At 43.4% G+C, this 144,179-nt stretch overlaps 4 protein-coding genes and 2 pseudogenes across 8 annotated transcripts; 5 read left to right on the top strand and 1 right to left on the bottom strand.

Moving 5' to 3' along the window:
* Positions 1–109: 109 nt before the first annotated feature.
* On the bottom strand, positions 110–13,918 carry TXNL4A (thioredoxin like 4A). 2 transcript variants are annotated; one of them, XM_050941881.1, is made up of 4 exons: positions 13,686–13,918; positions 12,359–12,532; positions 2,484–2,587; positions 110–700 (listed from the first exon to the last, which is right to left on the bottom strand). In XM_050941881.1, the coding sequence occupies exons 2-4, from the start codon at positions 12,509–12,511 to the stop codon at positions 529–531; spliced, it is 429 nt and encodes a 142-aa protein (XP_050797838.1). In that variant the 5' UTR covers positions 12,512–12,532; positions 13,686–13,918; the 3' UTR covers positions 110–528. The 2 variants fall into 2 exon arrangements, with proteins under 2 accessions (XP_050797838.1, XP_050797839.1); XM_050941882.1 differs by lacking the exon at positions 13,686–13,918 and adding an exon at positions 10,942–11,021 and having other exon boundaries at positions 12,359–12,457.
* Positions 13,919–16,545: 2,627 nt separating this feature from the next.
* On the top strand, positions 16,546–29,279 carry LOC127045600 (probable 2-ketogluconate reductase). 4 transcript variants are annotated; one of them, XM_050941845.1, is made up of 6 exons: positions 16,546–17,328; positions 19,377–19,761; positions 20,865–21,036; positions 24,308–24,486; positions 27,220–27,316; positions 27,984–29,279. In XM_050941845.1, the coding sequence occupies exons 1-6, from the start codon at positions 17,131–17,133 to the stop codon at positions 28,138–28,140; spliced, it is 1,188 nt and encodes a 395-aa protein (XP_050797802.1). In that variant the 5' UTR covers positions 16,546–17,130; the 3' UTR covers positions 28,141–29,279. The 4 variants fall into 4 exon arrangements, with proteins under 4 accessions (XP_050797802.1, XP_050797805.1, XP_050797804.1 ...); XM_050941848.1 differs by having other exon boundaries at positions 16,548–16,692; XM_050941847.1 differs by having other exon boundaries at positions 16,548–16,692; positions 19,349–19,761.
* A 20,740-nt stretch (positions 29,280–50,019) lies between these two features.
* LOC127045608 (glyoxylate/hydroxypyruvate reductase B-like) lies at positions 50,020–67,128 on the top strand (annotated as a pseudogene).
* A 17,141-nt stretch (positions 67,129–84,269) lies between these two features.
* Positions 84,270–90,520, top strand: LOC127044694 (probable 2-ketogluconate reductase; annotated as a pseudogene).
* Positions 90,521–92,086: 1,566 nt separating this feature from the next.
* Positions 92,087–112,939, top strand: RBFA (ribosome binding factor A). Its single transcript, XM_050941892.1, has 7 exons — positions 92,087–92,316; positions 97,366–97,408; positions 103,503–103,679; positions 104,884–104,996; positions 105,984–106,068; positions 108,639–108,712; positions 112,142–112,939. Exons 1-7 carry the CDS (start codon positions 92,102–92,104, stop codon positions 112,521–112,523), a joined length of 1,089 nt encoding a protein of 362 aa, XP_050797849.1. The 5' UTR covers positions 92,087–92,101; the 3' UTR covers positions 112,524–112,939.
* Positions 112,940–130,517: 17,578 nt separating this feature from the next.
* LOC127045626 (nuclear transport factor 2-like) lies at positions 130,518–135,893 on the top strand. The gene is made up of 5 exons (XM_050941889.1): positions 130,518–130,607; positions 133,058–133,175; positions 134,139–134,210; positions 135,303–135,401; positions 135,703–135,893. Exons 2-5 carry the CDS (start codon positions 133,077–133,079, stop codon positions 135,814–135,816), a joined length of 384 nt encoding a protein of 127 aa, XP_050797846.1. The 5' UTR covers positions 130,518–130,607; positions 133,058–133,076; the 3' UTR covers positions 135,817–135,893.
* The last annotated feature ends 8,286 nt before the right edge of the window (positions 135,894–144,179 follow it).

Below are 144,179 nucleotides of genomic sequence, written 5' to 3'. Positions count from 1 at the left end.
CCTCTCTTTTTAGTGCTAATGGTTTGTGGTATCCATTACCAGACATGAATAAAATACCATGAATATGAGGACTCTGACAAAAGTGACAAGCCATTAACTTAAAGAGGTGTATCTTAAAAGGCAAATACTTTTATTATTTCTGATAATAAACTAAAGGCAAGAACAATATAGTACTACTTTTTATCCATTAAAAGGCTACACTAAAGGTTTCTCATGTACATTTGTTCAACTTGTCATATTTTACATATTTTTCGAATAGAATTGTGTTAAAAAAATATATTATACCGAGAGGTTGACATTTGCAGAGTTAAAGTCCTTTAATTCAAAAGGAATGATCCAGCTATTGTATTTCTGAAATGAAATGGTTCCAGAATTCACATCTTTTATTTTTTCAAATGAAATTTTACAAAGTTTTTAAATAAGAGTTCAAAATACATTCAAAATAAAAAAAATGTAAATCAACTTTTATATACAAAGGATAATTATGTGTATGTGGAGGTGGACTAAGAGGGTAAGTGTCACAGAATGTCAATATCTGTATTTGGTAGAATAGTCTTTTGGCGACACCACGAGACCTCTACCTTTACGAGCGCCTCTATAAACTGTTTCTATAATGTCGATCATCTCTTGCTTGTCTTCCATCGCCCAGTTAATCTTGTTGTTGTTACCTGTACCTAAATCAATCATGATGTGTTTATTCCTTTAAGAGGAAAGAAAAAAAAACAAATCAATATGCTAAACTACTCTCTCTCGTAATATTTCACAGGACTCAGGCGCCCTGCAATATGTAGCTCTTCTATCGTATCCTTGTAGGTCAGCAAATAAGTATTACACTAAATGGCAAAATACAACATTTGTTATGGTCATACTCAGATTGAAAGTTGATAGCCTACCTGTTTTAAAATAGTATTTTTCTGTTCCTAAAGTTACAATAAAGACACAAAGATGACCTGCACCAAGACTGTAACATTCAGAGATGTATGTTTATCCCTAGGAATAGCAGTCTTCATGTTTTCCTCCCACTGCCTCCCCCTCACAAAAAAATAACATTTCTGAACAAAGTCCCTTGCTAAATAGCTCTAGACGTATTTGTCCTTTAACATATTTTATCAATTAGAAGTAGATCTAGTGGTTCAAGAACTGAACAACATGGATAGTTATCTATTACGAATATTTTCTCTGTGTTTATTTAATTGGCATGTGAACGAGATGTAATTTTTATTACTTAGAAATTCAAATTTGAAATTCCCTAGGGTGCCAAGAATCAAATATTGTGCTAGTATATGAGAACAACAAAGTGAAGTGGATCAGTTTACTTTTATTTCCCCAAGAAACCAAAAAGTACAAGCACAAGTAATTTGAGGTGTTATTAGTTTACAGTAAAGATTACATTTTATGTGGCAGTCTCTTTAAATGTTGCCATACTTCAAAATGTGAAGCAAATACAGAGGAGTGAATGCAAAAAGTTTAGCAATTCTACCACTCTAGGAAATGTAAGACATTTCAACTATGAGATAAGGATATTGTTATAAACTTACACATTTGATATTTAAATGTAAATATTTTAATTACACTTAGGGCTTGCTTCTGTAAATCTAACTTCTAAAATCAGCTGCTGTGCATATTCAAACATGCAAAATTGCTGATTTCATAGGTACACTGTTGTGTGCAGCTGGGTAGCAGGAAGGAAAAAAAAGCTCAGAATGCTTTTTCAAAAAAAACTCTGCTTGAGAGGTGAGTGCAATAATGCTTCCTGTGTGCAATGGGCCTCCTCCAAGTCAACGGAAATACTGTACTCCATTGACTTCAATGAGTCTAATGTGAGGAAAATTATCCAGACTGATTAAGCCAGATGGCATACATTAATACACAATAAGATATAAAACAATGCCATTTAACTTCCCACTGTACTTTGAGATGAAGATGGCACTAGAGTGAAAATTCAGCCCACAGTCAGGATCTTAGGGTTCATCTACATTTAAAATGCTGCAGCTGCCGCACTTCAGTGAAGACCTATGATGATGGGAGGGGTTCTTCTGTCAGGGTAGGTAATCCATCTCCCCGATGGGTGATAGCTAAGACAACAGGATTTAACTGCGTTGTTTAGGGGTGCAGATTTTTCACACCCCTGAGCGATGTAGTATTATTGACCTAACTCCCTAGTGTAGACCAGGCTTTATTTGCAGTATCATCTTGATTCATAACGGGCTGTTTTTAATTCTTAGGCCTGGAAGTGCTAAGTGGCAACGGGTCAGGGCATTAATATTACTGAAGAATTGTTACAAGGTGTTAAGACGTATTAGATTATTAAGGGAAGAGCCACAATAAACTTGACTGCAATTACTTGTACATAAGCACAATACCCTCAAATATTTTTTTAAAAATACATGAGCATATATAAAATGCATACAATATATTGCCCATAATTATAGCATGTAATCCCAATACACCAAATTAAATTATATAGTAGAAATAAGGCATACCTGAAGAAAAACATGACTGTACAGGGATCATACAACTCATACATCTTGTTGAAGTCTGGTACTTCTGTGATATCCACAAGATAAATAACAGCAAAATTTTTTACCTGGACGGGAGAACAAAATTAAAATGACTGTAAACAGAGCAAAATACACTAGCAAGCCTTTAATAACTACATAAGACGACTGATCTTTTTATAGAATGTTCATGGATTTTAGAAAAATAATATGCTTACGTTATTGCAATAATGCTGCTGCAAGATGTTCATTACTAAGTTAAAGTCAAGCAAATATTTATTCCCTTTTGCCATTTCTAACTGGCTCTTAAAAATTTGGAAAAATAAATATATTTTAAAATACAGACAAGACATTAATTTTATAGAGAAAGGGAATTCACATCCAGTAACAGAAAAATGGTATGTATTAAAATAGTGGCCAAGTTACACTCTGTTGTGCCTTCCTCTCAATTATATGTCCGACCCTAAAAATATTCAAGGTGAGAGTGCTAGCAAATGCTGTCATTAAGGTTGTTGAAGGGTTAGAATTTAAACGCTTAATTTTCAGTTGCTTACGACTTCCAGAAGCTTTCACCCAAAAAGCTGAAATTTTCCATAAATTTGTCTGTGTCCAAAGCAGAAAGGTTTTTTTTTTTTGTGTTGTTTTTTTTTTTTTAAAGTAGGGGAAACAACACTAACCTCATAATTAAAAAACCTTCAGGCTTTCTGGACAGCTATCAAGTCCAAATGGCAGGGGTAGAAAGTTTAAATTTGGCATGTAAATATTCCTCATTGAGAAATGCTTTTGAGAGCGCTGACAAAAGTAGGATTTGATTTTGCAGTTATTATGCACTGAAGATTGCACTTTGTGCATGCACAGTACATTTTGAAAGGGGTTTTCTTACTAAATTCATGGTTAATTTCTTAAATTGCTGAGGAAAGCTATGCTGCCAATTGAAACGAAAATGTGCAGTCCACAGGCTGAGTGAATTAATAAAATAATTTTAAAAAGAAGAGAACTGATATGAACATTTAAGTCACTAAACATACTGGACAGTGATGATGAAAATATCCATTTACACAAAGACAGATACACATGTAGCATCTATAATATTTTTAAGTTGCAGCAACACAGTTTTGAGAAATGTTTATAAGATTATACTTGCTCACTTTTGTAACACACACGTATAACAGGGAAGAGTTAATATAGTGCAAACGCCCCTACATTTTTGTTTTCTGACTTTTCAATGCATAACTAGGCAAACTTAGCATTCTCTAAAAGGTAATACCTGTAAAATTTTAGATTGTAACAAGCTTAATATTTTTAAAGTACTTTTAACTATTTAATTTTCTGTCAAGTATAACTGAAAACAAAATATTATTAAACAGAAATTATATAACATGTTAACAAATGAATCAACAGAATTATGCTGCATCACGCAAGCACTTTTTGTCTAGTGTAAACAGCAGCTGATCATTTTAAAAGTCTGCAAATGCATACACAACAGTAGGTACTTTAAGAAAGTATCTTGATTTTTTCATGCATTTACAAAGTGACAAAACTATTTGGTATACATGATAATCCATATGTCTGTCAAAAACGTAAATTTATATTTAGACACACAGTATCAAACCTCAAAGTTTGTGTACATATAGTCAATCCCAAGAACTCAGTTCACATTACCTATGAAGTTACCTGTATTATAGGATCAAATTAGATAAACTTCTGAAGTAACTGACTGCTTCCATGGTTGATTTTGCAGGAAAAGACTTCTCCAGCACAGCGAATCTAAGACAACATTATTTTCACTCTATTGGGGCTTCTATAAGAACTACCAGGTGACTGACATGTACAATACCAACAGCTCGGGTGCAATTCTCCTGCTGGGAAATTTCTATGATGCACATTTGTGAGGAAAAAAACCTTAAACTCTTATGACACACTAAATTTAGTCCTTGAATAAAATATCAGCGTCTGGCTACCCTGAGATCACATTGTCCACAATTTTTAAAATATACTTTGTTTCATGAAAGATCATTACTGCAAAAGGAAGAATTTATTATGAATCAAAGCACAAGCACAAACATTTCTATTTTTGAAGTACAAAAGAATACCGTTAAAATATTGAGAAATACAAGTAAAATATTTTTACATACAAAAATAGTATTTCTTGCATTGAATAAAAACAAACGTAGCACTTAAGTGACTTAAACTTCAGTTATTTTGACATTTTGTCTATTTAAATGAACTAAGCAATTACAGCTCCTATTGAATAACACTACAGAATTTTATATGTCATTGACAAGGGACCAAATGGCCTCACACTTAAGAAGAATCCACAGTGAGCATACAAATATTAACTTTTCTTTGTTTTACAAAACAGAGAAATTTTACATAGGTAATATTCAATAGATAACAACATTAGCTGAATCTCACTTTGAAAATGAGATTGTACTAGTCATTACACATATTTTGGTAGAGATCTTATCACCATAATCTAAGCACCTCCCAAACATTAATGAATTTATCTTCCCAACATTAGATTATAAAATTAGTGTAACAATTTATTTCCAAATGGCAGATTGAGACATATGCATTTAGCAACTTGTCCAAAAAATCACACATGAAATCTGAGGAGTCAGGAGATCCAGAATTCCTTCCTTTCCTTTGCTTTCTCCATGCCCTTTGTTTCAATTCTGAAGAGATTTTTAATGAGAATTCAAAGCTTTACAGCATTTGAACACTGGAATCACTAGCCATATTACTTAGATTGAAGGCTCCTTGGGACATCTTTTTGTTCCGTGTTTCTACAGCACCCAGAAGAATTGGACACGGTCAACAATTGGGGCTCTCAGGCACTAATACAATACAAACAACAGATGTTCCTATATAGAGAAATGGTGCCCAACTTTTCCTGTCATGCCCTCTTTCCAGGAACGGAATCTGTCTGCATCCCTACTCCATTACTGGCTCAGCAGAGGCGTTTCAGCTGAAGGTGGAACTGGGGGCACAACTGGAGATGGAGGAGGAGCTGGGGCTACAGGAGAGTTAGCCTGGGGGGGTGGGGGGAGACGGGGGAGAGGGAATGAAGGCAGAGCTGGCCTGGGGGCAGAGCAGAGGGTGAAGCAGAATGGAGCTGCAGCTGGGGCTAAGGGCAGAGCAGGGAGCAGAGTGGAGCTGTGGCTGGGGTCACAGCTGGGGGTAGTGGAGCTGTGGCTGGCGTCACAGCTGATCTGAGGGCAAAGTGAGGTTGGGTGCCACTCCCTCCCCTCCCCTCATGGGGGTTGGCCCAGACCTGCCGCAACCCCGCCTACAAACACATTCCTCCACGCCCCCCAAGGGGAGTTTGGGGACCACTATTTAGGGTATAAAACTTGTTCCCTAACATTTCAGGATAGTGGCGCCTATTTAGAAGTCAGATGTGAGAGCAAGACACTAAACACTAAATTTCACAAACCAGAGAAGAAAATAAATTCAAAATCAGAAAAGCAAATCCTGATAGTACCCGTCAGCTACAAATATACTTAAATACAATTGCAGCAGGCACAATTCTAATTCTGGTGAAAGATACTTGAGTTTATAATCAGACACAGGTACTTACTCCTGGGGAAATTCTGCACTATCTCCCAAGTTCTTTGCTTCCCCGCAGAAAATGACTTTCTGATGGGGAAGCAAAGGAAAGCCACAGAAGCGGTCATGTGACCCTCCCCAGCAGTATGTTTCAGGTACCCGGGGCAGCCAGTAGAGAGGTAAATCACTGTGGGGCAGGACTGAGGAAGACCCAGCTGGTGGCTCCTATACCCTGCGCTGGACTCAGCTGCTAGTCCCAGCTGGCCTCGGGAGGAGGGGGACCTTCTCTTCCCCTGTGTGGCATCCAGGGCCATGTCAGACCCACTCCCAGATTTCTCCCCCAGCTGTAGTAAGCTCTGCAACCTTCCCCTTCCTCACACTTCTTTCACACTTCTCAGCTGCAGGGGGAGGGATCACTGTACAGGGAGCTGCTCCCCCATCCACCTAACCCCCATGCATCCAGACCCCCTCAAACCCAGACCTTGACACCAACCCTCACCTCTCCCCACACCCAGAACTCCCACTGCAGCTGGACCACCGTGACAAGCCACCCACACCCAGATCCCCACCCTACCGAGACCCAACCAGCTGCACCTGGATCCCCACTCTACTACGCCCCACTCCCCTAGCAACTGGACACCCCACTCCGCCAAGCCCCAACCATCTTCACTTGGACTCTCCTGCAGAGTCTCATTACTGTTGCACCCAGAATCCCTCAACAAGCCCCTGTGCATCCAGACCCCGCCCCCTCCACATGGATCCCACCCCGAGCAACCTAAACCCAGATTGCCCCATACAGAACTCTGTTTCAATCCACACCTGGATCCCCCCCATGCTGAGCATGCCTGCTGACACCTGGTGCACTTGGCACAGAGGGGCAGGGCCCTAGGGTGTTTCTGAGGGAGGCTGAGCCCTTGCACTGTGTAAGGCTTGGCTGCAGCCTCACTGCTGAATTTGTGTCCTGGGAGGGGAGCTGCACAGTGATCTCCACCTCTGTGCAGCCAGTGCTCTGTGCTCCCCAATGCAATGCTGAAGCCTCCACATTTATTTGACAAATAACATTTGCAGAATTTTTTAAACATTTACTTTTTCAAGGAAAGTAAAAAGGGTAAATGAGACTCTTTACAGTTTAAAAGTGTTCAGTGAAGACATCTATAAAAATGTGAATGGAAATCTTTGTACACACATTCAAGTGTAGTAAGAAAAGTTTGAATAAGTAAAAATCTTTGCAGCAAATGAGTTATATTAACGGAACTTTTCAAAAAATATTTCCTTTTAGCGCTTGGGGATTAAGTATTGCACAACTCCAAAGTTTGGAAAAAAAGACTACTACTGGCCAGATTATTTGCAAGGTGTCAGACCTCAAGTGCCACTTTTTGCTGCCAATTTGTCTTCCTCCACTCACCTTTTAATTTCAGTGGCTCCTTATTAGAACTGTTAACACTAGAACCAATACTGTATACCATCTGAATACTGATTTCAAAAAGCATAAGCATTCATTCTAAGCTTTAAGAGTGAAGAGTATTGTGCACTAACATCATACTGAAATGGAAGAAGTGGTGAATATGCAGGGAAACACTACCATTATCTTGGTGTTTTTCAGATCAATGTTTCTGATATTTTTGTTCTTCAATAACTATACAGAACTTCAATAATCCCAGTAAGAGAGAACATCTACACATCTGCTATGTTTCCCTCTTCAAGCAAAGTCTGAGAGGCCATCCACGTCCAACACTGCTAATGTAATAGTATCTTCTTCCATATTCAAGAAAAGCTCTGACACCCAATGAAGTTGAGTGGAGCATATGAGGACTGAGGGGAAAAAAACTGGATATTTTCTCCACTTAACTACAATGGCTCATTGAAGTTCCTGTTGAACACAGCAGCAGTGTAGATTCTAAAAGCCTATCGCACCTATTGTGAGGGAACCCAGGCAGAAATACATATAACACATACATATACAGAAGCTCCCTGAGTTACATAAACCCGACGTACGCAAATCCGAGCTTACAGAAAAAGTTCCATAAGCTAGAAATAAGAGGCAGTGTGGTTTGGTTTGGGGTTTTTTTTTTTGCATAATGGTCAGAGATACGTTTCCGACTTGTGCAAAATTCGAGTTACGCAAGGCATTCCGGAGCGGAATGCTTGCTAAGTTGGGGAGCATCTGTAACAACTTTTATTTTGTGAAGCTAATCTAGTTTTACACTATTCAATAAACATAATCCAAAAAAGTTTATGGTTAGATGATGAACCTTAAATATGTCTAACATTTTAATACTTCTCAGGGCTAGAAATATCTGATGGACCAGTATTGAGCCATTTCTTAGAACTGGTCCATGACCAGAGATAAGAAAAGTTGTAGGTCCCTTACATTCTACAACAGTGATCAGCAACCTTTGGCATACGGCCCGTCAGGGTAAGCCCCTGGTGGGTCGGGACAATTTGTTTACATGCAGCGTCCGCAGGTTCGGCCGATCGTAGCTCCCACTGGCCGCGGTTTGCTGTTCCAGGCCAATGGGAGCTGCTGGAAGCAGCACAGGCCACCTCTAGAATAGGGGTCCCCAATGCGGTGCCCCCGGGTGCCATGGTGCCCACTGGGGCATCTAAATGCGCCCGCGTACTGGCTGGAGGACAAGCAACAACCGAAATGTCATAAAAAAGCAGCTTCATCAAGAGGCATCGCCGCTGATTTTCGGCGGCTTTTCAGCGGCGACGCCTCTTGATGTTGCCGCTTCTTGGTGGATGCTTGCCTGCCGGCCACAGTCCTCAGTGGCTTGTCGTCCGGCACCCGCCACAGGTTGGGGACCATTGCTCTAGAGCCTACAAGTCCACTCAGTCCTACTTCTTATTCAGCCAATCACTCAAACAAATTTGTTTACATTTATGGGAGATAATGCAGCTCGCTTCTTGTTTACAGTATAACATGAAAGTAAGAAGAGGCATTGCCATGGCACCGTTGTAGCCAGCATTGCAAGATATTTAAGTGCCAGCTGCATTAAAGATTCATATGTCCCTTCATGCTTCTGCCTATGAATGTTTAGCATATCTGGTATTTAAATACCTTGAAATGCCAACTACAAAAGTGCCATGCGAACACCTGTTCTCACTTTCAGATGACGTTATAAATAAGTGGGCAGCATTATCTCCCGTAAATGTAAACAAACTTGTTTGACTGATTGGCTGAACAAGAAGAAAGACTGAGTGGACCTGCAGGCTCTAAAGCTTTACATTGTTTTGTTTATGAGCGCAGCTATGTAACAAAAATAATCTACATCTGTAAATTGCACTTTCATGATAAAGTGATTGCACTACAGTACTTGTATGAAGTGAACTGAAAAATACTAATACTTTAATCATTTTTACAGTGCAAATATTTGTAATAAAAATTATATAAAGTGAGAAACTGTACACTTTGTGTTCTGTGTTCTCACTGAAATCAATATATTTGAAAAATGTTGGAAAACATCAAAAATATTTAATGAATTTCAATAAGTATTCTAATGTTTAACAGTGCGATTAAAAGTGTGACTAATCGCGATATTTTTAATCGTGATTAATTTTTAGTTAAGCACGTGAATTAATTGCGATTACTTGACAGCTCTAGTTAATAGACATACAAGCTTTAAAATGTATCGATATTTTCCTGGCTTTAAAATTACGAAGTGATTTTAAAAGAGTATGCTTATCATAATGATTTGCAAATACCACCAGCTTTAATAGCAGCTACACTTTTCTAACCTCCCTACTCTGCACATTAACTCTTTCTGTAGCTTTTCCCTCCGAGTAGAAACGTAGGGACAAGTGGGCACTTCTTGAGAAGACGCCATTGCTAGTGTGCCTTTCAACCATGGCTGGGTAGATGCAAAGCAACAGACCCAGTCATCTTAAGTCATTACTTGCCAGACAGCAAGTGATTATCTATCAAATGTCATGCATACAATAAAGGTTTCTGATTTGAGGTTTGTCTGATTTTTATATTTACTTTTAGACAAGTTTTAGCTTTTTACTGTAAATATTGTTAAAATATTTGTATTTAATTATATAAAAATTTAGCACCCAAAGCTCTGTATCCCTGGGGATGAGCTTCCAGGAATCACAGGCCCCCTCTGAAACAGTTCTGTATGGCAAAAAATAATTTGAGGTATTTCCAAGGTACTTTATAAGTACAGTATTCTTAAATTTTCACTCTGGAAAAACTGGAAATCATTCATACAACTTGTTTCCTGTTAAACTTTCTAAAGTATGCAAGTTTTCGGAATGTATTGCACTGAAACAAATGCTTATTACAATTGTAAACAAGGATGCATTTTAGTGGGAACAATCTACTTTATATTTTGGTGGTTTGCTCTAGTTTTCTTTTGCCAAAATACAAGTGAGGTCATTAAAGTTCAACTCCACACTGATTATAAAGTACAGATACATTACTAGTTCCTAAAATCATGCTGCAAATTTAAAAAAAAAAGTTTCAGCTCAGTATTAAGTGTGAAATACAGCTACATTTTCTTCAAATGTAGCATGCAGCTAAGGCATGGCAACATTTTGTACTATGGTTTAGATCAGTGGTTCTCAAACTGTGGGTCAGGACCCTAAAGTGGGTCAGGATCCCATTTTAATAGGGTCACCAGGGCTGGCTTAGTCTTGCTGTGGCCCAGGGCCAAGCCCAGGCGCTTCAGCCCTGGCTGGTGGGGCTAAGATTACAGGCCCCCTAGGCAATGGGGCTTTGGCTTTGCACATACACCCCTGGGGTGGCCGGGCTTGGGTGGGCTCAGGCTTCGGTCCCCCCTCCTGGGGTCCTGTAGTAATTTTTGTTGTCACAAGGGGGTTGCGATGCAATGAAGTTTGAGAACCCCTGCTTTAGATTATAAACACCTGTACAATTGGAACTTTTACTCACTCTTTAAAACAGCTGCGAGATCCAAACATGGCTCGTAAGCAAGAGGATGAGGAAGGATCTCCCCCTTTAACCTGCCATTTCTGCAGAGGGAGATTTTTAAATAAAGAGTTACATTGTTCTTTTTCCCCTCACAAAAACTTAAATGCCAATATGTCTGCCAAATTGCCAAGAGTCCTGCCAAAGATAAATACTAATAGTATTCCCATGTATAATCCATCAATTCCCACAACATAAAAGTAAACATAAGACAAACAAATGCAAAGAAGCTGTCTTGAAGAAATGTCAAAGCATCCTCCTAGCTTAGATCCTGTTATGGCTCAATATTTGATATGTACACAGTAGCCTTATCAGATGACTTCAACAACACTGAGATGAACAAGAGAAGTGCAATTTCTTAAGAATGCCATGGAGAAGAAATGACTGCCACAGAAACAGCTTCACATCAGGTTAAGAGCATATAGAGAAATGTACAAATGATTATGGAAACAATTGTCGTATGCCATTTAAACATTAATTCACAGTAGTCTTTCTGACTAGGTTCTTGTTTTATTTGAGTTTCCTATTTTTTCTTATGAGGTTTAACCAACCAATAATTTGCTAAATCTCTGTCTAGTTATACTACTATGCAATAACGTTATCTGAGAGGACATGAAAGGATAAGATATATCCAATCATACATTTATGTAAACAATTCTTAAATTTTCCCTCATTATCTAAGATGCTTAAGTGGGTGATGTGTTTGTCACAGGGTATCATTGCTATCTGAGAAAGCTTCAAGAGATTGGCTCAGTATGTACAGATTAAAATTCATTTCACCCTGGTATAACCAAGTGCAAACTCTAAGTCAATGGAGTGGCACCCGTTTCAACAGAGGCTGAGTATGGTCTATAAGTGCATTTCTTCCCATGCATTTTAAGAGTTTACATTTTTTAAATAAAAACATATGCCAAACTAAAAACACTTAAACTTTTAAAGCTATTCCAATTAATTTTCTAGTTGCTAGTGTATTAATATTACACATTCTGAGTATCAAGTGACAATGCTGGCTCGATCTTATCTGCAGTGCTCATACCGATGCTATTAATGAAACTTGTTTCCCTCTGAATTGCCTAGATTATCAGATGTTAAACGATCAGCAGTCAGAAAAGAAAAATATTCTCCAGGACAGATGCTCAGTTTTAGAATGTAGTAGTACTGTTTCCATTCAATTAAGCACTAAACAACATGGTGGGTAATTATTTCAGATGGCCATGAAAGCAGATGGCTGTTTCACATTCATTCAATGTAGGCATAGCTTGTTACGGAAACTGAACAAGTTGGATTTATTGCCTAGAAACTACCTTAGACTAAAAGGAACAAGCAATTTCAGATGCTGAACAGAAACATACAATTATCTCAAATGACAATCCAAATTTACCTTCTCAGCAATACTATATAACACTTCATCCATTTTCATACAAGTTGGATCCCAGTCATGTCCAAACCGGATGACCACCACACGGTCTTCTTCTGAAAGGATGGCCTGGTCTACTTGCCAGCCATTGTGTAAGTGAGGAAGCATATACGACATTTTAAAAACTTTATGTAAAACCTGCAAAAGGACAGAAACCATCTAAGAATTAACAATTCTTGAAATCAACTTAACATTAATCATGAAAGCCAATCCAATAAAGCTAAACTAACACCCATCTGTCAACTTTTATTTAAGATGATGCACGTGCCCAGACCTAACTGGTTTCCTTTAAATAAAAACAAAACACGCGCACACACACCTCAAAAGTATTGTAAGTAGTGAAATAATTCTGATAAAGACTATTTTTCCTAATGCTGTGTTTATACACTGTGCTTTTTCTTAGTATTTCCCACTGTTGCAGCTTCACCAACAGTAGTTCTAGCATAGAGCGACAGTGAACATTTTGACTACTGTGTCACCTAGTCTTAGTCCGTATCAGAACAGCCCTAAATGAGACGGTGGTTACACTGTGACCTCTCTACAACTGTGTTCTCACTGCCACTAAAGTACTGGTGGGAAATTCTAAGGAAATGCTCAGTATGGAGTAGGGCCAGGCTTCACATGGCAACCATCATCCAGTTAAGCAAGATGGGTCCCCTGAAAGATTCCCATCCAGGAATGGGAAGAATGGAGAGAAACCCCATCAGCCCTCATGATCTCCCTTCCTTTGTTTCACTCTTTCACTAACAGGCCCAGCAATATCACAGCAGTCAGGTCAGATGTGCCATGTTCAGAGGCTTGACAGATTTGCTCCCAAACTTACCATTTTTAAATGAGTTATTACTACCAGGGTGCTGGAACAATTACTGTAGCAAGGGTGCTGAGAGTCATCAAATCCAGCTGTAAACCCTGCATATAATGGCAACCACTGCAAGGCAGGGGGTGCAGTAGCACACTAGCTCCAGCAGCTTTGAATACTACAAACCCCTCTGTGGCGGGGGTGGCACAATGTGGGGGTTGCCCTCACTGAGGGCAAACCAGGTGTGCAAACGGGGGCAATAACATGGGGCCACTGAAATCCAAACACAGCTTTGACACCCCGTCCCACAGAGCCCTCAGCCCCTCCTCTGCTGCCTCTCGCATCACCTCCATGGCCCTCCCCCACCGCCTCCCCTTCCCCAATGCCCCTCCCGCCACCCCATTCAAGCTGCCCTTGGGATCGCTCCCGCTCTGAGGCTCCTTCCAGAACATTCCACGTGGAGCCCGCCCAGCAGCCCCGCGAGACACCAACCTCCCACGAGCGCGCGCACAGAGAAACGGCTGCCGCTGCAGCTGCGGACACCACGCTCCACAACGGCCCCCGACGGCGCCGCTAGCCCTGAGCGGACCAGAATGAGGCGCGCTTCCACGCGCAACACTCTAAGGACTCGAGGAGAGGTGGCCGGAAGTGACGCAGTGCATAGTCCGGGCAGAACACCGCCACGACAGGAAGCAGCAGTCTCGCCATCTTGCTTGTGGGCTTCCCTTCAATAGGTGCATTGTTAGCATGTGACCCCTGGAAGGGGCAAAGGAGAGCTGGAGCATACCAACTCCCTAAAACGGCAGGGGGTAATAGGCTGTACCAATTCACCCTCAAAAGGGCGTGGGAAACATTGATATATAACCTGCCCCGACAAAGAGGAGGCAAGGAGGTGTCAAAAGCCCCGCTGTTTGCCCTGGGGCTGGAGATTGCTGTGCCAGGCAGGGAAGGGCCCAGTCCTGGGGAGCAGAGCCAGGGTGATGCATGCTAGGGACATCGAGCCTCACACTTCAGGGCAGGAGCCAGTGCTGGCTGCCACCAGTTTCCAGACAAGGTGTCTCCAGGGCCAGGCGATGCCATTAGTGTCACGCCCACTTCGGGGTGCCCTGCACCTTTCTCTGAAGCAGCTGGTGCTGGCCACAGCTAGAGACGGGCTCCTGGTTGAGCTGGGCCCCGGGCTTGAGAGTATGGCACCATGCACGTCCTCACTTTCTGCGAGGCTGGCTCCCGCTTCAATATGGCAGTCAACTGGTCCTGCTGCGGTCAAGCCTTGATGGGTAGAAAATTCACAGCAACCAGGGATGATTGCCAAGTGGGGTCCATCTGGATGTGCCGAGCTCACCTGCCCACAGAACAGTTCTGCTGAGCCAGACGTTTGCAGATGTGGTGATGTACTAGAAAAATCACTCACCAAGTCCCTGCCACAGCCAAGTTTAGAGACATGGAAAACTCTCTGTGCTCTTAGCAGGCAGTTTTGGTCATGGACAAGACATGAGTCACTGGTCGAGGAAACTAGTTTGAGGGTATTCTAACCATGACAAGAATGTAATTACCACACTTCCTATGTTGATTCTCAAATTATGTGCTTTCACATAACTCAGACTAGAAGCCATACGAGATACTATCATAGTTGGTGTAAGATCCAAAAATAACAAAATAGACATCATCATCATGGTGCAATAAACAGAAAACTAACTGGTGAATCCAAAACCAGTACAGGCATTATATCGACAAGTATGGTTAGGAATCCTGTGGAATTCCCAAATTAATGAAGGCTGAACACAATCAGTCAAATACAGCCTTAAAATTGGACACAGTAGGGTGCAAAGAGCACACCCACTCTCCTTTTCCTCCCATTCTAGTCTCATATTGAACCAAGTACTGAACCAGAGAAAGCTGCACCAGTAGGGAACAATCTGAATTATCTTGTTGGGTTTTTTTAATAACAAGCAAAAAAAGAGGGCCTTATCCATAATTAAATCATTGGTCATAGACCTTGCATTGAAAACCACGAACCCCAGGATAAGCTTATTATTAGTAGCTGATGCCCTAGTCTACAAAAAGTTATAAATCCCTATGTGAAAATCATGGGGCATGTACAGATTTCAACCAGCTGGATTGCAGATGAGTATAAGTCTCCTCCCTTGTCCCCCCGTGCTCATCACAACAACAATCAAGAAGCCCACATACTCAGAACAAATCCTTCCACAGAACTCCCTCATGCCAAGATCCTGACAGAGTTGCTCCACTTTCTTGGATATCATCAAGACTTAGTGTACTTGTCAGCAAACAACATAAATTCTGCTGCAAAACTCACTGGTTTCTGCTTCATTCTAGTCCTAAATTCTGCATGAGCACTAAGTTAATTTATAACAGTGAGGATTTTACTGAATGGAATGTAAAAATGTTAATGAATGGCAATAAATAATATAACCAGTCTACTATTGTGTGTATTATATATTTTAATAGTAAATTCAATTTATTTTATGCTACTCCAAAATATTCAGTTTCAGCAGCAGATATTAAGGTGATTCAAACTTCAGTAGTGGAGGGGGTTTAAACTCCTAGGTTCTCATGTTAGCTGTAACAAGCTACCTCGCTGTCTGATGCCCCAATATCTGTGATTGCACAAAGGATAGATAAAGATCCTGGGTAGATATTTTTATTAAAATAATCAGCAATTAAATTATTAGCAATGTTGACACATAAATTGACATCATTAGGTTTCAGAGTTAACACAATCATTGCTATACCTAGGACCGTCCACATCTGACTTAGAGCTATTATTTCATTTTGTCTTTGCACATTCGCACAGATATCACTGCATTAGTTTACATTAGGTTCATAGAATGTTATCTTTACAACCATTAGGGCTAGAAGCATATTTAAAAAAAAACTTAGATTTTGGAGCACAGATCTACAATAGCGGATGGATTCTGAATCAGATTCCACTGCCACAAGAATGTGTGCAGCCACTCACTGAGAACTAAAAACATTCCAACAGCATCCTCTGCTATTCCCCTTCCCATACAATTCAGTTTCAGAAGCAGGGAGGAGGAAGATGACATTGTTTAGGAAGGGTGCACAGAAAGCCAAAAACGATGAGATAAAGACTGGAAGATACTGTCACTCTATGTGGCAGTTCCTGCTGAAGTGTCCAAAGACCCTCTGATAGAGGATGGACCTTGCAGAGACGGCTGGCAGAGCTCACAGTTATGTGAGTGTACTCAGCTGCTGCCAACTGAAATTTACACAGAAAGAATATATACTATAATGCATTAGCTATGTGGGGTTGGATTCAGGCAGAGTATGGACAGCTATGGGACCTTGTATGAAGGACTACATCATATGAGTGCAAGTCCGAGTGTGTGCAGCATAACTGGATCCGGATCTGGAGATCTGGAAGTAGCTGCGTAACGAGATTTTGTGTTTAAGCTATTGCCGCTGCCAGAAGTTACACCAGGGTCAGCGTCAGGAAGAAAACAATAGAAACTACCAGGTTATTTATCATTACTATAATCAGTTTTCATTTAAATAATGTCAGTGAAAGAGATTTGTTCTGGATAACTTTACTTACTTCAGCAGAAAGCAGAGCCTGTAGAAATTCTGTAGGCTTCAATGAATACAAAAGATTATTTTAAAAACAATTAAATTTTAAAAAATAAGTTTTTGATTATTTTGATTTGTATTGTGGTGCTTCAGCTTTTAGGTTTAAAAGTTTTTCTCTGTAGCTGTGAGGATTAGAATCTTACTTTCATTTTTCACATAATCAAGTGATTTGAGGAGCTGGGGCTTTAAGAAAAATACCAAATATTGCAAGTCTCGTGATAAAATCATGAGGGTTGGCGACGCAGCAGATGATACTAGTCCAAAATTAAAATAGCCCTGTTCTTGACAAGTTTACCTTTAAAACACTGGAGTGGACATCTGAAAGATTATGTTTAGCGTTAAAGCATTCTGTTTGGTAGAAGCAATTCACTTGGCCACTGGCTGCCCGAGGTTGGCTGGTAGACTTATTCATCCAGCTGTTTGTCACGTGCATCACTGGACAAAGAGGGATATAGATCCCAGGTGGAGCTCCTGGACTGGTCCAAATAGCACTGGTGAAGCAGGAGTAAGTGCTCACCAAACCAAGGTTAGTATCAGGGGGAGCCTTCTACCCTGCATAAACGACCCCTAAATATTTTTAATTTACTGACATTAATATTATTTAAGTGCTCAATATGAGACAGTCCTTGCTCTAGGGTTGTACTCAGGCAACAGTTTAGATGTATAATAACTCACATGATGGCTGATATTGTGTACTATTGCTCATAGTATTTATTTGATGTTTTAAAAACTTTTCCTTTAATAGTATTTAGCATATATCTCAGGGTGTCATCCATCTGTCTATCACAAACAGCAAGCAAAGAAGTTGTTCACTATCTCAGTAAATCTCTCTCCATTCTGCCACTAGTTTACCTCAAAATATTCTCAAGTAGCTCCACAATAAGTGACTTTAGCAAATAATGTATGCACAAGCTTAACTTTATGTACTTTGAGTTGCCCCATTCAGTATTTTTTCAGTTCTTGTATAGCTCTTTATACATCAGTATGAAGCAGGTGTAAAGCACTGCCAACTCAGAAAGGGGGAGCATTTTGCACTCACTTTGCTCTTGTGTAAATGACTCCCCAAAGTGCAGGGTAACAGTGTGGGTATATGTCTACTCTGCAACCAGGAGGTGCAATTGCAGCACCAGTAGGCATACTGGAGCTAGCTTTGATCAAGCTAGCTTGCTAAAAATAGTGTAGCTGCAGCAGCACAGGCATCAGAATGGGAACATAAGTACGTACTCCTGAGACCGTAAGTATGTACTTGAGCAGCTAGCTTGTTACATGCCTAGATTCTGGATAATCCCTGCATGGATGTGCAAGAGGGGAAATGTTACTTTACCCCTTATGCTTCTGGCATGGACTGGTCAGAATCCTGTTGAGGATTACAGGCTCTTGATTCTTTTTAGCATACTTCTCAATCTGCTAGGATCCAAATTTAGATGTAGTGTGTGATAGAAACCTGAAATGGGAGACAGACAACAGATAGTCACACAGACAGTTGAAAATGACTTTGTAAAGTAATCTCTCTGTCCTGATCCTTTATTACTGAGATAAATAATTTTCAAGAATAAAAGTGAGGGGCTGCCAGATTGTGTGGAATAGAAGTAACTTTGGGACTAAAATGGGTGATGTCTCTGGAAATGAGGAACAATTCAGAGTTAAATCTCTTAGCATCCCTACAGACACTAATCCTGATGGGGTTTGCTCTGTCATGGCCTAATCCTGTACTCACTGAAGTCACTGGAATGATTCCAATTGACTTCACTGATGGCTGGATCAGGCCCTCATGCCAGGGTAAACCCAGAGTAACTCCGCTGACTTCAAGTTAGTAACTCTGGATTTACACTGTGTAATCAAGGGAAGTATGTAGCTACACGAAGTACAGATTTACAAATGTGGGTTTAAATTATCCCTATCATCGCATGGTAGGTACACCTCATCACAGGATTGCGGGGAGTTATTCAAGCGGATATTTGACGGCTCAAGTGGCCTGGGTCTATGTTGCGGCCCTGAAGCTCAGGGCAGTATTGCCCAATGGCCAGAATTAGTAAGGCTGTCTTTCTGTGGCAAAGTTCACCCCTCTGGGCATCAGCTGCCCCTGATGGCAGGACACCCAGGGTAGGGAGACCCGGGCCCACCCTTCTCCACTGGGTCCTAACCCACAGTCCTAGGGAACCGGCACTTCTATAATCAGTCTTGATCATCCATTAATACAGTTCTGTTCCGTGGGCCTCCTGGCTTCTGCTGTCTCTCCGCCACTTTGGCAGGGGAGTCTGTTGGAGTCTCAACCCAACTGGCTTCTGTGTCCTAGAGCTCTGGCAGCCTCCTAGCTGGAGCCTGCAACACACATCTGCTCTCGTCAGTGGTCAGACGAGACTCAGCTGAACTACTCCCTTTTATACTCTGGTTCTAGTTAGAGCATGCCCAGCAGAGGTGAGGGAGTGTGGTTGCCTTAGCCCACAGCTTGTGGGTAAGTCCTACTGGACCAGTGTGGGATAGGTACACCCCGTCATACCTACTGAATGGTATTTTTACAAAAATGTTCTTTTCTCATATTCCAGGGTATATTTCCCTTAATCCTTTTCACAGGTCATGGCAAAGCAAGAGCAGCCTGGTCTTTTGATCGTTGAAATAGGAGGTGTATGTGGTGTGCTGGAAGGGCATGTGGAGCTCTTGAAGAAACACTTTCACCTTATCACCATGAAGGAATTTCTTAAAAAGAAAGAAAGATTGAGTGAAAAAATCAGATCTGTTCTCATATATGAGTGCAGACCAGTCATTGACCGGGAGCTCCTCCAGAGCCTACCTCACTTAAAGGTGATCGCAAACTCGGGGGTAGGAGTGGATCACCTGGACTTAAAATTGATTTCGAGCTTTGGAGTTAAAGTGACCAATACTCCACATGCTGTTTCTGACTCCACAGCAGACATTGGGATGGCCTTGATGCTGGCATCTGCCAGAAGGCTAGTGGAAGGTAACTTTTTAAATTCCTTTGCTGATATTTCTGTAAGTCATGTCAGCTACATTTCTGGCATATTTTATTTTTATTCTGTCACAGATTATCTAGTTGAAATAATGTTTAAGAATCTTTACAGGAGGAAAAGCTGCAAAGATTCAGTTTTTCAAGTGGTCCTGCTTTTTTCTACATTGTTTCTAATATGCTGAGCCCAATCCAGCTTCCACCGAAGGCAATGGCAACAGAATTAAGGCTTCTGTCTAAATTAGGTGCTTAAAACTGCCTATGATTTGATTTATGTACAGTACAAGGGTTACTGTTTGGACTAGAATTTGCACTCTAATTCTCCACTGCCTGCCCCTTATGTAATTATTTACAACTATTCAAAGTGCAAGCAAATTAAAATTCTTCTCTCATTAATACCCTCTTTGCATCAATGTAGAAGACTACACAAGGGTGCAAGGCCATGGACATCAGGCCTTGGGTCTCCATCACCAGAGAAGATGATTTGCTATGAAATCCACTGAATAACTTTGCTTTGCTACAGCAAAGAACTCAAATTAATAAACCCTGTTCCCAGAATAATGTTAGAATTGCTGATGATGCTAACTGTGTTGCCTTCGTTAGCTTGTGCTCTAAAGAGGCAACTTCTTTTGGCACAGTGCATAGCTGAAGCAGCAAGCTGTGCCCTACTGGAGGGGAGAGTGCCTGTGGAGGCTGAAAGGAAGGAATCCCACAGAAACACAGCAGTTCTCCCATACCCTGGGCACTGTCCCACTCTTCCCTCATCCCACCTTGTCCCAAGTCCCCATCACAACAGTTTGCAGAGAGTCCCTGTTGAGCTGGCCTCTGCAATGCATGAAATTCTGTCCTGTTACCTAATCTCCTAATCTGTATCAAAATCGCACATCACCCGTCCTGTAAAAGAACTACATTACTTCAGCTCTGTCTTGGTACCTCCGTGAGGAGAATAGTGATAGAAAATCAAGGTTTGTCTAATGGAAAATGTCTGAACTGGCAGGGAAAGAGAAGTTATTTTCAAGCTTCAAAGAGGATATTACAAACAGGGAAGAATTCATCCACCAAGAATCCATTTCTCACTCAGCATTTTTTATTCTTAGGTTGTCAGATTGCAGTTTCTCCACAGACTGAGCATTTTGCTGCTGACTGGCTTGGAGATGAAGTCACTGGGGCTACTCTCGGTATCATCGGCATGGGCAGCATTGGGTATAAGGTGGCCAAGAGGGCCAAAGCTTTTGAAATGAAAATTCTGTACCACAACAGGAACCAGAGGTGAAAGTGCATCTGATGCTAACTTGAGCAGATTATATCTTTGATAGTTTTAAAAGTTATACGTAGATCTCTTTGTTACAAAATCTGCCCAAAGAACCTCTTTCCCAGTTTATGCCAAACCCTCCTTGCTTCATTCCACTGAGAATTCCCTTCATTCTCAGGGGTCAGAATTTTCAAATTTGGCTGCCACAAGTTAGGTGCCTAAATCCATATTTCGATACTTAGACTCATAGACTCATAGGTCAGAAGGGACCAATATGATCATCTAGTCTGACCTCCTGCACAAGGCAGGCCACAGAACCCCACCCATCCAATTTTATAACAACCCCTAACCCAGGACTGAGTTATTGAAATCCTCAAAATTGGTTTGAAGACTTCAAGCTGCAGAGAATCCACCAGCAAGCGACCCGTGCCCCACGCTACAGGGGAAGGCGAAAAACCTCCAGGGCCCCTGCCAATCCGCCCTGGAGGAAAATTCCTTCCCGACCCCAAATATGGCGATCAGCTAAACCCTGAGCATGTGGGCAAGACTCACCAGCCAGCACCCAAGAAGGAATTCTCTGCAGTAACTCAGTTCCCATCCCATCCAACATCTCCCCGCAGACCATAGAGCAGACCTATCTGGTGGTAATCCAAGATCAATTACCCAAATTAACGATCCTATCATAACATCCCCTCCATATACTTATCAAGCTTTGTCTTAAAGCCAGAAAAGTCTTTTGCCCCTACTACTTCCCTCGGAAGGCTGTTCCAGAACTTCACTCCCCTAATGGTTAGAAACCTTCGTCTAATTTCAAGTCTAAACTTCCTAATATCCAGTTTATACCCATTCGTCCTCGTGCCTACATTAGTACTAAACTTAAATAATTCCTCTCCCTCCCTAACGTTAACCCCCCTGATATATTTATATAGAGCAAGCATATCCCCCCGCAGCCTTCTTTTGGCCAGGCTAAACAAGCCAAGCTCTTTGAGTCTCCTTTCATAAGGCAGTTTTTTCCATTCCTCGGATCATCCTAGTAGCCCGTCTCTGAACCTGTTCCAGTTTGAATTCATCCTTCCTGAACATGGGACACCAGAACTGCACACAGTATTCCAGATGGGGTCTCACCAATGCCTTATATAACGGTACTAACACCTCCTTATCCTTGCTGGAAATACTCCGCCTGATGCATCCCAAAATCGCATTTGCTTTTTTAACAACCGTATCACATTGGCGACTCATAGTCATCCTGCTATCAACCAATACCCCAAGGTCCTTCTCCTCCTCTGTCGCTTCCAACTGATGAGCCCCCAACGTATACCTAAAATTCTTATTATTAATTCCTAAGTGCAGACCTTGCACTTTTCACTATTGTATTTCATCCTATTTCTATTACTCCAGTTTACAAGGTGGTTCAGATCTTCCTGAATAGTATCCCTGTCCTTCTCCGTGTTAGCAATACCCCCCAGCTTTGTGTCATCCGCAAACTTTATTAGCACATTCCTGCTCTTTGTGCCAAGGTCAGTAATAAAAAGGTTAAATAAGATCGGTACTTAAATGAGCACTCTGATTTTCAAACATCCTAAGCAACCACAGTTCCCATTGATTTCAGAGGGAGCTGTGAGTAGTCAGCACTTTTGAAAATCAGGTCACTTATTTATTTACATGCTTAAATATGAATTTAAGTGCCTAACTTTTGGCAGCCAAGTTTGAAAATTTTGGCCAAGAACAATGGAACAGGTTAGTATCATATATTCAGCATGATTTTTAAGCACTATTTAAATATATGTAGCAGGAGAAAAAGGGTCAGCAATACATAGCTCCTTTACAAAGTGGGTTCCCTTCACCTCCACCCCCACCCATTCTGGTGGGGGTTGCCCCAATTTTGTTAAAAGAAATGCAAACTTCCTTCCTGTTTTTTATGGATAAATAAACTTCCATTGTTACTCCCATGTTGCAGCAGCAGAAAGTGGATTTAATAAGCAAAATGCATGTTAAAACCAGGAAATGTGATATAAAAGGTGACATTGAAATTCTTTGAGGTACAGCAGTCTTCAGCTCCAAAGGCTAATGTTCTTGTCTGCAGTGACCTCTCAAATTGTCTCCGTTCAGTGTCTGTTTTACCACCTGTAATGAATCCTAGACCATAAAAAGACCTCGCGGTTGAACTGCACACAGGCAGCATCAGAAAGAACTGAAGAGTTTCAGCTCCATGAACACAGCACTCCCTTTTCAGCTAAAGGAGAATCTTCTCTAGCAGCTGTAGAGTTTAAATTTTCTAACCAGCCACTAGAATCATAGAAACGTAGGTCTTGAAGGGACCTCAAGGGATCATCCAGTATTCTAGTCCAGCCTCCTGCACTAAAGCAGGATCAAGTATACGTAGAGAGTGATAATCCTGTCTATTTGTAAACTTCTGACTTTCCATTCAGAGAAGGCAGTGGCAATACACATGATAGCCAGTATATATTGCATATCACTTTTATACCCTGCAGCTATTTCCAATCTGTGCGCCAAATCCTGAACTCCTTACTCAGCGTGTACTTACACAGGCAAAATTCCCATTAACATGGATCACATAGAAAATGAGTAAGGAGCTCATTTTTTTTGCCTTATGGCTGGGTAACAAGAAAGAAAACGATTGATGGTCATAGCATAGTTCAAATAATTCTTGATGTTAAAATATAGAAATTAAAAGCATGTTTATTTGTATGTCACTTAATTGAGTTTTGAGCACACTTTAACATGGTAAGTTCTTATAGCACCACTGAACAATTCTAAGAAATGGCTCATCTGCTATCCTCTCACATGGCATTATACACTCTCCCTCAAGAGGCCACGTAAGTACCCATGAGAACATGTTCATGAACTATGCATATTTTCCACTAACAAACACAGAAGAGGTCACTGAGATGCTTCTATTCCTGTTTTTTCACTGAAATTCTATTAGGAAATAAGTATATTCAATAAAGTAACATGCTTAGTATTGCTCTCAATGAAATGTCATTGGTTTTTGTTCCTCCCTCAACACCCTTAGGATTAACGTATTCACCTCTCTCACTCCCCCTCCCTACCGGAGTCCTCACTGAAGGCCAATCCAAATAGGATTGTAGGAGTCACCCAGTTCTTTCTATGCCACTGTCCCTATGTTATATTTCTGTAACAGCAGAGACATTGGTTCATAGAAACTATGCACTCTTTCCATCCTCCATGGGGGTGGAGTAGTAGCAGCAGCAACAAGTGGTTTTCTTTTTTACCAATAAAAGATAATACTGGTTCTTTTTGCCTCAGAAAAGAAGAGGAGGAACAGGCTGTTGGTGCCCGCTACTGTGAAAAGATGGAAGATTTGCTCCAGCAATCTGACTTTGTGATACTGGTCGTGAACCTGACACCTCAGACACACAAATTGATTGGGAAAAGGGAGTTAGAGCTGATGAAACCCACTGCTACTCTCATTAACATCAGCAGAGGTAGGGTGTTATGGAAGCACTGGTTGCAGTTTTATAGTAAAGGTGGAGTTGAATGTTGTCTGTTTGCATCAAGAAGCACTCTCAGCCAAGGTCTGTGACTCCTCCATGTTTTGTTCAGTATACAGGATAGCTGGTACTTAACTAATAATGAATAATGAATTATAGACCAATTTCTGATTAGTGCTGAACATCCACAGCTCCCCTTGACCTCTTATCACAAGGTTGGCTGTCTCCTGAGCACTCCTTCATGGCGAGAGGCCACCCGCAATATCCTGCTTCTGTCTCCTGCCCTTCAGGTTCCCTGAAGGACTCCACACAGGCTTCTCTCTGAGTTACCATCACCCCTGCCTGGCGTCAGTTTAATCATACAAATAGTGTGTATGGAACCTTAGGGTCCCATATACAGTCCATCACCATACAAGAGTCCATACTTAGCTTTGGTGTCTTTTCTAACAGCCAGAGCTCTCTTCTGTCCCAGTATGCTCTCACAACCCATCCTCCACCTCTTCCTAGCTAGAGCTCAGCCTTCTGTCACTGGCCTTTAGGCCAAAACCCCATCCTGGTTTCCTCACAAGAGCTTCCAGCTCCCTGGCTTCTAGCTCCCAAACTTCCATAGTGTTAGAGTTTTTTCTCCTGCTGCAACCTTTCTCACTCTCTCCACTTTCCTGAACTTTCCCCCTTTGCAGCTTCCTTCTGCCCTTTATAAAAGACTGAGCTCAAGGGCACCGGAACCTTTGTAAAGTGCTCCCTGTCTCTCCATGGCTGGCTGCTACAGGGATAAGCCAGGAGCCCTTTCTTGTGGCTGAGCCTCTGGTGGGCAAACAGTGTAATTGCAGCATCTCACCAGCAGAATCTATTATTTTGAGGAGGGAAAAATCTGTGGGGGACATAAATTCTGTGCTTATGTTTCTTTTGTCAAAAAGTGGGGGTCCTGGCCCTCCAGGTTAAAAGTGGAGGGCCATGGTCTCTTCACTCCCCCAGTTCCAGTGACTCAGCTGTCCGCCATCAGGCCCCATCAAGGCTGTCAATGTGGCAGAGATGGGCTACAGCATTTTTTTTTAGTAATCAGGATTAGCTAGCCTCAGGCCTCCAGGGGCAACCCATGCTGTTGTGCCTCTCAACTAGAGTTGCCAATTTTGGTTGGACGTATTCCTGGAGGTTTCAGCACAGGACATAATCTTTTATTAAAGATTAATTTTTAATTCCTGGAGACTCCAGGACAATCCTGGAAGATTGGCAACCCTACTCTCAACAGGAGTTGTCAGGGGCTCAGTGAGCATCCAGCACCTCTGATTTTAACTCAGGGTTATTTCATCTAAGGAAAAATGTACAAATATCTTTAGGATGAACTGAATGCCAGGGCAGCTCACTGCCCACTGAGAATGTTATCTAGTACAGTTAAATTTCTGTACTAAATTGTGTCATTATAATTTGTATTACAGTAACATGTAGCACCCTAACTGAGGCTGGAGCCCCTTTGGCATCACACAAATTCATAAGACAGTGACCCCTTCGCTGTCGTGGCTTCTGTGCAAGAGCCACAGGGAAAGGGGACTGTGGGATGCAGAGAAGAAAACCCAGAGAGTTTAGACTGGGTCAGGGAAAGGTGCCTTCAGCACCTTTGGTTGGGGCAATTGGGGAGATGCAAAGTGTGGAAGATGCCATGTGTGGAGAACTCTGATTCTCTTACAGAGGCTTAGCCCCATGCACATGAGCTCCCTGTGCCACTCCGTGGCAAAAGGGCTAATGTGATCCTAGAGAGAGAAACAGGGGAAGCTCCAGGAGGAGTAGAGAGGTTACTTTATCTCTGTATTGACACAACCACTGCTGGAATACTGTGTCCAGTTCTAGTATCAACAATTCAAGAAGGAAGTTGATAAATTGGAGAGGTTTCAGAGAAGAGCCACGAAAATGATTAAAGGATTAGAAAACGTGCCTTATAGTGATAGACTCAAGTAGCTCAAACTGTTTACCTTAACAAAGAGAAGGTTCAGGGGTGGCTTGATTACGTCTATAAATACCTACATGGGGAAAAATATTTAATAATGGGCTCTTTAACCTAGCAGAGAAAGGAATGGCTGGAAGTGAAACTAGACAAATTCATACTTGGAAATAAGGTGAACAATTTTATTGATGAGGGTAATTAACCAATGAAACAACTTACCAAGGGTTGTGGTGGCAATTCTTAAATCACGATTGGATGTTTTTCTAAAAGATCCACTCTATTTCAAACAGGAATTAATTCAGGGAAGTGCTACCGCCTGTGTTATGTGGGAGGTCAGACCAGATGATCCCAGTGGTCCCTTCTGGTCTTCAAAGCTATATAAATCTATAAGAGACAGTTCCTGTGCCAAAGAGATTTCAGTCTCAATAGACAACTAGGTAAAGGAGTGAAGAAGATATAGAGGCACAGAGAGGTAAAGTGACTCACCTAAGATCACAGAGCAGGTCAATGGCATAACCAGGAATAGAACCAAGTCTCCCGAATCCCAATCCAGTGCTCTGTCCCCTGGACCATGCTGTCTTGCTAATAAAAAAAATTCATTCTTTGCTTTCTTTGATTAGCCATTACAAGAAGGCAGTCTTGTTTTTATAATGAGATATAAGTCCATAGTATTTTAAATTAATTATGAGACCTTTCCTCTCAGTAAAAGATATTGAATTTACCTGGAGATTAGTTTTCTTCTGTACCTTATCTGGATATGCCAATAAGATACTATCATTTTAATGCAGGTGCCGTAGTTGATCATGATGCATTGGTGGAAGCTCTCCAAAATGGGATTATTAAGGCTGCAGCTTTGGATGTGACATACCCTGAACCTCTGCCAAGGTAGAAAACTGTTTTCTATTTATCAGAAATTGTTTGCATTACAAATTAATACTGGAAAGCATTCTTAAATACTTCAGCATTCCTTCAGAATTCTGGGAATATGTTAGACACAATCTTCAAATCCAAATCACATTTTACATAGGTGTTTGCATATTTTTGTGAGAGAGATGTGTTCTGGTTTACTGGGTACAAGACTAGGTGCCAGGAACTCCTGAGTTCTAATCCTGGTTCTTTTCCTGATTCTCTCAGGGGCCATGGGCCAGTTGCTTATGTCCAAATTTTTAAAGTCTGTGTGCATGTGCATTAGAAAGAGCAAAAATACGCTTACAATGGCAATATCTGTCATCTACAAATTCCTGTAAGTGGCTTGAGGTCAAATCTTCAGGCTGTTATGCGCAAGCAACTGACAAACTAGCCCCTTATTCTCATGTATTGCAGCTCTGTAGCAGGCTGACTGACATGAAGACCCATGCAGGAGAAGTGGTGGGCAAATTTGCTCCCCACTGCTCTGTGCAACCCTCTGTGCATCATGGTACCCCTTCCTCACTTGCAAGACTTTGCCAGAGTTACTGCTGCCCTAGGACTTGACCCTTTTATGTTAGAGTGAACATGGCGGTAGCAATGTAAAATTCACCTCTAATTATTCTATCCTTTCTTTTTCTTGCAGAGATCATCCATTATTAAAATTAAAGAACATTATCATAACTCCACACATTGGAACTGCTACAGTCCAAGCCACCCGTATGATGACAGAAGAAGCAGTAGCAAATATACAGGCTGTTCTCAATGGTCTCCCCATTCCCAGTGAAGTGATCCCTCAGTGACATGTCAGAGAACATAAATACACAGTGGCATGTCTGTGAAAGGACTTTATTCTACTGAATCATACAGTAATTTTGCAGTGCAATGGTTAATAATGACAAGTGAACATGTTCCTACACCGCTGTCACATTTATGCTGCCACATAGTGGCTATATTGTATAATTGCACTCCAATCATGTGATCATTTGACTAATAAAGTCAGTTGTTCAAAGGCTCTTAGCTGAGCAGTTACAGATAACTCTCTGCTTTCAATCTACTCTTTCACCAAATACACACTACATACTTATCCTAACACTTACTACATCCTGATGCAGGGGAGGCGGGCACACTAGCTGCTCCTTATGATCTTCAGAACAACATAAGAAAATCAGAAGTAATATTGACCAAAGGAGGATTTTTATATTTTTAATTATATCAATGTAAAATTCAACACTAGGTATGATCATTAAAAGGAAATATAGTTATTGAGGATTTAATGAGATGCTCTTGGGCATTGTGATGGGTTGGACCCCACCCCCTCCGGGATGCCACCTGATATACTAGGATTTCACTAGCTCCACTAGCCTGTTTTGCTGAATAGGCTCTCTGGTCTATGGCAGCGCACGCGTGCACACACACACTAAACTGCAGACACAGACTGAAGTCAGCTCTATGTGAAAGTGTCATAAACAGATAGTTAAGGGTTAATGTCTCTTTTACCTGTAAAAGGTTAAGAAGCTCAGTAAACCTGGCTGACACCTGACCAGAGGACCAATAGGAGGACAAGATACTTTCAAATCTTAGTGGAGGGAAGTCTTTTGTTTGTGCTCTTTGTTTTTGGGTGTTGTTCGCTCTTGGGACTAAGAGGGACCAGACATCAGTCCAGGCTCTCCAAATCTTTCTGAATCAGTCTCTCATGTTTCAAAATTGTAAGTAATAGCCAGGCAAGGCGGGTTAGTCTTATTTTTGTTTTCTCAACTTGTAAATGTTCCTTTTTCACTGAGAGGATTTTACCTCTGCTTGCTGTAACTTTGAACCTAAGGCTAGAGGGGGTTCCTCTGGGCTATATGAATCTGATTTCCCTGTAAAGTATTTTCCATCTTGATTTTACAGAGATGATTTTTTACTTTTCTTTCTTTAATTAAAAGCTTTCTTTTTAAGAGCCTGATTGATTTTTCCTTGTTTTAAGATCCAAGGGGATGGGATCTGGACTCACCAGGGATTGGTGGAGGGGAAAGGAGTGGGGGATGGTTAATTTCTCCGTGTTTTAAGATCCAAGGGGTTTGGATCTGTGTTCACCAGGGAATTGGTGAAGCCTCTCAAGGCTGCCCAGGTAGGGGAAGGTTTTGGGGGAGGACAAAAAGTGATCCAGACACTGAAATTTCTGGATGGTGGCAGAGTTACCAGATCTAAGCTAGTAATTAAGCTTAGAAGTGTCCATGCAGGTCCCCACATTTGTACCCTAAAGTTCAGAGTGGGGAAGGAACTTTGACAGAGAGGATTCACCCAGCACTCACGTGCACACTCCCTTTGGAGAATAAACCCAAAATAATATAATCTTGTGCTGAATAGAAAGATCTGCACAGCGCAAGCTCATAAAAATTTGCCCTCTTCCTCAATGTGAAGCGAGATATACATAGCTTCTTGCCCTCCGCCCCAGATATGAATTGCACAAACTGGGTTAGGTTATAAACAATAAATAAGTTTATTAACTACAAAAGGTAAATTTTAAGTTATAGCAAACAGAACAAAGCAGATTACTGAACAAATAAAACAAAACACGCAAGCTAGGCTTAATTCACTAAAGAAACAGGTTACAAAAGGTAATCTCTCACCCTAAATGTTATTTTAGGAAGAAAGCAGAGTTTCTGTAGCTTAAAGTTCCAGCTATTTCTCTTTACAGACTAGACTCTGTCTCAGCCTGGACTCAGACCTTGCCTTCTCCTCAGCTTAGTTCCTTTGTCCCTTCAAGTATTTTCAGCAGTCTTTCTTCTTGGGTGGGAAGGGAAACTTCTGTTTGCCTTACTCCTCAGCCTTAAATAAGCTTTACATAAGGCAGGAATCTTGTTTCTCAGTCTTGACCTCCCCCTCCTTTTAGTGGAAAATGACTACAAGTCCAAGATGGTGTTTAGTACCAGGTGTCAGGACCACCTGATCTAGTAGCGTCACAGCTACGTCCCAGGATGCCTCTCAGGAAGGAGAGAGATAAATATTTTTTAAGTCTTATTGTTTCTTCCTAATGGCCCATCAGAGCTGATGGCCTGTTGTCTGGTATGCGTCTCCCAAATACACACACAGTTGTAATTGTTGCATAGTCAATATTCTTAACCTTAGATACAGAACTTATACATACATACAAATTGGAAAATCACATTCAGTAAATTATAACCTTTCCAATGATACCATACAAGACCCATCTTGCATAAAATATATCTGTTATGCAATATCCATATCATAAGCATATTTCCATAGACATCACAGGCATGTCAAGGATGGATTGAGCATGAATTCTCTACAGAAATTTGACTTCAGTCCAAAATACTTTTGAGCCAGCACAGCAGCATTGCATCTTGATATCAAGACACCAACAAGGCTGACTCCTTCATGTTGATTCTTGATCTGAAATTTCACACCATATTTTATTTCATCCTGAGAACTTTGCATTCTCAACATTGGTAAACCAAAGCAGATCCAATAATTCAAATATTATGTTCTATTTTTCTAAGGGGTCTCAAATGTGAGAGTGTTCTCACAGCAGCTTGTACACAAAAAAGGGTCCTTTTATCTTGAAAGAGCCAAGAAACAAAACTATATCTACCACTGAAATCACATGGGTGCAGCCACAGCGTGAAGTAAAAATCTACTTGAGCACTGAGTCCAGCCCAAAGTCCAACTCCTTCTTAGAATCCATTTCCTGAGTAGGAACAAAGAACACGTGCAGAGAAGGCAAGAAATGTCTTATTGCCTCCGTGTGCTTAGTAAAGCCAGGAGTCCTTCCCATTACTGAGCAATGTGAGCAGGGTAGGAGGACTAAGGTTTTCCAAGGCTTCTTGGAAGGATTGTAAAATAAAGATTTAGCATAGTACACACATAGACTATCTTGTAGCTGATGAATTAATGTTTGTATGACTCACTGAAGATCCAAATGTTAAAGGCTTACTAATAATGTTGAAGGATTACAAATAACAATAGCTGGTGACAATGGGGTTTCTCCCCTTACAGAAATCCAGTGAAAAGTCTAATCTATTACTAATGTAAATCTCATTTTTTCCAGAAGTGCTGCAAACACACTGCTGTCACAGAGCTGCAGAAGCTCAGCACCTCTTAAAATCAGCCCACTTTTATTTAGGCGCCTAACTTTAGATACCCAACATTTGAAAATGTTTACCGAGGCACCTAGTTATACAGATTGCTTTGGGTATGCACATGTGCATTCCATTCTTGGGTGCGTGCATGTCCTGTGCACAATCACAAGAAATTTTTATCTCAGTGGTACCCGTTGGGGCAGCTGGAGCACCCTCTTCTGCTGCACACTAGTGGCGCCAGTATAAAGGGCTCAGCCTGAGCCCCTCAGTTCTTTCTTACTGCCCGTGATGGTTGCTGGAACTGCTCATCTTGCTTTTGCCAGTGCTCTTTAGTGGACTCTGTACTCTTGTATTTTATTTAGAGTTGTCAATTAATCACAAATTAACTGGATTAAAAAATAGTTGTGCAATTTCATCGCACTAACAAAAAATAATAGAAAACCAATTTACATTTATAAATATTTTGGGGTGTTTTTCTACATTTTCAAATATATTGATTTCAGTTACAATACAGAATACAAGATGTACAGTACTCACTTTATATTATTTTTGTTACAAACATTTGCACTGTAAAACCAGTTTGTTTACATTTGTGGGAGACAATGCTGCCCGCTTCTTATTTACAATGTCACCTGATAGTGAGAACAGGTGTTTGCATGACACTGTTGTAGCTGATGTTGAAAGGTATTTACAAGCCAGATATGCTAAACATTCTTATGCCCCCTCATGCTTTGACTTGTAGACTCTAAAGTTTTACATTGTTTTGTTTTTGAGTGCAGTCATGTAAAAAAAAAGCTACATTTGTAAGTTGCACTTTTACAATAAAGAGATTGCACTACAGTACTTGTATGAGGTAAATTGAAAAATATCCTACCTCTTCTGTCCTTGAAGCCACTCTCACTACACTGCCTCAAGACACCACCACCTTACCATGGACCCCCCCACAGGAGTATCATCTAGTGATTAGCCAGGAGGTCAGGGGCCTATGCCTGTCCACTGGTGTTTTTGGAATCCATGGGGTTTTACCCCAGTTACCAGATCGTATACTGAACACTTCTATCCGGTGGCCTCAGAGAGACGTACTCGCTGGGCAGCACCCATTCATGACTCCAGTACCAACATCAAGAGCTCGTTCAGCAGAACCCTGTGGGTCAAGAAAGAGAGAAGGAGCAACTCTAGCCAGTGCTGGCCTTCTCTTCCTCTCTCCATGATGAGGCAGTCTCAGCAGGGGGCAATTTGCCTTCCCCAGATGACAATAAGGCCCATCAAGAATTGTTGAAGAGAGTTGCATTTGGCTTGAGCGTAACAGATGGAGGAAGCAAAAGAATCTGCATACTGCCTGGTTGATATTTTCCTCACAGTAGGTCTTTCCAGAGTGACCCTATGTCTTAATGAGGCCATTAGGGATCCCATTAAAACATCGTAGAAGACTCCTGCACCCCACTTTTTAAAGGGCCAAGTGCAAATATTATGTGCCCTCCCAAGGTTTTGAGTTCCTTTTCTCCCATTCCCCCTCCCAGGAGTATGAGGGCACAACCCCCAAATCAAAAGATTCAAAAAAGTTGGACCTGTTTGGTAGGAAAGTTTATTTTACTGAGGGGTTGCAACTCAGGATTGCAAACCAGAATGCACTTTTGGGCAGATATAACATTAATGTATGGGATTGAATGCAAAAATTTAAAGACATGGTGCTGGAAGATGCGAAGCAAGAGTTCTCCTTGCTAGTGGATGAGGGGAAAAAATCAGTGGTGAGAGCCTTGCTGTAAGCTGTTCTAGATGCAGCTGTCTCAGTGGCCAGATCCATGGCTTTGGCAGTGGCCATGCACAGGAGCTCCTGGTTGCAGCCTTAGGGGCTCCCACAGGAGATCCAACAAATTTTGCAGGACCTGCCATTTGAGGGATCCTCTCTCTTTTCAGAGCAGACTGACACTAATCTGCATGGGTTCCAGGACCGGGGTCCTAAAGGCACTTGGGTTGTGCACCCTAGCCCCATCCAGGAATCGCTTCAAACCACAGAAGCCCATAGGGATTCTGGCCCACCTCCTTGAAGGACCTGCAGAGAAAGAATAGTAGAGGGGTTAGGCGTAGGCCATCTCCTCATCAATGCCTGCTAAACCTAGACACACAGGGGGTGCTCAGCAGGCATTTTGATGGGACACTCAAGGAAGCCACCTTCCTGGATGCCAGATCCCATTTTTCCCTCTGTTTGCAAACTGTCTTTCCCATTTCCTCTGTGCTTGGTTCCATATCACCATGGTCTGTTGGACTGTGGAAGTGGGATACACCCTCAGTTTATTCCTCCTACTCCTTTCCTCTCTCTCTCTCCTCCTTCAGAGACCTCTCTCACAAAGAGATTCTGGTCCAGGATGTTCAATCTCTCCTTCACGAGGGAGCCATAAAGAAGTTTCCACAAAAAAAGGACAAGACATGAGTCATTGGTCAAGGACACAAGTCTGAGGGTACTCTTACCATGGCAAGAATGTAATTACCACACTTCCTGTGTCGATTCTCAAATTATGTGCCTTCACATAAGTCAAGCTAGAAGCCATATGAGATAGTATCATGGTTAGCGCAAGTGCCAAAAATAATGAAACAGGCATCATCAGCATGGTGCAATAAGCGGAAGAAAACTGGGTGAATCCAAAACCAGTACGGGCATGATCTCACTACATTAATTTACATTATGTTCATACTCAGAAGGTTCTTTGCAATTGTTAGGGCTACAAGCATATTTAAAAAAGAAAAAGTAAGAAAACTTAGATTTTGGAGCACGGTTCTACAACAGCAGATAGATTCTGAATCAGATTCTGAATCAGACTCCATTGCCACAAGAATGTGTGTAGCCACTCACAGAGAAATAAAAACATTCTAACAACATCCTGTGCTATTCCCCTCCCCATACAATTCAGTTTCAGAAGCAGGGAGGAGGAAGATGACATCATTTAGGAAGGGTGCACAGAAAGCCAAAGATGTTGAGATAGAGACTGGAAGATAGTGTCACTCTATGTGGCAATTCCTGCTGAAGTGTCCAAAGACTCTCTGATAGAGGGTGGACCTGGCAGAGATGGCTGGCAGTGCTCAGTCATGTGAGTGTACTCAGCTGCTGCCAACTGAAATTTACACAGGAAGAATATATACTATAATGCATTAGCTATGTGGGGTTGGATTCAGGCAGAGTATGGACAGCTATGGGACCTTGTATGAAGGATTACATCATATGATTGTGTGTCTGTGTGTGTGCTGCAGAGATCTGGAAGTAGCTGTATAATGAGATTTTGTGTTTAAGCTATTGCCGCTGACAGAAGTGGTAAAACACAGTTACAGCAGGATCAGTGTCACAAAGAAAGCAATACAAACTACCAGGTTATTTATTACTGCTATTATCAGTTTTCATTTAAAGAATGTCAGTGAAAGAGATTTGTTCTGGATAACTTTACTTACTTCAGCAGAAAGCAGGGCCTTTAGGAATTCTGCAGGTTTACTTCACTGAATACAAAAACTTATCTTATTCTGTGAGCCTGTTAAAACTCTAGATGTAGTATTGTTAACCCTATTCATTCAAAAATTGAGAGTCAGGCCCTCACACAAAAAAATCGTAAGATGATCTTAAAAACAATGAAATTTAAAAAAATAGCATTTGGATTATTTTGATTTGCATTGTAGTGCTTCAGCTTTTAGAGGTCACATTTTCAAGCTTTTTTCTGTAGCTGCAAGGGCTAGAAATGTACTTGACAAGTTTACCTTTATCACACTGGAGCGGACATCTGAAAGATTATGTTTAGCGTTAAAGCAGTCTGTTTGGTAGAAGCTGTTCACTTGGCCACTGGCTGCCCAAGGTTGGCTGGTAGACTTATTCATCCAGCTGTTTGTCACGTGCATCACCGGACAAAGAGGAATATGGATCCCAAGTGGAGCTACTGGACTGGTCCAAATAGCACTGGCGAAGCAGGAGTAAATGCGCCCCAAACCAAGGTTAGTATCAGGGGTAGCCATCTACCCTGCACAAACTGCCCCTGAATATTTTTAATTTACTGACATTAATATTATTTAAGTGCTCAATGTACTTGGTGCTAACAAAAGACAGTCCTTACTCCAAAACTGTAGTTGATCAACAGTTCAGACATATAATACCGCTGATATTGTATACTATTTCTCATTGTATTTATTTGGTGTTTTTAAAACCTTTTTTAAATTGGTATTTGGCAAATATTTGTCATATATGTCAGTGTCTCATCCAGCTGTCTATCACAAACAGAAAGCAAATAATTTGTTCACTATCTTAGTAAATCTCTCTCCATTCTGCCACTAGTTTACCTCAAAATATTCTCAAGTAGCCCCACAATAAGTGACTTTGATCTGGCAAATAATTTATGCACAACTTAACTTTATGTATTTTGAGTTGCCCTGTTCAGTATTTCTCCAATTCTTGTGGAGCTCTTTATACACCAGTACAGTAAAGCACTGTCAGATCAGAAAGGGGAAGCATTTTGCACTCACTTTGCTCTTGCCCCAAAGTGCAGGGGAACAGTGAACTGGACCACTGTGGGTATGTGTCTACACTGCAATCAGGAAGTGCAATTGCAGCACTTGTAGGCATACTGGAGCTAGCTTTGATCAAGCTAGCTTGCTAAAAATAGTAGTGTAGCTGCAGCAGCACAGGCATTAGAATGGGAACAGTGGTCAGGGCTGCCCAGAGGGGGAGGCAAGTGGGGCAATTTGCCCCAGGCCCCGCAGGGGCCCCCATGAGAGTTTTTTGGGGACCCTGGAATGGGGTCCTTCACTTGCTCCAGGGGCCCTGGAAAACTCTCGCAGGGTCCGGGTCCCCAGAGCTTCTTCCACTCCGGGTCTTCGGTGGCGGGGACCCCCTGCCACAGAAGACCCCAGGCCCCCTGAATCCTCTGGGCAGCCCTGACAGAGGTACGTACTCCCAAGACAATAGGTACATACTTGAGCAGCTAGCTTGTGCTGCTGCCTGTGCTGCTGTGGGTACTCTGCTATTTTTAGCGAGCTAGCTCAATTAGCGCTAGCTCAGATATGCTCGCTTACACATGCTGTCCCAGCTGCAGTGTAGACATATCCAGCGTTTGTGCACTTTGTTAAGAGTCAGCCTCTACACAAATTGCTTTTCTTACTTCTGCTTATGAACATAGTGAAAGTACTCAGGGCTGGCCCATAACATTTTGGCACTTGAGGCGAGGAGCTCAAATGATGCCTCCATGCTCCCTCGCTTAGGCCAAAACTTTGAAAGGTCTTAATTCTGCCTTCTTCCTGTTCTACTCCTCTCATGATACTGCTCTGCTACCTACCCCAGTAAAGGAAAACTAAACTTAAAATGCCTTGTTCAAAAATTAAATAACACAATTTTCAAACTCCTGAACAGCAAATGTAAAATTTCTAGTTTGCCTAGTAAACACTGGCATTTTTATCTATTTGAATAATCAAAGTGGTGCTTTCCATGCCTTCTTGGTTGCAAAGATTTGAACTGCTTCCTGAAGGTCCACAGTTGGGCCAGGCCAGCTCATGCTCCATTGAGATGGTTGCAAGGCTGACCAGCCTCTCCTGTGTTTTTATTAACTTTACCTTGGAGAAGCTGCGTTCTCCACTGGCAACTGTTACAGGAAATGTTAGAAGTATGTGCAGAGGAACAAAAGCATTTGGAAAAGGTTGGTCATCTTATTTGTGCATATATATTCCAGAACAGCCTTTGGAGTTGATCCTGCTGAAATGTATCTTGAAAGGGCTTTCAGTTCATCACCTAAATCACTTGCATCAATATTGCACATGTCATCATGTGTCACTGTCTCTAGTGCCTTGCATTGCTGGTGTAGGTCTTCTTCAGGGATAGTGAGGAGTTGTGAAATATCACACAACATCCCAAATATACAGCTGTGTTCCTTGAGCTGCATGAAATGTTCAACTGACTGTATTGCACAATCTAGCACCGTTAAAGAATTCAACTTTGAATTGTTGTTTGGGGTCTCTTAGGGGATTATCCCATGCCTCGTAATCAAAACATCGTCTTCTTCACTGACTCTTGTATTCTTGAATGGGTAGGAAAATAGCTTTGGTGGGAGGGATAGCTCAGTGGTTTGCACATTGACCTGCTAAACCCAGCATTGTGAGCTCACTCCCAGAGGGGGCCATTTAGGGATCTACGGCAAAAATTTTTCAGGGACAGTACTTGGTCCTCCTGTAAAGGCAGAGAACTGCATTCAATGACCATTCAAGGTCCCTTCCAGTTCTATGAGATAGGTATACCTCCATATAACAAGTTCCTCTGCCAACTTGTGTGCACTCTTCAGAACATTTTGAAATCCCTCTTCTGACCAGTAAGACTGTAGGTATGACTTTTCTTTGTCCAGTTGTTCCATTGCTCCAGATATATCAAGGTCAACACTTTGGAGTCTCTTGCTTACAACATTTATTTCAAACAGTATGTCATGCCACAACACTAAGCCGCACAGAAATTTGAAGTTACGTATGTTTCTGGTGATTCCGTTTCCCTGTGCCACTGTTCTCCCATGAACAGTTCCTGTCATAGCATTATCCTCCATAATGGCAACTATGGCATCATCTAATCTTCCCAATTTGGTATTTGATAGGCTTTATCGCCTCCACTCGACTTTCCCATCATGTGGCACTCAGTGGTTTCAGTGTCAGAAAGGATGTTCCTAGATGTTGCTTCAAAATTTGCCATCGATGAGTTGATGCACAGAAAAATACATAGATGCTTTGAATTAAATTAAATTCAGCAGCCTCACTAGAAGCTGATGATGCATCACTGACCACCAAGTTCAAATGAGAACTGCATGGGACAAAAAAAAGCTCGAGGGTTTAACTCTTGGCTCCATGTCTGCACTCCTCTGTTCTTTCCTCTCATGTTGGCACCACTATTGTAGCCCTGACCTCTCATATCAGTAGGGTGACCAGATGTCCCAATTTTATAGGGACAGTCCCGACATTTGGGGCTTTTTCTTACATAGGCTACTATTCCCCCATACCCCCTGTCCCGATTTTTCTCACTTGCTATCTGGTCATGCTACATGTCAGCTATCGCAATTCCCATATCTTCCAGCTTTTTATGAAGTACATTTGTCATACCAGCTCCTATAGTATCATTAATGTCAATAAATTCTAGAAATGCTCTGACAGTCACCATTGCAGGGACATTTTCACTAGGTTCTGTTACAAAACACGCCATTAAAGTCATTTGTTCTGTATGGCTGATGTCCAGTGTGCAGTCCAGAATAATAGAGTAATATCTTGCTGACTTCAGATCTTCTGTTTGACGTTTGTTGCCAGTAACTATATGATCTCATTTTGAATTGTTTTTCCAAGGTAATGGTGTGTGTACATTTCTTGGGTGATAACTCTTCTTAGATGCTTCTGGAGTACCGCATCAAACTCAGCCATCAGCTCCACAATTTTAAGGAAGTTTCCATTGTTTGGCACGTACAGCTGATCTGAAGTGCCATGCAATGCTAGGTTTTGGTAGCAAGCATTCTCACAATGGCAACGAGCCTTTTCAGAACATTTTGCCAGTAAAGAGACTCTGATGCAATCTTCTCTTGATGCTGATCATCTATGGTGGCCTTTTACCTTAGTCTCATCTCATCTGGAATGCTCTCTGTTGATTTGCTGCCTTCTCATGGCATACCAGATTTCTAGCCAGATTTTTCCAGTCTGGGTTCTATAGGAACAAAGATGTGGCTGGAACATTAGACTGGAAGAGTTTGCAACAAAAACAGTACGCAGCATTCTGGGCTTTTGGGTACATAAGCCATGGCCTCTCCACTTTGTCACCATTGGGGATTTCATGCCAGTAATGTGTTGGATGGAAACTCCTATTTTCATTGTCTTTGGGGAACATGAAGTTTTTAACTTGCTGTGGCCCATGCAGTAAAAGGAAGTCCCTCAGGCTACTGCTCCACAGTCCTGGATCATCTAGACTTAAGGAACTAAACTCAGCAGCAGCTGTTTCTTGCGCCTCCACCACACTCTTGTCTGATCTACACTTTTCTTCAGGAATGTGCATGGTTACAGCCATTTGAGATGGATATGGATGCTGTAGTAGCTGCCAGGTCACCTGCACTCTGACTAACAGAAGATCAGGCATCTCCTCACCACTCACATCCTCACTGGGGCCAGAAGGCTCACCATGAACAGTTGTGTTTATGTATCTCAGGAGAGCTTCTTCCTGCTTAGTTAGAAAAGCTTCCTTTGCATTTCTTTTTCTGAATGCTGCCCCAGAGGGGCATTTTCTTCTTTCACTCATGACTGCTGTTCTGTGCCAGCTATAGTGGCTCTCAACACTCAATTGAAGGGGACAAATAAGCAGGCTGGTAGCAGGGCCTGAGTGAGAGAAGATATCAGTGTCTTAAGGGCCTAACTGGGTCCTACTACTATTAGGGAGGGAGAGGAATTATTTAAGCTTAGTACCAATGTGGAAACAAGAACAAATGGATATAAACTGGACACTAGGAAGTTTAGACTTGAAATTAGATGAAGGTTTCTAACCATTAGAGGAGTGAAGTTCTGGAACAGCCTTCCAAGGGGAGTAGTGGGGGCAAAAGAAATATCTGGCTTTAAGACTAAGTTTGATAAGTTTATAGAGGAGATGATATGATGGGATAGCCTAATTCTGGCAATTAATTTGGCAATTGATCTTTGATTATCAGCAGGTAAGTATGCCCAGTGGTCTGTGATGGGATGTTAGATGGGGTGGGATCTGAGTTACTACAGAGAATTCTTTCCTAGGTGCTGGCTGGTGAGTCTTGCCCACATGCTCAGGGTTTAGCTGATCGCCATATATGGGGTCGGGAAGGAATTTTCCTGCAGGGCAGATTGGCAGAGGCTCTGGAGGTTTTTCGCCTTCTTCTGCAGCATGGGGCACGGGTCGCTTGCTGGTGGATTCTCTGCAGCTTGAGGTCTTCAAACCACAATTTGAGGACTTCAATAACTCAGACATAGGTTAGGGGTTTGTTACAGGAGTGGATGGGTGAGATTCTGTTGCCTGCATTGTGCAGGAGGTCAGACTAGATGATCATAATGGTCCCTTCTGACCTTAAAATCTATGAGTTGACTGCCTGTTCTCCTCAAGTGGTTCAGGGAAGCAGCAGGAAACAGGAAGCTCCCTGAGAAGCTGGTATTAATCAGTCCAGGCTCCTGGGGGTGCTAGAGAGGTACATAAAAGGCTCCTTCTCTTTCTTCCTGCAGCTTTCTTTTATTCCCTCTGACCTTTTCTCCTGCCTGCCGTGTCTCTTGTGCCCTCCTTCCTCCAGCACAGCACTCCACCACCTCTGTGCATCTAGAGCAGAGAGAATACATGTGCACCAGCAGCAGACAATTTTCTATTCTCTAGGCCCTAGTGGTGCTCCCTCCTCTCCCCGCCAACCCCCCAATCTGGCACCTGAGGCGGCCGCCTCAGTTCGCCTCATGGTAAGGCCAGCCCTGAAAGTACTTCTAAAATAAATACAGATATAAGTGTGATTTTGATGAGCAATGTGTTGTAATGAAGGAAGGCTCACGCACTAAGAACAATTTTTAATGGCACGCTGGAGCCTGCCAGGACTCCAGCATGCCACTAAAAATCCTGCCCAGCCAGCGCGCTCTCCTCTGCCCTCCACTTCCCCCGTGGAGGCAGGGAGCAGAAGCATAGCCGTGCGCACAGGGTGGGCAAATGGCCCCACTCTCCCAACCCGGCAAGCCGCAAGCTGCCGGCCCGTCCCCCACCTTCTCCCCTCCCCTGGAGCCCTGCCACCGTGCACAGTGCTCTGGGGGTTGGGGCTGCGTGCTCCCGAGGGCAGCATTTGGCTCCACGGGGAGGCAGACACGCTCCCTGCTCAACTGGAGGGGCGGGGCTGTGTACTCCCGTGGAGCAGCGTATCTAGCTCTGTGTGGAGCCTCATGGTAAGGGGCCCAGGGCTGGGGGGTTGGATAAGGGGTGGGGGCAGTTAAGGGACAGGGAGCAGGGTGGGTTGGATGGGGGTGTGGGATCCTGGGGGGTTGGATGGGGCATGGGAGTCCCGGAGTTTGTGAGGGGGCAGGGAGTGAATAGAGGTCAGGGCAGTCAGGGGACCGAGAGCAAGGAGGGTCCTGGGGGGGGAGTTAGGGTGGGGGGTCTCTGGAGGGGGTGGTCAGGGGACAAGGAGCTGGAGGGGTTGTATGAGTTGGGAGTTCTAGGGGTCCTGTCAGGAGGCAGAGGTGTGGAAAGGGGTTGGGGCAGGCAAGGGGTGGGGAGGGTTGGATGGGTCGGGAGTTCTGGGGGTCCTGTAAGGGGGCAGGGAGTGGTTGGATAGGCATGGGAGTCCCGGGGGTCTGGCTGGGGACTGGGGTGTGGATGAGGGTCGGGGCAGTCAGGGGACAGGTAGGAGGTAGAGTCCAGTCTGGGTACAAGGAACTGGGAGGCTTAGATAGGGGGTGGGGTCCTGGGGGGCAGGGGTCCCAGGAAGGGGTAGTCAGGGGACAAGGAGCAGGGGGTTGAGAGTTTTTAGGGGGGCAGTCACCCAGCACTCTCCCCTGAGCCCTGATCCCCGACCCTCCCCCCAACCACACACATACCACGCCCTCTGCCCTGAGCCCTGTACCTCCCTCTACCATACCTAGCCCTCTGCTTGACTCCTTCATCCCCCCGCCTACCGCAACCCTAGCCCTGACTCTGGCACCCCCATCCATACCCAGCGCCCCCTCTGCCCTGACACCTACACTCCCTCACATACCCAGCCCCCAGCCCTGACTCCAGCCCTCTGCCCCCAGCCCTCTGGGTCCTGGCCGCCAGCCCCGCACAGCCCACTGCTGGTCTGGGGTTCTGGCTGACGGACCCTTGCCAGCCGGGGTCCCGGCTGCAAGCCCCGCTCAGCCCGCTGCCGGCCTCGGTGAACAGAACCGCAGATCAGCAGTGGGCTGAGCAGGCCGGCAGCATAAGATCAACATTTTAATTTCATTTTAAATGAAGCTTCTTAAACATTTTGAAAACCCTGTTTATTTTAGAATACAACACTAGTTTAGTTATACAATATATAGACTTAGAGACCTTCTAAAAAACTTTAAAATGTATTACCGGCATGCGAAACTTTAAATTAGAGTGAATAAATGAAGACTCGGCACACCGCTTCTGAAAGTTTACCGACTCCTGGGCTAGAGCATAGGGTGACCAGATAGAAAGTGTGAAAAATCATGGGGGTGGGGATAGATACCTTTATAAGAAAAAGCCCCAAATATCAGGACTGTACCTATAAAATCGGGACATCTGGTCACCGTATTAGAGCATAGGGTTTGCAATAATATGGGCTGGCAGAGTTCAAAAGACTTTGACAGCAGTTGCACCTAGAAATAGGCTGGATATATCAAATAAAGAAGAACCCTTTCACTGTACTAACAGGATTACTTTGTTCATTTAGTTACTTTATTTTCTTGATCTGATCCAGTTACTGTTGTGAGGGAACATAACCCCCTGCCCCCGTCTCATTGGATAGAGCTTTGCAACTGTTTATATGGAATCTTGTCTTGCTACCAAAGCCTTTTGAAGGTTGCTGTCACTGGTCGGATACTGTACCAGGGCCATGATTAAAATAGTAATCTATCTGTCCCTGCTGCAGAGCTCTGCCATTGTCTATAAGCATCTGTGATTTTAACATATAATATTGTAACAATTATATGCTTTATTAGTTTACAGGCCATGCAAGCTAAATAAATGTAAAATAAACCATGGTTTTAGTTCTCAAATAAACCTGTTTATCAGTAATGTCTCGCACTGGGTGGGGAGGAAACTAGATATGAAGAAATAGGGTATAGAACACTAACAGAAGAGAAACTGAGCAGGGAGGGACAAGGGGTCACTTAACTGCCAGTCTGGCTTTAAGCAAAATATAGCATAATAGTATCAGAGGGGTAGCTGTGTTAGTCTGGATCTGTAAAAGCAGCAAAGAATCCTGTGGCACCTTATAGACTAACAGACGTTTTGGAGCATGAGCTTTCGTGGGTGAATACCCACTTCTTCAGATGCATGTGGTGGAAATATCCAGGGGCAGGTATATATATGCTAGCAAGCAAGCTAGAGATAACGAGGTCAGTTCAATCAGGGAGGATGAGGCCCTATTCTAGCAGTTGAGGTGTGAAAACCAAGAGAAGAGAAACTGGTTCTGTAGTTGGCAAGCCATTCACAGTCTTTGTTCAATCCTGAGCTGATGGTGTCAAATTTGCAGATGAACTGAAGCTCAGCAGTTTCTCTTTGAAGTCTGGTCCTGAAGTTTTTTTGCTGCAGGATGGCCACCTTAAGGTCTGCTATAGTGTGGCCAGGGAGGTTGAAGTGCTCTCCTACAGGTTTTTGTATATTGCCATTCCTAATGTCTGATTTGTGTCCATTTATCCTTTTCCGTAGAGACTGTCCAGTTGGCCGATGTACATAGCAGAGGGGCATTGCTGGCATATGATGGCGTACATTACATTGGTGGATGTGCAGGTGAATGAACCAGTGATGGTGTGGCTGATCTGGTTAGGTCCTGTGATGGTGTCGCTGGTGTAGATATGTGAGCAGAGTTGGCATCGAGGTTTGTTGCATGGATTGGTTCCTGAGCTAGAGTTATTATGGTGCGGTGTGCAGTTACTGGTGAGAATATGTTTCAGGTTGGCAGGTTGTCTGTGGGCAAGGACTGGCCTGCCACCCAAAGCCTGTGAAAGTGTGGGATCATTGTCCAGGATGTGTTGTAGATCCTTGATGATGCGTTGGAGGGGTTTTAGCTGGGGGCTGTATGTGATGGCCAGTGGAGTCCTGTTGGTTTCTTTCTTGGGTTTGTCTTGCAGTAGGAGGCTTCTGGGTACATGTCTGGCTCTGTTGATCTGTTTCCTTATTTCCTCGTGCGGGTATTGTAGTTTTGAGAATGCTTGGTGGAGATTTTGTAGGTCTTGGTCCCTGTCTGAGGGGTTAGAGCAGATGTGGTTGTACCTCAGTGCTTGGCTGTAGACAATGGATCGTGTGATGTGTCCGGGATGGAAGCTGGAGGCATGAAGGTAGGCATAGCGGTCGGTAGGTTTTCTATATAGGGTGGTGTGGGGCCCACATGGCCCCACAATATGCCAATATCTTTATGACCGACCTGGAACAACGCTTCCTCAGCTCTCGTCCACTCACTCCCCTTCTCTACCTACGCTACATTGATGACATCTTCATCATCTGGACCCATGGGAAGGAGACTCTGGAAAAATTCCACCATGATTTCAACAGCTTCCACCTCACCATCAACCTCAGCCTGGACCAATCTACATGGGAGGTCCACTTTCTTGACACCAGGGTGCAAATAAGTGATGGTCACATTAACACCACCCTATATCGAAAACCTACCGACCGCTATGCCTACCTTCATGCCTCCAGCTTCCATCCCGGACACATCACACGATCCATTGTCTACATTTTGCGGTTTTAGCCTTTATAAGCTTGGTAAAATTTGTGAAGGGCAGAGCAGCTTGTCCCTTGCATGGGATTTTCGCTGTCTCTCCCTGTATGCATACTTGTACTCTTGTTTTAACAATAAAGGTGCCTCGACCTGTCTGACCAAAATCGAATGGGTGGTAGTCTTTTCACCAACACTGTCATATTAAAATGCACGGTCAGGCGATTGGGTATGGGGAGACAAAATAGCTGCAGTGCTGACATATCAAAATCATACAGGTTTTTTTCCCTTAAGGAGTGCTTGTGCTCTGCAACTTTAGTAACAAAGTAAGTTTTTAACTCCAGTGCCCATAGTCCAAAAAGAAGTTCTATGTATTATTTACAGGGAACCTCCTTTAAATCAAAAAGAACTGAATTATTTAGATTATAGCGTTCTAAGAAATGTTCTAAATGTATGCTTGCTAATCTATTCTGTTAAACTATTTATATAATATTTTATTTTGTAGGGTCATATCTTCACATATTGGGAGCTGGAAATGTCCCCTTACTTCCCATGCTTCTGGCATGGGCTGGTCAGAATCCATTGAAGATTACAGGCTCAGAGCTTTTTTAGCATATTTCTCAATCTGCCAGGATCCAAATCTAGATGTAATGTGTGAGAGAGATCTGAAATGAGGGACAGACAACAGATAGTCACACAGATAATTGAAAATGACTTTGTAAAGTAATCTCTCTATCCTGATCCTTTATTACTGAGATAAATAATTTTCAAGAATAAAAGTGAGGGGCTGCCAGATTGTGTGGAATGGAAGTAACTTTGGGACTAAAATGGGTATTGTTTCTGGAAATGAGGGACAATTCAGAGTTATATCTCTTAGCACCCCTACAGACACTAATCCTGATGGGGTCTGCTCTCTCATGGCCTAATCCTGTACTCACTGAAGTCACTGGAATGATTCCCATTGACTTCACTGATGGCTGGATCAGGTCCTCACACTAGTGTAAACCCAGAGTAACTTCACTGACTTCAAGTTAGTAACGCTGGATTTACATTGTGTAATTGAGGGAAGAATGTAGCTTCACTAAGTACAGATTTCCAAATGTGGATTTAAATTATCCCTCCTGTTGCAGGGTAGGTACACCCCATCACAGGGTGCCAGATTGCAGGGGGTTATCCAAGTGGATATTTGGCTGCGCAAGTGACCTGGGTGTATGTAGTGGCCCTGCAGTTCAGAGCACTATGCCCAATGGCCAGAGTCAGTGGCAAAGTTCACCCCTCTGGGTGTCGGCTGCCTGCAACAGCAGGGCAACCGAGGTAGAGGGACCCGCACTCACCTTTCTCCTAGGGAACCGGCACTTCTGTAATCAGTCTCAGTCTTACTTTTACCCCTCCTTTCCTCCCTCTCTCCCCTTCAGAGGCCTCTCTCACAAAGAGATTCTGGTCCAGGATGTTCAATCTCTCCTTCACGAGGGAGCCATAAAGAAGGTTCCACAAACATTTAAGAGGGAAGGGCTTCTATTCCCACTATTTCCTAATTCCAGAGAGGTCTCAGACTTATTTTGGACCTGTGTCAGCTCAACAACTGTCTCAAAAAGTTAAAGTCTTGCATGGTCCCCCTGGCATCCATCATTCCCTCTATAGATCCTGGTGATAGATACACTGAGATGCCTACTTTCATGTGTCAATATACCAAGGGCACAGAAAGTTTCTCATATTCGTAGTGAAGCATTCACATTACCAATTCATGGTGCTTCTGTTCCGTCTGTCTCCAGCTCCTTGGGTGTTCACAAAATGTACGGCCATGTTAGCAGCATTCCTGAGGAGACTGGGAGTGCCCTTACCTCAGCATCAGACTACTCAGGGGCCAGTCCAAAGCTCAGGTTATATCCAGCGTTCGACTCAGTCAACCTTCAAATTCCAGGCCTACTGATCAACACAGACAAGTCTATCCTTTGCCTGGTGCAGAGGATAGAATTTATAGGGGCTGTGTTGGACTCGACCCAGGACTGAGCGTTCCTTCTAGAGTCAAGATTCCAAGCTATTCAATCTCTCATGACCCACCTCAAGGCTCATCCAATCACAACAGCCTGAAGCTGTATGAAGCTCCTGGGACAGGGGGCCTCATGCACATATGTAGTACAACATGTGAGGCTTCATGTCAGGCCCCTCCAGATGTGGCTGGCTTCAGTTTACTTGCAAAGCTACCATCATCTGTACACTGAGTTCATGGTACCCTCACAAGTTCTAATTTTGCTGAATTGGTGGTTGGACCCTCTCAGTGTTTGTACAGGCATTTCCTTCCTCCACCTTTAACCTTTGATGATACCAATCTTAGATGCTTCAGCTCTAGGGTGGGGAGCTCACCTGGGGCCTCTTCAAACAAACAGTCTATGGTCCTCAAGGGATCTCACTCTTCATATCAATGTTTAAGAGCTCAGGGCAATTCATCTAGCTTGTCAGTTTTCCCCACCTCATATCAGGGGAAAAACCTGTTTGTTTACAGACAACATCACAGAAATGTTTTACCTCAACAAGCAAGGAGGAGCTTACTCATCTCTCCTTTGTCAGGATGCAGTTCACCTGTGGGAATTTTGCATAATCCATTCAATCAACCTGCAGGCCTCTTACTTTCCAAGCATGCAGAACGTACTAGCAGACTGCCTGAGCAGGTTATTTTCCAGTCATCACAAGTCATCTCTCTGCCCAGATGTAGCCAGATGCATTTTCCAGCAGTGGGGGACTCTCCAGATAGACCCATCTGCAAACAAGTCCAACAGAAAATGTCACCAGTTCTGCTTCCTGAAAGGCCACACTCTGCACATCACAAACACCTTCTTGCTAACCTGGACAGAGAAGCTTTACTACTCTCTTTTTTGCTTTTTACTATTCTTTACTACTATAGTCCCACTCTTACCAAAAGTGCTGCTAAAGATCAAGTGGGATCATGCCCGGGTTGTATTAATAGCCCCAGAATGGGTCTGCCAACATTGGTACTACACTCTACTTGATCTCTCAGTGGCAACTCCAATCTCAGTCCCATTGCACCCAGAGTTGATGTCCCAAGACCACGGTTGGCTGCTCCACCTGAACCTGTCATCCTTTCATTTAACAGCCTGGAAGCTCAATGGCTAAATCCCAGGGACCAGGCTTGCTTGGACCAAGTTAGCCAGATCTTACTAAGTTGCAGAAAGCCCTCCACCAGGGCTGCCTACCTGTCAAGATGGAAACCGTTCATTATCTGGGCTCGTCAAACCGGAGTCTCGGCAATGCAGTTGTCCATTCAATGTATGCTAAACTATCAGTTGCGTCTGAAACAACAAGGCTTAGCAATTTTCTCTAGTAAAGTTCTCCTGGCAGACATATCAGCTTTCCATCCTCATGTGGATAACTTCCATTTTTTCTGATCAGATTCCTTAAGGGCCTGGAAAGGTTGTATCTCAAATAAGGGAACCCATTCCCCCTTGAGGCTTGAACTTGGACTTGTCAAAGCCTATAGAACCATTATTTGAGCTTTTAGCAACTTGCGTGGTTTTTCTAATAGCTATCACCTCTGCCAGAAGAGAAGGGTCACCGAGCTGCATGCTCTAACTTCCAAATCACCGTATATAGTCCTCTTTAAAGGTAATGTATACTTACACCCTCATCTGACTTCTCTCTAAAGTAGTATCAAATTTTCACATCAAACAATTTACTTACTGATATTTTACTCAAAACCCACATGCAAAAAAGGGACAAGCAACTGCTACATGCATTGGATGTTAGATGAGCACTGGCAATTACATAGACAGAAACCAACCTTTACAGCAATTCACCCACTGTTTGTGGCTATACCGGATAGAATGAAAGACCTTCCAATCTCTTCTCAAAGAATTTCATCTTGGATAATTTCCTGTATCTTTTTAAAAAAGAAAAAAAAAAAGATCTGGCAGTCATTTCTCTGCCCAACAAGCTCACTGCTCATTCCACAAGATTGCAAGCAACCTCAATGGTGTTCCTCGCACAAGTCCATATCCAGGACATTTGGTGTATGACCAGGACAACCTGGTCATGGGTGCACATTTTCACTTCCCATTATGCTATCACCCAGTACTCTAGAGATGATGCCAAATTTGGTTGAGCTGTACTGTCTGTAAAAGCAGCAGTCAGTAAAAGCAGCAAAGTGTCCTGTGGCACCTTATAGGCTAACAGATGTTTTGGAGCATGAGCTTTCGTGGGTGAATACCCATTTCGTCGGATGCATGTCAGTCTGTGTGTACATGAACTCTAAACCCTCCACCTATATAACTGCTTGGGCATCACCAAGAGTTGAATGCACATGTACAATCACTGTTACTAACCTTTTGTAAGTGTTGTCCTTTGTGATGTGTTGCACATGTCCATTCCATGACCTACCCTCATACTCTTCTTTGTTGGGGATTCTGGAAAGAAGGAACTGAAGGGGCTTGGGGTCAGCTGGGTCCTTTATAACAGTGCTGCCAGCGTGCCACAGCAGAGGGCACTTAAGTTGCCCTGGTGGATATCACCACAGGTGATGTGTTGCGGGGGAGGCATGTGGGGTCATGTGCCTCCCTAGATTTACAGAGCATACTCACTGAAAAGTTTCCGGTGACTAGGTTGTGCGAATGCAGAGTGGAAAGAATGGAATGGACACATGCAACATATCTCAAAGAACAGCAGTTATGAAAGGTTAGTAACTTGTTTCTCTCACATTTCTTCAGCACAGGTAGCTGCAAATAACCTCGGCAGTGAAGCATTTAAAAAGTATTTGGTAACTCCAGTGTTCAAAGTCCAAGAGTATGATCTGGAGAATCACATTTGGTCCAGTCAGACGTGAATTATTTACTCATTTTTTTTTAAATTAAATGCTCTGTGGATGACCTGAAACTAAGACATCCACCATGAATGAATTTGGACATTGTGTCAAGAGTATTATAGCTGTGCTGTGACAGCCTAAAGCCCAGAAGGAACAGAATTTGTTCAGATTTAGTTTTGTGAATGTTGCATTTTGGATACAGTTGATAGATTATTCAAAAAAAGAGTCATTGAATCGACCTGGTTTGTTTATCCTACCATCCAAATATTTTGTATACAAGTTCTCTTTCTGTAGCTGTCATGATTCAGGAAAGCAAAGATGCAGATCCTGCTGAATGGTTCTTGAAAATGTTTTGACATTATTTAGCAATATTTGTTTTCTTTCCTCTTGCAAATCATGGAACAGCGAGAGCTGCCTGTGCTTTTGGTTAATGAGGTGAGTAGTGTACGTGGTGTGCTGGAGGCTCATGTGGAATTCTTGAAGAAACACTTTCACCTTATCACCATGAAGGAATTTCTCAAAAACAAAACACATTGGAGCAAAAAGGTACAAGCTATTTATTTGTGGTGGCACAAACCAATCATTGACCAGGAACTCCTTGAGAGCCTGCTTGACTTGAAGGTGATTGCAAATTCAGTGTAGGAATGGATCACTTGGATCTGAAACTAATCTCTAACTTTGGAGTGAAAATGGCTAATGCTCCACATGCTGTTTCCAGCTCCACAGCAGACAGTGGAATGGCTTTGCTGCTGGCACCTGCTAAAAGACTGGTGGAAGGTAACATTTAAATCTTATGCATCTCTCACGCTAACTTGAATTTTCCTAGAACTATTCCCATTGCAATAAACTGTGAATGTTTAAATCCCAGAAAATGTATTTGGATGATGAAGAATAGCATTTAAAATACTAAAACCTCATTGTCTTTAATAGTGAGGGCTAGTTTGGCAGATTGTCTATGTTTATAACACATTATCCAGTTGAAACTTGGTTGAAAAATCTTTGAGGAAAATGTCACCGGGTTCTGTTTTAAGTGATCCCAGTGTCAATTTGTAGTCTATGGGCAGGGCTCACTATTCACACTAGCATCTGGATTTACATCTCCAGACAAAGTACAGACATAGATTTCATGCCCTTTCCCCACAATGTATTTTCAATACTTGACAATATTTTAAGTTGTCCAATGTTTGGTGGTGTTGCAGGGGGCAACAGTTGGTGTTCGTTTGCCCGGTGTGCATATCCCCAGTGACCACACCGGAGTGGAGAAGCAAGTGTCTTTATTTGAATTCAAATAAGGTGCCGGGAGATATACAAATCTCAAATCCTGCACAAATTACTATCTTCTTCCCTTCCCTATATACCCTACTTGTTTACAGAGATGTTCACAGGTGCTACAATCGATCATTTACAATTCATTAACTACCGGATTCTTTAATTAACTACATCCTCTTCCCACAATACAGAACCCCCTTTGATTAATCACATCTTATACCATAAACAAAGGAACAAAAGAAAAATAATAAATGATTACATGTACTCATGCTAACTTTAAAGGAACATATTGTTTAGCTTGAAGGGCAATCATAGGCCTGAGAATGTAAACTTTTGACCCCATGCCATATTGCCAGTTACTTGGAGCCTTGCACCCCCCAACAATCCCCCTTTGAGAATACTCATATTTGAGTTTTCTCATATTCATTACTTAGAATAAGATCAAAGGGCAAGCCACCCGACGCTGGCAGCGAGACCGCCCTAAGGGGGTACATTTCTGTTGGCTGACGAAGGGCAGAAAGACAACTTTTACAGCATGGAAATCCTATCTGAAGGCCACAGCAAAAGAGCAAACCAATTGCTACCACCACTAGCAGGGAGGTAAAAATGCTTTTAAGCCACCCAAACCAATTAGCAAAAGCCCAAGAACCCCACCAATCATTGTCACTATTTTGCATTATGTGAGTGACAATGTCACGCAACTTAGCCAGTCTACTCTCGATACTTTGGCTGTGATCAGAAAGGTTAAAGCAACAGAGACCCTTAAATTCCTCACAGCCATGATTATGCCTTAAGAGGAAGTAGTCTATTGCAGCGCGGTTTTGGAGCACCCCTTCTCGGACCCCTGTGAGTTCCGAGGCCAAGTCAGAGATTAAAGTGGAAGTTAGGTTAATGGACTTGGCGAGGGCACAGGCCACTTTAGCAAGCTGGAGCTCTGCATCTAAGGCCAGGCCTGGGTCTCCGACCAATGAAGTAGCAAGGGCTATGGCCTGAGATTTAGACACCAGATTTACCTTAGAATCACATGTTTCGTCCAGAGGCTGGCCACACCGAGCCCTCTGGGCTCGGGTAGGTCCAGGAATTTTTAAAACTAGAGCATGGCCAGGGACAACCCCCATGGTTAATCGTCCGAGAGAACAAGGGCCTCCCGAACTGTTAGCTGGGACATAGGTAAATGCGGTTAGTCCGCAGAGCAAAAACCACCCACGGGGAAGGTATAAGTGTGCATACAAATAAGAAGTTGGGGTTGGAGAAACAGAACAATTCATCTCATGGTTGGTTAAATTAGTACCAACCTTTTGTGCCCCTACAATAGTAAAACAGAAAGTAGCATTTGAGGACACGGCCATTAGTCTAATTTGAAGGCGATGCTGGTTTGTATAGGGCTTAGGACTGGAGCTAGAGCCAAATTGAGATAGATGCCCAGCTGTCAATTTAATATTGAAACCAGGAAGTTCAGTATATTTGTGAATTTCTTGCAAGGGCATAGCCACCCCCACAAAACAAGTAGTAAATACAGACCCTAAAATGTAACCACTCCCTACACAAAAGGTGGGAAGAATTAGAGGCTGTGACAGCTAAAAGGGCCCACCAGTTATTTTCCGGGGAGCGGAAGGATAAAGGGGCCAGCTGTCCAGAAACAGTAAACACCCATACAAGTATTAAAAACATGGCCAAATTAGAGTTATTTGCATTTAAATAATAACTTGAGTCCCAAATCTTCCGATGCTCCGGTTCCGGTAGGCTGAACCGTACACTGCTCGGGGTCTGGATTCTGCGGTGGAGGTACAGCTTTTAGTCGGGAGTAGTGAATCCAGCTCGTGTCCCTCTACTTTAGCCACCGTGTGGGAAACCAGTAAGACGAGATAGGGTCCTTTCCACTTTTCCCGGAGGGGTTCATCCTTCCAGGTACGGACGAGGACGAAGTCACCAGGCTGTAGGGAATGGACAGGTGCATCCAAAGGGAGTGGCTGAGAGTCCCTCATGTACCTGTGAAGGGAACATAAAACAGCAGACAGAGAACACATATACTGAGACAAATATCCACACCCAACCTCCCATTCCCCTAGCAGGATCGGGGTACCATTCATAGGCCATGCCCTTCCAAACATAATCTCGAAGGGGCTTAAACCAGTTCTACCCTTAGGAAGAGCCCGAATGCAAAGTAAAACCAAAGGTAGGGCATCGGGCCACTTTAAAGACGCTTCCTGACATATTTTGGCTAGGTGCCTTTTGAGTGTCTGATTAGTGCGTTCTACCACTCCACTGGCCTGTGGCCTCCAAGGGGTGTGGAGTTTCCAGTTGAGCTGGAGGATATCCGAGACATTCTGGACAATTTTTGAGGTGAAGTGTGTTCCCTGGTCAGACTCCATCCATCGAGGCAGGCCAAATCTAGGAAAAATCTCTTTAACAAGTTTAAGAGCCACAGTCTTAGCAGTGTTATTTCGGCAGGGAAAAGCTTCAGGCCACCCACTGAAACGATCCACCAGGACAAGGAGGTATCTATACCCCTGGGCTCGAGGAAGTTCGGTGAAGTCAATTTGCCACACTAGCCCGGGGCCCGGAGTGGGTTCTAGGGTAGCTGGTATAACTGGATTCCCTGGTCGAGGATTATTTTTCTGGCAAGTAAGGCACTCCGCAGATATTTGGGACACTAGGGACCGAAGTCCTGAGGTGATGAAATACTTTTGTGTGAGCTGAGTCAAAGCTTCCCTGCCCGCATGAGAGGTCTGGTGTAGTTTTTGTAATACTGGTCGCATCATACACTTTGGTAACAAGACCTTTCCCTCCGTGGAACGGAACCATCCTTTTTCCTCCTGAAGCCCAAGAGATTCAGCCCACTCTAACTCCTCACTCGTATACTGCGGGGTAGGGAGGTCCCCTAGTGATGGAATCAAGGTGTGGAGATGGACACCCTCGGCTAATCCCGGTTCTAAAGTGGCAGCCCGCTTGGCTTCTCTATCCACCCTAGCGTTGCCTCGGTTAATACTGTGATCCTCCTTTTGATGAGCCTTGCAGTGCATTACTGCTACCTGTAAGGGGAGTTGTACGGCTTCCAAAAGCTGAAGAACCTGTAACTCGTGCTTGACCGGAGAGCTCTGAGCCGTCAGTAATCCCCTTTGTTTCCACAGACCTGCGTGGGCATGCAGCACACCAAAAGCATATTTAGAGTCCGTGAAGATATTAACTCTTTTCCCTTTTGACAATTCAAGTGCACGAGTTAAAGCCACTATTTCAGCTAGCTGGGCTGAGGTCCCGGGGGGCAGGCTTTTTGCCTCCACAGTTTCATGGAGAGACACAACAGCATAGCCCGCCCTTCTAAGTCCATTTATAACAGTGCTACTGCCATCCGTGTACCACTCATAGTCTGCATTAGGGAGAGGGTGATCTTTCAAATCCTGACGGCTGGAATACTGGGCATCTATAACTTCCAAGCAGTCATGTTCTTGGCCCTCTGTTTCTGGCAGCAGGGTGGCCGGGTTAAGGGAGGGGCAAGCCTGCAGGGTAACTTCGGGGTTCTCTAAGAGCTTAGCCTGATACCGGGCTAGCCGAGCTTGGGTGAGCCAGAGACCCCCTTTGTGTCCAGTAAGGCGTGGACCATATGAGGAATATACACTTGCACAGCCCCTCTCCAAAGTCAGTTTCTCTGCTTCCTTTAACACCAGAGCTGTAGCTGCAACTGCCCGTAAGCATGACGGCCACCCCTTAGCACCCTGATCCAATTGTTTGGAGAAATAAGCCACTGGACGTTTCCAAGAGCCCAATAACTGTGTAAGTAGTCCCAGGGCCACCCCTCTTCTTTCATGTACATACAATTGAAAGGGCTTAGAAAGATCGGGCAGACCCAGGGCTGGGGCTTCCATCAGTTTTCCTTTTATTAAGGTAAAGGCATTATTTGCCTCTGTTGTCCAGAAAAATGGTTCCTGATCGGTCCCTTTAACACATTCATACAGTGGCTTAGCTAGCAGTCCAAAATCTGGAATCCATATGCAGCAAAATCCTGCCATTCCCAGGAATGCTCTAAGCTGCTTGCAATTCCAGGGAGTAGATCTGGAAGCCTAGGTAACATACTTCAGGGAGGGCAATTTGGGCTTTATTTCTTGACACGCGATACCCCCACAGCCCGAGAAAGTTTAAAAGACTTACGGTTGCCTGGAGACATACTTCTAGCCCCACTGCTGCTATTAATAAATCATCAACATACTGCAGGAGAAGGACTTTGTTTTCATTTTCCCATTCTTCCAAGTCCCGAGATAAAGCTTGGCCGAAGAGAGTGGGGGAGTTCTTAAATCCTTGTGCCAGCACCGTCCAACACAGCTGTCTTTTATTCCTGTTTGCGTCTTCCCATTCGAAGGAGAAAATTTCCTGGGACTGGGGGTCCACCGGAATCGTGAAGAAGGCATCCTTTAAATCAAGAACTGAGAAACATGAATACTGTCCCCCCACAGAGGCTAGCAGCGTGTATGGGTGTAGAGTACCTGATCTTTTGCCTCCTTAGTGGTAGGATCCTGCTCATGTCTCCGTTCTGGCTCTGCCCGTGCTTTAGCTAAAACCTGGTCCCGCTCCACCTCGAAGAGGAGTGTTTGTAAAAGTACCTGGCAGTCATCCCAGTCAGGTTTATGACTAACCAGACAGCCTTCAAAAACTGAGATAAATCGGGAGGGGTTGGTTGAGAATTCCCCTGCCTGCGCTTTAAAAGCCGCTAGATCCACAGGATTAAAAGGTTCAGTAATCAAAGGGTACAAACCTGTGGAGGGCTCAATTGGCAGGGCTGAGGGGAATTTGTCATCATACAGTGGGGATGCTGTGGCCGAATGTGACCCCTCTCCTGCTATTACAGTAAATAATGAGTTTTAAACATTTTCACAACTTTTTCCTAAGCCTGTTGGAATCAAATTACACTGCTTCAAAATATCAGTTCTGTTCCATAATGACATAAATATCTGACCATACATATGCTCATTCCATTTACCAGTTCGCTGACAAAATAAGAGAAGTTGGAGGATCTTATTATAATTAATCGAACCCTCCGGTGGCCACCGTTCCTGATCCTCCAGCTGGTATTGAGGCCAGTCTATTGTACAATATCTTTTTAGTTTACCTTTAGTTAGTGGATCCATTCCAAAGATTTTCCAATTAACCAGAATGCAACCAGAATGCATTCTAAAGGCGTGCACGCTACCTTATCCTGTAACTGCCCCTGCCCCATTTCCTTACAGGGAGACCCTGGGCATCCCCAGGTCCTAACAGATGACAGATTAAACCCTTTAACTTATATCCTACCTTATCCCCGAGACCGGTTCCTCACCGTCGCTCGGGACCAAAGCTTCTCCACCTTCTGGGGCGTTGCACTGTTGTGCCTCCCGGGGTCGACTGTACCAGACTTCGCTGAGGCCCCCGGTGAAAGCACCGGTGCGCGCTGGGCATCAGCGATTGTCTCAATCCGTCTGCCACCAGAGAGGGTCCAGGCAAGGCTAATTTTCAGCCTCAGACCTCCTGGCTGGCTCGCCAAAGCTGTTGCAGGGGGGCAACAGTTGGGGTTCGTTTGCCCGGTGTGCGTATCCCCAATGACCACACCAGAGTGGAGAAGCAAGTTTATTTGAAATCAAATAAGGCACAGGGAGATATCAATCTCAAATCCTGCACGAATCACTATCCGTTGCCATGTCTTATATACCTTACTCGTTTACAGAGATGTTCACAGGTGCTACAATTCATCATTTACAATTCATTAACTACTGGATCTTTTAATTAACTATATCCTTAACCCATACTACTGACCCCCACCCCTTTGATCGATTACATTTTGTACCATAAACAAAAGAACAAAAGAAAATGATAAATGATTACATATACTCATGCTAGCAGCATGTGAGAGAGTCATTATTTTCTGTGTTCTGCAAATAAAGATAACTTTAGTTTACTCTATAACCAGAATTAGAGGTTAATTGATAATCTAGGGTTCTTTAGGTAAATTACTGACAAATGCTCTCAAAGAAAATAAGTCTCCTTTCCAGGGAGAGCAGGAGAGGTGAACATGATAAGTTGTTGTTGTTTTAACTAACATCCAATATTATTCTCCATTAATAACACCAAATCCTGTATTACTACTATAGTATTCTGACCAGGGCTGTAGAATGGGGTGCTCATTTAAGGAGCAGAACACAGCTAGGCATTCATTCTTCAAATGGCTTTAACGGCACAATACATATTGTGACAAAGCTCTGTCCTTGATGCCATGGGTCCTGCATTTCCTGGCAGATTTTGCTAGCCTCAGAGGCTCACTGTGACCCTCCACATAGCCCTTCTCTCTCTAGAGGCAAGGGTCACAGCTTACTGAGCAATTTTCATCATAGGCCAATAAGGGGGGTGAGGAGAAGCAACCCTCCCTTGCACAGTCTCTGTTATCTCCCAGTCTCAGTGATTAATCAGGGAGCGGACAGGGGAACCCAGGCCCACCCTCTACTCCAGGCTCCTGCCCAAGGACCCTAAAATTAGCAGATATGGCAGCTGACTTTTTGGAAATAGGACATATACAATTCCCTGGGTCACTTCCCCACAGCAGCCCCCACTGAATATCTCCTTCACCATTACCTCAGGGCCTCCTTCCTTGCACCTGATATGACTTTGTACTGCTTTATTATTATTTATTGTTCCTATAACTCCTAACACACACACCTCACTGACTAACTGGGAGGCTTTTAACTAGTTCCAGCCAGCCCTTGATTGGCTTCAGATGTCCCAATCAATCTAGCTGTCTCCACTGCCTTCTAGAAGGATCTTAACTGGCCCCAGGTGTCTTGATTAACCTGGAACAACTGCCATTTTGTTACCATGGTCCTATTGGCATCCAGCGGGGGTGGGCGGGCGAAGCCCGCCCAATTCTAAAGGGCCTCCTCCCAGCCTAAGGGGAGGACCCACAGGTCTGGGACACCAAGTAATTACGGGGGACAACTAATGAAAAAACAGGATCGGGAGTGAGGTCATAGGGCTAAACGAAGGGAACCCGATGGGGACACCGAGCAGAGAACCCCGGACAACGCCCACTGCTCCTCGAAGGCGTCAAGGGAGCCAGTGGACGCCGCCCAGAGGAACTCTGCCCGGATGCGTGAGCAGACGGAGGAACGGAAATAGGCCCTACAGTCGCAGGAAATCCCGTCGGCCAACCTCCTCTCCCTGGTGTTGTAGATGGCCAGTTTGGCCAGGGCCAAGAGGAGGTTGAGAAGGAGATCCCGCGACTTTGTGGGGCCACGGATGGGGAGCGTGTAGATAAAAAGGTGAGGGGAAAAGTGCAACCAAAAACGCAGGAAAATATTCAGGAGGAGCCGGAACAGGGGCTGCAACCTGGCACACTCCAAATAAACGTGCGCCAAGGTCTCCTCACCACAGAAAGGGCAGGTGCCAGGGACAGATGTGAACCGCGCCAAGTACACGCCCGTGCTCACGGCTCCGTGAAGAAGCCGCCAACTGATATCCCCGGCGGGCCTCGGGACCAGGGCAGAGCACAAGCTGGCCCACCGGGGCTCCTCACCCTCGAGAGGCGGCAGGAGGTCCCGCCATTTGGTATCGGGGCGGGACGCGAGGGTGAGGTAGTGAAGGGTATGGAGCATGAGCGAGTACAGATGTTTCCGTGGCGCGGTCTGGAACAAAACCGGCTGCAGATCATGCAGCTGGCTGGCAGTGAAAGGGTGAGGGGACCGATTGGGTCCACGGGGCAGGGGCCCGATCAAAATGTCCACGGGGCCTGGGGTGGAGTTGTTACCATGGTACCAGGGATTTGTTTAGCCTGGGGCTAACATACCTGTTCCTCACTACTTTACTGTAGTGATCTGGCCTTGCCCCATCACAATATGCTAACAAACCTTTGTTTAAGTTTGTTAGCATATGTATTGTGCTGTTACCTTGGTCAGGAGTCCTGAGGGGGAGAGATGGAAGGTGTTTAAACAATGTTTTTTATTCTGTTTCTCCCTATTGGTCTAAATTAGCAATGACATCCATACTGCATCACATCTAGTCCAAATCATTAGAGGAATGCCTCTGCTTGCACTGACCAGAGGATGTTTGGATTCTGATGTCAGCCCAGTTCTGCAGCCTGATAGGAATCAGGTGTTGTCCCCAGTGTAAACAGAATTCTTCTTTGCATCCAAACTAGTCTAACATGCATTTTGTTAACTGGAACTGGAGCAGCAAAACAAAGAAAACAAATGCCTCATTTTCCAGTTTTGTGGGTGAGAGAACTATAAGTGAAGATTATAATGCCGGACACTGACAGCCTAAAACCAGCTGCCTCAGGAATCTGCCAAGAACTTTACTGAAAAATACGTTCCTCATCTTAGCAATGGAGCTAAGACTTATCACACATCTGCCCACCTTTATTCAAATGAAGCTCCTTCTGATCTGACAGCTCAGACATTGTCAGTTTAATCCAGAACAATTGCAAACTTGGAACCTAATCCTGTAAACCCTTAATCATTTGATTAGTCCCATTGAAGACAATGGGACTATCTGCTTGACTATGGACCACTTCTGTGGACCAGTAAGAGTTTCAGGAGTCTGTTCCTGTAAAGGAAGTTGAATCCCCCATTGAAATGCAATATTTGGGTACAATACCATAGAGCAGTTTAGGATACAGTTCTACTTAACTTTTGTCTTTTAATAAGTCATACATATGCTGAAATGGCTCCTCACCCAACTCCCACATTCCATATAAACAGACTGAATACTACATAATTTGGGGGAAGTGAGTAGTTAAGCATGTTGATGTTTCTATATTCAAATGGAGGTGCCAAAGAGGATGGGAAGAGTGTGGGGCCCCCAACCTGGGGGCAGGGTGGAGGTGTCACATGGAGGGTCATGTGAGGAAGTCACGTGCCCCCACTTGTGTCCCCCCCATGAATGCAGTACTGGCAAGAAATGATCTCTACTTGCACTATGGTGTCTGTGTATTACTTTTTTGGCAAGGGCATATGCAGGTCAAAGTCTGGGAGAGACTTCCTAAGGGGCAACAGTCTTTCTGTGTTAACTGGAGAATCAACAGGGCAGGGTATAGGTTCCCAGCACAGCAGGGAAAGCTGATATTTTCAAGATTCAAACTGGATACTGGGAAGAGGCGAGGGAGGGGGGAAAAAGAGAGCAAAGCCCATTAAAACAGTGTCTTTCTATTCTTAATTATTATTTAACATTTATGTTGTAGTAATGCCATATTCTAGCATTTTGTTGCACTATCTTGAAACAAATCAATTTCTCATTCAATATTTTTCATTTTAGGCTGTCAGATTGCAGTTTCCCCAGACACTGAGTGTTTTGCTGCTGACTGGCTGGGAGATGAAGTCACTGGGGCTACTCTTGGTATCATTGGAATGGGCAGCATTGGGTATAAGGTTGCACTGAGGGCCAAAGCTTTTGAAATGAAAATTCTGTATCACAACAGGAACTAGAGGTAAAAATAAACTTGATCCCCATTAAAGCAGAATATATTTTTCACTTCTTTATAATTATATACCAGTAGTTAATTTTTTTAAAACATCGCCAGTCTTTTCTAGGAAGTGTGTAATTGTAGTATTTTCATTTAGAGAGAACAGATGCTTCTGTGATTATAGCAAAGAATTGCGATGTAAGGGGGAGAGGCCAAGAGTTTAAGAAATGATTGATTGCTATAAGTTAGGCTCCTAAAACCATGTTTAAACACCTAAATGTGGACTTAGACATTTTTTTAAATCTTGGCTCTGTCGGTAGCTTGCTGCAGAGGTGGCCAGCGGAATTAAAACAGGGGACTGAAAGTTTTTTTCCAGTTTCTTTATGCTAATTTTTTTAATTGGAAATTCTGGTCTTATTTCCCTGAAATTCTATGGATAACTGGAGAACTAGGAGGATTATGTCATTACAAGAAAAAAATAAGCTGAATAACTGAGAGGTGATTACATTTTCAGTCAGTCTGTTTAAAACTCTTTTGGTGAAAGCCTTGTCCCATTGACATCAGTGAGAATTTTGCTGTTGATTTCAGTGGGGTCAGGATTTCACCCTTTCTTTGTAACACTGTTTAACTCAAATTTCTGAGCAACACATGGGAGGAAGGAGGTCTTTGTCATTAAAATTCAGCACTTTTGCCCTTTTAGCTACAGGATGAGAATGCACAACGTACATTTGAGACTTCTAAGGTCTTGTCGACACTGGAATTTCACTCATCAGTGGCCAGCAGCTGGCATAGCTGTTCCTGTGCTTCTGGTATAATGGCAGTGCTGCCATAAGCCATGATTTTCACCACTGCAGCTTTACCCCATTTCAAACTGGGGTAAGCTGCACTGGTGCAAATTTCACCTTATGGTGGTTTTGCCTGCCTATAATAGAGGTTTGCTACAGTGCAGGTTTGCTCTTAGCTGGCCACAGATTACTTGTAACTGAGACAAATCCCAGTGTAGATGAGGCCAAAGTCTTTCAACAAAACCAGAGATAACCATGTGTGACATTCCTAATATTTCTAAAGTAAAAAAACCAAGCAGAAAAAATGACCCGAGGGGCAGGGGGGAACCACCTTGTAGGCCACCTTTTATATATCATAAAGAGCAAAAAAAGGCATAGGCCTATTTTTTTATTTCCTCTGCAGGTCACCATTAACTTAGAATCCAAATTGGTAGCACAATTTGCCTACCCAGGTTGTTGTGAAGCTTAATTCTTGTTTGTAAAGCAATTTGAGATCCTTGGATGGAAGATGCAATAGAAGTGAAAATCAGTATTCTGAAGTACCTTTAAAATTTCATTTTTATCAAAGAGTAAAAGTGTATCTAGCTATTCAAGTAGTATATGTTTGTGCTGGGTGAGACCCAAATAAACATCCTGAAAACTTTAGTGGAGTTTTGTTCAACTCCTATCTCATTTGCATTCTGGTTGTTGACTTAGGCAGCAGGAGAAATTTAATCTATGGGTTAGAAAAAACACGTGATCAACTGTGACATTGCAGTTACAGGGTTTTGTCCCTGCTCAAGAATGTCTTTTTGTAGCATACATTTTTATCCGACTCTTTAGTTCTTCATTCATCTTCACTCACCAGTATAAGAAGAAGTTTTTCCAAAAGCACCTAGTGGATTTAGGAGCACAAATCCCACTGAAAGTCAATGGGACTCATGATCCTGACTTTCACAGGTGCTTATGAAAAGCTATTCTTTAGTTCCCAAACTACAACTGGGAAGTTTATTAAGAGTAGGATTGAGTCATATAATAGTTCTGCATTGTAAAAAGTTTAAACTAAAAATATCTCTATATCTGAATCATGGAGCATCACTGAACAGTCCTACTTGCCCAAGGAACTCTTTTGCCACTTCCATCCTTCATAAAAAGAGCCTTATTGAAGGATGGTCAGGAGATCAGGACCACTCAATACACATGTGCCACTGAAAACCTAGGAGACAGACTTCTTTTACCTCTGCTTTGCCACAAGTTTCACCTTCCAGAGGAAATTAAGCCTACAAATGGCTGGCAAATCCATTCCCCCTTTGCGACTGTGCACTCTGCTGAAACCGCATCACTCGTTAGTTTGGTTACCAGTGATCCTGGGGAGATAGTTCCCAAACTACAACTAGGAAAGTAAAGTACCATTGGGAGTAACATAAGTTAGAAATGTAACATTTCCATGACCAAGACTGCCTCTAATGCAACATGATTCTTATTTCTCATCAGAACTGAGGAAGAGGAACAGGCTGTTGGTGCCATTTATTGTACAAAGATAGAAGACTTGCTCCAGCAGTCAGATTTCATGATGCTGGTCATGAGCCTGACACCACAGACACACAAACTGATTGGGAAAAGGGAGTTAGAGCTGATGAAACCCACTGCTACTCTCATTAACATCAGCAGAGGTAGGGTACAGTGTAATGGTCCTATTGCACAACCCCTGTCTTCCAGAGTGTAGTACCAAATAGCACTGGGGAGTATAACTGGTGTACCAAGGACCCCCAGGTTCTCAAGGGTATGTCTGCGTGGCAATGTAAGCCCAGGCCTAGCAGAACTCGAGTTAGTAGAACCTGGGTTTGTTAACTTAGGGCTTGAGAATTTACACTGATTGGTAACTCCAGGTTAAGAATTGTTGAACTCTGGGGCTCAGCCTGGGGCTCCAGCACCGACACTGCATTATATGGTTCCAAGTCCAACCATCCATATCCAAAACTTCCTCGCAGCCTCTCAAAATGTGGCTGCTCTAGCCCTTTATTTGTGATGCAGTGTAGGAAAACCAGTCTGTCCACCAAACTTGACTGTCCAGAGGATCAAGAAAGTCAGCCTGTGAGATTGTGGGATACGTTTGGCAGACTCCCAGAGCATGAGCCCAGTGGGATTGCGTCTATACTGCAAAGCAATAGGACTTGACCCATGGGTCACAGCTTCAGTCACGCTTGGACCTTCCACCTCAATGGGGTCCTGGGACCCTGGATCAGAGCCAGAGGTTAACTTGATTTGTGTGTAGACAGAAGGTGGGTTAAGCTTGAGCCTGAGTTTGAACTTTGGGCTTACATTCCTGGAGGCTTCCCCCCCAGCCCCTATCTCCAGGGGGATGACTGGGTTCAAATGAAAAACTTTTGGTTTGTGTGTGTTATGGAATGAGAAGGAGCAGAGATATTGGGAACTGGGATGGTACTGTCCATTTGAGGGTGGTGGCTGTCTAGGGAAGCTGTAAGAACTAACTGGAATGGTGCATGACACTGCTGCTAGGATTGAAACTATGATGACCTTAAGTAATGGCTGTCTAGATGTCTCTCTGTCTCTCCTCCCGCCCTCTCCCAGGGTAGAATTTTTTCAAAAGTTTGATAAAACTTCATTTGGCTGTTTTTGGGTTTTGAAGTGACTGAAAATATTGTGCCTTAAATATATAAATAAATAAAGGTTGTCAGATGCTCTTTTACACCCTAATAATTCACATTAGATTCAAATATGCAAATGCAGCATGTGTGTAGTCTTCAGTGAAGCATATGAGTTGATTAATGTATACAATCATTATGAATTGGGCAGTATACAATTTATTATGTTCTTATCTACTCATTTCCTTACTTTTAGGTGCTTGAGTATTGTAAATGATGTGGTGACAGTGTTCTGACCTAAAAACCTTAGCAGCTTTTTACATTGAAGTTTCTGAAATATTTTACAGTATTTAAATTTATGCAATGTAATACTATAGATGTATATAGACTGTTAACTATATACAGTAAAACAAACTGTTATATATGTATGTGCCATGGGGATAGAGTAACAGTTGCTGTAGTAACCAGAATTTAGAATTTCCTGACTCTGGTCCATGACTCTTAACCATAATACCACTCAAGAGGCACTGGTGGAAGCTCTTCAGACTGGCGTTATCAAGGCTGCAGCTTTGGATGTCACTAACCCTGAACCACTGCCCAGGTACACAGCCGTGTGTATTTATCAAAAAATATTTAAAATAACAGAACAAGAAATAAGTACTCAAAAAGGCACAACAGGTGGGAATTTGGCAGAGGTTGGAGATTGACACAGATGGCTGCCCTCTGTGTCTGAATTTAGCATTCTATCATGTTATGCACTATGACTGGGAACAGGTCGGAATGCAGAGTTGACTGGTAAATTCAAACACCAAAGGCAGTAAGTAGCAGGAGGGCAGTGCATGTGCCAAGCTAAGTCCTTTGGCCAATGCCTACCACAGAATCACAGCATGAAGCATCACCAGCTGTGGTTCCAGACTCTTTACCTGAAGGGAGAAAACACGCATCCCAGGGCAGTAGAAATGATGGTGATGGGTAGACACTGGATGAGCCACCACTGCTCAGACTACCTTCAGCAGCCTCACTTCTCCACTTCCCCGTACGTCTGTCTCCTCAGTACAACATAGTTTATTTTACTGACGTTTTGCGGGTCTCTTGGTCTTTAACTTCTAAAAACAATAAAGCTGCTAGAACTACACCTCATGGAATGAATTGGCCCATATGACTTTTTAGAGCACTAAACAAAAGGGCAGAGATGTCGATTATCTGAGTCATGTAGATGAAGTCTATGGCATCACATAGGATTAATCCTTCCCTCCCAATGTGTCACAGATTGCTGCCTATAGCAGAAAATCAGTTTCTGTGCTTCCACGAAGGAATGATACAAAAATCTTAAAACATTCCCATTCAGTTAGCACCCAAAACAAACTAAACTCGATTCACAAAGCTCTTACGCAGACACTTACATGTCACTAACATTGATGAGATTAAACAAGTTCATACATTTAAGAACATGCTTAAAGGCTTTGCTGAAGCAGGGCCTTTATTAATTAGGATAATGCCAGTAGCTATCTTAACCACACCTGGCTTTTTTTTATTCCTTTTTTTTGCAGAGATCATCCATTATTAAAACTAAAGAACATTCTTATAACTCCTCACCTTGGCAGTAAAACAGACAAGAGCACTCGCACGATAACAGAGGAAGCAGTTGCAAATATACTGGCAGCTCTTAATGGTCTCCCTATCCCCAATGAAGTGTTTCTCTAGCTGAGATATATTAAAGGACACAGCTATAAAAGAACATTATTCTACAACTCTCCTTACAGGAATGAAGACTTGCTACTACAGATGTGTGAAACCTTTGACTTGAACCTCAACCTCAGCCTTGATTTTGGTTTGCAAATAAATAATAGCTCTTATATCGCATTTTCATCAGTAGATCACAAAGTACACTCCACAATTGAGGTCAAAATCATTACTCCCATTTTACAGATTGGGAAATTGAGGCACAGAGAGGAGAAATGACTTGCCCAAGGTCACCCAGAAAGCCAATGGCAGAGCCAGGAACAGAATGCAGATCTCTTCAGTCCCAGTCTAGTGTTCTATCCTCTTGTCCTAAATGTAGATACAACTGTAAATGGTTTCCATATCTTATTGTTCGCTTTGTAATTTGTCACAGCTGGACACAGGCTAAATGGATCTATGAAAACATTGACTGCTGCTGATTGTTGGTGTGTTTATAGTTCTAACGATGTTCTCTGGGGGAGATTAAATAGGGCACTCACATAATATTGTCTAATATGTTAATTAGCTTACTTCCAAGTCTGGTGAATATGCCAGACCCTGTTGAAACCCCACCTAGTCTGTCATTTTGCACTGTTTTTTTAATATGGTAGAACAAGTTTATTCAAATCCAAACTTATCTAAATTTTAGAGCCATCAAAATATTTACTCCAGGAGACTTCAATTGCCATTTTAAATTTATATTACACGAGATAAAATTTCCCAAATTATGCCAATCTCAGAGACTTTAAGAAATAGTATTTCCATAGAAGAGAGAGGCAATTAAGGCCTTTCAACGGGGAAATGCAGCTGGCTTTGATGGGTTTAGCACTGAATTTTATATGTCAGCTCTTAAAGAAAATGTTTTATAAAGGCTTGCAAGAAGAAACAACTCCAATCCGCACTAGCTGAGGCTTAAATAATACTTACTCATAAACCAGGAAAAGACACTCCATTACATGTCTTCTACATACCAATAGCCATACTTAATAAAGATATGAAAATATTGGCCAATACCCTCATGCTTGGATTAGAGAGCTCTCTCTCATAATTCAATATTGTCCACAATTAATTAACACAGACAGAGGCTTCGTGCTCATCTACAGATTGTTCAGTAATCTCAGAAGATTTTTTTATCTAATTCATTATTCAGTGTCACCAAAACCCTCACCCATATAATATCTATGGAGACATAAAAAGCCTTTTCATAGATCAGCCTTCTTTTTAGTTATTACATCAATTTGACCTTGGCAAAATGTTGATTAGAACTCTGAGCCCCAAAAAATCATCTCCTTCTGCCTCGTTTATAGACAATAGCTAGAGACATCTCCTCTCCCTAGTGATGTTTGTTCTTGTTATTGAATATCAAAGATTTTTAGAAGCAGTAAACAAACTAAATGCATACAGATTGGCAAGACAGAGAAAGAAGTTGTGCTATATTGGGTAGGCAACCTATGACACGCGTGCTGAAGGCAGCATGCAAGCTGATTTTCAGTGGCACTCACACTGCCTGGGGCTTGGCCACCAGTCTGGGAGGCTCTGCATTTTAATTTAATTTTAAATGAAGCTTCTTAAACCTTTTAAAAACCTCATTTACTTTACATAAAACAATAGTTTAGTTCAGGTTGTTTACCTGCTGCATCCGCAGGTTTGGCCAATTGCGGCTCCCAGTGGCCGGTGTTCGCCATTCCAGGCCAATGGGGGCTGCGGGAAGCAGCGCGGGTCGAGGGATGTGCTGGCTGCCACTTCCCGCAGCCCCCATTGGCCTGGAGCAGCGAACTGCGGCCAGTGAGAGCCGTGATCTGCCGAACCTGTGGACGCAGCAGATAAACAAACCGCCCCGGCCTGGCGGGCTGCAGGCCAAAGGTTGCCAGTCCCTGGTTTAGTTATATATATATGACCCCTGTGCTATATGTAGCCAATTTGCTGACTTTTTTTGTACTCAAGTCATCCAGTCTGCACTTGCTTTATTAGACACTTGCAACAGTATAGTAAACCAGGGGTCGGCAAACTTTCAGAAGTGGTGTGCCGAGTCCTTATTTATTCACTCTAATTTAAGGTTTCGTGTTCCAGTAATACATTTTAATGTTTTTAGATGGTCTCTTTCTATAAGTCTATAATATATAACTAAACTATTGTTGTATGTAAAGTAAATAATGGTTTTAAAATGTTTAAGAAGCTTCATTTAAAATTAAATTAAAATGCAGAGCCCCCCGGACCGGTGGCCAGGACCCGGGCAGTGTGAGTGCCACTGAAAATCAGCTTGTGTGCCACCTTTGGCACATGTGCCATAGGTTGCCTACCCCTGTAGTAGGCTATCTGGTTACAAATTAAGATCTCCGAAACCTCTGATATCCTGCTGTGTGAGGGAGCCACACAAGAAGTCTTCATTTAAATAAGTTCCAGGATGAATAAAATATCTTACAGTTCAAGTCCCTTCAAACCTCAAAAATGCATCCAGACTACATATCACCACTTAATCCGTTCAACCTGCACTTACTCAGGTAGGCTAATTATCAGCAACAGGAAGAAGAGTCCTCTTCAAGATGAAATTTCCACCATGTTTGGAATACCAAATGTACTCATAAATTTACCATCCTGATTTTTCCACATATGCATAAGATTGTCATTAAATTGCTCTGACAAACTAAAAAACTAAGAATTAACCTAAAGAATCTTTGGAAATAAAGAAACCTCTATAAAAACGCAGAAAACTCTGAACCACCAATAGAATTAAACCCTCTTTATATCATTCTTCTTGAATATACACAAAGATAAATAAATGTTGGGTTAAGGCCTGTGTAACTGGGGGTAGCATGCTTCTGGTTCTTTCACCACAAGATCTGACACTCTGCCTCTGGCGGATAATTCTGGGCAATAGGATTCCAGCTTTTGTAAAAACAGAAAAACTCCAACAACTTGTTTTGAGTACTTCGGCACTCTGTACCTCAAAGCAGCTCCCTGGACTCCCATATTCACCCCAGATAATTATGATATATTTCATATGAAGCATGCCGTGTTCTTACATGAATGCCGTGTTCATATGAAAAATCATGAGCTGCTGAAATCCATTGTTCTATCCAAATACATATATTATTAGTGTGTATGAAGTTATGAGATTTTGCTGTATGGTTGTTACTGAGATGTGTTGTAAATCTGAGGTCTCTAATGCTAATTCTGCAGTGACAACGACAAAGGACGTAACCAACACTTGGGCGGGCGTTGAATTATCGTCACTGTCCATTGACCAGCAAGGGAATAGTAAAAAAAAGGGATTTACAATTCAATGTCAGTTGTACAAGCACCACACAATGGGGACTGCTCAACTCTGAGATTCACCAAGGCTCACCAGGCATGCCTGGGCCAGTGTCTTCCAGGCACACGGATTGAGGATATAAAATAGGGGACAATGGCATCGTACTAGGGCTTTTCTCCTCCCCCACCTACGCTGGAAGCAACAAAATGCTGGGAAGACAAAGACTTCAACTGAGGAGATTGGTCCCAGGCTTAAAAGGGGAAACCTGTGTATTAAGAACTGAAATACCCAGTGGGCAGAGAAAACTCTAGATTTAAATACTGCCTAGTGTAACAAGGTTTAAGATTTAGACTGTGCGCTTACCTTTTATTTTCTTTGGTAATGATCTCTGACCTTTTATGCCTACCACTTAAAATCTATCTGTAGTTAATAAATCTGTTTTATGTTTTACCTAAAACTGTGTGCTTTGGTTGAAGTGTTTGGGAAATCTCAATTCAGGTTAGAAAGGCCTGTGTGTGTCTTCTCCACATCGAGGGAGGGGTGGACTGGGTTATAAACTTATACTGGTCAGGTTGTTGTACCAATTATATTAAACTAGTAAAAACGAGCAGGATCTTATTAAAGGGGACAAGGCAAAGATGCCACATTTATTGTCAATACCATAATAAAATAAAAGATAACAGCAAACAATGTTGTTTGGCTACTTATTCCTATGATTACTTATATATATATATATATATATATATATCCATTCACACAATCATTCATACAGGTTCTATATAGATATTATAGTTACCAGCCTAAAGTTGCTTGTGACAGAATACTGGCCAGGTATCCTGTACACAAGAGTGGAGCCGAGTCCGGGTCAGGTGCACCTGATGCTCCTGGAGGCTGGCAGCAGAACCATAGACTCAAAGTCCTCAGTCTTTAGAGTCCAGTTTTATAGTGATTTTTCCCTATGTTAGTTTATGGGAGTTGTTTCATTCTGCTGTTGCTTGATCAATCAGCAGGTGGCTGGCTCCATTCTGTTCATTCTGCTGTTGCTCGATCAATCAGTAGGTGGCTGGCTCCATTCTGTAGGTGCTTGGGGTGGATTCCAGTTCGCCCTCCGGAGGTCATCTGGTTGATTCCACTTGACACCTTCTTCGGCCGACACTGAATTTTTCAGGCTGGTAACTCCCTAACCATTCATTCATCATTTAAACTAGGCACTCATTCACATACACTCTTTATCTTTTGGGGTGTTAAACTAGGCACTCATTAAAATACACTTTTTAGCTTTAGATAAAAATGAATTTACAGAGGTGGGGGTCTCTATTTGTAGTAATTATACAGTTTTGCCTGAGGCATAGGGTCAATTGACGGCTTGTGCGCTGAGTCAATTACCCAATCTAGCTGCTTACAGAGTCAATTGACGGCTTGCGCTCTGAGTCAATTGACCAATCTAGCAGTTTACAGAGTCAATTGACGGCTTGCGCGCTGAGTCAATTGACCAATTTAGCTACAAAGTTTCACTTAGGGAACAGGCACTTAGAGTCTATTGACATTTAACAAGTTTTATACAAAGTATCTCTTTGGCTTCACACAGACACAGCTATTCCTAACAATAAATCATTAAAAATTTACTTCTAACATAAACCTTAAGTTATAAAGTATCACTTAACAATAAATCAATAAATCATTCCAATTTTACTTCTAACATAAACCTTAAGTTCTAAAGTATTAATTAACAATAAATCAATAAATCATTTCTCACATAAACCATGTTTAATATAAACCTTTAAATATCCCTACAAGGCTTCTGACCAGGACAAAAGGGTATAGTCTGAGGTACAAGGTTGGGGGTTTGGGAGAGATTTATTGATGCCTTCCTCTGTGTGATTTCATAAGTCGCTCTGGGAGCATTCATGCAATTTAACTGGATGTGTGGCTCCACATGCTGTTGCGCTGAGTGATAACAGCACCTGGAGGGGTTTGCTGCTTGTCGCTAGCAAAGCTTTGGGAGAGACAGCCCAGGCTAGAGAGTTAAGGGAGCACAGTGGTACCCCAGTTCCAGTTTGTATACTGGGGATCTTGTCACAAATACTCTTAGCTAAAAATGTATATTTTTACTATTGTACATCAGAGCAAACTCCTATGCTAGATAGACCAATGGTTCTCATTCATCAGATTTTTTGCTTACAGTACAGATCATGGTTTACATCACACAGAAAGAAGCTCTTTTTTTTCATGCTGCTATACTTTCATAAAAACTCTATACTGTATTCCTTACCATATAGCATCAAAGACTACTTCGGCCTGTTTTCAATCTGCTCTGAACCTATATTGTCTTAGTATGTATGCACAATCTAAATAATTCAGCTATGTACTACTTCAAAGTGTTAGCGTATTCCACTCTGTTTTGTTTGTTTATTACATCAGTGCAAATATATCATGAGTGAAATCCTGACCACTTTGAAATCAGTGGCAATTCCCACTGACTTAAATGGAACCAGAATTTTATCCCTTGGGTTTAGGTACCAGTGTGTGAGAAGCCCTAGAAAGATCTTTGATAGAAACCAGCAATCATTTACATTGAACGTTAAATAGGGTGGCCAGATGAGATGAAGAAAATATCAGGACACATGGAGGAGCAAAAAAAAAAAAAAAAAGGCGCGGAGTCCCGGAGTCCCACCAGCAGAGGGGAAAAAAAAATCAGAGTCCCGCCGGCAGAACAAAAAACAAAACAAAAAACCCAAGAGTGTGAAATATTGGGACAAATTGCGTCCTGACCAAACATCGATCGGGACGTGGGACAAACGCCTAAAAATCAGGACAGCCCCGATTTTATCGGGAAGTCTGGTCACCCAAACTTTAAAGGCTGTGCACAGCACTACCCTAGTACTTACAAATAGATAAGAGCATGTTAATGCACTTGTACAATACTCCCATGTTTTATCTGTCTAGCTAGGCATTTATATTAGGCACACCACTGTGGTATTTGAATGGTATATCTTGTTATTCGGTGACTGTCCAAGATAATTACACTTTATGCACTGTTCTGAGTGCTAGAGAATTCAGCATTAGCTGTTCAAAGACTCCAACCACAGCAGCCAAATGGATGACTCCCTAATTTCTTCAACCACGTATTTCACTAAATAAATATAACTCACTACTGCTAGTACACCACAAACACTTTTAAAAGCAAGTTTTCAAGTTGTGCCAAAAAACCTGCTGGTTACCCATCCTAATCTATTCACGCGTCTATCACACACGCACCCCCATTTGCTTGACTTCTGTGACAGGTGTTCTGTTTTTTCCACTTTAAAAAAATCTGATCATTCTTTGGCTGCTGGCTCTTCCATATTGCTGGCCTTCATCTGCTTCTTCGACATTTAAAGGGCAAAACGGCTATATGGTTGAAAAGTTCACAGGTATTTCGTGCAAAAAGCAGAGATTTGGAAGTTGTGCCTGTTGGACAGGAAAGGTATAGAATATCAATGATTTCTAGCTGTCAAGTAATCTTGGAAAGTTTTCAGGGAGGTTTTTTGGGGGCAAGGGAGGTTGGTTGTGTTTTTACCCTACTACATCTTATTATTTCTACTGGCAGAGCTCTTAATAAGCCTTCTAATTTAGAAAGGCAAATTTATAGACATCCTTATATCAGTGAAAGGTGGCCTTACAATAGGCCCTTTGATCTCAGCAGGCATTGTTAATATGTCTGCAGAGAATTAAAATATCACTATTATTGCTCATCAGGCAAACTTGGAAACAATCAGTGTAGAACAGTTAAAAGGTGAAGTTGAAGCAATAAGCACTTGTTTGTGTTTGTTTATTTTTGTAAATAAAAAACTAAAAAGACCTGAAGTCAGGTTAGCTTTAGACTTACTTGTTAAAAAGTTTTTAGTTTAAATACATTTTCAAAGTTTCAGAGTATGAGATCCAAATTTAGTTTAAGAGATACCCAAAACACATGAATAGGAAGAAAGAAACAAATCATTTTAGTTTCTGTTTACAACTGACAGAAGGTATCATGTGAGATTGGATTACCCTGATGTTCTGGGATGTGAAAAACCTTACTGGCATTAAACAGGGCATATCACATTTTGTGACTGAACATATATGCGTTGATTATAATAAATAGGATGTTTTCCAGAAATGCAGCCATACTGTATGGATTCTGTATCAATCTGCAGCTAAAGCCCTGGCCATACTTGATAGAACTGTGCTAGTAATAAACAAGTAGTTTTAAACATGGTGATTGTTCTCAGGATTCCAGTGCTATTTCTCCAACCAGTTTGGACAGGGATGATACAAACTCAAGTAAGAAGTTAAAAGGAGAGTTGGATGCAGAGGTGAAAGTAAGCCGGTCCAGTCCAGCAGCCCAGAGCCCTTTAAATCTCGACCGCGGCTCTGGCGGCTAGGCTGGGGCCAGGATTTAAATGGCTTGGGACTCCTCACGGCTGCGGGCAGCCCAGAGCCCTTTAAATTCCATCCGCGGCTGGGATTTAAAGGGCTCAGAGTTCCCGCTGCTGTAGGCAGCCCAGAGCCTTTTAAATCCTGGCCGCGGCTCCGGGTGGCCGGGCTGGGGCCGGGATTTAAAGGGCTCAGAGCTCCCCGCGGCTGTGGGCAGCCCAGAACCCTTTGAATCCTGGCCACTGCTCTGGTGGCCGAACTGGGGCCAGGATTTAAAGAGCTCAGGGCTCCCCATGGCTGTGAGCAGTCCAGAGCCCTTTGAATCCCTCCACTGCTCTTCTGGATGAGGTCACGCCCTCTCAGGACTCCAGCAGTACGGTAAATCCTGTAAGTTACTTTCACTCCTAGTTGGATAGTCAAACACAGCATACTTTCACAGCACCTATAGAGCCAAAGTAATCACACCCTTGGAATCCGTTGAGGGCATTATTCCAAACCACCATTGGCATGGACTAATCAGCAACCTCCCACTGTTCAGATCAGTTTCTCTGTGTAGTTCTTTGTTTTCCAAATGCAAACACAGCACAAATAGCAAGTCCTGGGAGAGTTTGATTGGTTGGGAGTGACACTGACTGTAGATGCCCTATTTGTGAGTAGGTGCTGTCATGCAAGTATATAAAAAATGCAAAGCATTCAGTTCCAAGATTAGTGCATACCCAGAATTATGTTGTCATGACACAAAGTCTTAACCAGTCCTCTCTAAGAAACCAGTTTGGAACTGGTTGCATCACAGGGCAGTGTTGTTTGGTTAATATTTCTTGACTTGTGGAGTATATTTATATTTAATATTTTCATGCCTCTCTTGAACAAGAAGTTCTTATCCTTCTAGTCATATAATTTAGATACTATTGAGTCTAACTTTTGTGAAGCTGGCTAATGATTCAAGTTATGTCCCTTAACTTCCAGAGGTAGAGACAGCAATGAGCCCAGTGGGGACTGTCAGAAGAGATGTACTCTCACACTGTCAGCAAGCAGCCTAGATTTTCTTCCCCAGAAAACTTCCTCACTCCGCTCTCCTTTTGTAACAGCAGCACAGCAACTGACTGCTCCCTGTTCCTTCCAATTTTTCCTGAAGGCTTGAAACTTGAACCCTGCTAAGAGTCACATTCATTCTAACTTCCTGATTCTCAGCTCTGAAGTGGATCAACCACAAAATTAGTAAAGGCAAGCTCTTCCCAGCAGCTCTCTGACGTACACCTCTACCCCGATATAACGCCACCCGATATAACACGAATTTGGATATAACGCAAAAAAGCAGCGCTCTGGGGGGCGGGGCTGTGCACTCTGGTGGATCAAAGCAAGTTTGATATAACGCAGTTTCACCTATAAAGTGGTAAGATTTTTTGGCTCCCAAGGACAGCGTTTTATCGGGGTAGAAGTTTACCTGCAGCAGGCAGCTTCAAGAAGGTACTTTTCTTTTGTTTGAAAAAGTGATAAATCATTCTTCAGTCCAGCAAACTAAACACCGTCAGCTCACTGGCTGATAGGAGTGCAGCACCCATTATGCCCTTTCTTTCACTGCCCTGTCTGCTCTTGCTGTCCTGTGATGAACAACTTATTGTTGAGAGGTAGAATTGTCACGAGAGGCAAGCTTTGTAGTCCCTGTTGTTGGCTCCCTTCAACCAATGAGGTTGCAGTATACAAATATATTTAGAGAGCAGTGACTTATCTTAACTGTCACAATTCCACTTCATTTTAAAGAAAAAAAAATCAATTCCTCCACCCACCTACTAAGCACTAGTGCTCCTGATTTCTCCCAGATAATCCTGTCTCCCTCCTCACCAGTGCTGAAATAATTTGCCAAGAGCTGGAGGAGTTAATAAAGCCCTTGTAGTGGGGAACTAGGATATTTCATGGGGAACTTTTCTGGAGAATACTAGAGAGAAGACTCCACCCTGTGAAGTTCACATATCCCCAGTACTGGGCATGAGTGGGTTCACATTCTGAGTTCTTGGTGTGAGCTCATCTCTAGAAGATACCTGCCCTTTGGTGGATTCCTGAGCAAAAATATTACTGGCAGAGATAGGGATTGGGGTCAGGGAGGGACTGCTGAACTACTTGCTAATGCCTCCCTCCTCTGAGCCCAATGAGACTCCTCTCTGACGCCAGTGAACATTAAAAGACCATCTCTGTCTCTGAACTAGCCAATGCCCTCTCACTGTTAGCACTCACCCCTGGCCCCAGTTTCCAACCGCTATGGACTCCATGTTGCGTTGCCTGCACTTGGCCCACAAAAAGCCTGAGATCAGTTTCGCATAAACACATGTACTCTTGCAAACTTCTTGAAACCAAAGTACTGTTTAATTTCCCCATAGTCAGGTCCAGACTGGTTAATTAAAGAAAACAAAAAGACCAGCAAACTTCACTGATTCTATGGGTCATTGGTTTTGGCATACCCTTTGGAGAAATGGCAGAGCCTTTGGCTAGAAATTATTAAAATAATTCATTAAGTCAAAAAGACTTGGGCAATTATAGTAATAGAGGTACTTGTGGAGGTAACTGTGCAAGAAACGGATAAATAACTCTTGGGGCCTGATCCAAAGCTCAGTGACATCAATGGGAATTTCCCCACTGATTTCAATGGGCTTTGGATCAGGCCCCTATAGAAATGGCCATTTTTCAACTGGCTAAAACCTGGGAAGTGGCTGTTTACTAGTAGTTCTGGAATGAAGAAGAGGGTGGCTTAGGACTTCTGCCAGGAGTGAAACTCAGCTCTCATTTTCCGACTGCTGGAAACCATTCCCAAACCCCAGATTGTGTCCAGACATAACCTGCCACCCATGGCCGGTGCAAGGATGTTTCGCGCCCTAGGTGAAACTTCCACCATCCCTAGGCCCCCGCCCTGAGGCACCCCATCCCCACAGCAGCTCCCCTCCTCCACCCTAAGGTGCCTTCCCGTGGCAGCTCCCCATCCCCCACTCTCTACCCTGAGACACCCCCCCGCCCCAGCTCACCCCTGCTCCACCTCCACCCCGAGCACGCCGTCGCTGCTTCACTTCTCCAGCCTCCCAGGCTTGTGGCACCAATCAGCTTAGGTGCCGCAAGCCTGGAAGGCAGAAGAAGTGAAGCAGCAATGGCGTGCTCGGGGAGGTGGCAGAACACGGCTGAGCTGGGACGGGGAGTTCCCCTGCGTGACGCCCCCCCTTACTTGCTGCAGGCGGTCCTCCCCGCGCTCCTCTGCCCCAGCTCCCTCCACCTAAATGCCGGCGGTGACCGGGGCGGCCAAAGATCCGGCCGCTGCCGTCACTGCTGAAGAAAATGCCACCCCCCAAATCCTAGCACCCTAGGCAACTGCCTAGGTCACCTAAATGGTTGCACCGAACCTGCTGCCACCACTGTTGGGTCACAATTTGATCCTTAAACTCAGGACTAGTAAGGGTAGGTGGGTCACTTCAGGAGCCTGGTGGTTGGCAGGAGAGGAGTCAGTTAAGGAACTAGCATGAATCAGAGAGGCCTGAGGGAATCTGCTCACAAATGCAAGTAACTGAGGCATTGCAGGAAGACTGGGGCAGAGTAAGGCAGGATTTTTGGGACTGAGCTTCAGGTTCAGAAGATCTGTGGAATTTGGGGGGATGCAAGTTTTTGTTCTCTGTGAGGCAATTCAGTCAACACTCTGTCCTCCCACACATAGTGCACACCCACACACTCCTGTTGAAATAAAATAAAAGGGAGTTTGTTGGTATTTATTCCCAACCTCAAAGGAACAAAAAGTGTGAACTAAGGAAAGTTCTATACTTTGTGTGTTTTAATCTCTTCAGCTGTGCCTGCTGGCTGGCAAAATTCAAGTGCTTTTAAAACTCATTTTCCAAGGTGATAAAACTACCCATGCCAGAAAAAGCTAGTAATGAAAGCTTGAAGTACACTTTTCAGGAAGCTATGAGTTTTGGGTGGAGATTGTTGGGTTTTGGTGCTTGTTTCATTTTTGATTTTTTGCAGCAGTTGCAAATGCAAGATACTTTTGTTTTGAAAGGCTCAGAATCAGTTATTCTTATTTATGTGTTTAACCAACCTGGAATTTTTTTTAAACTAATCTCAGTAAAAATATATGATGTCTACGAAATGTTAAGTGAATATGGTGGTGGGGTTTTGTTTTTTGCCTGGAACATAGTCCCATTTAACTCCCTATGTCAACAGGGTTAAATTCTGTTTTCTCTTTCTTTAATAAGATAGTAATTGGGTTTAAATTTCAAATTATGGATCTCATTTTTCCCAAAGTCAACAGAGTGCATGCACATCAAAATCTTGCAATTTTTCCCATTGAGCAAACAAAGTTAGTGACCTAAATTACAAAGTAAATTAAAGACTGCAGTACACCTAGTCCATAAATAACGCTCTCATTGGGTTAGATGAAATCATGTCCTCAAATACTCTCATGAAAATTCACTGACTTCAGTGGGGTTAGGTAAGTGGAAGAGAATGCAGAATTTGGCCCAGTGAGCACAGAGATGTCCTTTGGCCCACAAAGCTTTGAACTATATAGACTGACCCTTGAATTGATATTGTTTTACTTAATTATTTCTGTTAAATTTTATCTTGTATCTTTTCACCTATAGGTGTTAGGACAACTATGCTGTGATGCTGGGAATATGATATAACTGGAATATGTTCTATGTAAAGGTTGTGATCTACTGAATTTATTAATCTTATCTGCATGCATGTATCATTTTTGTATTCGAAGTTATGAATGTTGGCTGTGTACTGACTTGATTTCTAAATAACCTCAGTAGAGCATTTGGTCAGTTCCTGGAGAAAGGAATGTTGAAGTTAAGTACCTAATCAAGAAACACTTAAAGGACAATGAATCTTGGAATGCTCCAATCCACATAAGAAGTTTACCTGAGAACTTTCAAGGTAGCATCCAGTGATGAGCTGCCAAAATCTTAACAACCAGTTCCCTACCTATCTTGGGCGGCAGGTCTTTCATTCTCTCCGGGTCTTCAGCAGCACTTTGGCAGCAGTGGAGGCGGGTCCTTCAATGCCGCCGAAGACCCAGAGCGAGTGAAGGACCTGCCGCTAAAGCGCCGCCAAAGACTTGGAGCGCCACCCGGTGAGTAAGCCCCATGTGTTTTTTTACGTGGTTTTTTTTTTTTCAGTCATCCCTGCTGGGGCCCTGTCAAAACTGTTTGAATCGGGCCGTACTCCCTGAAGCTGGCCCCGCACCTCGGGGTTGCAAAATTGTATCGGGGCCAGGTAGGGAAGGCTGTGCCTCCCAAAACAGCTGTTCCCCCACATCCAACACCCCCCCACATCCTGCCCCAACTGCCCCCCTCAGAACCCGCAATCCATCAACCCCCCCCTGCTCCTTGTCCCCTGATCATCCCCTCCCAGGACCCCCACCCTAACTACCCCCCCAGATCCCCACCCTCTACCAAACTCGCCCCGCTCCCTGTCCCCTGACTGTCCTGACCCCTCTCCACACCCTTGCCCCCTGACAGCCCCCTCTCCAGAACCTCACTGTTGAATAATAGCTGACTGCGTCTCCAAATATAATATGTATGTAGGAAATAAGTCAGATTTAACAGTCTTTACTGGATTCTGATATTTATTGCAAAATTGAACTAAGTGCTTTGATGAAGCAGTTTTTACAAGCACTAATATGAATTGAAACTAGCAGTTACATTAATTTAATCTCTGTTCTGTAGATGTGATGAAAAGCTTGGCAAGAATTTAGACAGTAGCCATGACAAATATTACAGAACACCATTTTGGGTAAGGGATTATATAGCTACTGCCAGTAGCTGTAAACAAAAGAAATGATGTTTTAACAGTTAGCCAGTGAGAAACTATAGTATTTCCATTATTATACAAACAAGTCTTAAAGTCATTGCCTTTCTTCCTGATGTGTTAAAAGCAATTACATTGGTTAATAAAATTCAAAGACAAGTTTTGTTTTTCCTATTCACAAAGTGTAATGGACAGATCCTCTTCAGAATGCTGGGTGATATAGTCTTACCATTATCTCTCCAGCTATTTTTCTATGTAAAATAAGTTACATATTTAACCCTGTCTGAAACAGAGAGACAGATTAACATGAATAGATAATATAGGCTTTAAAAACAGAACTATAAATTGGAGAAAATGAGGCAAAAATAGAAAGGAAATGTAGAGAAGAGGATTTTGCTAGGGGAACAACAGCTATTATATAGAACATATACACAGGCAACTCACTGCCCCCCTGGGGATCCCATCCCTCTCCCCCCTCGCCTTGTCGCCCCCCACAAGCCTCGTCATCCCCCGATTCCTCCCCCCCAGCCTCGTCACCCCCTGATTCTTTCCCTCCAGTGATTTCCCTACACCCCCCCCGAATTTCCCCAACACCCCCCCCCCCCAGTATGGGAACTAGTTACGTGCCAAACCTGGTGGCTGAACTTTGCGACTTTGTCCTCACCCACAACTATTTCACATTTGGGGGCAATATATTCCTTCAAGTCAGCAGCACTGCTATGGGTACCCGCATGGCCCACAGTATGCCAACATTTTTATGGCTGACTTAGAACAACTCTTCCTTAGCTCTCATCCCCTAATGCCCCTACTCTACACTGATGACATCTTCTTTCATCTGGACCCATGGAAAAGAAACCCTTGAGGAATTCCACCATGATTTCAACAATTTCCATCCTACCATCAACCTCAGCCTAGACCAATCCACACAAGCAATCCGTTTCCTTGACACTACTGTGCTGATAAGTCACATAAACATCACCCTATACTGGAAACTTACTGACTGCTATACTTACCTACATGCCTCCAGCTTCCATCCAGGACACACCACACGATCCATTGTCTACAGCCAAGCTCTAAGATACTACTGCATTTGCTCCAATCGCTCAGACAGAGACAAACACCTACAAGATCTCTATCAAGCCTTCTTAAAACAATACTCACCTGCCGAAGTGAAAAAACAGATTGACAGAGCCAGAAGAGTACCCAGAAGTCACTTACTTCAAGACAGGCCCAACACAGAAAATAACAGAAATCCACTAGCCATTATCTTCAGCCCCCATCTAAAACCTCTCCAGTGCATCATCAGAGATCTACAACCTATCCTGAAAGATGACCCCTCACTCTCACAGATCATGAGAGACAGACCTGTCCTCACTTACAGACAGCCCCCCCAACCTGAAGTAAATACTCACCAGCAACCACACACCACAGAACAAAAACATTAACCCAGGAACCTATCCTTGCAACAAAGCCTGATGCCAACTCTGTCCACATATCTATTCAAGGGATTCCATCATAGACCTAATCACATCAGCCACGCCATCAGGGGCTCGTTCACCTGCATATCTACCAATGTGATATATGCCATCGTGTGCCAGCAATGCCCCTCTGCCATGCACATTGGCCATACCAGACAGTCTCTATGCAAAAAAATAAATGGGACGCAAATCAGACGTCAAGAATTATAACATTCAAACATCAGTAGGAGAACATTTCAACCTCTCTGGCCATTCAGCAACAGATTTAAAGGTGGCAATTTTGCAACAGAAAAGCTTCAAAAACAGACTCCAGAGAGAAACTGCTGAACTTAAATTAATATGCAAACTAGATACAATCAATTTAGGCTTAAATAGAGACTGGGAATGGTTGAGCCATTACACCCATTGAATCTATTTCCCCCTTTAAGTGTCCTCACACCTTCTTGTCAAACTATCTTAAATGGGTCATCTTGATTATCACTACAAAAGTTTTTTTTCTCCTGCTGAGAATAGCTCATCTTAATTAATTAGCCTCTTAGAGTTGGTTGGGCAACTCCCACCTTTTCACATTCTCTATATGTGTGTATATTTATATATCCTCACTATATGTTCCATTCTATGCATCCGATGAAGTGGGCTGTAGCCCACAAAAGCTTATGCTCAAATAAATGTGTTAGTCTCTAAGGTGCCACAAGTACGCCTGTTCTTTTTGCAGATACAGACTAACATGGCTGCTACTCTGAAACATGCCAATTTAGTGACTGCTTGGAAATTTGAATTGAAATTGAAATATTAATACACACTTTAAAAGCATATACAGTGTATGATAAAATACATATATCTGAAAAAGTAAAATAGATTTCAAAAGTATGAACATAGACTAGCTTTCTTATACAGCTTGTTATGACAATGTTAGTGCATTCATTTTGGTGATGTTGGCCAACCTAATAATTTCAAATGATGATTTGTAAGCAAAGTCTAAATGAGCTCTCCTTGACAGCTAGTGATGAGCTGGAGGTGGGTGGAAAGGCTTCAGGACCAGACTGTATTTTCATTCACATCTAATCTACCTAGGTATCCAGCTAACAAAGCTGTGTTCTCAAGCGATAGATTTTGGCTGGGGTTGGGTTACAAATCACTTGATGGGGGGGGGGGAGGAATGAAATGTTGTTCTTATTGTATGAGTAAAGGTCAGTAGAACTGTACTTAGCCTGTGCTGATTAACCTCTATCGTTTTAGTCATCCCCTTTCTGAGCTGAAAATTCCCAGTTATTTTAATTTCTCCTCCTGTTTCATACTCCTAATCATTTTAGTTGCCCATCTCTGCACCTTTTCCATTTCTAGTGTCTCTCTTTTGGGATAGGGTGACCAGATTTGCACACAGTATTCAAGGTGTACACATACCATGGATTTATATAGAGGCAATATGATATTTTCTGTCTTATTATCTATCCCTTTCTTAATAATTCCCAACATGCTTTTTTGGCTGCTGCTGCACATTGAGTGGATGTTTTCAGAGAACTATCCACGACTCCAAGATCTCTTTCTTGAGAGATAACAGCTAATTGAGACTCCTTCATTTTGTATGTATAGTTGACATTGTTTTCCAATGTGCATTACTTGCATTTATCAACATTGAATTTCATCTGCCATTTTGTTGTCCAGTTACCCAGTTTTGTGAGATCCCTTTGTAGTTCTTCGCAATCTCCCTGGGACTTAACTATCTTGAGTAGTTTTGTATCATCTGAAAAAATGGGTAAACAGTGAGGTGACAAAAATTTCAGATCATTTATGAGTATGTTGAATAGGACTGGTCCCAGTACCCACCCCTCTGGGATACCACTATTTATCTCTCTCCATTGTGAAAACGAATAATTTATTCCTACCCTTTGTTTCCCATATTTTAACCAGTTACTGATCCATGAGAGGACTTCCCTCTTATCCCATGATGGCTTACTTTTCAAAAGTCAATTTAAAGTAAATACATTTTTAAAAAAATTTATATACTTTTTAGAAATCTAGACCTATTATGTGCAACTTACATTATCCTTATGTTAAATTTACATTATCCTAACAAAACTTTTACTTTATTCATATATCTTTTATATATCTCATTGGCCCTGACACCCCGCCCCCCCCGTAAATTCGAACACCTCCCATAATTTCAATTCCTGGGGAAACTACTGCTTCCCTCCCCGTCTTACCTTGGGCTCCGGCAGGCTGCCAGCTGCAGTCTGATTCCTCTGCAGCGGCTGCGGCGGCTGCTGCTGCTGGGAGACAAGACACCTCGGCTCTGTGCAGCTGACAAGCTGAGCGTCCTTTGCCCGAGCGCTACCTACCCCCAGTTTGCCCCGCAGCACCCCGATTCCTCCCCCCCCGATCCTCGTCACCCCCAATTCCTCCCCCCCATCCTCGTCACCGCCGGATTCCTCCTCATCAGCCCCCCGATTCCTCCCCCCAGCCTTGTCAGCCCCCCGATTCCTCCCCTCCGAGTCTCGTTTTACCTTGGTCTCCGGCAGGCTGATTGACTCAGCCTGCCACACTCAGCCTGCCAGAGCTGATTCAATCAGTCTGCGGGAGCCCAAGGAAAGACGAGACTCGGAGGGGAGGATTCCTGGGGTGAGGAGGCTCGCGGGGGAGAAGAATTGGGGGTGACAAGGCTCGGAGGGAGGAATCGGGGGGTGCGGGGCAAACCGGGGGAAGGTAGCGCTCGGGCAAAGGAGGCTCAGCTTGTCAGCTGCACAGAGCTGAGGTGTCTTGTCTCCCAGCAGCAGCCGCTGTCGCTAGCTGTATGGTAACCCCAACAACGATTCTAAACCAGCTTCTAAATTTAACAACCGGGCTCCAGCTCATCACTGCATGTGACCCATGGCTGCTAGCTGGTAAGAAACTGTGAGTCATGCATGGATATGTGATTTGCCCAGGTGTCTCCAGAACTCCATCTTGGAGCTGGACTTTGCATAGGAGAGAGGAGGGGGTCTCCACCCACAAGAGAAAGTCTGTTTAAGCGTGGGGGACCCCTCCATTTTGTCTTCAGCTAGCTAAAGAGAGAGTCTCTCTACCCCCAAAGATACCTGAAAGAAACTGGAACAAAAGACAGTAACTACAAGGGGGTGTGAGTGATTGCTAGAGGTGAACTAGAAGCTGATTAGTCTGTAAAAGGAAGCTTACTGGAACTGGTGAGATCTTATCTGTATTCAGTTTGATTAGACATAGATTTGTGTGTTCTACTTTATTTTGCTTGGTGACTTACTTTGTTCTGTCTGTTACTACTTAGAACCACTTAGATCCTACTTTCTGTATTTAATAAAATCACTTTTTACTTATTACTTAACTCAGAGTATGTGTTAATACTTGGGTGGGCAAACAGCTGTGCATCTCTCTCTCTATCAGTGTTGTAGAGGGTGAACAATTTGAGTTTACCCTGTATAAGCATTTTACAGGGTAAAATGGATTTATTTGGGGTTAGACCCCCAGGGAGTTGGGCATCTGAGTATTAAAGACAAGAACACCTCTGTTAGCTGCTTTCAGGTAAGCTGTTCAAGGATGTGATTCACACCTGGGTCTGGGTTTGCAGCAGGCTATCGAGTCTGGCTCAAACCAGGCAGGGCACTGACATCCTAAGCTGACAGGGCAGGAAAGCAGGGGCAGAAGTAGGCTGGGCACATCAGGTGGCAGCTCCCAGGGGGTTTCAGTGATCCAACTAATCACATATGCCATGCTATAACAATGCATTCTTGCCAAAGAAACAATTGCTTCCAAACTGGACTATCCTCTGAATAGTGCAGCAGCAGTTTTTCAAAATAAATAAGACAGGGGAACTTTGGACATGAGTTTAGTGTCTCTTTCTGCAGTAACAGGGCAAGTGAAGTACAGCCCTGCTGAACTGTTGTTTAAAACGTGCGGGGATGGGGAAATGTTACTCAGGGGAACACTTTAGTTTCTTTCCTTTTGTAGGGCATGGAAAAGCAAGATCTGCCTTATGTGTTGATAAACACTATAGGAGGGATATACTGAGCATATGAGGATCATGCTGAGTTTCTGAAGAAACATTTTAACCTTATCACCATGAAGGAATTTCTTGAAAACAAAAACAGTCTTAGTGAAAAGATCAAAGCTATTTATATGTGGTGGAGCAAACCAGCTGCTAACTAGGAGCTTCTCCATAGTCTGCCTAACTTAAAGGTGATTGCAACCTCTGGGGCAGGAGTGGATCATTTGGACTTGAAACTGATCTCTGGCTTTGGAGTTAAAGTTGCCAACAGTCCCTCTGCTGTTTGCAATGCCACTGCAGATCTGGGGTTGGCTTTAATGTTGGCATCTGCCAGGAGACTAGTGGAAGGTAACCATTTAACTTTTTTCAGGATCAGCATTTCAAAATATGCTATGTTAAAATGTATGAGGATACATAGCTAAAAATATAAATACACAATCAAGGAATGGGACAAGGTGACAATAAAGGTCTCATGGTAACATTAGCTTGCCCACAGGGCACATATAATGTTCAAACAAAAATGTCAGTAAAATAGATATGCCTCCCCAGATACCTCTAATTTTAGAGCTTCCCTCCCTTACCCAGCCAGGGCCGGCACCAGCAAAGGAAGCAGGTGCTTGGGGCAGCCAATGAAAAGGGGTGGCACGTCTGGGTCTTCGGCTATAATTTGGCAACAGGTCCCTCAGTCCCTTTTCCTCTTTGAGCTGCCGCTGAAGTGGAAGAGAGGGAGAGAAGGACTCACGGCCGAATTGCCACAGAGGAATGAAGCAGCGCAATTAAGCTGCCGCCAAAGTGCTGACGACTTTTTTTTTTTTTTTTTTTTTGCTTCACTGCTTGGGACGGCAAAAAAGCTGGAGCCGGCCCTGACCCCAGCTCATAACCACCACCCCATACTACTTGTTCCCTCTGTCCCTGCTTTTCCAGGCCCATCAAGAGGGAGCCCTGTGCTTTGCCTTTTTGAGGCTGTGAATTACCCCATAAAAACCTTTATTCATACGTCTGTGCCTCGTCTCTCTGTCTGCAATGTATGTGCAGGAGACACAATGGCAGCCAGGTGTCCTGCAGTCTCCTGGGGCTGGAGTATATCTGGCCCCACTCAGTCACCTGGTGATGGTACTGCAACCTGTAGTGCATCAGCTACATTATCCAGAGTCTACAGTGTAGGTGACACAGCTATGGCACTGTTGGTGGGACTTAGTGCTGTTAGCTCCTAATGACTAGCCACCCCAAGATGGACAGCTCAGATACTGGTTGAAGAGCTGACAATTTCTACCCCTTCCAAAGCCAAAGATGACACGAGCAGGTTTGTGATGGAAATAAAATTGAGGTTAAGAGTCTCATCCCACTCCCCACTCTTCCCCAAAGGGAGTTGGGGGGGGAGGGGAGGGTGAAAGGAGACATTGGCAACCAGAGCTCTTGATTTTTTTTGCTCATAGTAGTAAATGTCAACATTACCCATCATGTGTTTGATTAAAAGTAAATATTGGTGCTCCATTGCCATGCTGACTTGTGAGCCAAAGGAAAGATAGTGTGACAGTTTACATCTCTAGGTGCAGGGCAGCACAGCCTAGCAGTAGGATCTATGGAGCAGCCCTTAGGTGCAGGGCAGCATGGCCTAGCAGCCAGGGTCTATTGGGGTAGGGCACCCACCAGTAGGGGAGCCCAGGCCCACCCAACTCCATCACACCCCAACCCAGGGCCCTAACAGTCACAAAGCAGCTTGCCACTGACTCAATGGGGGGGTCCTACCAAAACTGAGGTTTCCCAGGCAGGAGGTACCACTCTGTCACCCTCCCTGGGTCACTTCCTACCAGTGTCTGCATTGGGAACCCCCATGAGACATCAGATTCTCTGTGGTTATCTGGGCCAGTCGCCTAGAGTGGCTGCTCCAGTCACCAGGGTTCAGGTGGGCCCAAGGGGGATCTAATTCTTGGTGTAGTCAGGTGCTTCCAAGACAGGTCCTTCTCCTGCAGCCTCCAGCTCAGAATGAGCTGGACTTCCTTCCTTTATATTGCTAGAGCATCTGGAGCATGATCAGTCCTGTCAGGGATGCAGGACTTCCACTGTTAATAATATGGGCTTAACCCTGTCTGGGCTAGTGCAGGGTAAGCATACCCCATCACAAATGGGTATCTGAATGCCTGGCATCATTCCATTCCTAATGTGCTATTTTTCTTTTTTCAGGTTGTCAGATTGCAGTTTCCTCAAACACTGAGCATTTTGCTGCTGACTGGCTGGGAGATGAAGTCACCGGGGCTATTCTTGATATCATTGGAATGGGCAGTATTGGGTATATGGTGGACAAGAGAGCCAAAGCTTTTGAAATGAAAATTCTTTGTCACAACAGGATCCAGAGGTAAAAGTACATCTGATCCCAGTTAGAAAATCAATTTTGTAACTACTGGTAAAGATTACTTGTAGCTGTCATTGTCTCAAACGTATCATATTAGTTTATTCAGCTCGTCTTAATTTCAGAATGCGGCATAAGGACATAATGGTGTGATACCTGCAGCCTTATTCCTAAGTACCTTTTTTATTATTGCTATTCTATTTTTAAATGATGAAATACATAGAACTGTTCTGAGGTTTGTTTAAAAATGTGCAGGAAGGATTAGAAATTTGCCTGCCATGCCGGTGGTCTGATACATCAGTAGTCGTCCTCCAAACTTTTGATAGTGTGGACCACATCTTAATAGATAGTGGAAATAAAAGACAGTCCAATCAAACAATATTCCTGTAGCAATTATGTAGCAGTGGCCCCAAACAGAAGTAGCTAGCATGGCTCTTCACCTCTTAGAAGCAGCTGAATATAAAAAGAGTTGCACCATGTGAACTGCCAGCTCTCTGTGGACCGACATTATAATAATAGAAGAATAATAAAATAATAATTTCTCTCCTTTCATCGTGTCTGCTGCCATGTTGCAGACACAGAAAGCAAGTGAAAATCATGTGGGTTGGGAGGGAATCCATGTTAGGACCAGAAAGCATGATCATCAACATCATTACTTTTACATTTTAATATTGTGGCCCCATTGGGCTAGGTCCTATACAAACATATAGTAAATATATCCTAGTTGAGAAACATTACCAAGAAGATTGGGCCATAGGACCTCAGACGGACCAACTACTGATGGTCTGAGAACAGCATCACTTGCTATGGATCAAGCACAAATTCCACGGATTGACAAATGCAGAAGGAGCCTTAAGAGAGATTTGTAACTGAGTTTAGTTACAGAACATCCCAATAGGAGGAAAAAGAGTGCAATAAATATATTTAATATTTGTTCTCTTATATTCGTTCTCTCTGCTCTTGCTCCCCTGACTCCTTTGGCACTTGAGCCTGCATTGTTCTGCTTCATGACACCAGCTTTCTCATTAAGGAGCCCTCCAATAGGTTTCCCTCAGTTCTTCTTTCTGTGCCACTGTTTCCTGTGTTATATATCTGAACCTCTTTCCCTCCTGTTATTTAAATGGCAGCTGTCCCTATTTCCATCTTGATGTAAGAAGGAAAGTAAACAGTCTCCTCCAAAACAGGCAGCAATGCTATTCCCTAAATAGGCTAGCAGTATGACTCTTGCAGACTTGACATTCCACTCTGCAGTGGATGCCGAAGTAATCGCCTCTGCATGGTGTACCTGATGCTTTCTCCTGGGAAGCAGATACCCTTGCAAATACAGGGCTCCTGCATGGTCATATACTGAGCTGCAAACAAGTAACTAGCCAACTGAATCTCACAGATGGGGCAGCAGGGGAGTGAGAAGGTGAAATCCATTTCTGTAATAGAGATTTGAACCTCCAATATTTTCTACTTACAAGAGCAGTTGAACTTTGTTTTCTTTCAGAAAAGAGGAAGAGAAACAGGCTGTTGGTGCCATTTATTGTAAAAAGATAGAAGACTTGCTCCAGCAGTCAGATTTTATGATGCTGGTTGTGAAGCTGACACCTCAGACAGACAAACTGTTTGGGAAGAAGGAGTTAGAACTGATGAAACCCACTGCTACTCTCATTAACATCAGCAGAGGTAGGGTACAGAATGACTGCTTACCAACCACAATGCAATTTACTTTCAGTGCAAGGGTCTGTGGGGGAAAAAAAAATCAACTCCTGATACTAGTGCCTACACTAAAATTTTCTGTGGGAACTGTGATAGCAGGGTTGTCAAGATTCTAAATGTCTGTGGACCTGATTCAGCAAAACACTTACGCACATGCATAACTTTAAAAATGTGCTTAAACTTTTAAACTATTAAACTTCAATGGACACTCACATGCTTAAAATTAAGTACATGTGTAAATGCCTTGCTGAATAGGTGTGGGATTAACTCAAGTGTCTAAAGTTCTGCAGGTACTCAAGGGCTCTGTTCAGCTGGGGACAATAGCAGGAGATTGTCTCCTGTGAGTTTAGGATTAAAGAGAGATTAAACTCTCCTGTTGCCTTTGCACAAACATAAAAAAGTTGACCCCTCACAACCTACTCTCCTAAAGGCAGGAAGTTTAAAACAAAAATTGCCTGTAGCCCAGGGGTGGCCAACCTATGGCTCTGGAGCCCAGGGCCAGCAACAGGTTTTCTGCCGTCCCAAGCAGTGCAAAAAAAAAGCCAATATGCGGCATTTCGGTGGCAGCTCAATTGCGCTGCTCCATTCTTCGGCAGCGGGTCTTTCATTCCGTCTCTTCTCTTTGAGCTGCCGCTAAAGTGCCGCCAAAGAGTGAAGAGAGGGACTGAGGGCCCAGCCGCCAAATTCCCGCCGAAGATCCGGACTTACCACCCCAATAGCGGACAGAGTGCTGCCCCTTTGTAGTGGCCGCCCCAAGCACCTGCTTCCTTAGCTGGTGCCTGGAGCCGGCCCTGCCGGAGCCACATGCAGCTCTTCAGAAGTTAGTATGTGACTCCTTGTATAGGCACCAACTCTGGGGCTTGAGTTACAGGTGCTAACTTTCCAGTGTGCCAGGGGATGCTCACTGCTCAACCTCTGGCTCTACCACAGGCCCTGCCCCTACTCCACTCATTTCTGCACCCTTCCCTCAGCCTGCTATGCCCTTGCTTCTCCTTCCTACTCCCCAGAGCCTCCTGCATGCCACAAAACAGCTGATCAGGAGGTGCTGATTGGCAGGGCTGCTGGTGAGTGGGAGGTGCTGGGAGCGGGGTGAGCTGTTGGGGGACTGCTGACCTATTACTGTGGCTCTCTGGCAATGTACATTGTTAAATTCTGGCTCCTTCTCAGGCTCAGGTTGGCCACTCCTGCTATAGCCCATGTAGATTGCCTAGCATTCTGGCACCAAATTCATCAAACGGGCAAAACTTTGACTATAGCATCAATATAATGCACATTTTATAAATCTAGATCAGTAATATTTTATAATAAAAACCTTGCTTGTAAATTTGCTGTTAAACATCAGACTCAGCACTCATGTTTAAAGACTTGGAAATCCATTTTCATTTTAAAATTATAGCACAGAGGCAAGTTTTTCTTGATTTAGTGGGGATGGCAATAAGAATATTGTTGTTCTAACCCAGGTTCAGTGGTTGATCAAGGTGCATTGGTGGAAGCACTTCAGAATGGGGTTATTAAGGCTGCTGCTTTAGATGTGACATACCCTGAACCTCTGCCAAGGTAAAACATGGTTAAAAGTTAAATATAAAAGTGTGTGTGTGTGTGTGTACACATAGCTTAAACTAAGTGTGTGTATGTGAATATATGAATGAGAATAGTTGCATTACATTTTATGTATATATATTCCCATTGAAATCAATGGGACTACTCAGGTGTGTAAATATTAAGCAGGACACAGCCCTTAGAGCCCAGTCATGCAGTCCTTAGACAAATAAAACTCTTACTGACTTCTTTGGGAGTTTTGCTGCATAAAAACTGCATGCAGTAGCTTTAATTCCAATCTGTATATGCTTAACTCAAGCAATTGTTTCAAATACCTATTAATACTCTTGTTTCCCGTCAGATCTTTATAATAAAAAGAATCAATAAAAAAGCTCTGAACCTCATCTGTACTTTTTCTATTGTTTTTTCTGCCCTGCCTCCAGGCACCATCCTTTGTTAAAATTAAAGAACATTATTGTAACTCTTCACATTGGATGTTCTTCTACAAATTCTCATTGCCTCATGATGAAGAATATGGTTGAAAGCATATTGGCTGCTCTTAATGGTCTCCCTATCCCTAATGAAGTGATTCCCCAGAGTGACTTGCATTTGGCAAAACTTTAATGATAACAAGAATAAACTGTCATTCGACACCTATTTACTCTATGTAATTATTTTAAATCTGTCACAGACACAATGTAGAAGTAACATGTTTGGTTTACATTTATTTTAACTTAATCACAACAGAAATTCTGCCTGAAAAATTATGGAGTATTTCATCCTGAGCCCTAAAGCAAAAATGAGTAATTCAGAAGTAGGCACAGGCTGAGTCTAGCTTTGGGTGTGCTTTATTTTGATTGCGTCCTTAAAGTTGTTCTACAACGGGAGAAATGAGAACTTCAGTAAAGTCACTGTATTCTAGTGCCTTTTACAAGACAAACTACACTCTAAAGCAAAATGTAGACAATATGTGTTTAATAAAGGGCCAGACTGAATGTTGCCTGTAGGTCTGAGACAGCAAAAGACAGCACTTGTGATGTGCCACCCCAGGAGCAGCACACAGGAGCTATGACAGAGGCAGGGCTTCTTCCCAACCAATTTCTCCCTTGCTACAGTAACATTGTTTTGTCTCTGCATTAGCTGAGCTCCCCTGTTTGATGCCTTTAGGGAAGTCCAGGAAAGGCATTATTATTTCACATGCCTCCCTCTCCATCATCAGCACAGCAGTCATGGAGTAGCAGACCTTCAGTGCCACCTGTCCCTGACCCACAGAGTGCCTGCACAAGTGAATAAGGGGCACCTGATGCCCCCTTACCCCCTTTTAGTCCCACACCTGTGTGTGTAGGGAAAGGGACGGATGGACAGGTACACTTTTTAGCACTTTAGAAATCTAATTAGATACAATGAAATGACGATTCCTCCATCGCCTACAGAAATGCAGCCAGCTCTGGGGTGGAATTCAGTGTGATCAGTGAGCAGCTTGCTCAGCAGCCCAGCTCTCTCCAGGGTCACCTTTTGTTTTGAACCCTACTGACTGGGCCAGGGGCGGCTCCAGGCACCAGCCCGCCAAGCACGTGCCTGAGTGGCAAGTGACTGGGGGCGCTTTGCTGGTGGCCGCGAGGGCAGCAGGCAGGCTGCTTTCGGGGGCTGGCGTGCGGAGGGTCCGCTGGTCCCGCGGCTTCGGCAGACCTCCCACAGGCTGCCGGGACCAGCACCTCCCGCAGGCCAGCCGCTGGAAGGCAGCCTGCCTGCCCTGCTGGGGGCAAATACCTAGAGCCGCCCCTGGCCTGGGCCAAAGTGGAGCATGAGCTGAGCCCGCCAGTGCCGCGGCCCTTTCTGAGCGGTGGGGGCAGCTGGGAATAAGGCCAGGCCCGCTGGGGCTGACGGCTCCTGGGGGAGAGGCAAGTCCCGCACTACGGGCCCTGTTATTAGCGCACGGCAGGACGGCGGCGGCAGCGCCTCTCCTGGGCGAGTGCAGCTGAGTGTCCAGCAGCGGCAGAAAGTGGCCTAAGCTGTAAGCGCCTCACCGGGCGGCACTTCCACAGCGCCTAGCGCGGAGCAGCGCAGCTCCCCGGCTCCAGCGTCTCAGGGGCAGGGCCGGTGCGGTGCCGCGCATGCCCGCTAGGGGCGCAGCGCGGCGCGGCGCAGGGAGGCCCGGCTGCTGCTCCTCCCCCGGGCCCGGAGCGGCGCGCGGCGCGCGGCAGCATGTGGGGCTCGCGGGCCTGCCCGGGGCCCCGATGGCGCCAGCTCCGAGCGATCGCACCCGGCGGGGCCGAGCGGCGGAGCGCTGCGGGCGGCGGCTGGGCGGAGGCCGGCGCGGGCGCTCTGGTGCTGGGCGGCCCCCGAGGCCGGGCCCTGCACGGGTCCGCCGCCCTCTGCGGCTCCAAGAACCTGCTCAAGAAATTCGCCTCGAAAACCAAGTAAGTGCCCGGGCCGGGCTAGCCACCCCCCCGGGAGCTCCCTTCCCCCAGGGCCGCGGAGCACGGGCCTCCTCGGGGAGCAACCTCCCGCGGCTGGGGAGCGCCTGCCTTGCCCTAAAAACTGCTGCCACGGTTTGCAGCACCAGCAGCCTCCAGTGTGTCTACACGGGCGCCCCCTTCCAGCTGTGTGGAGGGAGGCTTCTGTCTCCCCTCTCCTGCTTTATGTTGTTTACACTTGAGCCGTTTTGCAATGAAACTTAAAAGAGAATCATCTTCGTGCAGATTGTCCTGGTTTGAGCACGCTGCCCCCTATCTCCTAACCCTAGGTATTGGCAGTAAAATTGACTTACTCGACAGTATGCATACTGCTAAACTCCCAAACTATAAGTATTCTCAGACAAAAATTATACTAAAGTGGAGTAAAGATTGAGGAGATCGGTAATTTAGGGCAGAATACATTATAGGGATGTTTTGTAATTATCCCCAAACCAAGTGCATGGAAATGCACATGGGGTAAGTCAAACCACCTTAAATGTGATGATCCTGCAGTAGCCATAATAAGGCATTTTAATAGTTGTGGTCCCAGATTAAATGTACTTGTATTTCCTTCCGTTCCCCTCTCCTTCCCCTCCTTCCATGGGTTCTCTACATAGTGTTGTTGCTATTTGCTTGCCCCACTAAGGGTATGTCTACACTACAAAATTAGGTCAATTTTATAGAAGTCGATCTTTAGAAATCTGTTTTATCCAGTCGACGGTGTATGTCCCCACTAAGCGCATTAAGTTGGAGGAGTGCATCCTCACTACTGTGACTAGCATTGACTCACAGAGCAATAGAGTGACCAGATGGGACAGTTTTTGGGTCTTTTTCTTATATAGGCTATTATTCGCCCACCCTGTCCCGATTTTTCACACTTGCTGTCTGGTCACCCTATGGAGCGGTGCACTGTGGGCAACTATCCTACAGTTCCCACAGTCTCTGCTGCCCATTGGAATTCTGGTTAAACTCCCAGTGCCTGATGGGGCAAAAACATTGTCGCGAGTGGTTTTGGGTACATGTCGTCAGTCTTCCCTCCCTCCGTGAAAGCAACTGCAGACAATCATTTCGCACCTTTTTTCCTGGGTTACCTGTGCAGATGCCATAGCACGGCATTATAGTATGGAGCCTGGTCAGCTCACCACCGCTGTTGTGAGCATTGTAAACACATCACGCATTATACTGCAGTGTGTGCAGAACCGGGCTAAGAGACAGCAGCATGAGGACAATTGTGATGAGGACATGGACCTGAAAGCACGGGATGTGGCAATTGGGACATCATGGCAGCAGTGGGGCTGGTTGATACAGTAGAATGCCGATTCTGGGCCTGGCAAACAAGCACAGACTGGTGGGACTGCAAAGTGTTGCAGGTATGGGATGATTCCCAGTGGCTGCGAAACTTTTGCATGTGTAAGGCCACTTTCCTGGAACTCTGGGAGTTGCTTTCCTCGGCCATGAAGCGCAGGAATATCAAGTTGAGAGCTGCCCTGACAGTTGAGAAGCGAGTGGCAATAGCCCTGTGGAAGCTTGCAACGCTGACTGCTACCGGTCAGTCATGAATCAGTTTGGAGTGGGCAAATCTACTGTGGGGACTGCTGTGATTCAAGTATCCAATGCAATCACTGATGTTCTGCTATCAAGGGTAGTGACTCTGGGAAATGTGCAGGTCATAGTGGATGGCTTTGCTGCAGTGGGGTTCCGTAACTGTGGTGGGGCGATAGACGGAACACATATCCCTATCTTGGCACTGGACCACCTTGCCAACCAGTACATAAACCGCAAGGGATACTTCTCAATGGTGCTGCAAGCGCTGGTGGAGCACAAGGAATGTTTCACCGACATCAGTGTGGGATGGCTGGGAAAAGTGCATGACGCTCGCATCTTTAGGAACTCCAGGCTGTTTGAACAGCTGCAAGAAGGGACTTACTTCCCAAACCAGAAAATTACCGTGGGGGGTGTTGAAATGCCAATAGTTATCCTTGCAGACCCACCCTACACCTTGCTGCCATGGCTTATGAAGCCGTACACAGGCACCCTGGACAATAGTAAGAAGCAGTTCAACTATAGGCTGAGTAAGTGCAGAATGGTGATAGAATGTGCATTTGGACATTTAAAAGCTCGCTGCTGCTGTTTGCTGACTATGTTAGACCTCAGTGCAGCCAATATTCACATTGTTTTTGCTGCTTGCTGTGTGCTCCATAATATCTGTTAGAGTAAGGGGGAGATGTTTATAGCGAGGTGGGAGGTTGAGGCAAATCGCCTGGCAGCTGATTTTGAGCAGCTAGACACCAGGGCAATTAGAAGAGCGCAGCTAGGCGTGCTGCGCATCAGAGAGGCTTTGAAAACCAGTTTCATGACTGGCCAGGCTACCGTGTGAGAGTTGTGTGTGTTTCTCCTTGATGCAAACCTGCACCCTTTGTTGATTTTAATTCCCTGTAAGCCAAACACCCTCCTCCCTTCGATCACAGCTGGCAAAGGAAATAAAGTCACTATTGTTTTCAAACCATGCATTCTTTCTTTATTAATTAACAAAAAAAGTGAGATAACTGACAAGGTAGCCCAGGTGGGGTGGAGTGGGAAGGACAAGGCCACATTGCTTATGGTAGCCACACTACAAATCAAAACTGTTTGAATGACAGCCTTCTGTTGCTTGGGCCATCCTCTGGAGTGCAGTGGCTGGGTGCCCGGAGCCTCCCACCGCTGCGTTCTTGGGTGTCTGGGTGAGGACGATCTGGTGCTTGGGGAGGAGGGCAGGTGGTTGTACAGTGGATGCAGCGGTGGTCTGTGCTCTTGGCTTTCCTGCAGCTCCACCAGACACCTGAACTAGTCCATTTGCTCCCCCATTAGCCTCAGCATCGCATCCTGCCTCTTCTCATCATGCTCACTTAATGCTTTCCTGGACTCTGCCACTGAATCCCTCCATGCATTCAGCTGTGCCCTATCAGTGCGGGAGGACTGCATGAGCTCGGAAAACATGTCATTGCGAGTGCAGTTTTTTTGCCTTCTGATCTGCAGTAACCTCAGGGATGGAGACAATAGGGGGAGCATAGAAACATTGGCACCTGCAAGGGAATAAAAGGGGAGAGTAAAATTTAAGATGATACAGTTCTGAGAACAAAAGGGAGACTTTCATAGTGAATCAAGCGATTCACAGCAGACAACACATGTGCTTTAGGTTCGAGGTCACATTTTGCCATTTATATTGAGCACCAGCTGGTATGTTGACACATCACACACGACTGGACAACAGAATTCGGTTTTCAGGCAGCCATGGTAAGCCAAAGGGTATGCGAGGTTGGCTTCTAACGCCTTCATAACATGTGGGGATGGTTTAAAAGTGCAGCGGCCTCTTTTCCCATAGCAAGCAATGCCAGTTGGATTTGCCATTTAAAAGGAGGGTCTGCGGTTTTCAGGTGGATGTGCAGCACACATCTCCTCCCACCCCACCGCGTAGCTATTCTCTGGGTTGATCCCTTCACCCCTTCCCCCACTGCATGGCTATTCTCAGCAAACAGCCCAGCATGACTGGAGTCCTTTTACTGTTCCCTTACAAGAATTCCCCTATTTCAACCAGGTGACCATGAATAATATCACTCTCCTGAGGCTAACACAGAAAGATACAAACCGAATGTTACTTGAATGCGACCAAAATCCAGAACCATTCGCTGCCATGCTTTGTCTGCAATGATTCCAGACTACTTGCTACTGGCTTGGCGTGGTAAAATGTCCAACCGTGGAGGATGAAATAAGGCAGCCCTCTCCAGAAACCTTCTGCAAAGGCTTTCAGAATGCCCCCAGGAGAGCTTCATGGAGATGTCCCTGGAGGATTCCCGCTCCATCTCCAGACACATTAACAGACTTTTCCAGTAGCTGTACTGGCCACGAATGCATCCCAAGTCTTATGGGCAAATCAAACATTAAACACTTGCTTTTAAACCCTGTACTGTAGTTACACATGTGCAATCACCAGAGGTGACTTTTCCGCCTTCAGGGTCGGGGATCCCGCCTTGAGAGGGTATTGGCTCCAGGGTGATGAAAAGGTCCTGGCTGCCAGATAGAACGGATTCACTGCTTGCCCGCTGCGCGTTCTCCCTCTCCTCCTCTTCCTCATCCACAAAATCCTCCTCCCTCTTGCGTGAGACTCCCCCTTTACAGGTCTCCACGGACAGTGGTGGGATGGTGGTGGGGTCCCCCCCTAAAATGCCATGCAGCTGATCACAGACCGTTTGCCTCCTTTGTCTTTTGGTAGGCTTGCCTGAGCTCCTTAACTTTCACGCAGCCCTGCTGTGTGTCCCTGTTGTAGCCTCTGTCCGTCGTGCCCCATGCGATTTTGGCATATATATTAGCATTTCTTCTTTTTGATCGGCATTCTGCCTGCACATATTCTTCTCCCCATACAGCAATCGGATCCAGTGTCTTCCGTTCGGTCCATACTGGAGCTCATTTGCAATTCTGGAGGGACTGCATGGTCACCTGTGCTGCTGAGCTTGCCACACTGACCGAACAGGAAATGAAATTCAAAATTTCCCGGGGCTTTTACTGTGTACCTGGCTAGTGCATCGGAGTTGAAAGTGCTGTCCAGAGTGGTCACATTGGAGCACTCTGGGATAGCTCCCGGAGGCCAGTGACATTGAATTGCGTCTGCACTACACCAGATTTGATCCGGCAAGGTCGATTTTAGCGCTACTCCCTTCGCCAGTACATAAGTTGATTTTAAGAGCCCTTTAGGTCATAGAATGGGGTTGCTTGTGTAGACACATTCATTATAAAATCGACCTAATGTGACTAATTTCAACTTACTCCTGTAGTGTAAGACCAGGGCTTACTAAAGTAAAACAGTTTGTACACTGAGCACACTTGATGCAATGTCATAGAGAAACTAAGATTCCTTTAATGCCATTTTACTTATGAAGGTGTTTTTTCAGAGTAGAATGGCACTTTCATACACATGTATGCCTAATATTTCTTTACAGTTTTTAAAAAGTAATTTTTTTTCTTTTCTCTTTTGAAAAGAAAGAAGTTTTGGTATGACAGTCCTACAGTGGGGTCTCATCTGGTAAGTGCAAATTTTCAGAGTTTAAAGTGTCATCTTTGTGTCAAGTGGGGAAAATGTATGCTTTTACCAGCATGTGTAACTTTTGAAATGCATTTATTTACTACCAAGAAACATCAGAATTTAAAAAATGAAGACTAGCAATTTAGTTATCTATAGAATACATAGAGCAGTATTGTTTTAACATCATAAATATGCCTGATCCTCTACAGACCTAGGAAGACAAATTTCTGTCTTAAGGAGTTTACTCTTGGGTTCTGATCCTGCAAACACTTATGCACATGAGTAATTTTACACACACAAATAATGCCATTGAATTGCAGCTCTGACAGCAGAAACTGGGACCTAAATTAGGCAAAATAAAAGAAAGGATGCTGCAGAAAAAGTTGGTTGGTTTAAGTTTAGCACACATTTTGTTAGTTTCAAGTTTTTGGTGTTTACCATCCTGTTTGTTTTGTTTTTTATAATGCTAACCACAGTACTGGCAAACATTTTCATCAAGTTGCTTTGATTTTCTTGCCTGAGGGTACGTCTACACTCTGGGATTATTCTGATTTTACATAAGCCGGTTTTGTAAAACAGATTGTATAAAGTCGAGTGCACGAGGCCACGCTAGGCACATTAATTCGGTGGTGTGCGTCCGAGGTCTGAGGCTAGTGTTGATTTCTGGAGCGTTGCACTGTGGGTAGCTATCCCGTAGCTGTCCCATAGTTCCCACAGTCTCCCCCGCCCATTGAAATTCTGGGTTGAGACCCCAATGCATGATGGTGCAAAAACAGTGTCGCGGGTGATTCTGGGTAAATGTTGTCACTCATTCCTTCCTCCGTGAAAGCAGCAGACAACCGTTTCGCGCCCTTTTTTCCTGGGTGAACTGTGCAGACGCCATAGCACTGCAAGCATGGACCCTGCTCAGATCAATACCGCAATCGTGGACATTGTAAACACCTCGCACACTCTTGTGCAGTCTATGCTGAACTGGGACCTGCAAAGCCAGGCAAGGAGGAGGAGGCGGCTACGGCGGCTACGGCAGCGCAGCGACGAGAGTGATGAGGACATGGACACAGAATTCTCTCAAACCGCAGGCCCCTGCGCTTTGGAGATCCTGCTGGTAATGGGGCAGGTACTAGCCGTTGAACACCGATTTTGGGCCCGGGAAACAAGCACAGACTAGTGGGACCGCATAGTTTTGCAGGTGTGGGACGATTCGCAGTGGCTGCGAAACTTTCGCATGCGTAAGAGCATTTTCATGGAACTTTGTGACTTGCTTTCCCCTGCCCTGAAACGCCAGAATACCAAGATGAGAGCAGCCCTCACAATTGAGAAGCGAGTGGCAATAGCCCTCTGGAAGCTTGCAACACCAGACAGCTACTGGTCAGTCGGGAATCAATTTGGAGTGGGAAAATCTACTGTGGAGGCTGCTGTGATGCCAGTAGCCAAAGCAATCATTAAGCTGCTGCTACGAAAGGTTGTGACTTTGGGAAACGTGCAGGTCATAGTGCATGGCTTTGCTGCAATGGGATTCCCTAACTGTGGTGGGGCAATAGATGGAACCCATATCCCTATCTTGGCACCAGGGCATCCAGTACGTAAACCGCAAGGGGTACTTTTCAACGGTGCTGCAAGCACTGATGGATCACAAGGGACGTTTCACCAACATCCACGTGGGATGGCCGGGAAGGGTTCATGACGCTCGTGTCTTCAGGAACACTACTCTGTTTAGACGGCTGCAGCAAGGGAATTACTTCCCAGACCAGAAAATAACAGTTGGGGATGTTGAAATGCCTGTAGTTATTCTGGGTGACCCAGCCTACCCCTTGATGCCATGGCTCATGAAGCCACACACAGGCAGCCTGGACAGTGGTCAGGAGCTGTTCAACTACAGGCTGAGAAAGTGCAGAATGGTGGTAGAATGTGCATTTGGCCATTTAAAAGCGCAGTGGCGCACATTATTGACTCGCTCAGACCTCAGCCAAACCAATGTCCCCACTGTTATTGCTGCTTGCTGTGTGCTCCACAATCTCTGTGAGAGTAAGGGGGAGACCTTTATGGCAGGGTAGGAGGCTGAGGCAAATCACCTGGCTGCTGATTACTTGCAGCCAGACACCAGGGCAATTAGAAGAGCACACCACGAAGCAGTGCGCATCAGAGAAGCTTTGAAAACAAGTTTCATCACGGGCCAGGGTATGGTGTGACTGTTGTGTTTGTTTCCCCTTGATGAACCGCCCCCCCCTTGATTGACTCATTTCCTGTAAGCAACCCACCCTCCCCCTTCGATTACAGCTTGCTTAAGGAAATGAAGTCACTATCGTTTTAAAAGTCATGTATTCTTTATTAAAAAGTCATATAAAAAGAGGGAGAGAAATGACAAGGTACCCTGGGTGTGGTTTGGGAGGAGGATAGGACGGAAGGAAAAAGCTACTAAAAACATTTCAATGTAATAACAGCCTTTTGGTTGGGCTGTCCACGGGGGTGGAGTGGGTGGGTGCACGAAGCCTTCCCCCACGTGTTCTTAAACATCTGGGTGAGGAAGATATGGAACATGGTGAGGGGTGAAGGTCGTTACACAGGGGCTGCAGCAGCACTCTGTGACCCCGCTGCTCTTCCTGAAGCTCCACCAGACATCGGAGGATATCAATTTGATCATGCAGCAGCCCCAGCGTTGCATCCCGCCACCACTGATCTTCCTGCCTACACCTCTGATCTTCCTGCTGCCACCTCTCATCTCAAGCATCCCTCCTGTCCTCACGTTGGTCCCTCCTGTCCTCACGTTGGTCCCTCCTGTCCTCACGTTCACTGGCATCTTTCCTATAACTTGATACCACGTGCTTCCACTCATTCAGATGAGCTCTTTCATTGCAGGTCACTTCCATGATTTCCAAGAACATTTCGTCTCGCGTCTTCTTTTTCCTCCACCTTATCTGAGATAGCCTTCGGGATGGAGTAGGGAGACTGGAAGAATGTGCAGCTGCATGAGGGAGGGAAAAAAGGGAGAGAAGTATTTAAAAAGATACATTTTACAGAACAATGGTTATACTCTTTCACAGTGAACAACACTATTCACCTTACATAGCACATGTGATTTCACTACAAGGTCGCATTTTGCATCTTAATATTGAGTGCCTGCGGCTCTGGTGTTATAGATCTCACAGACGCAGGCCCGGGCAGCAGAATTCAGCTTGCAAGCGGCCATGGTAAGCCATTGTCTTTCGGCTTCTGCAGCCTTCATATACACAGTGCCCTCCTTTCCCAAATACCAAGCAAATCCCGTTCAGTGATGCTTCTTTGCTGTTAACATGCAGCAGCAGAAGCCACCCCTCCCTCCAATTCTGTGGGATGATCGCTTTACCCCTCCCCCCACCCCATGGCTGGTATCATGGAAGATCACTGCTAATCACCCCCCTCCCCCCACTGCATGGCTGGTAGCAGGGAAGATCCCTGATAGCCAAACACGAAAAAGCTCAGCGCTATTCCCCTCCCCCCGCTTGGCTACGTGCAAGGAAGGATTTCTTTTAAGCAACAGGCAAACAGCCCAGTAGGAATGGCCATCTCTGTCCCCTTACTTAAATTACTGAATTTCAACCAGGTTACCATGAACGATATCACTCTCCTGAGGAAAACACAGCAAGATAAAGAACGGATGTTTCTTGAATGCCAGCAATCACCGGGACCATACGCAGCTATGCTTTGTCATGCAATGATACCCGATTACTTGCTACATGCATGGCGTGGTCAAGTGTCCTACCATGGTGGACGGAATAAGGCTGCCTTGCCCAGAAACCTTCTGCAAAGGCTTTTGGAGTACCTGCAGGAGCGCTTCACAGAGATGTCCCTGGAGTATTTCTGCTGCATCCCCAGACATGTTAACAAACTTTTCCAATAACTGTACTGGCCGCGAATGCATCCCAAGTCCTCAGGGAAAATCAATGATTAAAAAACGCTTGCTTTTAAACCATGTTTTATATTTACAAAGGTACAGTCACCGGAGGTCACTTCCATGGCTTCACTGTCTGGGCTAGTGGCTTGGGAGGGCTGGGAGGGTAATTCCATCTGGGTGAGAAAAAGCTCCTGGCTGTTGGGGCTAACGGAGTGCTGTGTGCTCTCTGCAAGCTCATCCTCCTCTTCCTCCTCCTCATCTTCCCCGTCCACAGAATCCTCAGGCATGGCTGAGATTATTAACCCTACCTTGGAATCCACGGACAGGAGTAGGGTAGTGGTGGCGGACCCCCCTAGAATTGCATGCAGCTCAGCGTAGAAGGGGCATGTTTTCGGTCCTGCCCTGGACCTTCCGTTTGCTTCTTTGGTTTTCTGGTAGGCTTGTCTGAGCTCCTTAACTTTCACTCTGCACTGCACTGAGTCCCTGCTGTGGCCTTTCTCCATCATAGCCTTGGAAATTTTTTCAAATATTTTTTCATTTCGTCTTTTGGAACGGAGTTCTGTTAGCACAGAATCCTCTCCCCATATAGCGATCAGATCCAGTACCTCCCGTGCGGTCCATGCTGGAGCTCTTTTTCGATTCTCAGGAGACTGCATTGTTACCTGTGCTGATGAGCTCTGCGTGGTCACCTGTGATGGTGAGCTTTCCACGCTGGCCAAACAGGAAATGAAATTCAAAAGTTCGCGGGGCTTTTCCTGTCTACCTGGCCAGTGAATCAGAGTTGAGACTGCTGTCCAGAGCAGTCACAATGGTGCACTGTGGGATACCACCCGAAGGCCAATACCATCGATTTGCGGCCACACTAACCCTAATCCGATATGGTAATACCGATTTTAGCGCTACTCCTCTCGTTGGGGAGGAGTACAGAAACCGATTTAAAGAGCCCTTTATATCGTTATAAAGGACCTTGTTGTGTGGACGGGTACAGCGTTAAATCGGTTTAATGCTGCTAAAATCGGTTTAAACGCTTAGTGTAGACCAGGCCTGAGACTTACTGAAAAATCTCACCTTTTAGCCTGGTAGTCACTAAAAGTTTTGTTATATGTAACCTTCTGTTCTGCCTGTAAGGTGGAGCTATCCTCACCAGGCTTTCCTGCCTTATCTCCATACATATTCAGTCCTAGGCTGCAATTTTGCAAATGTGTATGAGTAGTCTTATTTAAATCAGTGGGGACTTTTCAAATTGCCTGAAGTTAAGCATGTGAAGAGTTTGCTGGATCCGTGGCCCTGGTCTTCAGCACATAGGTTTATAAATGTAGATCAAACACTCCACTCTTCTTCAGGTCTGGGTAAGGAAGCACTGTGTAGCTCAAAAGCTTCACCAACAGAAGTTGGTCCAATAAAAGATATTACCTCACCTACCCTGTCTCCCTTACAAACAAGGGCGAGTTATCCATAGCCCAAGATGACAATCTATCCACAAGAAAGTGACCTGTGATACTCATTCTGTAGCAACCTTCAGATTGTAATTACCGCATATACTCGTACATTAGCCTGTTCATTTATAAATTGATCCCCCACCCCCCAAAAATGGATCGTTAAAAATAGCAAAAACCATATGACCCTTTCATAAGCTGACCCTATATTTCAGGGGTTGGAAAACTTTGGCTTCCAGCCCATCAGGCTAAGCCAGTGGCAGGTTGGGACATCTATTTACTTGGAGCGTTCATAGGCATGAAGCCCCTCAGCTTCCTATGGCCGCGGTTCGCCATTCCCAGCAAATGGGAGCTGCAGGAAGTGGTGTCTTTGTCCCCCCTGTTCAAAAAATTCTACTTTTGATTTTTCATCATCTAGTTCTGTTTACATTTAAAGTTCATAAACAGCATGTTCCATGCTTAAAGTTTTCCGAAGGCACGCTATATTGCAGTATCTGACCCTTTAGGTTTTATCCAAAGTACAGTTTGAAAAGCAAACTAAAAAAATATAGTTTTCATTAAAAATAAAAAATAATTTTCCTGATTATGTCCTCTCCATTTTAGAACATAGATTTACTGAGTTTTATAGATGGCTAAATTAAAGATGCTACAAAATAAAAGGGAAAATAAATCTTGAATATAATACTTTAAGATCACACTTCTTTGCTGATAAAATTGAAAAGTAGTAGAATTACAAAAAAAGTTGTACATTTGTCCAGACTATTTCTTAATGTTTTTGTTTTTAAAGGTGTACAAGCCATCCAAGCTGGCCACCATACTAAAGGCTACTCAGCAGAAAACTAAGAAAGAAGACAGCATACGCAAAAAGGTCCTAAACGTCCTCTTGTATAAAGCTGTGACAGACTTGATGAGCACCTGTGAAGTCAGTCAAGAGGTTTGTGACCTCAAGCTGGAACTCACCAAGGCAAGTACAAAAGCTATAGTTCATGTGAAGTCACTTTGACTAAGTTGTGGAACAAGATAATGCAATATTCAAAAACAACTTTTAGGTGCCCATCCTTTATTCTGATCTATGCAGGTGGACTGCTGTACCATGCAGCACCTCACGGTCTTCCATGGGGCTCAGTGGGGGCACAGCAGTTTTCTTGCAAGGATCACAATGTACAATCAGGGCCTTAGGCCATGTCTATATTAGGAATGCTTGCCAGTGTAGCTATGCCCATGTATGATGCCTGCAAAGGGCTCCCAGTGGGATACAGTTTATACCGGCTGTGACTGGGATTCCAGGGGAGCCCACACTGAGGTTACTCAATTAGGGAAAACTGCAAAGAATGGGGCAGACAATCCCCAAAACTGGTAGATATTCTAATACTTAGATTTACCAAGCTAGCACAAAACAGCTTCTACAATACCTTACTGGTTGCACAGAAGCCAAAACACAGTTCCCTTATAGCAACCCAGCCTTGGGCTTCCATCCAGACACCCAAGTCAAATATGATGAGGATTACTTAAAATCTTATTCATCATATAAGAAAGTTCTACCAATCCCAAAGGATCAGACATATTACCTCCCAAGTTAATGAGTATTTCAGATCTTATCCAAATACACACTTACATCTAATTCTTAACTAAACTAAAATGTATTTTAAAAAAAGAGAGAATTGGTTAAAAGATCAGTATACATAAAGACACGAGTACAGTTCTGTGATCAGTTTCATAGTAGAGATGGCGAGCTCTGGAGTTGCAAAGAGTACTTAGAATTAGTCCATAGGGTGACCAGATGTCCTGATTTTATAGAGAGAGTCCTGATTTTGGGGGCTTTTTCTTATATAAGCTCCTATTACCCCCACACCCTCTTCCCCGATTTTTTACGCTTGCTATCTGGTCACCCTACACTGCACTGAATTCCACCCCAGAGCTGGCTGCATTTCTATAGGCGATGGAGGAATCATTATCATGTCATTGTATCTAATTATATTTATAAAGTGCTAAAAAGAACATCCAAAATATTTAATAAATTTCAATTGGTATTCTGTTGTTTAACAGTGTGATTAAACCTGCGATTAATTGCGATTAATTCTTTTAAGCATAATTAATTTTTTTTAGTTAATGACATAAGTTAACTGCAATTAATTGACAGCCCTAATAAAAATCTTTGCATTTTACAGTTATCCCTGTCACCAGACTTTTCAGCATGTCGTGTGTACTGGAACCCTGCTGAAAGTGCAGAGGAGGATGATCGTATTGAAAGTATTTTACAGAAAAGTGCCCCACTTATAAGGTACTGCTGTGTGCTATAAAGTTTTGTAAACAATTACTCTGCTTCATAAATAGTCACTCTGTCTATTAAGAATTTCTGAAGGGAAATTTCTAAGGTATTTTTATGAATCATGAATGTGACTTTCATTAGAATACTTTGGATCAGGATGTTGGACATCTGCACTTCTAGATATTTGGGGCCAGATTATCATCCTTGATGAGGGACACAGATGGACTGCATACTGGCCATATGGGGCCAGCTGAAAATTCCCCTCGTGGGGTGCTTTCAACCCATGTATAGCTAGCATACCCAGCTCTTCCACCCAGGTCTGCTGGGTAGGGTGTGGCTGGAGTGCCACTTCGCTTTGCTAATTGTTAGCTTCTAAAAGGTAGTAGCTTGGGGCTACTATAAACTACAGTGCGGCCAGGGCTGGAACTGCGCAAGACAGAAAATCAGAGAGCTGCAACTGCCTGCCTCTCATTCAGAGTATTTTCTGTAAGTCAGTGTATTATTTCTGTATATTCCTCTAAATCTTTTAGCTGAAAAGGAGGATTAATTTTTGCAAATTTAAAAAAAGTAATTTAGACTAATTTTTTTGCATATACAGAAAATCCTGTGTACGTGGAAGCCCTAGAAAATACTCCAGCTGCCCTACTATGTCACATCTTTGTGTACATACACACACTTCACTGAGTTCTTCAGTAACATCACTGTAGTCTTTGCTTCAGTAGATGTCCTATAGCTTACATCCTTATCCAACAAACTTAGACCTAACTTGGACTTGAACTTGAGAAATTCTTTTTCTAGTAGCAGAATGCTACAGACCATTAATCTATAGTATAGGCCTTTGAAATACTAGGATTTGTCATCTGAACTGATACCCTATAAACTTTGCAAACAGTACCCATGCTTCACAATCTGTTTGTTTAATTTTTATTTAACAAATATTGCATCTGTCTTAAAGATGCTTACGATTGCTCATATCTGGGGACATTTTATTTTTTCCAGACATCTTTTGATTACCCATCAGGTCCTGAGAACTGTTCCTCCTATTGTGTTTGTTAAAGACAAAGAAGCTGCAGCTATAAAAGAGGTAAGATACAATTGCTGACTCAGTGTGCAAATATCACATGTTGCAGTGTGTTTTGGAACAGACATGTAAGAAGAACATGGAAGGCTGAATAGGTGTAATGTTTAAGTAGACACATAGTTGCTCACTAGATCTAGAAAACAATTTAAATTGAAAACCAATTCCCCGTCTCTGACAACAAGCTTTTCGATGTTTTGATAACGGTCGCCAATTATTTTGATACTTTGGGGACAGTGGAAAGTAGAGCTATCTTTTTCATTAGTTTTGTTAACTTTATCTATAAAAACTTCTGAAGAGACAAACTGTCTAAAGATGTTTCCAGAAGATAGACAGGTTAATCCAGGAGAGAGATACATGAAATAAACTTAAATGAAAGACAGGAAACTACTGTCTTTATAACCTTATGCCAAAAAGTAAGCAGAGCAGTGATGATGGTGACCAGCTGGCTAACTGCACTGCAGCTGGTTCAACTGTTGTTTTTTTGTAAAAGGTGCTAGAATCTAATGGAGAGAAATAGGGATATTGTATATTGAGGATAATATCTAGCTAAAGGTAACAGGCTTGCAGACTAGTGGAAGTACTTTTAGCATAGTAATGTCTTCTAGGAATTCATTATTATTGAACATGAGAGGAGGTAATATTAGGATTGTGAGAGTCCCACGAATTAGAGAGCACAGTGATACTCTGGAGTCTTTTGAAGAATAAATTGAACTAGAGGATAACTACATTAAAAATTGAGCTAATTCATGAGGTCCTGTGACCTAAATGAGCAGACTGTTAGACACAGTGCTGTTACGATCTGGTTACATATAATTATGAGTATCAGAGTCACAAGAGCATCCACTGCACAACTAGCAACCTTGGAAGAGGCAGAGTGTTTTTCATTTCTCACTAATGCACTAGGAATATGAAGTGAACATCTGAATTTCCTCTGGTCAGTGAGGGGGTCTACATTGCAACTGCAATTGTGCCTTCCAGCCCAGGTAGACAGACTTGCACTAGCTTAACTTGAGCTAGCATGCTAAAAATAAATGTGAACATGGCTGCATCGGCAGCAGCTCGGACTAGCCACCTGAGCTCAGACCCAATGGGCTGGGTGGGCTTGGTGGACTCAAGTGGCTAGCCTGACCCGCCACCCATGGCACAACTTACACACTGTGTTTTTAGCATTCTCACTTGAGTCTGTCTACCTGGGCTAGAAGGACAAAGCCAGCAGCAGTGCAGACATACCCAAAGATAGTGATAAATCCAGAAAATGTTTTTTGTTAGCATATGCCACCACAGTGAGAGTGCCTTTCTACCCCACCACCAACAGGTGTAGTAATAAGGCAAAGTTGAGGCACATTAATGCTCAGTTTAGGGTTGTTTAGTCCTCTGTCCCAGCCTGCAGATATAATTCCTTCATCTTTCCAGAAGTAACACAAGGATTTCTCCGAAACCTAACAGTGATTATCAGAACACCCAGAAGGACCTTTAAATCTCTGCTACAGGACCCAACTTTCAAGTCCATATTTATATGCAATCTGTACTTCAAATAAATTAAAAACCAAACACCAGTCCCCAGTAGAGGAAACTTTATATCTTATAAGAGGGGAGAAAGACTGTTGCTTTCACTTCCTAATACAGGGAAAACACAAAAAGGAATAAAAGACTAATGAGGAAAAAAATTCACAGAAAAGGATTATTACAAAACCTTACATTTGGTTAAAACTTTCACAACTATAGGTAACCTATAACGCACTAGAGATTTACAATCCTGGACAGACTGATCTCTTTAAGTAGTTGTGGGGTGGTGTTTGTTTGTTTTGGTTTTTCTTTAAATTAAATCTCTTACATACGAGATTGGGCCAGACAATTTCCAAAAGGGGGAAGAGAGTGACAGAAAATTTGACGTATAAGGACATTGGTAAAGGGAAGAATTTACAAGAATAAAGTGAAATCTAACTTAAAATGAGGAATTCTTAGTTAACCAAAAACTAAATTCTCTCTCCAGTCCACATCAAATATATGCCAAACCCTTGAAAGTATCAGAGCGGTAGCCGTGTTAGTCTGGCTCTGTAAAAGCAGCAAAGAATCCTGTGGCACCTTATAGACTAACAGACGTTTTGGAGCATGAGCTTTCGTGGGTGAATATTCACCCACGAAAGCTCATGCTCCAAAACGTCTGTTAGTCTATAAGGTGCCACAGGATTCTTTGCTGCTTTTACAAACCCTTGAAAGTCACAGTAGTCCACTAATTAATTATTCCATTTGGTGTAAAGATCCCAGTAAGGTATGTACTTCCTGGCAGTTCCATAGACTGATAAGTCTAGTGGCAGATTATTCCCTACAGTACATGTCATAGTATTTATTGAGAGGCCTTGTAAATTAAATGAATGACTTTTACTGTATGAAAATACAGACCATTTTGAAATGGATACTTTCCAGAAATCCAGAGGGAGGCAGCTATGATACTCACATGTAAAAGAAACAGACCTGTTCACTCTCTCATTCTGGCTTGTTTCCTTTATGAATGTAAACAGAATAGATTTAATAGTGGATATATGTTTTCCATTTTTTTCAATTGTTTACAGATTGATAGGTTATTGGCAATTGCTGATTATGGACCTCAGGAAGAAAAATACACAGTAGCTGAAAACGACTTTAGGTGGGTTTTTTGTTTTTGTTGTTTAATTGAAATTTTTCAACAAGTATTTTCATTTATGGATATTGGATTAAAAATTGAAAGAATATTTATTTAAAGAGACAGAAATAATTATGCTATGTGTCTTTTTTGTATTTATCTCTAGCCCCTATTGTGGTATCTAATTGTTAGCATCTTAAGAATTTAGTATAATGGAGTTATGAAAAAAGATAAAGGAAACGTTAGTGCAATTTAAAGAAATCCTTATGTAGACATCTTGCCTTCAAAAGAGTGACTGACTACCATATATAAATGTAAAGGGATATTGAGTAGTCAGTTACAACAAAAACTCACCCATAACAAAAACAAAATGTAGCAGACAGTGTTTTACTTTGAATTTACAGTGTCTAGCACAATGAGCCCCATCTACTGATTGGAGCCGCCACACAATACCAAAATACCACAGATATTCTGTAAAGAGCCATCGTTACCTCTCTTACCCCTTAGATTATTAACGCCGAAAACCATTTAAAAACCTAAATTTACATCTTGCTCTTTATGCTTTGGATTCCTTGTGCATTTCACTCCATGTGGACATTTATTTCATAGTCTCTTTTGCCTTCTGGTTCTTGTGTGCTAGCACGGTGCTCCAGTGCGTAGGTCACAAGTACTACAAGGGAAAATGTATTTAATTTAGATGTATGGACCTTAGTGTGGCAGTGGAAAATGATTGGAGTAGTATTTGGGACAGAGTCACATGTAGGACCATGAAGAGTAACATGCAGCTCACTATTTTTGGGTTAACTGCGTGGATTTAAAAAACAGCAACTTCCTGCTCAGTTTGTGATCTTGGCATTTCCTGTAATACCAGTCTACGATATGCTCTTCTGCAGAGCATGGTGCTTCTGAAGGCAATATCTATGTGCAGAAAGTCAGTAACCATAAGTCAAATGTTTTTGTTTCAGTAATTTACAGGCTGTAGATTTTGATTCATAAGTGCTGACTTGCCATCTGCCCTGTGAGTGCTTGACCCTGCCCCCTCCCCCCCCAATTCCACCCTCTTTCCCCAAGTCCCCACCTCTGTTCTGCCTCTTTACTGCCTCCTCTCCCAAGTATGCAGCATTTCCACTCCTTCCCCTACCTCCCAGAAAGTCTTAAGTGCCACCAAACAGCTCTTAGGTGGCTGCTGGGAAGCGCTGGGAGGGGGAGGAGTGGAGACACAGTGTGCTCGGAGGAGGAGGTGGCAAGAAGGGAGTGGGGGCCAGGGAAGCTCGGCTGCCGGTGGGTGCGGAGCACAAGCTAATTTTTCCCCGTGGGTGCTCCAGCCCCACAGCACCCACAGAGTCGGCGCCCATGCTTCAAGTTTCCTGGATGGTAGGTTCTATAGAAGTGCAGTGTTGTTAGCCCCTTGGCTCATGGCCTATATCTTAGACTAGGGAGATTTCTGTACTAAATTTTACAGTATATTGAAGGACATGTGACTTTAGATCCCAAAATTCTTAGTATTTATAACATGCTAGTTTCCATAATACTCGAAGCCCTACAAGGTTCTAAAGCAGGAGTCCCCAATGTGGTGCCCGCTGGGGCGTCTAAGTGCACCCACATATGGGCTGGCAGACGAGCATCCGCCGAAATGCTGCTGAAATTCAGCGGCGACGCCTCTGGATGACACTGCTTGTTGCTGGTATTTCAGTGGATGCTCGTCCGCTGCCACGGTACTCCGTGGCTCGTCTGGTGCCCGCCAGAGGAAGAAGGTTGGGGACCACTGTTCTAAAGTAAGTGATATCTGCATCACTCTTTCCCTTTCACAGTAGGATTTGTTTTATATAGCGGTAATGCTAAGTCAGAGGGCTCATCTACCAAGTTTACTGGTATAATTATATTGCTCTAGTTATACCAGTATAACTGCCCCTGTGGACAGTCTCATTCTGGAATAAGCAGTATAGCTATACCAGTATATTTCCTCATGTAGACAAGCACTGAGTCTTGAATTTTTCTCTGAAGATGGTAAAAAAATAAATTCTAATCCTTTTGAGGAACTGAGCTGAACAAACTATTTAGAATGATGGTGATACCAGGCTGAGTGCTATTGAAACCTTATTTTCAGACGGGAAACAAGGTGTACATTTTTAATGGTGAGAGCAATTAACCATTGAACAATTAACCAAGGGTCATGGTGGATTCTCTATAACTAGGGCCATATCAAATTCACGGTCCATTTTGGTCAATTTTATGGTCATAGGATTTTTTAATTCGTAAATTTCATGATTTCAGCTATTTAACTCTGAAATTTCATGGTGTTGTAATTGTAGGGGTTCTGACCCCAAATGGGGTTCTGTGTGTGTGGGGAGGGGGTCCGCAAGGTTATTGTAGGTGGGGGGTTGGTAATGCTACCCTTACTTTTGTGATGCGGCTGGCAGCAGCACTGCCTTTAGAGCTGGGCAGCTGAAGAGGTGGCTGCTGGCAGGGAACCCAGCTCTGAAGGCAGAGCCACCACCAGCAGCAGCACAGAAGTAAGGATGGCATGATATGGTATTGCCACCCTTACTGCTGTGCTGCTGATGGTGGGGCGCTGCCTTCAGAGATGTCGTTGAGCCAACGGCTGCTGCTCTCTGGCCGCTCAGCTCTGAAGTCAGCATAGAACTAAGGGTGGCAATGCTGTGATCCCCCCCAAAAATAACCTTGTAACCTCCCTGCAATTCCCTTTTGGGTCAGGACCCCCATCTGAGAAACAATGGTCTCCCCTGTGAAATCTAAAAGTGCACAAAAGACCAGCTTTCGCAGTTCGTGATGTATTTTTCATGGCCATGAATTTGGTAAGTCCCTATCTATAACTGACAATTTTCAGATCAAGTTTGGATGTTTTTCTAAAAGATCTGCTCTAGGAATTATTTTGGGAAGTCCTGTGGCCTGTGTTATACAGGTCAGACTAGATCAGGGTTCTCAAACTATGGTTTGGGACCCCAAAGTGGGTTGCAACCCTGTTTTAATGGGTTTGCCAAGACTAGTGTTAGACATGCTGGGACCGAGGGCTGATGCCAAAGCCTGAGCCCAACTGCCTGGGGCTAAAGCTAAAGCCAGAGGGTTTGAGCCCTGGGCAATGGGGCTCAGGTTACAGGCCCCCAACCCAGAGCTGAAGCCCTTAGGCTTTGGCCCCCACTGCCCGGTGCGGCAGGGCTCTGGCGGGCTCAGGCTTCAGTCCTCCCTCCTGGGGTAGTGTAGTAATTTTTGTTATCAGAAGGGGATCGTGGCATAATGATGTTTGAGAACTGCTGGACTAGATAATCACAATGGTCCCTTCTTGGAATCTGAGAGTCTAAAAAGGCTTCTCTGTTTCCCTCTGATTTCACAAGATTATCTCTTGATAAAGAAGCTTAGTAAAGGTTATTGTGCCTTAAAATTTCCTAGTACAGTTTACCATGTGCCTCTTAAAAAATACTTTTCTTTTCGCAGTGAATCATCTTCTGACATGGCAGCTTCGTCCATCCCAGCTAATCTTTTTGGGATCGATCATGAAGTGCTCAATAAGCAAATAATGGAGTACAAAAAAATGAAAAAGGTGAAGGACACAGAAGGCATTGGGTGGGCAGAACAGCAGCAGATGCAGCTGGCCAAGATACAAAAGCAAAAGAAAATGAAAAAGAAGAAAATAAAGGATCCCTTTGAGAATGATATCACACCTCAGAAATATCTGCTGGACAAATATAGTGAAGATTCTTTGGATGGTGACATTGCACCTTCTCAAGATAGTCAACTGGAGTATGAATTACAGGAAGTGGTAGATGAACTAGAGGTAGATGATGACAGAAATCAATCTACTACCAAACTTAAGTGAAATTAAAAAGCCTTTTAAAAAAAAAAAAAAAACTGTTGGTAATGAATTGTATTAGAGTAACCACTGAATTACAACTTCTGTGCTGCTTATTCACCATCTCCTTTCCATCTTCTCCAAAATATATGGAAATTAATCAAGTAGTACAAGTTTTTATGGGAAAATAACTTATTTTAAATCCTGCTTATAATATCTGAGAAGATGAGCCCTTCTGAACTCAAATAATTAGGAAATATTATGGTTGTCAAAAGTAAAATACCCTTATCAGCTTTATACTGAGATGAAACTTCTTGTAAATACATTATGTACCACCCAAAAAGCTTATTACCTATGCCTTGATATAAGTGCAAGGAACTGTCAAAAGATGAAAATATTTCAAAAAACTTGATTATATTACAATAGAAACATGCTAAACTACATTTCAGTATCCTGCAAAGTTTGTATATGCACAAAAATGTGCTTTCCTTACTTCTCAATGATTTAATAGTGTGCTTTGTGCTGTGATCTCATATTACTTAGGCTTATTTTTACAAACCATGTACAAATATTGAAGTATTACATCTAAAACTACTAAAATAGACAAATTACTATAATAGTATGACTTCCATGCAGTCAGGCAAGATTCAGGCGCCAAGAGAGACTTTTTTTTGCTGTAGAATGAGTGGTCATGGCCTATGTACTTAATTCCTTGTCTACATTTTTTACAATATGCACATGTTTCCTGTTTCTAACTTTGAGCAGGGGCGGACACTAACTAGCTCACAATTTGCAGAACTTTAGAAAGCAACTGATATTCAAACCTTCAGCTAATCAGCAGTTTCTCTTGTAACTCTCCTTCCCCTTGGGGTGTTGTTTTCACTGAGAAAAAGGGTGTGTTTTGATAATGTACTAGCCCTGATCTACATTACAAACATGTCTTATAATTACATTGCTCAAGGGTGTCGAAAATCCACACCCGAGTGACACAGTTATACCAACCTAACTCACAGTGTAGACAACACTATGTTGAAGGGTGGGTGTCTGCCATCACTGTACCTATTGCCTCTTGGGGAGGTGGAGTCCTACTACACCAAAGAGGAAGTTCTCCCATTGGCATAGGTAGCATCTTCATTAAGGGCTACAGCTGCAGCACTTTAGGTGTAGACAAGCCCTTAGCTAACGGATTAGCTGGTGAAGGTAAACCCTAGGCTTCCCCAGCGATGACCTTAGCCATCTAACATGTTAAAACTACAACCTGCCTTGTCTCCACTAAGATATTAACACATTACAGTAGGAAAAAAGGTAGAGTAGTTAGATATGGTCTATATCTCTAACTCCTCTCCAAACCATTAAAAATTCTTTAAGAGCATGTAACTTGAATGACAGTTCAGGCATGTCTTTACTAGGGGAAAAAAGGTGTGTTTTTGAGTTAGCTAACACAAGATAAAATCCTAGTGAAGGCACAGTAGTTTGTAGTTTTCATATGAGTTAGCAGATAGTTAAAGACTAGGCAAGTGAAAATAAGGCTTATTCACTACTCTAGCCTCAGGAAGACCAAAATGGCTTAGTGTTTCTGATGGCTTCACTAATGTCTCATTCTCCCTCTCCACTTCTGTTTTGCACCTCAAGGGGAAGCCAGTTTGAACAAAGCTTCCTTACATAGGCACAAAGACTGACATAGGCTGCTGTTATCTGGCCATTACATTTAGAAGTCTCAATTTTCCTCATCAAGTAACTTGATACCCACTAGGTTTAACTTCTGTTGTTTTCCCTCCCCATCTCAAGTACAGACTCTAGATATATAAATTTGCTTCATCTACAGTTTTTTTTTCCTACAGCAGAGTTTGCGATGCTTTATTTGTTCACATAATTCAGTAATTCACAAGGGATCTCTTGCTTGCTAGTGTGAATCAGCAAGGTCCTACTACAGTGAGATCAGTTGGGTTGTGTCTGCATTGGGTTCTAATGTTCTGTGCTTAAGACATATGAACTCTTTTTCCCTGAGTGCATCCACCAGTACAACATTCTTCTAAGATTCTTCTGTTTGGGTCAATTCAATGTTGACTCCCTTTTTTCATTACAATTATTTTTTGCCCATTTCATTTTCAGATTAACGTTAAGATTTTTAACACTGTACAAAATCTCAGTCTCTCTTTGGGAGAAATACAAACTATATATACACATTAACTGAACTGACAGCCTTAGGTTCTCTTCTTGGAAGAGTATGGCAAACATTTTTAGTCTATAATATCAAACCAAACAAAAACAAAACTTGTCAACCAAACACTACGAAGGGATGTGCTGATTTTTCTTTTTTTTAAAGAAAATACCCTGCCACAGTAGCACCAATGTTAGTTTGAGCAAGGAGGTATTTATGCCTTTGGAGGAAGGACTGAAGAAAGAGTGAAGTACTATAAATGTTACTGTAGATAGTATCCTCATAAAAATACTAATTGAGGCCGTTACTCAGCAATTCATTTAAGTACATGCCTAACTTTAAGCATGTGAATGTTTTCACTAACTTCAATGTGCTTAACCACTGTGTGGAATCGAGGCCTGGTATTCCATACAGTTAGTCTCTTTCTCTTAAATTTCTTGCTACAGCCAGATATATGAACTAGGGACAATTTTAGTTGTCTTTTGAGCTAGATCCCAACCTGCCCCTACTTGGGCATATACCTTGTTCAACACTGGTTATCTGCTCCTCCAGCCCAGTGGAATGCTCAACAATAAGAGTAAAACCTTGTCAGCATGGGAGACCGAACTTTCTCTGGGCAGTCCAAGACCTAAGTACCATCACAAACTTTACCTCTTTCCACTCCAGGTTCATTTCTTTGACCCTGCCTTACGTAACGCATAGCAACAGGGGTGTGTGTGTATATATAAAGACTCTTTGCTGCACATGTTTTTCCCTCTGGGAGGGAGAGGATGAGAGAACCAACAACAGGTGACAGAAGGCCCTCAGATGCTATGGTACATGAATAGGTGGCTCTGGGTCCCTAATACAGCCCTTTTATCCCTCTAAGCTTCCTCTCAGGCCATTTGCCTGTGAATATCGGGTAGTCCTGGCTGTTTTTCTTAACTATTTTAAGGGCCCTGCAGGTCTCTTCAAAACCCACCTATTGCCGCCTACTCCAACTTCTGAGTTTGAAAACGTAGTCCTAAACTTTTATTTAACCAGTTTGAACAATAGCATTCAGCAACTCTTCTACTACTTACCGCCAGAGGGAAAGCCTAATCTTACAAGATCCTGGCAGTGCTTTCCTTCCTGCTCACAGGCTAGTCCCTGACCCTTTCTGGATCCTGCTTCCTTTCTCCCCAGAGCCAACAGTCCTGCAGATTCAGCCCCTCACAAATTCCAGACAGTCTTAGTGGACTCCAGCCAGGAGTTCAATCCTCTGTGTCTCCGTGTACCCAGCAGCATATAATCTTTGCTCTTCATCCAACAATGTACCCTATCATACAATTTTGCTTAACAGTTATCCTATAACAGCATGTCTTATCCTACAATTTCAAGATAACAGTCCCTTCTGCACATCATCTAGTCATTGGAGTCCTAGGGAAAATTCCAGACATTTGAAATAGAAGCAAAGCAGGCCTAACCACCAGATCTGCCCTCAGGCCCAAACTATACCTTTTCTAATAATGGTGTATGCCTCTGAATCCTTGTTTTAGAGAGGAACAGCTGCTTCCAGCCACTTCTGTCTGCACTGAGAGGAGCATAACCACAGCCAGGTTGCGCAAGAAAGGGAGGAACTACTACCTACCAACTAACTAGTAGCTACAGTCAAGAGAGGTCCATTCTGAACTTGATAGTAGAGAAACGGATGGAAAAATCAAGGACAATGGAAAAGGGGCAGGCAGAGGAAATCCTATAAAGCGTCTGGAAAAAAGGTTATATACAAACTAATGACTCAGAAGAGAGTGACAGCAAGGGGAAAGAGTCATATCAAGCTATCTGGAGATAGTTAAAAGGGAAAGCATGTCCAAAGAGAAATACAGAAAGATCTTTGATAGGGTAACAAGTCTTGCGGATGGGCGGGAAGCAGTAGATGTGGTGTATCTTGACTTTCGCAAGGCTTTTGATACTGTCTCACAGTGCCTTCTCAAAAACAAACTAGGGAAATAAACCTAGATAAGCTGCTATAAGGTTTGTGCGTAACTGGTTGGAAAACCATTTCCGGAGAATAGTTATCAGTGGTTCACAGCCAAGCTGGAAGGGCATATCAAGTGGGGTCCCACAGGTATCAGTTCTGGGTCCAGTTCTGTTCAATATCCTCATGGTTTAGATAATGACATAGAGCAGGGGTGGGCAAGCTACGGCCTGGGGGCCACACCCAGCCCTTCAGACGTTTTAGTCCGGCCCTCGAACTCCTGCTGGGGAACGGGGTCCAGGGCTTGTGCCACTCCAACGCTCCAGCTGGGTTGTGGGCTTGTCCCGCTCTGTGCGTACCATGGATCCACATGGCTCCCAGAAGCAGCTGCATTTCCCCCCTCCAGCTCCAATGTGTAATGGTGGCCGGGGGGCTCCACACACTGCCGCAGCCCCCCTCCTGCCCTCCGAAACCCTCAGTCCCAACCCAGAGCCCCCTCCAGCATCCCAACCCCTCATCCCCAGCCCCATCCCAGAGCCCTCACCCCCCTGCCCCAGACCCCTCCCACAGCCTGAACTCCTCATTTCTGGCCCCACCCCAGAGCCCACTCCCCAAACCATAACCTTCACCCCCTCCTGCACCCCAACCCCCAGTTCCGTGAGCATTCATGGCCCACCATACAATTTCCATACCCAGATGTGGCCCTTGGGCCGAAAATGTTGCCCACTCCTGGCATAAAGAGTACACTTATAAAGTTTTAAGATGATACCAAGCAGTGAGGGGGTTCAAGTGCTTTGGAGGATAGCATTAAAATTCAAAATGATCTGGACAAACTGGAGAAATGGTCTAAAGTAAATAGGTCTGAAGAAATTCAATAAGGACAAATGCATAGTACTCCAATAAGGAAGGAACAATCAGTTGCACACATACAAAATAGGAAATGACTGCCTAGAAAGGAGTACAGCAGAAAGGGATCTGTGGGGTCATAGTTGATCACCAGCTAAATATGAGTCAACAGTGTAATACTGTTGCAAAAAAAGCAAACATAATTCTGGGAAGTAATAGCAGGAGTATTGTAAGCAAGACACACAAAGTAATTCTTCTGCTCTACTCTACACTGATTAGGCCTCAACTGGAGTATTGTGTCCAGTTCTGGGTGCTACATTTCAGGAAAGATGTGGACAAATTGGAAAAAGTCCAGAGAAAAGCAACAAAAATGATTAAAAGTCTAGAAAACATGACCTGTGAGGGAAGATTGAAAAAAATTGGGTTTGTTTAGTCTGGCAAACAAAACACTGAGAAGGGATATGATAACAGTTTCCATGTATGAAAAAGGTTTTTATGAGAAGAAGGAAGAACATAAGAACAGCCAAACTGGGTCAGACCAAAGGTCCATCTAACCCAGTATCCTGTCTTCCGACAGTGGCCAATGCCAGGTGCTTCAGAGGGAATGAACAGGTCATCATCAACTAATCCATCCCCCGTCGCCCATTCCCAGCTTCTGGCAAAACCAAGGCCAGGGACACCATCACTGCCCATCCTGGCTAATAGCCATTGACAGACCTATCCTCCATGAATTTATCTAGTTCTTTTTGAACCCTGTTATAGTCTTCGTCTTCACAACATCCTTTGGCAAGAAGTTCCACAGGATGACTGTGTGTTGTGTGAAGAAATACTTTCTTTTGTTTGTTTTAAATCTGCTGCCTATTAATTTCATTTGGTGACCCCTAGTTCTTGTGTTATATTGTTTTATCCTCAGAGGTTAAGGAAAAGAAGCAATGGGCTTAAATAGCAGCAAGGGTGGTTTAGGCTGGACATTAGGAAAAACTTCCTGTCAGGGTGGTTAAGGACTGGAATAAATTGCCTAGGAAATCTCCATCATTGTAGATTTTTAAGCACAGGTTAGACAAACACCTTTCATGGATGGTCTAGATAAAATGGTTTGTTTCTGCCATGAGTACAGGGGACTGGACTAGATGACCTCTCATGGTCCCTTCTAGACCTATGATTCTATAAACGGCCTAATCCTAAGAGGTGCTCAGCACTTACAAATTTACAGAATTCAATAGGTGCACCCCAAATCAGTAAAGGTCTGAACCAGCTCCCATTCACTCCAAAAGGAGCTAAGATCAGAATCTAAATGCCCAAGACTTCATCTATGCAATGCCAGCATTAAGATTTTAAACATACAAAGAACAAGAATTGCAGAGTTAAGGTTCTCAGAACAATTTTACTTCTACTCCCTTACCTGAACGTCTTGATGGTCTTTCATTAGGTTACCAAGTAACATAAAACACAGCAAGGTGCTCAGCAAATAGTTCTCTCATTTTATCATGTCCACCAATCCAAACCAATGGATTTTTACTCTGAATTTCTGGCTTTAGAAATAAAAATGGTGTTTTATGGGTGAATAGGATTTTGTGGCAGATATGCCTTTCCTATGAATAAATCCAACTGCTGTGAAGCCCATATGCCAATTCTATAACTTCCACTAGTATAACTCCAATAATGTAAATGGAGTTAATCCTTATATACACCAGTGTAAGTGAGTGGAGAATATAGCCCTCTAGTTGGTTGTAATGTCTTGAGTGGAGTGAGTAAAATTCTTGCTGGATCAGGTTCTTTCAACCACAGATATCCTATTCAGCAGGACAGCCACTTATAATTCTGTAGGGAAATATTTAAAGATAGCAGAAGCACAAATGCTTTGTGCCAAAAATAAAAGAGAGCAGGTTAGAGCAGCAGGGCTAATGCTGAGCACTCTCATCTTCGATTCAAGTTAGCTACTCAAAGAATCAGGTGTTTATGCTCATATGACAATTCTTCACTTTTGAGGAATCTCCCCCATCTTAGATTTGATCCAAAAACTTCTAGGATCCCAAAGTGGTATGGTATCAACACCTATCACACCAAAGAAAAATTTTCATTGGCTGTAAAAAGTAGTTGCAATTATGTGTTCTACCCTTTCAACTACTATTGGTATATGACAGACCACTATACCGCTCTGCAGGGACAACCTCTATATTTTACTGCAATATTAATTCTATCACCAAGAAATAGCCTTCATTCCCATCTCCACACAAACATGCAGAACTATGGTTAATAGCTGAAGATACTCATGGATGTAAAATTCATTAATCATTATTTTTGACAGTGATTTTTGAGATTTTCCCCTGTAATCCATGTTCTCTGGGTGGCCCAGGGCTTTGGCTCTTGTGAAGTTGCCTTGTCTGACACAGACTCTCCTTTAACTCTAGCATGGCAATGAAGGGAAGAGCTTGCAATTGGCTTCAACGGGTGACTAATCATCTCTCTCTCTGGCTCCTGGATCCCCCTGCTACCTGGTTCCAAGGAGCTTGCACTGTAATCCAATTAACTTCTCCTTGAAGATCCTTTCAGGGCAGAAGATATCAAACAAAATGTGGGGAACCTGGCAAAAAGGAGCAAAATGGTGAATTCCAGGGAAAAGATGCTGAAGTCCACCGCACCTTGGAAAGATGGCAAATCCTGCAGCCATGATATGGGTCCACAAGGTCATGGATGAGATGACTGGAGCACTTCACGCTTTTTAGAGCCATTGTTTCAGACTGTCTGCAAACTCAAGTAGCCATCACAGTATTTGTTTACACTTGGTTCAAAAGTCTAAGGTTAACTCTGAATCGTAAGAGCTTGAAGCAATTTTTTTTAAAATGAAAGTAGATTCTGGATTAAAATTCTGCCGCAATTCTGATATGGAATATAGAGGATGCTGCTAACATCATTTATTTTGCTTGAGTAAAGGCCTGCCAATCAGCAAGCACCATATGAAGACCCTTAGGACAGGACTCAAAAGTGGAAAAAGCAAAACAACCCAAGAAGTGGAAGGATCCACTAGTAGAATTCTTCCATCCTGAACAATATATAGTGTCTGATTGACAGAGGTGGGTTGGGAATGTGCTTGATAAACTTGTAGGAAATCAACCACTGAAAGAGAAATTCATGGATCCTCAAACCAGCTAACTCTTTCAAATATCCAAATGAGGATAACCAGTATGGATGCAAGGGGCACACCCTCACATTACTATGTCTATAAGGAAACTCTAGCAGACATCTAAAAGAGCTTTGCCTCTAAGACATGGCAAGTATTACATATATTAACTTTATTTGGTGGAGATTAAGTGTTAGTTTGAATAGCATGGCAAGTGCTGTATTAGACAAAGCTAACATTCATCAAAATGTTTTTCAGGTGAAGAACCAGAATGATAAGAAAGAGGTTGTGTGTTGAGGTTAACAATTGTACTCTGAACATATTGCCTCTGCAGGTCCATACTGTGAGTTTTCATGCCCAGCTAGGCAATGACCAACCCTACTGCAAAGTAATTACTTCTTGGGAGAGCATTTGCATAGTGGTGCTCCCTCCCAGCATTCTAGAACCCAAGGTGTAAAAGTTCCCTCTTCCCAAATGTCCCTCAGATACCTACCTACCAGATACATCCCAGAACTCTCCAAAGTAAAGGGGAAGAGCACCTGCTTTCTGAATATATTGATTCCACCACGACAAAGAGTTATTTTGCTCAGTAACATTACTCTCTTTCATGAGGTTGCCTCCATAGATCCTTACTGTTGGAGACTAGCTAGCAGGGACAATCCTCAGAAGGAAGGCCGAGGAGTTCTTTTAACTCAAGTGTTATTGACACGCCACTTTCCCAAATGGAGCATTCAATCTATATTGAAAGAATAATGCTTCATAAAGATATAATTCAGGTTCCATACTGCAGACCTAACCTATCTTCCCATATGAATAAAGGTTGCAGAAATGGCTTCTTTAGTAGAAAGAGCTTTATGTTTTCCTGTTACAGGAACTTCAGCAAACAATCAACCTGTCAAAATACTGAATTTGATCAATTTAGATCATCTCTCTACTGAAAGTTATTAGCCCTTAGCTTTTACATCAGAAGCCACAATCTTGTCTTGCTAGTTTCTGACTCCTAAGATGTGACACAAGGATCTGAACATCTTAGATCCAAATGAGGCCCTATCATCCTTGAACTTCTGGGATCCAACAAATAACCATAAGTCCTTAGATTAGAGAAGGCTACTTGCACTGGGGCATAATTAGAACCAACCTTTGCCTGAGTCTCTAATAGATTCATGCAGGATATAGGATGCCTGTTTGCCCCTTTGCTTTCTGTCCTTCTTAAAAATAGAAGCAGGTGTAACCAAGTACTGCTCAAACGTTTAGAGACCCAGTTGGTCTACACACAGGGAAAGGATCCAAAGAGCTCCTGTTGTGATGGACGTGCCTTCTACAACTAGGTTCAGATCGTAAGAACCTCCCAGCAACACAGAGCTTGATCCTGATGCAGAGACATAAAGAATCTCATGGCACCATAGTGACTGGGATCCTTCCCCAGTGAATCTGATGACTCCTTAGGCAAAGACTCAGAAGCACCTTTGGGAACTATTATTCAACCCTGGAGTTGCTCAGCAGGGATATTTTGTAAGTCCTGAGCAAATAGCTAATTACAAACCTACTGCTAGACAATACTTTGAACCAAACCAATAGAGTGATTATCTAGCACAAATGCCAATGCAATGAAAAGATTGGGTTCCTCACCTGCTCAGGCCAGTGACAAGAGAAGAACCGAGTGACAGTTTTGGGGTTGGGAAGTAGGAGAGTTGTCATACCTTTCGATTCTAGAATGCTGGACCAGACTGCTTTGGTGAGCTATTAGAAACAGAATGCCTGTATCCTGGGCTCGAGTTTGTGAAACAATTAATGACAAAGAGTTGCAATGCTCTTGTGTCTGTCTGGCAAGGATAAGAGCTGTTCTGTAGTCATTGTAAATCTGCCTTGCCTGGGGGTTTTTGTGGGGCTCACAAAGTACCTTTTGAATGTAAAAGCAGTTGAAATGTCTAGATAATGGAGGCAGATTTTAATGACTAGCTTCAAAACTGAAACATGGAACTTGGCAGTCAATATAGTTTAAAAAAAAAAGCACCAGTGTGATGGACAATTTTGCTGGAACACAAATCTATTTCTCATGCTGAAGTCTGCATTTCTCCCTATAAACCTAATGTTGATACAGTTCCTATATCAGTGAATAATACAAACATCCAAGAAACACTAACTTTGTTCCCTCTGTAGCAAAAAGGAACCAATTCAGGTGACACTCTGTCATGGAGGTTGTAAAACATGTTAATACGCTAGATACCATTCACATGATTATTGCTGTGTAGGGAGCTGTCTCTCAGACCCGTACTGTTCACTGTTTCCTTAAGTGTAGGTTTTATAGCTGAGGTGAAAACAATGATGAATAGTGGTGTAGATGATAACATCTCTCCATCAACAAGAGTGACACCCAAAATATTTAATATACATGCTGACCTGGGACACACTCATCTGCCAATGAGGTCATGGATTCAGACATCGTAATAGAAATGAAACCAGAAACAGAGGGAGGAAAACAGCTGATGAGACTATAGAAAAGGAAGATGAAACAGTTATGCCAATTCACAAAGAAATGCAGATGTGCCACTCAGTCTTATTTTCCCCATGTCCATGACACAAAAATCAATACAAGATTCCAACTAGCACTCATTTAATCACTCGCAGTCTCATGCTCTGCCCTGCAGAAGCCACTAATAAGAGGAAAGTGGTTAATTTTTTCAGTGCTGGTTTATCTTTTTGGAGCTTTGAATATAATGACTGTACCATACAGCATACTGAGCAATGTTTTTATCTTTATACTTTTTACTTCAGACATACTGAAGGTAATTTTCATGGGCCTGAAACTGTATTGCTTTCTGTGCTAGCAAATAAGTATGCTGATAGGAGAGGAATCAGCGGTGGACTCTATATGCTCTGTTACCTAGTTGAGTAGTTGAGTGTAGCAATCAACCAAATGCAAGGATTAGATGGAAAACTGCCTAAATCTATCCTTTTAGCTAAATTCTATTGCAAACCAATTTAAAAAACAGAACAGCTGCAAACTAGGCCCTTCTTTACTCCTCTTCCACTAACCAGAATTCTGAAGTTAGTTTTCCTCTACAACAGCAGGTGACAATAACACCTAAAACAATGCAGGGAACGTACCTATCATCAATCATCACAGAGAAACAAAGAATTCTAAACTCAGATCTTAGCTAATAAAGACAAGCTGGAAAGCCTTTTAATAGAAATTTTTGTTTGTAATTACAGATAAATCTATAACTTTCTTTTAAGACAAACAAAATAGTGTTTTATGGATACATAACTGTGACTACATAAGAAGCCATCTTTCAACCTTATCTACATAAAAGCTATGCTTTCTTAATGTGTCACGATGTTTGCAACTGCAAAAAAATGCTACTTTTTCTCTTTATATTAATGAGTTTGAATTAATGGTTTTTAAATTAGTTTCTCTTTTACATAAAAGGCATATTTTTCTACATAATTAAGATAATCTATACAGGGCAATATGTGTAGCTTAAAGATGTATCAGAAAAGCACAAATATATAAAAACTTTGTGAACTGAAAACATTAACAGAATAAAAATAAATGCTAACATTTTCAAGTAGGCCTCTAAAAATTGTACCCACAAATGTTGATTAGGTCCATGCATAAATCCTGCATATACGAGAACAAAGGTATTTTGTATGCATAAGTAGGGTAAATCAGCATCTAACTACCCAAATGGGCTAGGCAAACAAGTTTGCATGTGAAAATGTGAGTTTTACTTACAGAAAAAAATTTAGGGGCAATTTCAGAGGCCTGTTTCAAACCTGTACCCCAAATATTTTAAATATCATTTTTCCTTTTCTTCTCCAAGAGTGAAATCTTTACATGCACAAGCATATCACTGAAAGTGTTAAAGACTTGAACTCATGATTTTGTAGTTTCCTAGCAAAAATTAATTACTTCAAACTTACATAAAGGTGCATCCTATAGTTTTACACAATACCATTCATCCCTGAGAATCTCGAAGCACACCACTGAAAAGTAGTTTTTAACAGTGCCCAGCGGAATTATAAGAGTTTAGGAATAAATAAATAAACAAAAATAACAAAATGACTGAATATAGATATCCAAAAAAATACGCAGAAGCAATTTACCTAGTTTAAATTTCAGATGAATAATTATATGCAATCAGGTCATGGGGATTGACACCTTTATTCTTGTAAAGAGTGCTTTTGGATCTTTAACAACAAAACTGGTCAGGGTCAGTTTTAGATGTAATACAAAAGATGGCATGTCAACAGCACAACACAGGAAACAGATTCAATAGTGACACAGAGAGAGAAGTTTCAGAGTGATAGCCGTGTTAGGGCTTGGCTACACTGGAGAGTTGCAGTGCTGCTGGTGGCTTTACAGCGCTGCAACTAACACACCGTCCACACTTGCAAGGCACATCCAGCCAGGAGCGGTGCCAGGGTTTTTGGCACCCTAGGTGGGGGTCCCTTCCGCGCTCCCGGTCGTTGGTGGGCAATTCTGTGGCAGGGCAATCCTTCTGTGCTCCCGGTCTTCAGGGCACTTTGGTGGCAGGTCCCAGAGCGAGTGCAGGACCCACCGCAGAATTGCCATCGAAGACCCGGAGCGAGGAAGGATCCCCCACCACCGAATTGCCGCTGAGGGTGGCAAAATGCCACCCACCCAAATCCTAGCAGCCTAGGTGACCGCCTAGGTCACCTAAATGGAAGCGCTGGCCCTGCATCAAGCGCTGTATCTCCCTGGATACAGTGCTGGCTGTACTCTACCTCTGCTTGGGGAATAACAACTGCAGCGCTGTTATTGGCCTCCAGAGGTATTCGGAAGTATCCCAGAATGCCTGTTCAGCCACTCTGCTCATCAGTTCGAACTCTAATGCCCTGGCCTCAGGTGACCCACCCTTTAAATGCCCCAGGAATTTTAAAAATCCCCTTCCTGTTTGCTCAGCCAGTGTGGAGTGCAATCAGTGAATCTTTCCAGGTGACCATGCCTCCACGCGCCAAACGAGCCCCAGCTTGGAGCAATGGCAAGTTGCTGGACCTCATCAGTGTTTAGGGGGAGGAAGCTGTGCAGTCCCAGCCGTAGGAATTACGATACCTATGGGCAGATATCAAGGGATATGATGGAAAGGGGCCATGACCGGGATGCGCTGCAGTGCAGGGTTAAAGTGAAGGAGCTGCGGAGTGCCTATTGCAAAGCCTGTGAGGGAAACCGCTGCTCTGGTGCTGCCCCCACGACCTGCCATTTTTATAAAGAGCTGGATGCTTTGGGACACCCCACCGCCAATCCGAGGACCACGCTGGACACTTCAGAGCGGGGGGGGAGGCAGAGGAAGAGAGGGAGGAGAAAACCGAGAGTGAAGGTACTGGGATGGGGGGAGTCCCAGGAAGCATGCAGCCAGGAGTTCTTCTCAAGCCAGGAGGAGGGTAGCCAGTTGCAGCAGCCAGTACTTGGTGAAGGACAAGCAGAGGAGTGGGTTCCCAGTAAGCGGCTTGTATTTTCAGGATGGAAATGTTTCGGGAGAGGAGGAAGGGTTAGAGCTGCATGCATGCATGCCTAGATGTGGAATAGCCCATTGATGTGGTCTATCACGTCGCAGTAATTGGCGTCAGTAATCTCTTCAAAAGTTTCAGACAGAGCATGGGCAATGCGCTTGCGCAAGTTTATTGGGAGAGCCACTGTGGTCCTTGTCCCAGTCAGGTTAACGCGTCCACGCCACTGTGCCGCGAGGGGTGGGGGGACCATTGCTGCACACAGGCAAGCTGCATAGGGGCCAGGGTGGAATCTGCACTGCTGTAGAAGACCCTCCTGCTCTTCCCAGGTGACCCGCAGCAGCGAGATATCTTGCTGTTGAAAATGTTGGGAGACTGTTCAGTGTAGGTGCCCCCTGCAGCTGTTTGCTTTCCCCAATGCACAGAAACCCCAGTACAGCCCAGAAGCTATCATTCCCCCTTCCCAGGTGACTCGCAGCAGCGAGATATCTTGCAGCGTCAACTCCTGTTGAAAATGTTGGGAGACTGTTCAGTGTAGGTGCCCCCTGCAGCTGTTTGCTTTCCCCAATGCACAAAAACCCCAGTACAGCCCAGAAGCAATCAATCAGTCCCCCTTACTCACCATTTCGGGGCTCCTGTGGGTTATGTGATCTTTCTTTGGCATGGGAAAATTATGCCATTGTGAAGACGGTAAACTCCTTCACTATGTGGGAATAACTGTCTGAGATATAAACAATGCTGCCTCTGTTAACTGTTGCCATTTTTGCCTTTCTGCAAGCAACCTTGACTTCTCAGATCCCCGTATTATCAACAGCTGAAAGATTCCAAAACCTCCGGAAGAAGCTGCAAAAAAGCAAAGACAACCTGCTGCAAGCAGTTATGGATCACTCTGCCAGAGAGAATTAAAAACTGCAGGACTGGAGGGAAAAGGAAAGCAGGATCCACCAGAGAAACGCAGCGGCCAGGAAGAAAAGCACAAAGCAGCTGATAAGCATCCTGACGCAGCAAGCGGACTCTATCCAGGCGCTCGTAGACATTCAGGCAGAGCACTACCATGCCATGCCCCCCACCCCCCCGTGCCAAAGCTCTTTCACTTGTGCCCCAAAGTCAGCTCAAAACCCCCTTCCCCAGCATCCAGGTTCTTACTACCACCACTAGCTGCCTCCAACACCTGTATGTTCACCAACCAGCTCTGAGAACTACTACCCTTACCCTCTGCACTCAACCCCCATCACCATGCAGTATAGGCATCCTGAAGTGCAGCAGTCATTGCACAGCACTCCAGACAGGACATATTCAAACCTGTGACTGTACAGTTCCCCACCCTACCCCCCTGCCCTTTTAGGTTCCCAAAATGTTGTGTGTCTGTCAATAAAGTTATTTTCTTTTCAATAAATGAATTTTTTGGCTTTGAAAACAGTCTTTTTATTGCAGAAAGTAAAAAGATACCTTAGCCCAGGAAAGAAACAGCCACTGCAAATCAGCTTAGGAAAAACAGATTCCTACTAACATTGTAACCACTGCACTTCACTCCCGTGCAAGGCACCAAACATTACTGTTGGTTTTCAGCCTCAAATTCCTCCCTCAAGGCATCCCTAATCCTTGAGGCCCTGTGCTGGGCCTCTCTAGTAGCTCTGCTCTCTGGCTGTGCAAATTCAGCCTCCAGGCGTTGAACCTCAGAGGTCCATGCCTGACTGAATGTTTCACCCTTCCCTTCACAAATATTATGGAGGGTACAGCACGCGGATATAACCGCGGGGATGCTGCTTTCCCCCAAGTCTAGCTTCCCATACAGAGATCGCCAGTGCCCTTTTAAACAGCCAAAAGCACACTCCACAGTCATTCGGCACCGGCTCAGCCTGTAGTTGAACCGTTCCTTGCTCCTGTCAAGCTTCCCTGTATACGGTTTCACGAGCCAAGGCATTAACGGGTAAGCAGGGTCTCCAAGGATCACAATGGGCATTTCAATGTCCCCTACTGCGATCTTCAGGTCTGGGAAAAAAGTTCCTGCCTGCAGCTTCCTGAACAGGCCAGTGTTCCAAAAAATGCGTGCATCATGCACCTTTCCAGGCCAGCCTGTGTTAATGTCAATGAAACGCCCACGGTGATCCACAAGCGCCTGGAGAACCATAGAGAAATACCCTTTCCAATTAACGTACTCGGATGCTAGGTGGAGTGGTGCCAGAATAGGAATATGTGTCCCATCTATCGCCCCTCCACAGTTAGGGAAACCCATTTGTGCAAAGCCATCCACAATGTCCTGCACGTTCCCCAGAGTCATGGTTCTTCTTAGCAGGATGCGATTAACGGCCCTGCAAACTTGCATCAAAACGATCCCAACGGTCGACTTTCCCACTCCAGACTGGTTCCCAACCGATCAGTAGCTGTTTGGAGTTGCCAGCTTCCAGACTGCAATAGCCACCCGCTTCTCCACCGGCAGGGCAGCTCTCAATCTCGTGTCCTTGCACCGCAGGGTGGGGGCGAGCTCAGCACACAGTTTCATGAAAGTGGCTTTTCTCATCCGAAAGTTCTGCAGCCACTGCTCGTCATCCCAGACTTCCATGACGATGTGATCCCACCACTCAGTGCTTGTTTCCCGAGCCCAAAAGCGGCGTTCCACGGTGCTGAGCATTTCCGTGAATGCCAGCAGCAATTTTGTGTCGTACACGTCAGGCGACTCGCTACCATCGTCGGACTCCTCATCACTTTGGATCATAAGGAATAGCTCAACTGCCAAATGTGATGTGCTGGCAAAACTCATGAGCATACTCCTCAGCAGTTCGGGCTCCATTTCCCACAGAAATCGCGCTGCACAGAAACCGTTGAGAGAGTCAAGATGGCACCAAACGTGGATGGAAAAACAGGGATTACTGGGATGTGAAGCGATGCATCACAGGGCGTTGGGACAGGAAGCAGAATGACCCGCACCCTCCGCCCCCTTCCCACAACCCACGGTGCCAAAATGGGAGGAGGTGCTCTGTGGGATAGCTGCCCATAATGCACCACTCCCAACAGCGCTGCAAATGCTGCAAATGTGGCCACACTGCAGCGCTGGTAGCTGTCAGTGTGGCCACACTGCAGCGCTTTTCCTACACAGCTGTACGAAGACACCTGTAACTCCCAGCGCTGCACACCTGAAAGTGTAGCCAAGGCCTTAGTCTGTATCAGCAAAAAGAACGAGGAGTACTTGTGACACCTTTGGGCATAAGCTTTTGTGGGCTAAAATCCACTTCATCGGATGCATGCAGTGGAAAATACAGTAAGAAGATATATATATATACACACAGAGAACATGGGGAAAAAAGTAAAAACTATTTCCTCATGCTAATTTTTCCCTTACTGTTACTCACACCTTCTTGTCAACTGTTTGAAATGGGCCATCCTGATTATCACTACAAATATTTTTTTCTCCTGCTGATAATAGCCCACTTTAATTGACTAGAATAATAAGGTTGGAAAGGACCTGAGGAGGTGATATAGTCCAACCCGCTGCTCAAAGCAGGACCAATCCCCAGACAGATTTTTACCCCACTTCCCTAAATGGCCCCCTCAAGGATTGAACTCACAACCCTGGGTTAGTCTTGTTAGAATTGGTATGGCAACCTCCATCTTTTCATGTTCTCTGTGTGTATATATCTTCCTACTGTATTTTTCACTGCATGCATCTGATGAAGTGGGTTTTAGCCCATGAAAGTTTATGCCCAAATAAATGTGTTAGTCTCTAAGGTGCCACAAAGGGGGAGGGATAGCTCAGTGGTTTGAGCATTGGCCTGCTAAAACCCAGCGTTATGAGCTCAATCCTTGAGGGGGCCATTTAGGGATCTGGGCCAAAAATCTGGCTGGGGATTGGTCCTACTTTGAATAGGGGTTTAGACTAGATAACCTCCTGAGGTCCCTTCCAATCCTGGTAGTCTATGATTTTAAGTACTCCTCATTCAGAGAGCAAACAGTGCCACCTACTCAGCAGACAACCCCACACAAAGCAGCTTTGCTTGACACATGCACCCACCTCCAGAAGTGTTTGAGAAAGGGGGCAATAGCGCAGAGGGAGGTCCCTGTTTCCAGTATGCGGGGCTAATCCCCGCGGACTGGCAAAGACACGCCATACAACTATCTGCAGGGACTGGGCGTCTATCCTCAGCCTAAGCGCCTACGGCAGCCCGTGCCTCAGCAGATGCATACCCGAGCCTCGCTGGTAGCACAGGGACAGCATCTTCCAGTGCTCTCATATGGGAGCAGTTCTCCTGCAGGAACCACAACAGGTTTCCTGCTGACCTCGCAGCCTGCCAGTCACAACAAAGCCCTTAGCGGCCGAGTAACTGTAAATTCAATTACTCGTGTCGATAACAGCTGCACTCGCCCCCCACCCCCCGCTTCAGCGCTTATACTCACGGCCTCGCAAGAGGGGCAGAAGCGGCGCTTGCCCAGCAGCGGCGCTAGAGACGGGAGCAGTTTCCCTTCTCAGTGGGAGCAGCTGAGGGAGCCGCCGCTGGCCACCCGGGGCACTTCGATTACAAATCTAACCCGGCCCCGGGACGCCACCTACCGGCTCGCGAGCCGGGCCCCAAGTACCAGGTGCGCAGCAGCGGGCGGTAAAACAGCGCGCGCCGGGTTCAGAGCGGCAGCCGCTGGCTGCGCTGAGCGGAGCCTGGGAACAAGTCGCGTTAGCAGCGCGGTGCAGCAGCAGCAGCAGCGCAATTTCTTCCGCAGGCTAGTCGTGCGGCTGGGGGGACCCGCTGGGGGCGGGATGGGTGGCGGCTGGTGCAGGGTGTGTGCCCCTTGCTTTTCCCTTTCTCAGGTCTCTGGCTGCACGTGCGCTCGGCTGCCCCGCGCCAACCCACTGACTGGTAGCTTTTTGTTTTTTAGGGGGAAGGGATTTGGGCGCCTGTACCTGGAGTCTGAGTGCAGCCTAGCGGGAGGCAGGCAGCCGGTGCGCCCAGCTCTGGAGTGAGACCGGACGCTGTCCCGGGGCAGGGGTTTATTGCCTTAAAGGAGGCTTTGCCAAATTCCCAGGTGCTGCACAGCGCTGGGCTGGGCAAACTGCCGCCAGCTCGACTCCCTTTGCCCTGCTGGGAAGGCGTTTACACACAGCAGCGTGGGGACCCATTTTCTTAAACCCACACAGTGTCTGAAGAGCTCCAGGAATGTAAGACCTGAACTCTCTTTCGCTAAGTTAGTGGTGTCCCCTGGAGCACGGAGCATTGAAGAAAGATTTTAAAAAACCACAACACCCTGCACAGTGAGAATTTCGCTATCTAATGTGTTCAGGTTACAGGTGAACAACCGCTAGCCGTGGTGCTCTTCAAGTCATTGCCATTACTAAAGATCTTGTGGACCAAACTGCTCTCAGTGCCACCTGTGCCACCTTGTGGTTATTGGGGTTGCACACATGAAACTGGCTGTAACTTAAAAAACCAAGGGGTTGTTCACAAAAATGGGAGAGAATCTGCTTCTCCCTCAGTCTTAGGCTTTGTCTATACTAAAAAATTAGGTTGGTTTAACAATGTTGGTTAGGGGTGTGAAAAATCAATGTTCCTGAGCAGTGTTGTTAAACTGTCCTAAATTCCCATGTAGACGGTGCTAGGTCTTCCATCCACCTAGCTACCGCCTCTTGGGGAGGTGGATTACCTAGGCCAATGAGAGAACCCATTGTAGTGTTTTAAGTGTAGATAAGCCCTTCTGAGTTGGTGGATCTGTAGGGCCAACTGTTAAAGGGCAGCCAAAATTTAAGTCACTACCATCAACAGATGTTCTTTCCGCACATTTTCTTCCTGTAAGAACAAGTATGCTTTTCACAGTAGAACTGAACTTTAAGAGCTTAAACCTATGGAGTCTTCATTTCTGTAAAGTCTTTCACGAGTCAAATCAGAGCCTCAAGTTTAGCCACACCTTCAATTATCCAACTTTCATATCCTCTATCTTGTGCAGGTGGTGGGTCCCTTAAGGTTTCTAGTTTGGAGGAGAGGGGCATTTTGGGTAATAGGCAATGCATGTTAGTGTAATGGGGCATCCATGAACAACAGCAAGAGAAAATTAGGAGTTTTGTTTTGTTTAAACTCACAAAAATGCTCTACTTGAACGGAGATCCATTAGTCAGTTGTGGTGTACTTTTCATTTAGATATCTGTGCATAATACATCCAAAGCTCCCTACTTACGTTTATTTTTGAAAATTCTGATAGATCATGTGAAATCTCTCAGCATGCCTCATTTTAGCTTTCTTTTTAAAATTTAGATGTGAGCTAAACTTGAAATAAAGTTATTAAAAAATGAAAGGGTCTGAGATGGGCTTGTGGGTGTGTAAGAGGGCTGTTTTCCAATACTGAAGTTAAATAAACTTGTAAATGTGTTTACAAGACCACGACAAAAGACGGGAAAGCATTAAGGCCTCAATCCTGCAATGAGCTCTGTGCAACCAGATGTCCATTGAAGTCAATAGAGCTGTACACTTGCACAGGGGGGCACCCACAAGCAACTTGCTGCAGAATTGGGACTTAAACTGGCAGTTGAATTGCCTTAAAGAATCTTTATGATGGGATTTTACTTCAAATAGTAAGTAAAATGATACATAATGAATGTTGTGCCCACTCACCAAGTGTACTGCAGAAAAGGAGATGTTCTCTTCTCTTCTCTTCTATTTCCTCTTTTCTGCAGTTTTCACTTACCTTGGTAATTTAGGATTGTAGACCAGTGATACTCAGACCTCAGTGGTTCTGGAGCCAAATTAGAGATCAACATTACCCGAAGAGCCACAGTAGTGTGAATTCATTGTTTCATTTACTGTAGTACTAGATATTCATATTTAAACGGTATGGCAGGGGAAATATTTTGTGTGTAGATATAGATAGATATCTTACCTACAATTGGTTAATAACATAGTAAAAGCATCCTGATTGGTTAGTTAAATCAGTGTTTTAATTTGTGCTGCAGAGAGCTGCAGGACACACATTAAAGAGTGGCTTGTGAGCCTCAATCTGAGTATCACTGTTTTAGACTTAAAACTTCTACACATTTGCCTTCTTGACAGACTTAGGAAAAGAGCACGAATGGCAGAGAGACCTATGTGGGAGCAAGTTGGAACAAGTTTTGTGCATCTCTATTACCAGCGTTTTGATTCTAGTAGAGTAGAGCTAAGTGCTCTCTATGTAAGTATCAGTTTGACGTTGCTCAAATGTTTAACTTCCTCATTGATCATTTTGAATGATGGGTTATCGGCTTGATGTATTTTGCTTCCACTTCCGCTGTAAAGACAGTAGCTTGTATGAAGCAATGTTTCTGTCTTGGATAGAATGGAAGCAAGTACCTGTCCCCCACCAATTCTAATTCCTTAAACTGTCATTTTACCCTATAAATTATGAGTATTGGCAAATATTCCTCTCTTCTGTCAGCAATTGTGGGGTTGAGTTTTTTTTTTTAAATCCATTTTTTTGAGTAGCAGAAATGTCAGGGTTGAGGAGTGGGAGTTGTTTCACTTGCTGGAGAACTTGAACTATGAGAAATCTGTCATGGTGAAGAAGCATCAAAAACTAAAAGGGGAAGTGGTGAAATTTTTGGCCGTTTTAAAAAAAAAATTCTTAACTACTTGATTCTGCCATTCTTCTATATGAACTGTAGGCCCACTTAAGATCTCTGTGGGGAAACAGGAGGAAGTTCTAAAATGGGCTGAGGATTGAATATGAAAACCCTACAGCCCTAGTGTAAGTGATGGCACAAACTAGGCCAAAAATAGAATGGGTGGGTCTACTTCCTGAAAGCTTGCTTGACTCTGCCAGTATCTCCCTTTCTGATCACAAGCTGTACCATTTTTGATAACTTATTAGTCATGTTCTGCATAACTTCCAGTTGTAACAAATACTCATTTGCTAGTGACTAAATTAGATTAATGAACGCTTCACGTGTATCTCTAGGATTCTTTAAGCCAGTGTTTCACATGGACCAGTGCTGGTCCCGGAGATCTCCCTGACACAGTTTAGGAAGGCAGCAAACTGGTACCTACGATCAAAAAGGTTGAGAACACTGCTTTAAGCTACATCCCTCAGACCTTTCAATCTTACCTCATATCTATAGCATAGACATGAATGACTTGGACACTTTGTTCTCTTTTTCAGACAGATGCTTCTTGCTTGTCCTGGGAAGGACAGCAGTTCCAAGGAAAAACAGCCATCATGGAAAAGTTGATGGTACACTTCTGTCTATATTAAAAGTGGTTTAAAAAAAAAATCTCTGAACTGCTTTGTCTCAGGATTCAAAAACAATTAAACCCCGCATGCTTCCATGTGATTACAGGTAGTAGAGAGAACACCTGTGCCTGAGTTGCAGAAGTTTTCAGAGTTCAAAAAAATCTGATTGCTGCAATGAAACTGCTGTTAAAATTACATCATAAGGTTCCATGTTTGTTCAATAACATCTGCTTAATTTACAAGTCAAATATGTTTTTTCAAAGTGCCAGCACCTCAAAGTTAAGCAGTGTTTTTTCCTCTATCACAAATAAGATGTTTTGCAGGCTGAATTCAGCCCTCTGTTATGCCTGAGAAACTTTATTGTTACTGTAGTTGAAACTTAATGAACAGCTCTGCTGATGGATGAGGCAGTATAAAATCCAACTTATGTCTGCTCTGCTAACAGGAATTAAACATAGTAAACTTGTCAGTAAGTTTCAGCAGATAGGGTTCTGAATACACATGGGAAATAAGAGTAACTGAGTAAGAGGGTGCCATTTCTTACAATAGTCACTTTTTAGTTTCAGAGTACATGGTACAAAAGTGTTACGCTGCAGCGTATTTAAACACTTAAGACTTTCTTAATATCTGATGCTTTTTTTGTTCTTTTTTGTTAAAGAACCACATACTGTACATAGATCTTTATGCCAGCTGGCCTTATGGAAATTGCTTGTCTTTCGATATGAGGAAAGAAATATTTAGAAAATGTTTTCCCTGCAAGATCATTGAGCAGGATTATTGTACAGTGCAGCGGGGAAGGATTTCTGTTGCCTCACTTACCACAATACACTTTTCTAAAACACAATATTATAGTTAACTATACTAAATGTTGACTTTTTTCCATCAGATTTGCTTTTGTTTGCACTATTAAGATCTGACATTCATATCGCCAATTAGTATTTTGTGTATTAGCTGCATTGTATGTCTAACTGCCTTGGATCAGGGACCATGTACAGTACCAAGTACACTGCTGGAGCAGAAATATTAATGGAGTGAAATACTTGCATTAATATGTTTAGTTTCTGAATTTCTTTTTTAATCCCTCCTAAACAGAGCCTTCCATTCCAAAAAATCCAACACAGCATAACATCTCAAGATCACCAACCAGCACCTGATAACTGTATACTTAGTATGGTGGTTGGTCAGCTGAAGGTGAGACTAGCAAACTGTAATGCTTTGACTAGTATATAAGGAGAAGCTTGTTGGTCTTAGTAATATTCCATTTAGAAATATTGCATTCTGCTACTGCATTTAATTTTTTTTAACTAAAAAATTCCTGTTTGAGCCTGAGGTACTACAACTAATGCTGTATCTTGATGTCAGTTGAATAGACTTGAAAACAAAGGCAGTGGATATTTAATTGATACATGCTATGCTAATAGACCTGAGTAGTTTGAGGGGGTTTGGCTTGGACTTCCTACTTCTAACTAACATTTTTATTTTATTTGTTTAGGTAGATAATGACCCAGTGATGGGGTTCCACCAGCTGTTTGTTCTTAAGAATATTAGTGACAATTGGGTTTGCACCAATGACATATTTAGACTGGCCCTGTACAACTTTGCTTGAATTTTCTGTTCTCAAATGTCTGTTTCTATTGCCACTTTCAAATCTGACACAAAAATAAATAAATTGTTGTTTAACTTGTTCTGTGGTGATTTATGCAGTCTGTTGATCAAAAGACCATGCACTTGCTAGCCTGTGCTTCTCTTCCCTTCGCCTAACCATATCTTGGTGTAATATTGGCTTGTAAATTGTAGATAGCAGAAATGTGCATTGTTTCTATATGATCATAATGATAGTAAATTGTAGCCTCCAGAAACTTGCTATATATGAACTATAGCTTTCTAGAAAAGAGTTGGCAGCACAAACACCATGTAAGCACTTTGTCGCTTTGGGATGATTAGTGGTTGTATCTCATGAAATGCACTCTTCAAATCCGGTACTTTCAGAGAATGTGAAAGTAGTGCAACTTGCTATAAAATTTGTATATGAACATATGAAGTAGCAGTAAGTGCTCCCATTACAAACTTCGGGCCATATTCTCCCTCCTTTTCATATAGATATGCACAAGAGGGAGGAGAGAGCACCTAAAGCACTTTCACAAATTAAAGTCAGTCCTCCCATTTTCTGTTCCCTGATTAATTATTCAGTGTACAGGAGCATTCACAGTATGCTAGACCTTCTCCAAACACAGAGGAAGACATGTATGCACTTGGAAGCAGCGACCTCTATAAAACAGAGGAAGAGAATGGCAGTGGGACACACTATTCAGACAGACTGATAAGGCTGATAGGCACAAGTCTTATTAAAATTTTGGTTGTCCCCTTTTTCCTTAAACACTAGGACCTGGATCCAGATCCACAAAAGTACTTAAGTCCTAGTTTTTAGGCACCATTGTGATTAGCAGAATCCCCACTCAGGAGCCACTCAACCACATAGTCACCAAAATTCACTCGGTGTCTAAATTTGTTCTGTACATGTTCCCTTGCTGCTTCTGGGCATGCCCACTGCTGCCTCACTTTAGGTATCTAGACACCTAAGCTCTACAAACCAGGGAAAGATAGATGAAGGAGCACATATTTCATTCCGGGGCCTGATCTGGTAGGCATGGTCAGAGGCTCTTGTGTTCCACTGTGGATAAATACCTTGAATCGAGTCAGAGAGCTTCTCTAGCCTGGAGTTTTGGGCACCAGCATGGGAGGTGGGAGATCCAGGGGCCAGTTGCTCTGCTCCTGTGACTACTTACACACAGCAGCGTAGATTTCTCAGGAGAGGTTGAGGGCGTTCCATATCAACATATCCTGTAGCTCAGTGGTTAGAACCCCCTCAGAGAGAGGATTTGAACAGGGTCTTCCCTTCTGATGGGGGGAGGAATTGAACCCAAGTCTCTCACATCCCAGGTGATTGTGCTAACCACTGGGCTAAAAGTTAAGGGGAGAATTGCTTCCTCTAGTTGTTTTGCATGGAGAGAAGTGTCCACCTCACTCTCTTAAAAGAAGACAGGTGTGTAAACCACCGGACTCCAAGAAGGATTCCTGATAACAGGCACCTATCACTGCTAATCTCCCAGAGAGGGGCAGGCCTTAGAGCACACCCCTCTTGTCAACATCTTCCATTGGCTAGTTTAGGCAGCTACCCCCATTCAGAGGCACCTACTTTTCTCCATTAATTGTACAGGGAGCCTACATACCTAACTCAGGTTTTGAGAATCCCATTGTTACTTTGATTCTCCTGGTGCCTAAAAGTTAGGTATAGATTCAGGCCCTGATTTCTCATGTTGAGTTAGTAATTCACTCTGCTAGTAGCCCCATTGGTTTCAGTGGAACTACTTGGCAGACTAAGATGCTATGTAACATGAGTAAAGATTAGAGAACCATACTCAGCAAGGAGCACAAGTGAGTACTACTTACTGTGTGTAAGCCTGGCTGAATCTAGCCCCATATCAGAGGACATCTTTTAACACATAGCACTACCAAAGGTATGTGGCAATAGTAGCCTACCATATTCTGACTTCTGAGAGCCTGGTTATAGGACAACAAATTGGAGTTGGATATTGAGAGGGCATATCAGTTCCAGAGAAGAGACCAAGCCATGACTTTTCTTATTCTCCTATTCTAGAGCTAATCTTAAAGAGATGTGAATCATCTGCTTGTATCTACTCCCCTTACCTGCATGCTAAATCAGTGGGGCCAGGAATTGTGACAACAAAAATAGTTTTTTGTTTTTAAAATAGGAAGAAAATAGTGAGGCCAAAAGTCACTTCATAGGATGGGGATGAGTAAGTAGGAGTCCCAGGATGGGGTAATGGAATGTAGTAGGGCTCATAATAATACAACCTAACTCTTACAGAGTGCTTTTCATCAGTAGGTGACAAAGGGCTTCACAACGCAAGTCAGTAGTCTCTCCATTTTACAGATAGGGGTAAAATGAACAGAGAGGTGAATTGACTTTCCCAAACTCACCCAACAGTCTAGGGGCAGAGCTGGGAATAGAACCTACATCTCAGGAGTTAAGCCTATGCTCTGTCTCCTAGGACATATTTCCTCCTTCATTGGATATAGGACAGGATGGGACTGAAGAAACTGATTCTTTTGTTGTACTATATATTTCTCATTTAGTAATGCCAACACTGTCCTGCCCTAGAATCCCTTAATAGAATGTCTGCTAGTTAATTACAGCCATGGCCTTGTTCATAACTCCACCCCCCCCCCTTTTTAATCTAAGTTTTAACTTAAAAATGTCTCCAGACATTGTTCTTTTGAAGGTAACTTTAAAAATGTGTCTAAAATGCAAACCACTGCGGTAATGTCTCCCTTAGAGCTTTTGTTCCATGCTGGGTGAACACTAAGAGTCATCCTGCATCCGACGAAGTGGGTATTCACCCACGAAAGCTCATCTTCCAATATGTCTGTTAGTCTATAAGATGCCACAGGACTCTTTGCTGCTTTTACTAAGAGTCATGTCAATGGAGCATTAACTCTGACAGCTAGTGAACTTAACATGTCACTTCATTAGCTATTTCACTTATTACCATTTTAACAGAAAGATTAGACTAATGTGATGGATGTTGTGGCATTTGCTGGGGTGGGCTGCAATGGGGCAACTAGTTACTATCACAGTCTACTTGCAATGGAGGTAGAAAAGAGGAGGTATATCCACTCTTCAATGGCAGTAGGTTTGAAGGAGGTGGAGGAGGAAACTGTTTGCAGCAGGGTGAGAGCAGCATGAAGAGTTCCCCTCTTGTTCATCAGAGGAACTCAATACGGCAAACTGCATGGGACCCTGGAGTGGAGGCAGGGGCGAACAGGACTTCTGAAGAGCCACATTGTCCTCCTACTCTTTATTCTCACCATCCTCTGCCATCTTTATGCACTTAAGCAATCAAAGCATCAGAGAACTGGACTAGCCATGCATTGAGAGGAAGAAGGGCTTGCGGAGCGGGATACCAACCACATAACATAGGACTAATTGTTACATGGGGTCTCAATTATATTGAGTTTCACTGTATACTCAGTGCATTCCTACACTCTAGTTTAGAATCCTAATATATTGGATCAGTAGTAGGCCAATGGATATTTATACATATAAAATACATAAGTACAATAAAAATGTATATTTAGATATGTTCTGATATCAGATGGAGCATAATTTATCAAAAAAACCAACTGCATAAAGTGAGGTCACACTTAAAAAAAAACCATAGGAAATTTAAATTGGCTTTTGGCACCTGCAAGCTAACTATTACTTGCACTGTAAGAGGAAACTTTACCCTTTTTGCATTACATATAGGACAATCCTGAATATGAATCAAAACAAAACAAAAACACCCTAACTGACAACCTCCAAGAATGCTCTATTTTATTATTCCCAGATAGTAACTAGAGGCTCTCTTATGACCTTTTGTCATATTAAAAAAGACTGTCAAACTGGAGATTGTCTTTCTTCAATATCACTAGCACAGAAGCTATGAGTCAAACAAAAACAATTTCTCTTTTCTAACACGAAAACATACAGCAATAGAAACTATAGAATATGAAGCCAACGCACCTAGGAAAGTTTACAGAGCTCTGTTGGAGCTATATGCCCAACTAAACAAGTGGTTATTAAAATTAGGTCAACCCTTGGATAAGGATACCTGTAAGAAAGAGGTTGTAAAAACATTAAATCTTGCTCACCACCTCACACAGCTGTACTAAATTGGTAATACCTAATCCCAATGAAGCTTGTCCTCACACCAGAAACAAGTCTCAGTCTTTAATGTACACAGCTCAGACATATACTGGAAAGGCTGACAGAGACACACTGCTCCATGTCTTAGGATCATAGATCCTTGAATTAATTCTGACCTGAAGTATAACAACAATTGCTGAAAAGCAAGTATAAATAACCTGCTAAATACAGCTATACATTTTTTGACATTCATACTGCAGAATTGATTGTACTGTTACTTCTAGCAATCCAACATGCTAAATCACAACAGGATATATGCTATCAGCCCTTTGTTTAGGAAGAGATGTTAGGACTTTGAGGTCAAATGCCAAGCTCAGGAGAGCAGTGCTGCAATCACTGTGCAACTGATGCAGCTGAAACTCCTCATTCTCGCCATCCTGAGGGGATACTGCTTGCCAGTCACCTACAGTGGGATCCACACTGACACATACTCGAAAAAGAAATAACAGTTACTTACCCTACAGTAACTGTGGTTCTTTGAGATGTTGTACTCTGTGCGGATCCCATGACCCGCCCTATGTCCCTGTTGAGTTTTGTCACTGATTTCAGTGACAACAGAGAGACAAGATGAGGAATGTAAATATCCTGGGACTGAGATGGCTACAACTTCAGTGACAATAAGACAGTTTCCATATAGAGAATAAAAGTGATCTTTTTACCTCTTTCATCCAGTTAGGGTTGGCTTAAGTAACTTCATAAGCCTCTGATTTGACAGCTCATTTCTGTGGTCTTAACTGTTCACATCAGTTGATGTTTGTGATTGTACATTTCTACTTTTGGTTACTAGTTTTGGCTCTTCCATTTGAAGGTCTTAAGTTACTCAGTTTGAAGATTTCTCAGTAAAAAGAAACATTACTATTTTTGTGTCTATGACCACCCTACCTAAGTTAAAATAGGTGCTACAGATTATGTATGGTGGCAGCCATACTCTCACTGTCATAAGGAGAGATAGGCTCTGATTTCTGAATTCTTCAAGAGTCACAAACAAAGACAGTGACTATTTCAGGGATAGGTAGAGACCTCAGATCTAGATTTTGCTGCTTGGTGGTTACCTTCTGAGGTTTGCCTACAACATATAGGGATCATTTCTGACTCCTCAGTGCTATATATTATTACTTAATAAGAGTTTGTATCCTTCTCCGTAACCCTTCTAATCCTCCTTCAGCAACCTTATCATGCAATTCTGCTTCAGCAAGATGTTGATTCATTCATTGTTGCAGAAGTAATGGAACCCATTCCATCTGATCTGCAAAGAACTGGCTTCTATTCCAACTGCTTCTTGATTCTTAACAGGTTGTTCTCACAAAACTTGGTTTTCTTAAGGAACTGTATTTTAGAAAATATCCAGGGTAAACAACTTCTTTCCTTTACCAGGACTGAGTCCAGGACCTTGTTTTTGAAGAACAGACTTTCATTTAACAATCCAGCATTTTCACATCCAATCCAACAGTCTCTCACAAATGATCTCTGTTTCATGATAGGGAAGAGTTGCTATTTATTTCAGATGCTCTTTGTGGACTAGCTACAGTTCTGAGGATATTTATAAATCTCTATCAAGGCTCACTACTTTGCCACCGGAGACTTCAGGCCTCTCCTTAGCTGGGTGACTGGCTACCAGAGACCAAATGCAGACAGCTTGCTCTGTAATTCTGGCATAGTGTTTTATCTCAAAAGTGGGGAGTGGAGGAGAAAAAAGCAGAAATCGATCAACTGCTAGCTCCCCTCCTTCCCCACAGCAAAGAGGGGTGAGGTGTTTCATGCTAGCCGCACCTCATGGCAGAGTCCAAACCCTCAGAGTTTAAACGCTGACACCCTGTGATGGGGTAAAAGGGAAAGCCTGCCCTATACCACTCCTTGCTAGCCAGGCATGGCTTTGCAGTACGCTGCCTTAGTGCCTGCTCAGGTTCTTTCAGTTAATTATCCAGACCAGATTAGTTCAAACATATAGCCCTTTTTTGAATGTGATTATTAATTTTTTTTTTACAGAGTGTAACTCACTTTTTTAGTCGCTCAAGCTCACACCCACTCTGCATCCATGTAAAAGTCCTGGTCAGTTTCATTCCCCTGTTCAGGAGGCCCCAGCCCTCCTCCTGGAGCAGGCTTATACTTTGAACAGTCCCTCCATCCCCAGCTCTCCTCTTTAGAGCTGAAGTTGTAATTTAGACAAGCTGCAGAGCCTCAGCCCACTTGTCCTCCAGCTGGCACTATTCCCCAGTAAGTCCTTTTGACCCCAGACTAGGAAGGCTCAGCAGACAGACCCTCTCCTACTGCTGCCTCCCATTCTGAGGGAAGGCACAGAGTATATTCATTCTTTTTCCCCATAGTTTGTCCCAGTTGGTTGGGAGAGAAGGGACCTCTGCCCCACCCGTTCTGCAGGCCCTTAAAGAAACCACAGTCTATGTCTTAACTGTTCTCCCGGGACCATCTTCCTGTCTCTCAACACCTAATTCTGCCTTCCCTCCACTCTAAAAAATCCCAGAATGTATAGATGTTGACTGACCACTACTCATTACTATTCTTAAGGGGACAGTCACTTTGTGATACATGAGCTAATCTAAATGAAGCATAAACACCTCACTCCGAAGATGATCTTCCTAGTGTTTAGCACTTCAGCCAGAAGAATAAGTGAGCTTCAGGCACATATGGACAAACCTTCTATACGACATACCATGGGGACAATGTGGTGTTAAGACCTCACAAAGTTAATTTTTAAGATGCTCTCAGATTTTTATCTAAAGCAATCAATCAGCCTGCCTGTCTTCTTCCTGAAGCCGCACTTGGCATTAGGAGAAAATAAATTATATACGCAACATGTATCCAGGCCACTTCTTTATTACATTGACAGAACGAAACTTGTTCAGAGTGATGTCCTTTTTATTCTGAGCCATATCTGGGCATTCTAAAGGTCAGGCCATCTCTTCACAGACTCTTTTAAAATAGCACCATTAGTTCCCATCTTTTATATATACAGATGGGTAGTTCTGAAAGTCTATTCATTCCTTCTTGTTACCTACCCTTAATACTAAGTGTTATTTGAAATGGTAAATCCTTTATACAATGTGATCCTAATTCCCATGAGCCAATGGTCTCTCTCTATTTTTTATACAAGGGTAATTTAAAGACAATATTAGACTTTAATCTATCTTTCTTGGGAAAAAATTGGAAGGAAGCTGATACTGGTATATCTGACACATAAATTAATAGTGATCAACATAGGGTTTTTTATGGAAAACTTTACATTATGCTGAAGTAATACAAGATTAAGAAAGAGAGAAGTATTTGATTTTCTTATATATAACTTATTATAAGAGGTAATCTGAATGAAAGAAAAGATTGTCACAGGATAATGATCTCTTAGTAATTCATAAATGCAGAGGTAATGTCAAAATATTTCCAAAGCTAGAACAATTGATCTAGGGATAAATATAATGGGTGAGTTAATTTGGCCTAATGACTTTATTTCTAATATACCAAATTAATTGTTTAGATTTACTCATATTAACTGATAAATACTGGCACTTTAGGTTGACAGATGCTCACTATACCATTATTTATCTGTTTTATTCTGACTGACTTAGACAAAAAGTTCCATTGTGCACTTCACCCAAGTAGAGTCTACATTTTAATGAGTTCTCACTTAAATATTTAATGAAGACAAGGAAAAAAAATCTAAACTAAAACTCAGGCTATCTAGAATAACAAAGTTTCACAGCAGAGTGTTAAAACAGAAAAAAATGATGATGAAATGGATATACCAGCCATATTACATTTATGTTAAACAAGAAAGAAAAGCCTTCCAAGAGAGAGACTCTCTGTTGCAAAATGATATTTTGATTTTACAAAGTGAATTGTCTACACGAACATTTAGTTTGTGGCAAGTCTATGTGTAGTAGCTAGCCATGAACTGTCTGCGTGGCTCCAGCTGATACGCACAAATCGTTCTTGAGTGAGCTTTGATCTATCTTGCTTTGCTAACTAAATGTTTGTAGACAAGCCCTAAGTTGTCTAAATCTGTCATCAATACGACCCTGAAAGGTCCTGTTTGTTACCGCACTATACCAAAACAAACTTGGTAATGTACATTAAACCAATGGTTCTCAACCAGGGGTACATGTACCAGGTGGTATTCAGAGGTCTTCCAGGGGGTACATCAACTCATCTAGATATTTGCCTAGTTTTATAACAGGCTACATAAAAAG

This window comes from Gopherus flavomarginatus, chromosome 2 (genome assembly GCF_025201925.1).
Source record: "Gopherus flavomarginatus isolate rGopFla2 chromosome 2, rGopFla2.mat.asm, whole genome shotgun sequence".
In the NCBI taxonomy this organism is placed as follows: domain Eukaryota; kingdom Metazoa; phylum Chordata; order Testudines; family Testudinidae; genus Gopherus; species Gopherus flavomarginatus.
This window is presented reverse-complemented; position numbering and strand designations above follow the sequence as displayed.

Bases quoted from the DNA above. Each gene is read 5' to 3' on its own strand.
- TXNL4A (XM_050941881.1), bottom strand. From the start codon at position 12,511: ATGTCGTATATGCTTCCTCACTTACACAATGGCTGGCAAGTAGACCAG. The intron at 2,588-12,358 runs GTAAATTTGGAT...TCTCCCGTCCAG, and splicing joins TATATAGTATTGCTGAGAAG to GTAAAAAATTTTGCTGTTAT. The intron at 701-2,483 runs GTATGCCTTATT...TTCCTCTTAAAG, and splicing joins ACAGTCATGTTTTTCTTCAG to GAATAAACACATCATGATTG.
- LOC127045600 (XM_050941845.1), top strand. From the start codon at position 17,131: ATGTTTAGCGTTAAAGCATTCTGTTTGGTAGAAGCAATTCACTTGGCC. The intron at 19,762-20,864 runs GTAACTTTTTAA...TTTTATTCTTAG, and splicing joins TGCCAGAAGGCTAGTGGAAG to GTTGTCAGATTGCAGTTTCT. The intron at 27,317-27,983 runs GTAGAAAACTGT...TTTTTCTTGCAG, and splicing joins TACCCTGAACCTCTGCCAAG to AGATCATCCATTATTAAAAT.
- RBFA (XM_050941892.1), top strand. From the start codon at position 92,102: ATGTGGGGCTCGCGGGCCTGCCCGGGGCCCCGATGGCGCCAGCTCCGA. The intron at 92,317-97,365 runs GTAAGTGCCCGG...TCTTTTGAAAAG, and splicing joins AAATTCGCCTCGAAAACCAA to AAAGAAGTTTTGGTATGACA. The intron at 104,997-105,983 runs GTACTGCTGTGT...TATTTTTTCCAG, and splicing joins AAAAGTGCCCCACTTATAAG to ACATCTTTTGATTACCCATC.
- LOC127045626 (XM_050941889.1), top strand. From the start codon at position 133,077: ATGGCAGAGAGACCTATGTGGGAGCAAGTTGGAACAAGTTTTGTGCAT. The intron at 134,211-135,302 runs GTACACTTCTGT...CCTCCTAAACAG, and splicing joins CCATCATGGAAAAGTTGATG to AGCCTTCCATTCCAAAAAAT. The intron at 135,402-135,702 runs GTGAGACTAGCA...TTATTTGTTTAG, and splicing joins TGGTGGTTGGTCAGCTGAAG to GTAGATAATGACCCAGTGAT.